The sequence below is a fragment of the Salvelinus fontinalis genome, chromosome 8 (genome assembly GCF_029448725.1).
Source record: "Salvelinus fontinalis isolate EN_2023a chromosome 8, ASM2944872v1, whole genome shotgun sequence".
Taxonomy (NCBI): Eukaryota; Metazoa; Chordata; class Actinopteri; order Salmoniformes; family Salmonidae; genus Salvelinus; species Salvelinus fontinalis.
In genome coordinates, this window is record NC_074672.1 from 4,279,022 (window position 1) to 4,423,200 (window position 144,179).

The 144,179-nt window shown below is 43.0% G+C and overlaps 3 protein-coding genes and 1 pseudogene across 3 annotated transcripts; 2 read left to right on the top strand and 2 right to left on the bottom strand.

Annotated features, from left to right (window-relative positions):
- The first annotated feature begins 13,180 nt into the window (after nt 1–13,180).
- Nucleotides 13,181–15,730, top strand: gall (galanin-like). The gene is made up of 6 exons (XM_055930780.1): nt 13,181–13,348; nt 14,280–14,360; nt 14,575–14,629; nt 15,088–15,183; nt 15,341–15,406; nt 15,552–15,730. Exons 2-6 carry the CDS (start codon nt 14,280–14,282, stop codon nt 15,605–15,607), a joined length of 354 nt encoding a protein of 117 aa, XP_055786755.1. The 5' UTR covers nt 13,181–13,348; the 3' UTR covers nt 15,608–15,730.
- Nucleotides 15,731–54,660: 38,930 nt separating this feature from the next.
- LOC129860393 (proline-rich protein 12-like) lies at nt 54,661–107,265 on the bottom strand. The gene is made up of 15 exons (XM_055930762.1): nt 106,370–107,265; nt 92,503–92,657; nt 91,977–92,141; nt 87,384–91,702; nt 85,140–85,370; nt 84,279–84,942; nt 78,098–78,546; nt 77,820–77,936; nt 76,899–77,029; nt 74,281–74,735; nt 72,806–72,925; nt 64,194–64,291; nt 58,853–58,984; nt 57,064–57,159; nt 54,661–56,166 (listed from the first exon to the last, which is right to left on the bottom strand). Exons 1-15 carry the CDS (start codon nt 106,450–106,452, stop codon nt 56,032–56,034), a joined length of 7,350 nt encoding a protein of 2,449 aa, XP_055786737.1. The 5' UTR covers nt 106,453–107,265; the 3' UTR covers nt 54,661–56,031.
- Nucleotides 107,266–120,567: 13,302 nt separating this feature from the next.
- LOC129860400 (26S proteasome regulatory subunit 8-like) lies at nt 120,568–135,190 on the bottom strand. The gene is made up of 12 exons (XM_055930778.1): nt 135,102–135,190; nt 134,463–134,534; nt 134,271–134,340; nt 133,941–134,038; nt 133,774–133,830; nt 133,247–133,477; nt 132,710–132,836; nt 132,192–132,382; nt 127,720–127,818; nt 126,402–126,512; nt 125,001–125,087; nt 120,568–120,768 (listed from the first exon to the last, which is right to left on the bottom strand). The coding sequence occupies exons 1-12, from the start codon at nt 135,126–135,128 to the stop codon at nt 120,715–120,717; spliced, it is 1,224 nt and encodes a 407-aa protein (XP_055786753.1). The 5' UTR covers nt 135,129–135,190; the 3' UTR covers nt 120,568–120,714.
- Nucleotides 135,191–139,885: 4,695 nt separating this feature from the next.
- LOC129860402 (OX-2 membrane glycoprotein-like) lies at nt 139,886–141,399 on the top strand (annotated as a pseudogene).
- The last annotated feature ends 2,780 nt before the right edge of the window (nt 141,400–144,179 follow it).

The following is a 144,179-nucleotide window of genomic DNA, read 5'->3' on the forward strand; positions in this document are numbered from 1 at the left end:
TTGCCCTCTTCCATGCGTCATTCTCCGCCTGTGGGCGTGCTGGCATGATATGGTAGCACCTTCGGTTGTGCGTCAAGAATTCAGCAAAGCAAGTTTGTATGTTTATTCACAGGCAAATAGTAATATGCTCTAAACCGCTCTGGTGACAACCAATCTTTGCTGCCCAGTTTTCAATTGTCCACATGGCTGGGAGAACTATTCAATTAAGTAAATACATTTTGAAAATGTAAAAGAAATGATGTATTATTTTCTACAGTAACTAGCTAGAGTGCATTTTTACTCAAATGAGCTGCTAACGTAGCTAGCTAGTTTACATACGGTATAGATAGCTAGCTAAGCTAATTACATTTGACCAGCTACCTAACTTCATATTAGCTAGCTATCTTGATATATTTAACATTGTAAAATACATGTGTAGGTAGCTAGCTAACAGCCATGGAGGAGGGTGAAAGGATAGCAGCCCCAGCTGTCAAAGTGAGAGAGGAGGCTATTCTGGATAGAGCAGGTACTTTTGTGTAGTTCCAGTCCTTAGAAGTGAGGACAGAGAACATCATATTCAGTGCTGTCTAATTTGAGTATAATGAAGTCTATTTCTTGTGAGGTTTTCTGTCCTCAGATACAGAGAGCTGTGAAAGCCTGTCTGCAGATTAAGAGGTCCCAATGAAGAGCAGCGGTTTTCAGTCCTGGTCCTGGGGACTTAAAGGGGTTCACATTTTTGTTTTTGCCTTAGCACTACACAGCTGATTCAAATGATCAAGTCATCATCAAGCTTCAAGTGGTATTTATGTATTAATTTGTGATGCTATCCTTGATATTACCCTGCTATTTTCACATGCCACACATGCATCTATCCAATGTTATCATGATTTGTTATAAGGGATATTATACTTTAGTAATTCATAATGATCTGGTAGTGTAAAAGTCTCTTAATGACATTATCTTCTGTTTGTCCTCAAATGTCTGTTTTTCAGCATAAAGTACTCTGGAGCGTGGACACCAGGTGAGACTACACACACACAGATTCCTGTTGAACACAGTCTCTTTAACTACCTTATTTTCTCAATAACAGTCTCTCTCCTTCACTTCAGCCCTCTCCCGCTTCTCCCTAAATCCTCGAGGTTATATCAGCTGTGTTGTTGAACCCCTCCCGCATCTGAACTGGATGACACAGAGGGCACAGCATGATTATAGGTGAGAGGTCACTTGGTCGGGTCAACAGGAAGTATTACTAAAGAGATGCTTTACATTGAAATACAGATAGAGATGTAGTAGTCCCAGAGTTAATGATCCAAGTTCCGTTTTGCATTTCACCTCCTGATGATTATGATGACTGACAGTGTTAGAATAAAAAACTCTCTCTCTATCCATCCGTCTCTCGTCTGCAGGTATGTTTTGATGTGAGAGAGGAAGCCAGTCCCATCATCGCCACCTCACCCACTCTTATAATAACCTGCAGGCCGACTGGGAGCCCAAGGCTGGTTAGGAGACACCGCTAGAGACACTATGTAATTGTGATGAACTGAGAGAATATTAGGGTAGCACTGTAATTCATTAGTCATATGCTGTCTTCCCTGCTCCTGTTTTACCTCTTTCCTTTTGTCTTCTACACCCCCCTCTCCCCACCTCCTCTTTGTTCCTATTTTTTTATAATGCACATTTTATAATATGCACATTTTATAATATGTGCATTGAAGTACATATTGAGCTTGTATTTGTAATATAATATTACAATTATAATATTTATAATGCATGTATTATGTATTTATAACACCTGGATAATGAACTTTCAATATAGCGTTTCACATTCTCCACTGGTTGAAATTAAGTATCTCATTGGAATATTACACCTATCCTGTGTCCTCAGATTAACGCAGATGAAGGGAGTTAGATATGCATACGAAGTGTAGTGTACTGTTTTTTTCTGGATATGTGAATTACAAATCAGCCTTTACTTAAATCATGTTTCTAGTCTATTGCATAGTTACAATGTGTAATCGTTGATGTCCCAGGAGCAGGAGTGGTAAACACTGTTGAAGTGCATAATTGCAATACATACATGCAGACACAGCATCATTCAAAGAATGGAACAGCACCTTTATTTGCCAAGGAAGAGTTTATTTTAATTTTTTTACACCTTTATTTAACCAGGTAGGCTAGTTGATAACAAGTTCTCATTTACAACTGCGACCTGGCCAAGATAAAGCATAGCAGTGTGAACAGACAACAACACAGAGTGACACATGGAGTAAACAATAAACAAGTCAATAACACAGTACATGATCAGTGAATATATTCAATGCACAGGCTACAATGTGGGGATCTCATGCGTGGTAATAACTAAATAGATATAGGACTTGGCACAATAAAGTTATTATATTCTACTCAATCCATGGTATTCATTATTGCCATTCAAACTTGAGGTTGATACAACTATGATAGCTGAGGTTCATGGATTGGTATGAATATTAGTTCAGAACCTAATGTTTTAGGGCCCATACACAGATCGGCAACATACTGTAGCTAGCTACACATCCATAGGCATACAGTTATATTTATCCTCCACTACACAACTAAGAAGGTAAATAGTTAGCTAGCTATGTTACTTCAGCTGCATTGCATGGCAAATATAAGCAAGGCAAGCTTACGCATTTGTACGTTCAATTTGCAGTAAATGCATTAGCTAGCTAGATTCTTTAAATCCACTGTTTCACAAGACGACAGCCTGGTTTGCTGGTTCTCAGAATTCCCTAAAACATTAAACAACACCAATTACAATGTCATACTCATGTCATAACACTAGCTAGCTAGCTGGCTAATGTTAGCTAGTCAGCTAACTTGCTAAATAGTGATTTTCGTAAATTAACTTTATGACCCAAAAATATGCACATTTGTTTGTCTTTACATCAACTAACATATTCCTCTCAATTGTAAATGTTTTGCTTGACTTGTTATGACGTTACAATTACTTACATTTGCTTCCACTGTAATGTTTTGTCAGACATTTTTTCTGAAGAAGGTCACCAGCAACGGGTGGCTCGCGTCAAATTCGTCATTGGAACCACTCTACATGATTGGTCATATAAAAACCTTAGGACCCAATCGCATAATGAGTGCTCTAACTGCCCCTTGCGGTGGTCTGGAGCAATGAAGCCGTGACGCTGGGTACCTCTAAGTCCCACAATGTAAAATCGCAACTTTTAAAGGAGGAACCACTATACCAGATGAGCTAAATTACTTCTATGCTCGCTTCGAGGCAAGTAACACTGAAACATGCATGAGAGCATCAGCTGTTCTCGATAACTCTGTGTTCATGCTCTCCACAGCCGATGTGAGTAAGATATTTAAACAGGTCAACATCCACAGATGGATTACCAGGACGTGTACTCCGAGCATGCACTGACCAACTGGCAAGTGTCTTCCCTGATATTTTCAACCTCTCCCTGCCTGAGTCTGTAATACCAACATGTTTCAAGCAGACCACCATAGTCCCTGTGCTCAAAAACACTAAGGTAACCTGCCTAAATGACTACCAAACCCGTAGCACACACGTCTGTAGCCATGAAATGCTTTGACAGGCTGGTCATGGCTCACCTCAACACCATTATCCCAGAAAACCTAGACCCACCCCATTGTGCATACCGCCCCAACAGACCCACAGATTATTATTTTTTCATTTTTTTATTTCACCTTTATTTAACCAGGTAGGCCAGTTGAGAACATGTTCTCATTTACAACTGCGACCCGGCCAAGATAAAGCAAAGCAGTGTGACAAAAACAACACAGAGTTACACATGGGATAAACAAACGTACAGTCAATAACACAATAGAAGCATCTGTATACAGTGTGTGCAAATGAAGTAAGGAGGTAAGGCAATAAATAGACCAATAGTAGCGAAGTAATTACAATTGAGCAATTTACACTGGTGTGATATATGTGCAGATGAGGATGTGCAAGTAAAAATACTGGTGTGCAAAAGAGCAGAAATACAAAAACAAATATAGGGATGAGGTAGGTAGTTGGTTGGATGGGCTATTTACAGATAGGCTGTGTACATGTGCAGCGATCGGTAAGCTGCTCTGACAGCTGACGCTTAAAGTTAGTGAGGGAGATATAAGTCTCCAACTGATATTTGCAATTCGTTCCAGTTATTGGCAGCAGAGAACTGGAAGGAAAGGCAGCCAAAGGAGATGTTGGCTTTGGGGATGAACAGTGAAATATACCTACTGGAGCACGTTTTACGGGTGGGTGTTGCTATGGTGACCAGTGAGCTGAGATAAGGCAGAGCCATACCTAGCAAAGACTTATAGATGACCTGGAGCCAGTGGGTTTGGCGACGAATATGAAGCGAGGACCAGCCAACGAGAGCATACAGGTCGCAGTGGTGGGGAGTATATTGGGCTTTGTTGACAAAACAGATGGCACTGTGATAGACTGCATCCAATTTGCTGAGTAGAGTGTTGGAGGCTAATTTGTAAATGACATTGCCGAAGTCAAGGATCGGTAGGATAGTCAGTTTTATGAGGGTAAGTTTGGCAGCATGAGTGAAGGAGGCTTTGTTGCGAAATAGGAAGCTGATTCTAGATTTAACTTTGGATTGGAGATGCTTAAGGGGAGTGTTTGAAGGAGAGTTTACAGTCTAGCCAGACACCTATGTATTTATAGTTGTCCACATATTCTAAATCAGAACCGTCCAGAGTAGTGATGCTAGTCGGGTGGGCTGGTGCTGGCAGTGATCGGTTGAAGAGCATGCATTTAATTTTACTAGTATTTTAGAGCAGTTGGAGGCCACAGAAGGAGTGTTGTATGACGTTGAAGCTCGTTTGGAGGTTTGTTATTAACACAGTGTCCAAAGAAGGGCCATATGTATACAGAATGGTGTCGTCTGCGTAGAGGTGGATCAAAGATTCACCAGCAGCAAGAGCGACATCATTGATATATACAGAAAAAAGAGTCGGCCCGAGAATTGAACCCTGTGGCACCCCCATAGAGACTGCCAGAGGTCCGGACAACAGGCCCTCCGATTTGACACACTGAACTCTATCTGAGAAGTAGTTAGTGCACCAGGCGAGGCAGTCATTAGAGAACCCAAGGCTGTTGAGTCTGCCGATAAGAATACTGTGATTGACAGAGTCGAAAGCCTTGGCCAGGTTGATGAAGACGGCTGCACAGTACTCTCTTTTATCGATGGTGGTTATGATATCTTTTTGGACCTTGAGCGTGGCTGAGGTGCACCCGTGACCAGCTCGGAAACCAGATTGCATAGCGGAGAAGTTACGGCGGGATTTGAAATGGTCGGTGATCTGTTTGTTTACTTGGCTTTCAAAGACTTTAGAAAGGCAGGGCAGGATTGATATAGGTCTATAACAGTTTGGGTCTAGAGTCTCTGACCGCGGCCGCTTTCCAATCTTTAGGAATCTCAGACGATACAAAAAGAGGTTGAACAGACTAGTAATAGGGGTTTCAACAATGGCAGCGTATAATTTTAGGAAGAGAGGGTCCAGATCGTCTAGCCCAGCTGATTTGTAGGGATCCAGATTTTGCAGCTCTTTCAGAACATCAGCTGTCTGGATTTGGGTGAAGGAGAAGCGGGGGGGTTTGGGCCAGTTGCTGCGGGGGGTGCGGAGCTGTTGGCTGGGGTTGGGGTATCCAGGTGGAAAGCATGGCAAGCCGTAGAGAAATGTGTATTGAAATTCTCGATTTTCGTGGTTATATCAGTGATGACAGTGTTTCCTAGTTTCAGTGCAGTGGGCAGCTGGGAGGAGGAGCTCTTATTCTCCATGGACTTTACAGTGTCCCAAAACTTTTTGGAATTATGGCTGTAGGATGCAAATTTCTGTTTGAAAAAGCTAGCCTTGGCTTTCCTAACTGACTGTGTGTATTGATTCCTAACTTCCCTGAAAAGTTGCATATCGCAGGGACATTTGGATGCTAGTGCAATACGCCACAGGGTGTTTTTGTGCTGGTCAAGGGCAGTCGAGTCTGGAGTGAACCAAGGGCTATATCTGTTCTTAGTTCTACATTTTTTGAAAGGGGCATGCTTACTTAAGATGGTGAGGAAAGCACTTTTAAAGAACAACCAGGCATCCTCTACTGACGGGATGAGGTCAATGTCCTTCCAGGATACCCGGGCCAGGTCGATTAGAAAGGCTAGCAGAAGTGTTTTAGGGAGCATTTGACAGTGATGAGGGGTGGCTGTTTGATCGCGGACCCATAACGGACGCAGGCAGTGATCGCTGAGATCCTGGTTGAAAACAGCAGAGGTGTATTTAGAGGGCAAGTTGGTCAGGATGATATCTATGAGGGTGCCCATGTTTATGGTTTTGGGGATGTACCTGGTAGGCTCTTTGATAATTTGTGTGAGATTGAGGGCATCTAGCTTAGATTGTAGGACGGCCGGGGTGTTAATCCCAATTTAGGTCACCTAGCAGTACGAACTCTGACGATAGATGGGGGGCAATCTATTCATATACAGTGGGGCAAAAAAGTATTTAGTCAGCCACCAATTGTGCAAGTTCTCCCACTTAAAACGATGAGAGGCCTGTAATGTTCATCATAGGTACACTTCAACTATGATAGACAAAATGAGAAAAAAAATCCAGAAAATCACATTGTAGGATTTTTAATGAATTTATTTGCAAATTATGGTGGAAAATAAGTATTTGGTCAATAACAAAAGTTTATCTCAATACTTTGTTATATACCCTTTGTTGGCAATGACAGAGGTCAAACGTTTTCTTTAAGTCTTCAAAAGGTTTTCACACACTGTAGCTGGTATTTTGGCCCATTCCTGCATGCAGATCTCCTCTAGAGCAGTGATGTTTTGGGGCTGGTGCTGGGCAACACGGACTTTCAACTCCCTCCAAAGATTTTCTATGGGGTTGAGATCTGGGGACTGGCTAGGCCACTCCAGGACCTTGAAAAGCTTCTTACGAAGCCACTCCTTCGTAAGAAGTAAATTGCAATCCGCCCCCTTTAGCAGTTCTGTCTTGACGAAAAATGTTGTAATTGGGGATGGAAATGTCAGAATTTTTGGTGGCCTCCTAAGGCAGTATTCAGACACGGCTAGGACATCAGGGTTGGTGGTGTTCTAAAGAAGTGAATAAAGCAAACTAAGGGAGGAGGCTTCTGATATTAACATGCATGAACCCAAGGCTTTTACGGTTTCAGAAGTCAACAAATGAGAGTGCCTGGAGACACTCAGGGCCTGGGTTAACCTCTACATCACTAGAGGAACAGAGTAGGAGTAGGATGAGGGTACGGCTAAAGGCTATAAGAACTGGTCGTCTAGTGCTTTGGGAACAGAGAATAGAAGGAGCAGATTTCTGGTTATGGTAGGATAGATTCAGGGCATAGTGTACAGACAAGGGTATGGTAGGGTGCGAGTACAATGGGGGTAAAGCTAGGCATTGAGTGATGATGAGAGAGGTTGCATCTCTGGAGGCGCCAGTTAAGCTAAGTGCGGTCTCCGCATGTGTGGGGGGTGGGACAAGGGGGCTATCTGAGGCATGTTGAGCAGGACTAGGGGCTCCACAGTAAATTAAAACAATGAGACCTTCCCTAAACAGTATACAAGGCATATTGACATAAGAGAGAGGCATAAAGCAATCACAGGTGTTGATTGGGAGAGCTAAGACAACAATGGGTGAGACAACAATGGGTAAACTGCTAAGACAACAACAACGGGTAAATGGCGATAAATGGGCAGAGAGGGTCAGTTAGCTACACGCAGGGCCTGAGTTCGAGGCTAGGGCCGACAGATACACAAAATGAAGTACCGTGTTTATGAACAGACCAGCAGGCATCAGCTGTGAAGCTGAGTGATCATAGGGTCCAATGAGCAGCAATAGATGAAACGGGGAGCCATCTGGTAGTCGATTACTACCCTGGGTGAGCGGGAGACACAGTATTCAGGAAGCTAGCGGGCCGGGGATAGCATATGGATCTTCACCACATCCACAATGCAGAGGCCGGTTTAGAGCACATCGGCCGAATTACGTCAGCAGATCAGCAGATCAGTCGTGATGGATCGGCGGGGCTCCGTGTTGACAAAGGGTCCAGGCCAAATTGTCAAGAGAGGTATTGTAGTTGGTGTACTTCGTTTGCTAGCAGGAAGATGGGCCTAGCTCGAGGCTAACTGGTGCATGCTTCTGGACAAGGGCATAAGCCACAATAGCCACTCGGTAGCAGCTAGCTAGCTGCGAAGATCCGGTGTAATGGTCCAGAGCTTGTGGCAGGAATCCGGTGATGTAGTGGGGGAAAAAGCAGTCCGATATGCTCAGGTCTGATATTGCGCTGTGCAGACTGGCAGGTATTATCCGGGCTATCCGGGCTAAAGCGACTGGTGTCCGAGCTAAAGGTAAAGACCGCTAGCAGGGGGTAACAATGACTAAATAGCTAGCAGCTAATTAGTTGGCTAGCTTCTAATGGGTAACTTCTGATGGAGGTTCCATTTATAAGGTCTAAAAAATATCAGATCCGTACCACATTAGGTGAGGTGGGTTGCAGGAAGGTATATTTAATTCGAAAATGGAATAAAGAGATTAAAATATAATGAAATGTAGACAAAAAACGAAAAGACTGAATATTAACATGGGACAAAAACAAATACGTCTTATTTAATTTGAAAATGGAATAAAGAGATTGAAATATAATGAAATGTAGACAAAAAAACGAAAAGACTGAATATACACATGGGACAAAAACAAATACGTCTTATTTAATTCGAAAATGGAAAAAAGAGATTGAAATATAATGAAATGTAGACAAAAAACGAAAAGACTGAATATTTACATGGGACAAAAACAAATACGTCTTACTGCTGCGCCATCTTGGAAAATAGATGATGCGATCTCTTATTGCACTCCACACTGCCCTTTCACACCTGGACAAAAGGAACACCTATGTGAGAATGCTATTCATTGACTGGTTCAACACCATAGTGCCCTCAAAGCTCATCACTAAGCAAAGAACACTGGGACTAAACACCTCCCTCTGCAACTGTGAAGACTGTAATATTATAAAATCAATTCCCTGTGTATTTATTCCGTAATTCAAAAAATCATGGAATAGTATTTAACTAGTAAGTTGGGGCACAATGGGAAAATGTTGTTTATAGAGTTTCATTTTTGTCACGATCGTCATATTGTGAAAGAGAGGAGGACCAAGGCGCAGCGTGATAGCAATACATCTTCTTGTTTAATGAAGACGAAAAACGAAGAACACTTTACACACTAAACAAAACAACAAACCGACGAACGTGAAGCTATACAAACAATAAGTGCAGACACAGGCAACTTAGACATAGACAATCACCCACGAACTACCTAATGAATATGGCTGCCTAAATATGGTTCCCAATCAGAGACAACGATAGACAGCTGTCTCTAATTGAGAACCAATCTAGGCAACCATAGACATACATACACCTAGACTGAACACTGCCCCATAAACATACAAAAAACCCTAGACAATACAAAACACATACATCCCCCATGTCACACCCTGACCTAACTAAAATAATAAAGAAAACAAAGATAACTAAGGCAAGGGTGTGACAATTTTTCTGAATATAAAACTCTTCAGCTATTTTATTTTCTTATCGATTACAGTCTTTTATTAATGTATTGTTACCTCATCAGTCTCATTTCTGAACATCGTAAACCCTTGGATATCTGCACGAACCCTAACATAAATCATGAATCAGCGATATATAAATGCACTTCATTTTTTATTTACTAACTAACCAATCACATAATTACATAAACACACAAACAATAGGTCATACATTGGTTACTAACAGGATACAAATAAAAAAGTTCCTAGTGGACGAAACCAATATGATAGCTTGGTAGACAAAGGAAAGGGGTGGAGACAGCTCAAGAGCGGGAAACTCAGAGCTGATAACTACACTCATAGAAATTGATAATACTTTGAACATGAACAACCACTCATTAGAAAAGAAATAGCAATTTACATATTTACGAGTGTATGCCTTTTTTGTCCCTCTCTGTGATCGCTGTCTGTATTCTGGATAACAGTAGTAGGCATTTCGACGTGGGGACCCCGTCCCGGCGTTATCTTGACTATATTTAAATCGCCAACCATTTCAAAATGTAGCGACAGCTCCATGTTTTCTGATCTAATGTACATTTTGTCGGGAGTCCTTTATAAGCACTTGTCTTGGAGGGCGGTTCCATGACGTTTGGGTATAATGTTTGTGCTCACGGGAGCGTTGCCACTGACTAGTTAAAACCTTAAATGAAAATTATCTCGTTTAGAATTCCAACATCACATTACATCTTCTCACAAATAGTTTAATATGTTATCATATATTTTATACAACATTCAGATACAAACCACATTACTGAGAAGTGTACACAACCAAAGACACAGTAATGTGTGTTTCCTGTCCTTCATGAGATCACCAAATGAAACAAACAAATATTGTTACATTATTCAACCTTTTAAGGTTACCGTACTGCAAAGTTTTTCTCTGTGGTAACAAAGGGATTCTCAAGCTAAATTTTGGCCGAGTGGGGTAAAGAGTTTTTGGCATTTATGACCGTCATAAACCTGTGGTGTGTGGGAGGGAGGGAGGGGCTATGCCCTAAAAGGGCGCATCGTGACAGTACCAACACATCCGCCACCTTGATCCTCAACACGAGGGCCCCTCAGGGGTGCATGCTCAGTCCCCTCCTGCACTACCTGTTCACCCATGACTGCACGGCCAGGCATGACTCCAACACCATCATTAAGTTTGCCGATAACACAACTGTGGTAGGCCTGATCAACAACAAGACAGCTTATTGGGAGGAAGTCAGAGACCTGACCGTGTGGTGCAAGGACAACAACCTCTCCCCCAATGTGACCAAGACAAAGGAGATGATTGTGGATGACAGAAAAAGGAGGACCGAGTACATCCCCATTCTCATCGATGGGGCTGTAGTGGTGCAGTTTGAGAGCCTCAAGTTCCTTGGCATCCACATCACCAACAAACTAACATGGTTCAAGCACACCAAGACAGACGTGATGAGGGCACGACAAAACCTATTCCCCCTCAGGAGATTGAAACATTTGGCATAGGTCCTCAGATTCTCAAAAGGTTTTACAGCTGCACCATCAAGAGCATCCTGACGGGTTGCATCACTGCCTGGTATGGCAACTGCTCGGCCTCTGACTGCAAGGCACTACAGAGGGTAGTGTGTTTGGCCCAGTACATCAGCAGGGCCAAGCTTCCTGCCATCCTGGACTTCTTTACTTCTATACCAGGCGGTGTACCAGGCGCTGTTCTTTCTGCTACCGCACGGTACCGGAGCGCCACTTCTAGGTCCAAGAGGCTTCTAAACAGCTTCTACCCCCAAGCCATAAGACTCCTGAACATCTAATCAAATGGCTACCCAGACTTTTTGCTCCCCCGTTTTCTATGCTGCTGCTACTCTGTTATTATCTATGTATAGTTACTTTATTAACTCTACCTACATGTACAAATTACCTCAATTACCTCAACACCGGTGCCCCCGCACATTGACTCTGGACCGGTACCCCCTGTATATAGCCCCGCTATTGTTATTTACTGCTGCTCTTTAATTATTTGTTATTCTTATCTCTTACTTTTTTTGTATTTTCTTAAAACTGCATTGTTGGTTAAGGGCTTGTAAGTAAGCATTTCACTGTAAGGTCTACCGCTGTTGTATTCGGCGCATATGACAAATAACATTTGATTTGACCTAATATAGACAGGTGTGTGCCTTTTCAAATCATGTCCAATCATAGCAAAGGGTCTGAATACTTATGTAAATAAGGTATGTCTGTTTTTTATTTGTAATAAGTTTGCTAAAAACCTGTTTTCGCTTCGTCATTATCTGGTCAAGAGGTCTGCATATTTTCCAAATGCACTGTATATTTTGTTTGCCCATTCATTGAGACATTAAAGTTGTGATTTTGTATGCAAATTTAATGTCCATAACTCTGGAATCACCCAGAAGCCATGCAAGTAAGTGATGTTTTCTAATGGGGACTTTATGTTGAGTAAATAAGGTAGGCTGTTAGCTGGTCGAATGAATGAATGAAGCCAAAGTTGATATGTCCGTTTCAGGGAGCTATCAGACGTGCATATTTTGTATTTTTGCATTAGAAATGGTATAGTACTGGTCCATGGCACCCGTAAAAGGAACAAGCTTGGTCGCGAGATCTTTGGATACCGGTTACCGGTATTAAACCCTCGTGTTCATTGATTTCACATCACCTAAGTCCATTGCTGCCATGAATATCTTGGAATCCATACTTTGTCTAGGAACATCTTGCAGATGTCCTTAGAATGTGGTGTCGTCAGGTGTCTGTGACATCAAAACATTCTGGCAGAAAATCCGCTTCTGTGACCCAGTCGTCTATTCCTACGTTCTGTGAATTTTACTTCTCAACAAGGGTTCTGGATGATCTGACAGCAGCTTCCAGAGATTTCAAAGAATATTCCAAAATGTTAGGAAAGTAAGAGTCAGTAATTCTGGGTGTGGCAGTATATACATTATTATAAACCGGGTGGTTCGAGCCCTGAATGCTGATTGGCTGAAAGCTGTGGTATATCAGACCGTATACCACGTGTATGACAAAACATGTATTTTTATTGTTCTAATTACGTTGATAACCAGTTTATAATATCAATAAGGCACCTCAGGGGTTTGTGGTATATAGCCGCGTTGCGTTTTACCTAAGAACAGCCCTTAGCCGTGGTATATTGGCCATATACCACCCCCATATACACAATCACAAACAAAAGCTTTGTTTTTGATGTTGGCAAAACTGTATCTTACCTCAAATTTAGCCGTTGATTCTGCTTTCTGACAAACTTTGCCATCGTTTGGCACAAGGAAAGGCAAATAAAGGCAAAATAAAATGTGTTATATGGATGTTGATGTCAAAAAATGAACTATTTTTGATGATGGCCTCATCTTACTGACTACCTTTAATTTGGATATAGTTTACCAAATTGATGTGGCCATGATCATTTCATTGAGTGAATTTGCATGTGACCTAAAAGTGAGATCTCTGTGAAATATCATTTGAGTACATTTTTCCTCATCACTTTGCACATGTCCTCTCATTATCGGTTTCAGTAACAGCAGCACCAATTCCAATTAATAATGTTTCATTATGCAAAAAAAGGCATTACTCAGGGGGACATTAGACGAGCACGCCATCGGTCACACACTCGAAAATTAAAGTGAGACCGACGCTCTCATGGGTGTTGACATACCTTATTGATCGTCACCGTAGAAGTCTAGTAGGGAGAGCTGTCGGGTGTATTTGTCGTTTCTTCTGAGAACTGGCCAAATTAATTTCAACAAAAAGGTATGTTATTTTGGATGAAAATGTGTTTATACATGTGCTGTTTATCCAAGGATTGCTTTAGTAATTTCCAGGGTTATTCTGCCATTTTGTACTTTGTCTTCAATTGTCACTCATTCATTTGTGGTCCAATGTCTTCGTCATTATGAGTAGTGTTACAACATGTGACGAAGCACATTTGTTTACTCTCTGACATAATTGGATGGATTTTAGTGTAAGGCTATATGAATGTTTCATCTCTGTCCATTTAGGACAAATGTAACATTTTGTTTTGTATTTTGTAGGTATGAGCAATATCCAACTCCAGTACTTGGTTGCTATTCTCAAACACAAATCTGGACAAAGTTCACACAATTACATATATCATTTATCATGCTGAAATGATTCTAGGGTTAATATAAATGTGATGTCAGCTGTCTTTATCCTGTGTCTTTTGGATTCAGTTTGTTGATTATGTCCGTGTCTGTGAATTATTGGCGGATATCTCAACAGTTTACACATTTTTTATGTGCTAAGATGTTTAGGTTGCTGATATCCAATACCATATGAATAATACACATTTTGTCATTGAAAATTGTTGTTTTGTTAAACACTTAAGGTCACATTCGAAGCATTCAAAGTATATTTGGCAGGTACTGTGTTGAGCAAAAAATTCACAGAGAGAATGAACCTGCATATCCTGATGTATGTTCCCAAGTGACTTTATTTATTAGAACAATGTTTTGTCCCACAATGGACTTTTTGACCAGGGAGCATATACCTGTGTGCAGGATTATTGTATTAAAACTAATCTCGGAAACTCTGAGCTAAAATCTTGCGTAATTTGGTCAGATGTTATGTAGTCTGCCCAGATTTAAACTAATTCAGATATGGTCACATTAGATACGCGTCTGCTTAACAACCACAGAATATGTGATGTGTTTTCTATCAACAGATGCAAAGACGTAATACTATTCTGTGTGCATTTCTTGTCCTCTTTGGACAACTGTCTGAATCCAGTGGAATGGCATTAATGGTAAGAGCAAATCTCTATTTTTCCACCTACATTTGTTTCAAATAAAAATGATCATGAGTGAAAACCTTAATTTCACAATTTAAAATAATTTTATGTAGATTACGGATGTTGCTTGTTTGCTTAAAGATATTTCATTGATTGAAAGATTTTAACTCCAATCAACATTCAGAAAGTTGTTGATATTCCGTCATTGTGTTAATTCATTTTTTATTAGGGTTCAGAAAAGAGAGGTTGGACACTGAATAGTGCAGGATACCTCCTTGGGCCATGTGAGTTACCCTCATCTGTACTCCAAGTACATTTTAGAACGTAACACACCGATCTACAGTATCGTTTCATCATATTAAGCATTAGCACAGGTCAAACCTTTTACCCACCTATGCTAATGATTAATACGAAAACTATTCTGTAGATCAGTGATGGGCAAGAATAGTGGGGTGGGATAATGGTAGATCAATTAATATGTTGATAGGCTTTGTGGGTGTTATATGTGAGTGATGTATGTTCGTGTATGTTGAAGAGGATGTGTGTATGTCCTTCTGTCTTGTTACCTTGTGACTGAATATAGAAACAATATATTCACAAAGGGATGGCTAACCCTTCTCCTGTGGAGCTAATGGTTGTGCAGGATAATATCTAGGAGAACGTTCAAACAGGTCCATGGAAACGGGGCAGAGGAAAACCTGTTTGAACCAGTCAGACCATGTCTGTCCTTCTCCTTACTCAGATGCACAACGAACGCTGACTGTGAGACATAGACCCCGACTGGGCAAAAGGAGTGTTTGGGAAGATGATGTGAAACCATTCCGAAACAGTGAATACGGTGAGTCTCCCACGTTTCCAAGTGTTTGTAAACCTACAGCTCACACGTACAATATTTCCTATTAGATTCATTTATTAATATTACCACTTCGACAAACAGGGGCTACTATTCGATGTTGCTGTTGTGTTTTTTTTTACATTGAAATTTCATGTTCTAGAGTCTGTCATCGATGACGCCTACGTCCAAGCCTTTCTGGACTTCATTACTTACTTACGTCTGAAAGGTGAACTCTCTCCTTGTTGAATAATTGGGTGTTGTACATTCAAAGAGTGTCTATGGCTTGAATGTGTGTTTATAAATTGGGTAGCTTCTCTGATGAATTTTTCCATCAATAATCAGTAATGTCAATGTCACCTTTTCTCCTGTAGAGATTGGAGAGATGGAGGATGTGAGCACCCATTATCTTGCAGACACGAAGTCATAATAAGAAATCAGTACTCCTCTCCTATTGTCAAAACATTATTTTCCACCTCCACCTGTTTCTATGGTACTCAACTGCTTTTTCAATGGCATGACAAAACAATGTAAATAAACATACTTTCTACTATACATTTGTATTTATATAATTTTTCTCTATGTTTTTGCCTTTTTAAGGACTCTTAGAAGACTAGGCCTTGGTTGGCAAAAAAATATCCTGACAGCTGACAACATTTTAGCAACATGAAATCTTAACAAAATGTGTTCATATACCCCCAGGAAGAATATTACACTTTGAGCACTTCAATATGGTGATTTTCACATTTTCATAAATTCTTAGAATGTTTGGGAATTATGTATACTAAGGCATTTGTGAATTATGTATACTAAGGCATTTCTATAGCAATATAGAGTGGGAAAGCAGGTGTTTGTTTGGACAATTAATAGACACTGCAGTACATAAAACCGAATAAAAAATGATGTCTTGTCCAGGACCAGAGTCGACACAACCTGTTGCACCATAGCCAAACAGAGGCCTTAATGAAAACAAGCCATTTGCCACACAGGCCTACCATCATTCACTTTGAACTGGACTGTGTGTTTACAGGCAGTTGCAACAGCGTGACTTTATATCATTAGAACACGTTTGCCAAAAGCCACAAAATACACCTGCATGGATTTCTGCAAATGTGTCAATACCATGGGAGTCCTCTTACATTTTGGAACTTTACAGTCCTATTGATCAAACAACCATGACAGGGTAGTCTCTCTGTCCCTCAGTTAGCACATTGTTGGGGTAGGTTCCTTGTTCCTTGTCAATCATTGGCTTATTGGTGAAATCAGCAATCAGACAATATCTTCGTTAAGTAAATCAATCAAACCTTTATTAATGCAATTGCAGGCAGAAGTTGACAACGGAAACACAGCACGTATGTTTCAGAGTAAGTTTCTTTAATATACTTGCAGTCGACCCCTAGTGGTGTAACTGCCTATGTCAACACCTTCTACTCATGAGACCAAGCTCATGCATATACAAACTTGCAGGAGGAAACAGTAGTCCAGTGTTTTCTAAAGTCTCAGCAGTAATTTTGTGGTATGTCTGACCTGTTTCTTATCTATTTACTCCCCTGCAGGGGTCTGCATCAATGAATCTCTTTTAGCCTTGAGGTGCTTTCTCACAGACACCCTGTTTTGACGGCAATAACTCACACATCTCTCAGACCGTTTCTATAAGAGGCAGAGACTAGAAAAGAACTGTGGAACAGTATTAAAACTTATAATGCATATATTGCTAATCTATGGTCCAGGACACTATACATGTAGTTTTAGCCCTTCCCCTTCTAATAATACAACATAAACATAATCAATTATTATAATACATCAATCATTTGGTGCAGCCCCTATCATGACCCCAAGGTGACCCCCATCAACAACAACAAGATCAACAACTAATGCCAGGCAGAGCAAGATGAGATCAAATCTAACAAAGGAACATTAGACAAACCCTCTCAAACATTTTCAGTTAGTTGGCCATCAAAATTGCACTGATAAATGATGGGGAATATTAGCCTACTCGTCCATCTGAGCTTGACTGCAACCAAACACCCAAGCTAACTGGATAAAATTGTCTAGCCAGAAACAAATGAGAGAACACCTCACAATGACCATTTTACTTGCCCTAGAAGAGCTGGTTAGCTAGGCTGTTTACATGTTACCTAGAGTGTTTGTGACTAACTATAACTTTTAAAAAAAACATATATTTACTGACACCGGTCATATTCAGTGGGTGTTGCGCGTTCATAAATTAATCAGTTATTCTACCATCTGGCACACTCAGACGAGAGTGCTCTGAAATCATAGAAGATAACCAGAGGGAATTTGCGAATGCTAGAGTTATGCTAACTGGATAACAGTTGTTCAAGTTCTTGCTAGCCAACCAAATAACACCTGCATCTCTAGCTGTGTATAGCCGCGGAAAAACATGACGTCCTCGAAGCAGCTATCTCGCTAACATTAGACTCTGTATTTTTAGCTTGCTACATAAATGGATACGCTAGCCTATTAGCACCTGTACTGACTTCGCCTTCCGGATGGTAGCGGGGTGAACAGGCAGTGGCTCAGGAAGGTTGTTGTCCTTGATGATCTTTATGGCCTTCCTGTGACATCGGGTGCTGTAGGTGTCCTGGAGGGCAGGTAGTTTGCCCCCGGGGATGCGTTGTGAAAACCGCACCACACTCTGGAGAGCCTTGCGGTTGTGGGCGGTGCAGTTGCCGTACCAGGCGGTGCTGCAGCCCGAGAGCATCCTGTCGGGCTGCATCCAGAAGGCAAGGTCAATACAGGTGCATTAAAGCTGGGACGAGAGACTGAATAACAGCTTCTATCTCAAGGCCATCAGACTGTTAAACAGCCATCACGAATACAGAGAGGCTGCTGCCTTCATACAGACTTGAAATCATTGGCCACTTTAAAACCTGTTTGGGCGCATGAACCGCTAGCGGGAGACCTATGGCAACATCCGGTGAAATTGCAGAGTGCGAAATTCAAAATACAAAAATCGTAATATTAAACATTCATTAACTTCTTATGGCTGCAGCCCGGCATCGGTACACTTATGACAACAGCCAGCTCAAGTGCAGGGCGCGAAATTCAAAATATATATTTTTTAAATATTTAACTTTCACACATTAACAAGTCCAATACAGCATATGAAAGGTACACATCTTGTGAATCCAGCCAACATGTCCGATTTTTAAAATGTTTTACAGCGAAAACACCACGTATATTTATGTTAGCTCACCACCAAATACAAAAAAGGACAGACATTTTTCACAGCACAGGTAGCATGCACAAAGCCAACCTAACTAACCAAGAACCAACCAAACTAACCAACAAACAACTTCATCAGATGACAGTCTTATAACATGTTATTCAGTAAATCTATGTTTTGTTCGAAAAATTTGCATATTTCAGGTATAAATCATAGTTTACATTGCAGCTACAATCAGAAATTGCACCGAAAGCAGCCAGAATAATTATAGACACCAACGTCAAATACCTAATTACTCATCATAAAACATTTCTGAAAAATACATAGTGTACAGCAAATGAAAGACAGGCATCTTGTGATTCCAGCCAATATTTCCGATTTATTAAGTGTTTTACAGCGAAAACACAATATAGCGTTATATTAGCTTACCACAATAGCCAGAAACACAAGCCCTTCCCCAGCAGTAAAAGTTAGCGATCGTGACAAACCAGTAAAAGATATATAATTTTTGACTAACCTTGATATTCTTCATCAGATGACAGTCCTATAACATCAGGTTATACATACACTTATGTTTTGTTCGAAAATGTGCATATTTAGAGCTGAAATCAGTGGTTACACATTGAGCTAACGTAGCTACTATTTCCCACAACGTCCGGATATTTTTCTGACACTTTTTCTGACACACATATTCTGACCAAATAGCTATTCATAAACATAACTAAAAAATACATGTTGTATAGGAAATGATAGATCCATTAGTTCTTAATGAAATCGCAGTGTTAGAATTCTAAAAAATAACTTCATTACGACATCCAGCTTCGGTATAGCTAGAGTACGCAAACGTTGGGCGCCGACGACTAATTCACATGTACGACAGATATATGAAATAGCATCATAAAATGTTTCTTCCTCTTGCTGATCTTTCATCAGAATGTTGGACAAGGGGTCCTTTGTCGGGAACAATCGTTGTTTGGATTTAGAACGGCCACTTTCCCTCTCGATTTAGCAAGCACACTAGCCAAGTGGCACGAATCTCTCCATCGTCAACAAAGTCAGAGAACGGAACACGGCAAACCTCCCGAAAAAATTTCAATAATCTGATTAAACTATATTGAAAAAACATACTTTACGATGATATGGTCACATGTATCAAATAAAATCAAAGCCGGAGATAGTAGTCGCCTATAACGGCAGCTAAACAGAAGGCAAATCCAGGTACCACCTCACGCTCTCCAGAAAACCGGAAATGGGAGACACGTCATACAAAGAGCTTGTATTCCACTTCAGACCAAGATAAACACTAAATTTCTTCTCTCACCGCCTCTTGACATCCAGGGGAAGGTCTATGAAGTGCATGTATACTAATACGTATCATGCCCATTTATAGGCAGGAAGTAGAACAGAGCCTCGATTTCAGATTTTCCACTTCCTGGTCAGGAAGTTTGTGCCAAATGAGTTCTGTTTGACTCACAGATATAATTCAAACGGTTTTAGAAACTAGAGAGTGTTTTCTATCCAATAGTAATAATAATATGCATATTGTACGAGCAAGAATTGAGTACGAGGCCGTTTGAAATGGGCACCTTTTATCTGGCTACTCAATACTGCCCCTGCAGCCCAAACAAATACAAGTGTCATACATCATTTTAAAGCTTAACTTCTTGTTAATCCAACCGCGTTGTCAGATTTCAAAAAGGCTTCATGGCGAAAGCATACCATGCGATTATCTGAGGACAGTGCCCCACATCAAAATACATTTTCAACCAGCACAGGCGTCACAAAATCACAAATAGCGATTAAATAAAATACTTACCTTTGAAGATATTCCTCTGTTTACAATCCCAAGGGTACCAGCTACACAATGAATGGTCGTTTTGTTCGATAAAGTCCTTCTTTATATCCAAAAAAGTCAGTTTAGTTGGCGCCAATGATCTCAGTAATCCACTCGTTGAACATACATACAAACAAATCTAAAAAGTTACCGGTAAAGTTCGTCCAAACAAGTCAAACAATGTTTCTAAAAATCCTAAGGTACTCTAATATCTAAACGATAAAATTTAAGATGGAGAGTAGTATGTTTAATAGATAAATAACAAAGAGCGTTTAATAATGTTTACATATCTTGCATTACTCATCCCATATGTACACTACCGGTCAAAGGTTTAAGGACACTTACTCATTCAAGGGTTTTTCTTTATTTGTACTATTTTCTACAAAAAAATTGAAGACATCAACATATGAAATAACACATATGGAATCATGTAGGACAGCTTTGCAAACTCTTGGCATTCTCTCAACCAGCTTGATGAGGTAGTCATCTGGAATGCATTTCAAGTAACATATGTGCCTTCTTAAAAGTTCATTTGTGGAATTTATTTCCTTCTTCATGTGTTTGAGCCAATCAGTTGTGTTGTGACAATGTCACGTTCTGACCATAGTTCTTGTATGTTTTGCTTGTTTTAGTGTTGGTCAGGACGTGAGCTGGGTGGGCATTCTATGTTGTGTGTCTAGTTTGTCTGTTTCTATGTTTGGCCTAATATGGTTCTCAATCAGAGGCAGATGTTTTGTGTTGTCTCTGATTGGGAATCATATATAGGTGGCTTGTTTTGTGTTGGGGTTTGTGGGTGGTTGTTTCCTGTCTTTGTGTTTTCTCTGCACCAGATAGGGCTGTATCGGTTTGCCACATTTGTTATTTTGTATCGTGTTAAGTGTTCACTGTTTATCCTTTTATTAAACATGTTGAGCACTGGCTACGCAGCGTGTTGGTCTGATCCCTGTTACACCCTCTCTTCTCGTGAAGAGAGGGAAGGCTGCCGCTACAGACAAGGTAGGGGGGTATACTGAAGATAGCCCTATTTGGTAAAAGACCAAGAACAGCTCAAATAAGCCAAGAAAAATGACAGTCCATCATTACTTTAAGACATGAAGGTCAGTCATTGGTCAAAAACGGGTCATTGATGAAAGAGGACAAAGGAGGCTGACACAAATTGTGCAGAGCAGCAGACGGGCTACAGTTAGTCAACTACTGACAGTCCAGTATAACATTGGTGCCCAACGACCCATAAAATAATTCTCAACTCGTCGTACGTTGACACGAATGTGGTGTGGCAGCCTTACAGAGTTCCACTTCTTTCAGCAAGAAAACAAGAAACTGTGGTTGCAGTTGTCTAAGGAACAAAAACACTGGACACTGGAGATTTAGAAAAACATGTCTGATGAATCACAGTTTCTGCTGTTTCACGGTGATGAGAGGACTACGGTATGAAGAAAATCACGAGTACATGCATCCATCCGTGTGTCAACATTGCAGGCTGGTGGTGGTGTGATGGCGTGTGGTGTGTTTTCATGGCACACATTGGGCCCCTTGATATAAGCGGAGCCACATTTGAGTGCCACGGGATATTTGAACATCATTTACAATCAGGTGCCTCCCCTTCATGGCAGCAGTGTATCAATCTGCAGATATATTTTATTCAGCAGGATAATGCCCCCCATGCCACAAAGCTAGGATTGTCCAGGAATAGTTTAGTGAACATGACAGTGAAATCAACTTACTGCGTTTTGTTCGTATGTTTTTTTGTTATGAATAAGCGTGTCTTCACATCCACCATTTGCACCAAAAACTAGGCTACATAGGCTACTTGCAATGTAATAGTTCAACCGCTAGAAACTCACTAAAACCCAATGTTACTCAAAACGTTTGAGGAAAACAGAAATAGAGCCAGTATGATGCGTTTTGAATCATATGATGCAAAATGCATCATTACTGACTTTATTGTCCCCGTGGGGACATTTTGTTGCAGTGTCATGTACATGTTTGAAGTGGCGTTTAAATAACAAAACAAAATTGACAATACAACTTTCATTACAGTTACATACCGATAAAAAAAGACTAGACTGCTGGCCTTACTGGGTCGAAAGGAACTTTACCCCGAGCTATTTAGGAGGGATATCACACCTGGCACAAATGGTTGTCTAGTTCTGTTCTTCCTGCTGAGGGGTGCCCTATACCTGCGTCTGTCTATTTGACTCCAAGTACCTTGCTTGCTGTGGTGATAATCCTTCTCAGCATATTTCTCTGGTTGACAGTGGCATTGCCAAACCAACAAACAATACAAAAAATATAAATACTCTCAATGAAAGATTTGTAAAACAGAGTCAGTATAGTACAAGTAACATTAAAAGATTCCAGCTTTTTGAGAAAGTACAGTCTCTGTTGGCTCTTTTTGTAGATCAGGTCTGTACATTTACTCCACTGAAGCTTATTGTTCAAGAGGACACGCAGGTAGTTGTATTCCTCTACAGTCTCTATGTTCTGACCTCTGATAGATGTTGCAGAGGTAGGTGTTGTACACTTCCTGAAGTCAAGGCAGTGTCATCAGCGAACTTAACGAGGTGTCTGTCAGGAAGGAAACTAGTACAACTATTAGTGTACAAGATGTACCGGAGTGGGGACAAAACACATCCCTGAGGAGAGCTTGTGTTGATATTGCGTATGTCCGACACGTGGGGACCTATTCGCTGTGAGAATTGGCTCAGGAAGTCCAACAGCCACAAAACCAGTCCCCCATCTAAGGAGTAGTCCCGAATGAGTCTCTGTGCCAGAATATAGGGCTGGATTGTGAGTGAAGAGTGAAGCCGGCCGGCTCCACTTCTCTGTCCGGGACTCTGTCATCCAGCCAAGTCTCAGTAAATGCCAGCAAACAGGCCTCCCGATACTCGTGTAGGAAGCGCAGATTCGCTGACAGCTCATCCGCTTTCCCCCTCAGTGACCTGGCATTAATCAGCAAGGTGGTGGGTAAGTATATTTAGTTGTTTAATTTTTTAAGTCTTTGTCTGATTCCCCCGCGTTTTCCATGTTTGCATTGGGTTTGTAGTCCACTCACAGACAATCAGGGATTAGATGGTCCTTTGGGATATCCATCGTGCTTGTGTTTGAGTTGCATTGTAGTAAGAACTCTCTGCTGTATTGGATCCCGCTGCCAGCAGCGTTTTCAGAATTTAGTCCGTTTGTAGCGGGTATGTACACGATCAGCAAGATCAGTCCAACACCCCACCACTGTGAATCCATGGTTGGCAGATTGTTTGTAAACTAAGTGTACAAATTAAAAACATAAAAGAACGCCACACCAAACGTCTCACACACTGCAGGATGCAACAGAGCCGCGCTGTATTTCTGTATTTTGAAAGATATACAACTTGATTGCTGACATGTAAAACATTTTTGCACTATCTAACAATGGACTGAGGAAACAAACACCAAAATATAGTTTTGGGGTGGAATTTTCCTATATCTGAGTACAGTTGTTGATTTTGTAGTCATTACTCAAACTGATAGAGTCACTGTGACACTGTAGGGGGTCCAGATTTTAGTTGAATCAGCTTCAACATTGAGTAATGCCCCCACTAAACCATGCCTCCAATATCATTTCTCAGTGAGCCTTGACTTTGAGTGAATTGTAGAGTTCCCACCCATGACTGTATTTGTTAGTGACATAAACATGGTTGTTGAATTTGTTCATTTCCAGTCCTGTGGCATTCACCAAGTGAGTTCCTATGTCCCGCCTGCTCCCTCTCCGCTACCTTTACACGCACCTGTCATCATCATTACGCGCAGTAGCTCTCATTGGACTCACCTGGACTCGTTCACGTGGTTGATTGCCCCTGTATATCTGTCTGTTCCTCGGTGGTGTTCCCAGATTCCGCATGAATTGTTGTTATGTGTTCGTGTCCAGACTCTGTTCCTGTTCTGGTTCATGTCCGTCAGTTATTAATCCTTCACTCCCTGTACCTGCTTCTCATCTCCTGCGTTGGTCCTTTCATCCTATGCGAATGTTATCATTATAATTCAACTCTTTATGACAATACGTTTCATATACTGTATCATAAGACCTTTTTGGGGAGCCTAGCTTTACCCTAATACAGTGGCCTGAAACTCATGGTTTGCAGGCCACATTAGGCCTGCAAGTAGTAAATGCTGGTTGAAGGATTTCCAGGAATCTTCCAAAAAATAATTTCTGGAAAATGTGAAAGAATTTTGCAACCCTACCTGCAAGTGACATTATGCTTAAAGAGATGGGTGGGGCTAATGCTTAAGAGGGTGTGAACGATGCTGAATGGGTGCAGACAAAGTAGAGCTCTCCAGTAGGTGTACCAAAACATTGAAGGGACATTTTCTCAAAAGTGGGGTTACACGTTTATTAACTTAAAATGCAGAATTACTTTCCCATTGTTCCTCAACTGTAGTGTATGATATATCATTTTTATAGCTCCGAGCCTCTACTTTTATCAAATGTAAAAAAACACAATTTCAAATTTTGTTACATAGGACCGAATCCAGGTGGTCGGTCACATATCAGTAAGGGGTGCAGAAAATCTAACTAAATGATTGGATTAGAAAAAATACATGTTATTTATCTTTGTGTAGTATAACAATCAATTACTCACTCAATGTACATGCAAAAACACAGATATAAAAACAATCCCAATAAATCTACCTGCAGTAGAGCATGCGTGGAAAAAAGTTATCAATAGTAATAATTACTTTTCATTGAGTTTGAGCTCAACTTACTAGAAGTATTTGAGATCAAATGGAGTAGGGGTTTACAGTGTACACATGGGGTAAAATTTGCATGAAAATAAGCACATTCTCACATTCTCACGTCGTGTTCCGTTTTTATAAATTCCAACTTCTGCGTCAAAACTGGCACACATATGTTTTACGGTATATTTTGTACTAACGCAACATTTATAAATGAGGCCCCTGGTGATGGTGGGGTTTAGAATCATGAAAGGCGAGAAGAAAAAAGTAGCCTGACACCTTGCAGAAGAATGGTCTCGTCCACTGCTTAAGGCCTAAATCATAGTCCACAGACGCTGAGACGCGACAGTCCGGCGTCCCATTACGACATAGCAAAGCGGCTCTGAGACCACCAGCCGTGGGAGACTCACGGCCCGAACACTCGCATCCCCACAATTCCCATCCAACGCATCATATTCATTTGAATGTGTTGACAGTTGGAGCAATTGCTTGTGCTGCGCTGAGAATTTGAAAAGTATGAAAGCCAACGGTCCAATATTCTATAATAATGCTGTGGGTACACGTTTTGGACTACGGTAGACTCTTAAAGGTCTATCGGAGGACCAAACGTGTCCGGGCGTTGTAAGATCTGGCAACGTCTAAGCAGTGGAACGTGACCAATGACCGGAGGAAAAAGCGGAAGAGCAATGCAACCTATGAATAACAAGTTTAGACTGTAGACAAACAATACCCGTGCAGGAATTGACAAACAGTATATTGAGCAGATATTTTATAACATTTACTGTAATAAGGGAAAGTCAAACCACAACCAAAATAATTTCTTATTTTACAATACATTTAAATAGCCTATAGAAGCATCTCCCTTTGTACAAAACATTGTATTATATTTGTCATTCTTTCACAATAATCTCATTCAGCTCCTGGGTGCAGAGCACTGTTAAATGGATAGTTCACCTCAAAATGAAAGTTTGTCAAATATTTTCAAACCTCAAAAGTAGTCTTGTTGAGATAAGTCTATTCCCTACGCCATCTGCCATGTAAATCCAGCCATGCCTCAATCACAAATCAATGAGAAAGATCGCCTCTTTAACTCCCATTCATTTTGGATTGAGGCAAATAGCTGAACACGGACTCTTCTTGACATTGGACTGACAAACTTTGATTTTTAAACGAAGCATCACTTTAACGAATGTATGAGTACCAGCTCCATCGGGGAAGGACAGTCAATTGGTGAGATAATAACTTTGGTAGAACGTAATAATAACGTTGAATATGCTCCAAACTCTCGACCATTAATAGTCCATAATCGTTTCCTTTCTCTCTAGGCACTATCTCCCATAACCATGGGCATCGTGGGCTTTTTTAGACTCATCTTTTCCACTGGTCTTGCCCATCTGGTACAATGTGTTGGCCAGGTTGTGAAGTTGACAAGTGCCAAGTTGACACCCGCGCTGAGGAGCTCGCTTCGAACGGAGTTTCAACCCGATGCTGAGAGAAAGGAAGGGAGAAAGAGAGTATTATATAAAACACATTCTAACCATGAAAACAGAGAGTGTAGGCTATTAAGAGTGCCTAAGTACGCCAATTGAACATTTTAAATACATTTTTTTAATTGTGTAAAACAGTAGCCCTAACCCCCTCTCACAATGCCACATGGTCAGAGACTACAATGCAACACTCGTAGGCAGCTTACCTATACGGAAAAACGTCCATGTCTTGTATTTGAACAAGTGGAATGACCTTTAGTTCTGGTAGGTGTAGATCTTGCATGACTTCTGACATGACCTCTAACCTCCTGTTTAGCTCTAACGTCTGTAGGTGCCCTCCTGATTGGTAGGTATCAGACTGCGTCCTGTGGGGCCAAAAGTAGATTATTGCCAACAGATCATGACCATAAAGGCTGCAATCTTCAAGTTCATACTATAGTCATTATTTGACTACTGCTTGATGTCATATTCCGAGGAATATAACATGTGTCTGGGTGTGTATCTTATTTGCCTCAGTATTGTCTGGAAGAAGGTAGATGCTCTTCTGTGTAATCAGTGATTTTGGATACAGATGTCATCCATTACTCTCCCATTGTTCAGTGGAGGCTGGTGTATTGAGGATGAGAAAGGTGGTTCTCTTCTGTAATTTTGTATTTGTTGTGTAATTACTTCCACAGAAACTGTCTGGATCTCTGAGTGGTGTGGTTGTCAGACCTAGGTCAAATACTTATGTCAAACGCTTGACCTGCGTTTGATTTCGTTTGCCCAGTAGGCCTACAATGGAACCAATTGAATAGTCCCAAAAGTGCAAACTACAAGCTAAATCAACTGCACATAAAATACTTCCAAACAGTATTTTAAAGTACTTTACATATTTATTTGACCCAGGCCTGGTGGTATATGGTCCGTAGCTCTGCCTGTGCTAAGTCTGAGGGTTGTGGTAATAGAAGCAGTCTATAAATCACCAATATGTTGATCTGAGGGGTGAGGCTACTGTCACAGGAACAGTCAGAAGCAGCAGTACAGCCATCTCCATACTGTGGTGGCCTATAAGGAAGATCAAATAATTATTACATAGAAATCACAATAAAATTGTATTATATAACACTACACTACATGGCATAGTAATATATTGCACCTATAATGATATGATTATCCATGCTATCACTGGAATACATTTCAATATTTTCATACATTTATCAATTCTCATGCAAGGGGATATATGTACAGATAAACTTTGATACCGATAAGTACTGAAATACTTTTAAAGTACTGATAAACTTCATAATTCATATACAAATGCAAGACTTTGAATGAATGAATGAATACAAGAATAGAAATGAAAGAAAACTCACCACTAAGACAAATGAAAACAGTGTTAAGCCTTTTTAGGTAAACCATTAATCCTGAAATTATTTTTGTATTGTATTGGTCCCTGGATTCTAGTTCTCAAACGTTACCATATTTTCTCCTGCTCTCTCCTTTTATAAACTGGAGAGATGGGTTGAGGGGAGGTGTGTCCAAAAGTTACTATACTCACAATAAGCCAACTCCTCCTCCAATAATCAATCAATAGTTTTGACAGTGTTATTGTGCATTTACTAACAGCTACACTTTAAATATAAACACTTCGTATATAGTATCCAAGTCAACGTCACATGTAAGTTAAAATCATATTGCTCCATATCGAATGTTTATATTAATTCTAATTTTGTTTATGCGCTATAATCACTCCTCTTCTTGCACACTTCCCTCCTCCTCCTCCTCCTCCTCCTCCTCCTCTCCCCACCTCGCTCGCAATCTGTGGAGCGATTGTTTTGTTAGAATACTATTTCATTTCCATCACCTGCAGGAAACCCAACGGCCCAAAATAACTCCATCTCTTCTCTCTTTATCGTCACAATCTTCCTGCTATAATTTCCCTTGAGTCACGTTTGCCGTCACCGTGTTTATTTCTGAAATGTCCTTCACCCCCCCCCCCAAAAAAAAACTCCCTCATGACCAGTTCAGTTATAATAATTATAATCAGATGAATTTCAGAATTATTGTCATGTCATACTATAACTCAGTCTTCAAGGAAAACAATATTATTAGGGGTTATCATTTAATCTCCACAGTGAAGAAATATTGTAATTTTCTTTCTCACAATACCCCCCTCCTCGCCACTTCTCTCTCTCCCCCCTTCTCTCTCTCCCACTGCTTCCCTGAAGTCTATTGTATATTGTTCCTGAGGAAAACATCTGGAGTTATTTTACAGTCTAACAAACACATTGAGTCATTGTTTTGCACACAATCGCATGTGTACACACAGATGAAGACGGAAGGTTACATACACTTAGGTTGGAGTCATTAAAACTCGTTTTTCAGTCACTCCACAAATGTCTTGTTGACAAACTATATTGTTGGCTAGTCGGTTAGGACATCTACTTTGTGCATGACAAGTCATTTTTACAACATTTGTTTACAGACAGATTATTTCACTTATAATTCACTGTATCACAAGTCCAGTGGGTCAGAAGTTTACATACACTAAGTTGACTGTGCCTTTAAACAGCTTGGAAAATTCCAGAAAATGATGTCATGGCTTTAGAAGCATCTCATAGGCTAATTGACATCATTTGAGTAAATTGGAGGTGTACCTGTGTATGTATTTCAAGGCCTGCCTTCAAACTACCTTCATGGGAAAATCAAAAGAAATCAGCCAAGACCTCCCCAAAACAATTGTAGACCTCCATAAGCTTCATCCTTAGGAGCAATTTCCAAACGCCTGAAGGTACCACGTTCATCTGCATACAAACAATAGTATGCCAGTATAAACAACATGGCACCACGCAGCCGTCATACCGCTCAGGAAGGAGACACCTTCTGTCTCCTAGAGATGAACGTACTTTGGTGCAAAAAGTGCAAATCAATCCCAGAACAACAGCAACGGACCTTGTGAAGATGCTGGAGGAAACAGGTACAAAATTATGTATATCCACAGTAAAACGAGTCCTATATTGACATTACCTGATAGGCTGCTCAGCAAGGAAGAAGCCACTGCTCCAAAACCGCCATAAAAAAGCCAGACTACGGTTTGCAACTGCACATGGGGACAAAGATCGTACTTTTTGGAGAAATGTCCTCTGGTCTGATAAAAGATAAATAGAACTGTTTGGCCATAATGACCATTGTTATGTTTGGAGGAAAAAAAGGGAGGCTTGCAAGCTGAAGGACACCATCCCAACCGTGAAGCACAGGGGTGGCAGCATCATGTTGTGTGGGTGCTTTGCTGCAGGAGGGAGTGGTGCACTTCACAAAATAGATGGCATCATGAGGCAGGAAAATTATGTGGATATATTGAAGCAACATCTCAAGACATCAGTCAGGAAGTTAAAGCTTAGTCACAAATGGGTCTTCCAAATGGACAATGACCCCCAAGCATACTTCCAAAATTGTGGCAAAATGGCTTAAGGACAACAAAGTCAAGGTATTGGAGTGGCTATCACAAAGCCTTGACCTCAATCCCATAGAAAATCTGTGGGCAGAACTGAGAAAGCGTGCGCGAGCGAGGAAGCCTACAAACCTGACTCAGTTACTCCAGCTCTGTCAGGAGGAATGGGCCAAAATTTACCCAACTTATTGTGGGAAGCTTGTGGAAGGCTACCAGTAACGTTTGAGTCAAGTTAAAGAATTTAAAGGCAATGCTACCAAATAATAATTGAGTGTATGTAAACTTCTGACACACTGGGAATGTGATGAAAGAAATAAAAGCTGAAATAAATCATTATCTACTGGAGGCCTGGTCCTTGGAGGAGGCACAGGATAGACCGGTCTGTGGAAGCGCACTGAAGGTCTCGAACTAAGGGCCTGAACAACCCGTCCTGGCTGGATGTTGATTTTAGCCCGGCACTTGCGGGGCGCAGGCACAGGACGCACTGGGCTATGCAGACCCACGGGATACAGTGCGTAGGGCTGGTGCCATATAACACGGACCGAGGAGACGCACAGGAGACCAGATGCGCTGAGCAGGCTTCATCGCACCTGGCTCGATGCCCACTCTAGCCCGGCCGATACGAGGAGCGGCAATGTAGCGCACCGGGCTATGCGTGCGCACTGGGGACATCGTGCGCTTCTCCGCATAACACGGTGCCTGCCCGGACCACCTCTCTCCACGGAAAGCACGGGGAGTTGGCTCAGGTCTCCTACCTGACTTAACCACACTCCCCGTGTGCCACCCCCCAATACATTTTTGGGGCTGCCTCTCGTCCCAGCCGCGCTGCCGTGCTGCCTCCTCATACCAACGCCGCTCAGCTTTCGCTGCCTCCAGCTCTGCCTTGGGGCGGCGATATTCCCCAGCCTGTGCCCAGGGTCCCTTTCCGTCCAGAATCTCCTCCCATGTCCAGGAGTCCAGAACTCGCTGCTGCCGTTTACCACGCTGCTTGGTCCTTGGTTGGTGGGTGGTTCTGTAACGCTCGTCGTGGGTGGAAGAAGAGGAGGACCAATGTGCAGCGTGGTAAGTGTCCATTTTATTATATAAAACTGAACACTACAAAAATACAAAATAACAAAGAGAATGAACAAACGAAAATCGAAACAGTCCCGTATGGTGCAAACACAGACACTGGAAACAACCACCCACAAAACACAAAAGGAAAACAGGCTACCTAAATATGGCTCCCAATCAGAGACAACGACTGACACCTGCCTCTGAGAACCATACTAGGCCAAACACATAGAAATAGAACAACAGAACAAAACATAGAAAAACAACAGAATGCCCACCCCAACTCACGCTCTGACCAAACTAAAATAAAGACATAAAAAAGGAACTAAGGTCAGAACGTGACACACAGAGCTTCTCTGACATCTCCAGACACCGCAGTCTCCACCTTCCAACCGACAGGTGAATCAAAAAAGCCATAACTGCTGCTGCATTACTTAATGCAAAAATTAGCCATCCAGCTAGATAGCTAGCCAAGGCAAACAAACAGATTAAATATCAAAATCCTGTAACCTAAATACCACTATAATTCACTCACCGGACAGTTTATTAGGTTCACCATCTACCATCTAGTACTGGGTCAGACAAGTTGTCTATCCGGGATGGGCTATGGCAGCAGACAACCACACCGGGTTGCACTCCATTCAGCTAAAAACAAGATGCGGCTCCAGCATTTGATCACCAACACTGGACAAATGAGGAATTACATTTATCTGGATACATCCATAACAATAAGCTAATGAGGCGCGATTTCACTTGACATAGAACATGTGCTCACTTGTCAGGACACTGTTGTTCAGAGGAGCTAGCCTACAACACGGCTAACACAATCACTTCAAACTGAAGCTGGAAAGACTGCAAACTAACTGCAGTTTGTTTTGTTTGACCTTTTTTCTATTTAAATGTCTTTGTATATCCATACAAATGGTGCCGGCTGATTGATGAGTTCGACTGGCTGGGAAACGCTGTCTGTCTCGTCCCGACACGTTCATTACTATGTCTGAATTGAAGTGGAATTGACCCTAACCCTGGTTCCTATGTTTAAACTAAACTACAAGTGGTTTAGTCTTACATCAATGCTTCTTACCAGCAGAGGACACGACACATAAATGCATGTGTAGTAATGGCTATAGTACTTTTCCAAGGCCAATCAAAATCACGTATTCAACAACGCCATGGTATATGACTTTGTATGACAGCAAATGAAGACATTTCCATTTCAATGGACAATAAAGATGTATTGCGTTGTGTTGTTGTTACAGTTCCCTCGCACTTTGTCACGGGTCTTCTACCTTACTCCCTATCCCTTATGCATCCTGTTGTTTCAGTCCTGCAGAGCCCGACATTCAGCTTCCTCTGCCCACTGAGTACAAGAGTGAGTATCCTGTCAGGAAATGTGGTAATTCAGTTACATATCACCTTCAAAGTTCTCACACACTCCCTCCCTTCCCTATGGTACAGGCAGAGCGTGAGTGAGGGGCACTGCACAGGGTAGACACACATAGGGTTGCGTCTGAAATGGCACCCTATTCCTTATAAAGTGCACTATTTTGACTAGGGCCCGTCGGGTTCTGGTCAAAAGCAGTGGTCTATATAGGGAATAGGGTGCCATTTGGGACCCAAGATACCCAAACACCCAACAACATTGGTCCCATAGAAGCAGTTATTTAAGAGAGAAGAGGTAGGATTTATTGATGGAAATGGTTGTTTACTCTTTAGGATACAGGAAACATTACAGTAAAATGTGTCAACAAGGCATATTTCATGGGTCAACGTCAAAACTAATATTATTTCTTCCCCACATTTAAACTGTTTTTGTAAACTGTTTTTGGCGTTGGCTGCAAATGTTTGTTTAAGCCACAAAAAAGATTCCATGATGCATACCTGGTATGCTGAAATTCAATTGGACCCCTAGCCACTATCCCTTAGCCAATCCTATAGATCTGAGATGATTGGGCACGTGGAAGCAATATGGTGTCATCTCAACCCAGCCAATCATAAGGCAAGATAAACTATTACCATAATGCTATTACCATAATGCTTATGTAATGTAAGCCTATATACAGTACACAAGCCTATCACCTATAGAGGTGTGTATATAGGGGGTGATAGGCTTGTATTGGGGGGGGGGGTTCTACTAAGCATACATATGGAATTGTTTTAAGATGGTCATAGCATGGATCCTTTAGCTATTTGATTTGGAATTTTAGGACTCCTTTAGGTGTCAAAACAAAAGTTGTAAGAATGATTTGATAAAATATTGATCTTGGCCTTTACTACTATAGCCCAACATAAGGAACACAAATTTGAAATATCTATCTTACATCTAAGAGATTAAGCTCAGGAAGAAAATAATATTTGGACACATACTGTCACGTTCTGACCTTTATTTCCTTTGTTTTGTCTTTATTTAGTGTTGGTCAGGGCGTGAGTTGGCGTGGGCAGTCTATGTTTGTATTTCTATGTTTTGCTATTTCTGTGTTTGGCCTGATATGGTTCTCAATCAGAGGCAGCTGTCAATCGTTGTCCCTGATTGGGGAACCATATTTAGGTAGCCTGTTTTGTGTTGGGTTTTGTGGGTGGTTGTTTTCAGTCTTTGTGTGTCTGCACCAGATAGAACTGTTTCGGTTGTCACTTTTGTTGTGTTGTATTTTGAGCGTTCACCTTTATTAAAACAAGATGAACAATTACCACGCTGCGCATTGGTCCTCCGATCCTTCTAACTTATCCTCCTCAGACGAGGAAGACGACAGCCGTTACACATACAGTGTCTTCGGAAAGTATTCTGAACCCTTGACTTTTTCCAAATTTTGTTTACGTTCGGCCTTATCCTAAAATGGATTAAATAAAAGCAAATTCTCAGCAATTTAGACACAATACCCCATAATGACAAAGCAAAAACAAGTTTTTAGGAAAGTTTTCAAAATAAAAGACAGAAATAGCTTATTTACATAACTATTCAGACCCTTTGCCATGATACTCAAAATTGAGCTCAGGTGCATCCTGTTTCCATTGATCATTTTTTAGATGTTTCTACAACCTGATTGGAGTCGACCTGTGGTGAATTCAATTAATTTGGAAAGACACACACCTGCCTATATAAGGTCCCACAGTTGACAGTGAATGTCAGAGAAAAAACTAAGCCATGAGGTCGAAGGAATAGAACGTAGAGCTCAGAGACAGGATTGTGTCGAGGCAAAGATCTGGGGAAGGGTACCAAAACATTTCTGCAGCATTGAAGGTTCCCAAGAACACAGTGGCCTCCATCATTCTTAAATGGAATAAGTTTGGAACCACCAAGACTCTTCCTAGAGCTGGCTGTCTGGCCAAACTGAGCAATCGGGGGAGAGGGGCCTTGGTAAGGGAGGTAACCAAGAACCTGATGGTCACTCTGACAGAGCTCCAGAGTTCCTCTGTGGAGATGGGAGAACCTTCAGAAGGACAACAATCTCTGCAGCATTCCACCAATCAGGCCTTTATGGTAGAGTGGCCAGACGGAAGCCACTCCTCAGTAAAAGGCACATGACAGCCCACTTGGAGTTTCCCAAAAAGGCACCTAAAGACTATCAAACGATGAGAAACAAGATTCTCTGGTCTGATGAAACCAAGACTGAACTCTTTGGCCTGAATGCCAAGCGTCGCGTCAGGAGGAAACCTGGCACCATCCCTACGGTGAAGCATGGGTGGCAGCATCATGCTGTAGGGATGTTTTTCAGCGGCAGGGACTGGGAGACTAGTCAGGATCGAGGCAAAGATGAATGGCGCAAAGTACAGAGATCCTTGATGAAAACCTGCCCCAATGTGCTCAGTACCCCAGACTGGGGCGAAGGTTCATCTTCCAATAGGACCACGTTGAGATTTACAGAAAACGTTTGACCTCTGTCATTGCCAACAAAGGGTATATAACAAAGTATTGAGATAAACTTTTGTTATTGACCAAATACTTATTTTCCACCATAATTTGCAAATAAATTCATAAAAAATCATACAATGTGATTTTCTGGATTATTTTTTCTCATTTTGTCTGTCATAGTTGAAGTGTACCTATGATGAAAATTACAGGCCTATCTCATCTTTTTAAGTGGGAGAACTTGCACAATTGGTAAATGACTAAATACTTTTTTCCCCCACTGTATCAATAGGTGCCCTTCTTTGTGAGGCATTGGAAAAACTCCCTGGTCTTTGTGGTTGAATCTGTTTGAAATTCAGTGCCTGACTCAGGGACCTTAGAGATCATTTTATGTGGTGGGTACAGAGATGAGGTAGTCATTCAAAAATCATGTTAAACACTATTGTTGCACCCAGAACCATAACAAAGGGGTTGAATTCTTGACGCAAGACATTTCAGCTTTTCATTTAGTTAATTTGTACACATTTCGAAAAACATAATTCCATTGACATTATGGGGTTTTGTGTGTAGGCCAGGTTTTGTGTGTGACACTCTGCTTAATCCATTTTAAACTCAGGCTGTAACAAAATGTGGAAACCGTCAAAGGGTGTCAATACTTTCTGAAGGCACTGTACATTGCAGGGAATGATTGACAGTTAACATGAGACGCCCGTCTTGAATTGAGACTTGGTTCGCTTTGTATGGAGTATGATTTATCTTAAAAGGAAACACAGAAAGTTGCAAATAATAAAGTGCAATAACAGCAATGAACATGCTAAACTAAACTGTCTGTTAATGGAAATAATCAATGACAATATGTAAATGCAGTAAGCATATGAAATGGTATAGCTTTGCATAAATATAGTAGTAGTTAACAAGGAATGGCCAGAAACGGGGTGTAATGGTATGCAGCATGGTAGGCCGAAGCTATAGCTAATTTAATCAATGGCTACATAACATAGTATGGCAAGCAAACAAACAATATAAAGCTAACAAAAGTAGCAAGCATAGCCATAAAGCAGGCCTAGTTAGCAAAAAATAAAAGGCAATTCACAAAATGTGCAACAATTAACACTACAAGTACCAAAGAGAACAGATCAATAGACTGAAAATGGCTGTTTGACTGAGCCTTTAGCATTCCCCAGCCATTAGCAGATGATATCAACTATACAAAACAAACAATGGTGAGGAGTCCTCTTCCTATCCTAAAAAAAAAGAAACGTCCTCTCACGGTCAACTGCGTTTATTTTCAGCAAACTTAACATGTGTAAATATTTGTATGAACATAACAAGATTCAACAAATGAGACATAAACTGAACAAGTTCCACAGACATGTGACTAACAGAAATGGAATAGTGTGTCCCTGAACAAAGGGGGGGGTCAAAATCAAAAGTAACAGTCAGTATCTGTTGTGGCCACCAGCTACATTAAGTACTGCAGTGCATCTCCTCCTCATGGACTGCACCATATTTGCCTGTTCTTGCTTTGAGATGTTACCCCACTCTTCCACCAAGGCACCTGCAAGTTCCCAGACATTTCTGGGGGGAATGGCCCTAGCCCTCACCCTCCGATCCAACAGGTCTCACCCTCAATGGGATTGAGAACCAGGCTCTTTGCTGGCCATGACAGGGCACTGATATTCCTGTCTTGCAGGAAATCACGCACAGAACGAGCAGTATGGCAGGTATCATTGTCATTCTGGAGGGTCATGTCAGGATGACATGTGGTACCCTGCAGGAAGGGTACCACATGAGGGAGAAGGATGACTTCCCTGTAATGCACAGCGTTGAGATTGCCTGAAATGCCAACAAGCTCAGTCCGATGATGCTGTGACACACCGCCCCAGACCATGACGGACCCTCCACCTCCAAATCGTTCCCGCTCCAGAGTACAGGCCTCAGTGTAACGCTCATTCCTTTGACGATAAACACAAATCCGACCATCACCCCTGGTGAGACAAAACCGCCACTCGTCAGTGAAGAGCACTTTTTGCCTGTCTGGTCCAGCAACCGTGGGCTGGTGCCCATAGGCAACGTTGTTGCCGGTGATGTCTGGTGAGGACTTGCCTTACAACAGGCCTGCAAGCCCTCAGTCCAGCCTCTTTTAGCCTATTGCGGACAGTCTGAGCACTGATGGAGGGATTGTGCGTTCCTGGTATAACTTGGGCAGTTGTTGTTGCCATCCTGTACCTGTCCCGCAGGTGTGATGTTCGGATGTACCGATCCTGTGCAGGTGTTATTACACGTGGTCTGCCACTGCGAGAATGATCAGCTGTCCGTCCTGTCTCCCTGTAGCACTGTCTTAGGCGTCTCACAGTACGGACATTGCAATTTATTGCCCTGTCCCCATCTGCAGTCCTCATGCCTCCTTGCAGCATTCCTAAGGCACGTTCACGCAGATGAGCCGGGACCCTGGGCATCTTTCTTTTGTTGTTTTTCAGAGTTAGTAGAAAGTCCTCTTTAATGTCCTAAGTTTTCATAACTGTGACCTTAATTGCCTACCGTCTGTAAGCTGTTAATGTCTTAACGACCGTTCCACAGGTGAATGTTTATTAATTGTTTATGGTTCATTGAACAAGCATGGGAGACAGTGTTTAAACCCTTTGCAATGAAGATCTGTGAAGTTATTTGGATTTTTAAGAATTATCTTTTAAAGACCGAGTCCTGAAAAAGGGACATTTCTTTTTTTGCTGAGTTTATTTCATAAGAAAAAAGGCTTGTACTTATGTTTCACTTACGCATACTGGTTGTTGTTTGAGAGAGTTGTTTGTCGTGCTCAACTTCTCAGCTTTGTCTGGGTGAAGGAGCCAGATTGAATAGAGGCGTCGTTGAACCTGTACGTATAAATATATTGCCATGAAGTTATATAGAGGGGATACCTACCACAAGATCCCTCCATCCTCAAGTGACCATAGAGATGGGTAGAGGGCACACCTGCCGCGAATGCCCCCTCTTGCGTCCATATCACTGAGCATGGAATTCTGTAGATTAAAAACCAACTGGCAGTTCCTTTTTCATCAACAATCATCAGACAACCAATAATACATATCCAGATGGCAGCCTCTTTTTAGAATCCGAGGGTGAAATACTTACACACTCATCTCTAACATGTAAGATCAACATTCCCAAACAGTCCCATTACAAGTCAGAATGTTGAACAAACTTAATTCCAACATACTTTACCTGTTGTCTGCTGATTTTGACACTATTTTCGGAGGTAATCTGACACAAAATATCCACAAGGAAGTGTTATCAACCCGGCCTTCAGTACGCTGGTCTGTATATCGTTTGTATTTACTCTTTTTATTTTCAAGTGACAAACAGTTGCAGTATACTGCCGAGCCTAACACAACCGAACGGCCTCGCATTTCAGCTGAACGTGAGGTAGCGTGTTTCGTTTGACTGCATTCGGTGACATTTGGCTATTGCTTACATATTGGGCATCACATGCAACACGTTAACAGATTGTAAATACAAGCAACGGAACCTACCAGTGCCACGGGCAGTCAGGTAAACAACACTTTCCTGTGGAAACCCCATCTCCACATTATACCGCCAAAAGGACCAACGGCATGTACAAACGGTAGAGTAAGTGCAAATATAATTTTATTCAACATTCTGCCTTGTAGAGACTGCAGCGTATTTTTTTAAAGACTGATATCCATGGAGTAACCATGGTAACAGTCTGACGTTTAGGCAACCCAGGTAGTGGCTTGCTCTACTCAAACAATCATATATATGGCATTTGAAGTGATCCTCTTTGATGATATGATGTGTGACTTGAATTCCTAAGTATTTATGATTGTCTGAGTAGACCAAGTCACTGTCTGGGTATGTATTATTGGTTGTCTGGTGATTGTTGATGGTTTATACTGGTAAAGCCAAAAGGAACTGGCAGTTTTTAATCTTTGTACAGAAATCTCTGCTCTGGGACGTGGATGCGTGGGAGGGCGTTCGTGGCAGGTGTGCCCTCTATATAAATCTGTCTGGGCCTTCCACCCAGACAGAGCTGAGTAGTTGATTACAACAAAGAACTCTCACAAACAAAAACCAGTATGTGTCAATGAAATGTGAGAACCAGCCTTTTATCTTTGTTTTGTATAGTTGGTATCGGCTGCTAATGACTGCGAAATGTTAACGGCTCGGTCAAACAGCCATTTTGAGCCTACTGATCATGTAACGTTCTTCGTCGGGCGAAAGAGAGGAGGACCAAAATGCAGCGTGATGGAGGACCAAAATGCAGCGTGATGATTATCCATTTTAACCTGTTGAGGACAGAGGGCGCTGTTTTCACTTTGGGGAAAATCGTGCCCAATTTAAACGGCCTCGTACTCAATTCTTGCTCGTACAATATGCATATTATTATTATTACTATTGGATAGAAAACACTCTCTAGTTTCTAAAACCGTTTGAATTATATCTGTGAGTAAAACAGAACTCATTTTGCAGCAAAATTCCTGACAGGAAGTGGAAAATCTGAAATCGATGCTCTGTTCTAGGGCCTGCCTATAAATGTCCTTGATATTTATTACTATACATGCACTTCATACGTCTTCCACTAGATGTCGACAGGCAGTGAGAAGAAATGGAGTGTATAACTTGATCTGGGGTCGAATAAAAGCTCTTTGTATGACGTGTCACCAGTTTCCTGTTTTCTGGAGCGTGCGCGAAGGGACCTGGTATTGCCTTCTGAAAGGCTGTCGTTATAGACAACTAATATCTCCGGCTTTGATTTTATTTGATAAATGTGACAATATCATCGTAAAGTATGTTTTTTCAATATAGTTTTATTAGATTATTGAAATTTATTCGGGACGTTAGGCGTGTTGCGTTGTGTGCCTTTGTTCAGGAAGGAGAGCTTTGCGTTACTTTTCTAGCTTTCCGTGCTAATTGACTGGAGAAGAGGACATTCTAAAACCAAACAACGATTGTTCTGGACAAAGGACCCCTTGTACCACATTCTGATGGAAGATCATCAAAAGTAGGACCCATTTTATGATGCTATTTCATATATCTGTCGAACATGTTGTACTAGTAGTTTGCGCCCAGATTTTGGGCACGCTCTCGCTATAACTAAGCTGGATGTCGTAATGAAGTTATTTTTAGAATTCTAACACGGTGATTGCATTAAGAACTAGTGTACCTATCATTTCCTATACAACATGTATTTTCTAGTAACGTTTATGAATAGTTATTTGGTCAGAATAGTTGTGTCATAAAAATATCCGCACATTCTGGGAAAAAGATGCTACGTTAGCACAATGTATAACCACTGATTTCAGCTCTAAATATGCACATTTTCGAACAAAACATAAGTGTATGTATAACCTGATGTTATAGGGCTCATCTGATGAAGGTTTATGAAGGTTAGTGAAAATTAATATATTTTGCTGGTTTATTCCCTATCGCTAACGTGCCTATTGCTATCGCTAACGTGCCTTGATGAATGAATGCGGTAGTGTGGTAGGCTATTGTAGTAAGCTAATATAATGCTATATTATGTTTTCGCTGTAAAACACTTTTTTAAAAAATCGGAAATATTGTCTGGATTCACAAGATGTTTGTCTTTAATTTGCTGTACACCATCGATTTTTCAGAAATGTTTTATGATGAGTATTTAGGTATTTGACGTTGGTGTCTGTAATTACTCTGGCTGCTTCAGTGCTATTTCTGACGGTAGCTGTAATGGTAGCTGCAATGTAAAACTGATTTATACCTCAAATATGCACATTTTTCGAACAAAACATAGATTTATTGTATTACATGTTATAAGACTGTCATCTGATGAAGTTGGTTCTTGGTTAGTTAGGTTGGCTTTGTGCATGCTACCTGTGCTGTGAAAAATGTCTGTCCTTTTTTGTATTTGGTGGTGAGCTAACATAAATATGTGGTGTTTTCACTGTAAAACATTTTAAAAATCAGACATGTTGACTGGATTCACAAGATGTGTATCTTTCATTTGCTGTATTGGACATGTTGATGTGTGAAAGTTAAATATTTCTCAAAAATATTTTTTGAATTTCGCGCTCTGCCTTTTCAGTGGAATGTGGGAGGAGTTCCGCTAGCGGAACCCCGGTGCCAGACAGGTTAATAGAATACTTTGACAACGAACAAAAACAATAAACCAACAAAATGAACGAAGACGAAACAGTCCCGTAACGTAAACACAGTAACAGGAACAATCACCCACAACCCACAAAGACAAAACAGGCTACCTAAATATGGTTCCCAATCAGAGACAACGAGAAACACCTGCCTCTGATTGAGAACCATATCAGGCTAAACACATAGAAACAGACAAACTAGACATACAACATAGAATGCCCACTCATATCACACTGACCAAACAAAACATAGAAACAAACAACGCAAACTATGGTCAGGGCGTGACAGATCGGTTATTTTTGTTACATGTAGTGTTAATGGACACGTTCATAATTGTTAACACTTTTTGTGCTGACTAGGCCTGCTTTATGGCTTTGCTTGCTACTTTTGTTAGCATGGCAAGCAAACAAAAAAATATAAAAAGGTAGCCATTGAAAAATGACTGTGCTATAAATTCAGCCTACAATGCCTCATGCTATTGCACCCCATTTCTGGACATTCATTGTTAACTGCTGCTATATTTCTGCATAGCTTTATCCATTTGTAGTGCATTTGGAAAGTATTCTGACCCCTTGACTGTTTCCACATTTTGCTTCATTACAGTCTTAATCTAAAATTGGTTGAATAATGTTTTACCCTCATCAATCTACACACAATACCCCATAATGAAAAAGTGAAAAGGTTAAGACATTTTTGCAAATGTATATACAGTGGGGAGAACAAGTATTTGATACACTGCCGATTTTGCAGGTTTTCCTACTTACAAAGCATGTAGAGGTCTAATTTTTATCATAGGTACACTTCAACTGTGAGAGACGGAATCTAAAACAAAAATCCAGAAAATCATATTGTATGATTTTTAAGTAATTAATTTGCATTTTATTGCACGACATAAGTATTTGATACATCAGAAAAGCAGAACTTAATATTTGGTACAGAGACCTTTGTTTGCAATTACAGAGATCATACGTTTCCTGTAGTTCTTGACCAGGTTTGCACACACTGCAGCTGGGATTTTGGCCCATTCCTCCATACAGACCTTCTCCAGATCCTTCAGGTTTCGGGGCTGTTGCTGGGCAATACGGACTTTCAGCTCCCTCCAAAGATTTTCTATTGGGTTCAGGTCTGGAGACTGGCTAGGCCACTCCAGGACCTTGAGATGCTTCTTACGGAGCCACTCCTTAGTTGCCCTGGCTGTGTGTTTCGGGTCGTTGTCATGCTGGAAGACCCAGCCACGACCCATCTTCAATGCTCTTACTGAGGGAAGGAGGTTGTTGGCCAAGATCTCGCGATACATGGCCCCATCCATCCTCCCCTCAATACGGTGCAGTCGTCCTGTCCCCTTTGCAGAAAAGCATCCCCAAAGAATGATGTTTCCACCTCCATGCTTCACAGTTGGGATGGTGTTCTTGGGGTTGTACTCATCCTTCTTCTTCCTCCAAACACGGCGAGTGGAGTTTAGACCAAAAAGCTCAATTTTTGTCTCATCAGACCACATGACCTTCTCCCATTCCTCATCTGGATCATCCAGATGGTCATTGGCAAACTTCAGACGGGCCTGGACATGCGCTGGCTTGAGCAGGGGGACCTTGCGTGCGCTGCAGGATTTTAATCCATGACGGCGTAGTGTGTTACTAATGGTTTTCTTTGAGACTGTGGTCCCAGCTGTCTTCAGGTCATTGACCAGGTCCTGCCGTGTAGTTCTGGGCTGATCCCTCACCTTCCTCATGATCATTGATGCCCCACGAGGTGAGATCTTGCATGGAGCTCCAGACCGAGGGTGATTGACCGTCATCTTGAACTTCTTCCATTTTCGAATAATTGCGCCAACAGTTGTTGCCTTCTCACCAAGCTGCTTGCCTATTGTCCTGTAGCCCATCCCAGCCTTGTGCAGGTCTACAATTTTATCCCTGATGTCCTTACACAGCTCTCTGGTCTTGGCCATTGTGGAGAGGTTGGAGTCTGTTTGATTGAGTGTATGGACAGGTGTCTTTTATACAGGTAACAAGTTCAAACAGGTGCAGTTAATACAGGTAATGAGTGGAGAACAGGAGGGCTTCTTAAAGAAAAACTTAAGCCGGAATTCTTACTGGTTGGTAGGTGATCAAATACTTATGTCATGCAATAAAATGCAAATGAATTACTTAAAAATCATACAATGTGATTTTCTGGATTTTTGTTTTATATTCCGTCTCTCACAATTGAAGTGTACCTATGATAAAAATTACAGACCTCTACATGCTTTGTAAGTAGGAAAACCTGCAAAATCGGCAGTGTATCAATTACTTGTTCTCCCCACTGCATATATATATTTTTTTACATAAGTATTCAGTGCATCCTGTTTCCATTGATCATCCTTGAGATGTTTCTACAACTTGATTGGAGTTCAGCAGTGGTAAATTCAATTGATTGGACATGATTTGGAAAAGGCACACTATATAAGGTCCCAGAGTTGACAGTGCATGTCAGAGCAAAAACCAAGCCAAGATGTTAAACGAATTGTCCTTAGAGCTCCGAAACAGGAGTGTTGAGGCACTTCTATTGCTTGTCACCATGGGGTATTGTGTCAAGATTGATAAGATTTTTTTTTTTTTTTAAACGTATAGATTTTAAAATAAGGCTGTAACATAAGCAAATGTGGAAAAAGTCTGAATACTTTCCGAATGCACTGTATATAAAGTAACAGTAAAAGTTGCACACACTTGGCATTCTCTCAACCAGCTTCATGAGGAAAGCTTTTCCAACTGTCTTGAAGGAGTTCCCACATATGCTGAGTACTTGTTGACTGCTTTTCCTTCACTCTGCGATCCAACTCAGCCCAAACCATCTAAATTTGGTTGAGGTCGGAGGATTGTGGAGGCCAGGTCATCTGAGGCAGCACTCCATCACTCTCCTTCTTGGTCAAATAGCCCTTAGACAGCGTGGAGGTGCGTATTGGGTCATTGTTCTGTTGAAAAACAAATGATAGTCCCACTAAGCATAAACCAGATAGGATTGCGTATCGCTGCAGAATGCTGTGGTAACTATGTTAGTTAAGTGTGCCTTGAATTCTAAATAAATCACAGACAGTGTCACCAGCAAAGCACACCCACACCATCACACTCCTCCTCCATGCTTCACAGTGGGAACCACACATGCAGAGATCATCCCTTCACATACTCTGCGTTTCAAGAAGACACAGCGGTTGGAACCAAACATCTCAAATATAGACTCATCAGACCAAAGGACAGATTTCCACCGGTCTAATGTCCATTGCTCGTGTTTCTTATTGGTGTCCTTTAGTAGTGGTTTCGTTGCAGGAATTCGACCATGAAGGCCTGATTCACCCAGTCTCCTCTGAACAGTGAATGTGTCTGTTACTTGAACTCTGTGAAGCTTTTATTTTGGCTGCAATCTGAGGAGCAGCTAACTAACTAATCCTCTGAAGCATTGGTAACTCTGGGTCTTCCTTTCCTGTGGCGGTCCTCATGAGACAGTTTCATCATAGCGCTTGATGGTTTTTGCGACGGCACTTGAAGAAACTTTCAAAGTTCTTGACATTTTCCGGGTTGACTGACCTCCATGTCTGAAAGTAATGATGGACTGTTGTTTCTCTTTGCTTATTTGAGCTGTTCTTGCCATAATACGGACTTGGTCTTTTACCAAATAACCCCTACCTTGCCACAACACAACTGATTGGCTCAAACACATTAAAGAAGGAAAGAAATTCCACAAATGAGCTTCTAACAAGGCACACCTGTTAATTAAAATACATTCAAGGTGACGAACTCATGAAGCTGGTTGAGAGAATGCCAAGAGTGTGCAAAGCTGTCATCAAGGGAAGGGTGGCTACATGATTCCATTAGGTTGATTTTATAGTTTTGACATCTTCACTATTATTCTACAATGTAGAAAATAATAAAAGTAAAGAAAAACCCTTGAATGAGTAGGTGTGTCCAAACTTTACACTGGTACTGTCTATATACTTTTTAAAATTGTTGCCGGTTTTGCATGTTATTTTGGCATTAATACGTGTCACATACATTTGAAGTCGGAAGTTTACATACACCTTAGCCAAATACATTTAAACTCAGTTTTTCCCAATTCCTGACATTTAATCCTAGTAAACAATTCCCTGTTTTAGGTCAGTTAGGATCACCACTTTATTTTAAGAATGTGAAATGTCAGAATAATAGTAGAGAGAATGATTTATTTCAGCTTTTGTTTCACATACACTCAATTAGTATTTGGTAGCATTGCCTGTAAATTATTTAAGGTGCTCCAAAGTCACATTTTTCAATTGAGCAGCCTGACTTGTTTGCTGCCTTTTTTGCATAAATTCTTTGAACCATACAACTTTTCAATTAATCGTCGAATCAGGGCTCTAACAGTTCTCACAATTAGTTTCTTAAATAGGTGCATGTTTGGCAACTGGAAATAATATTCTTACAAATATTCCAAGTGCTGCATCTAGATTCTCCTCATACGTATGAGTCCTGAGAAAACATTTTGTATGTCGTCTTATAAATAACTTTAGGCCCTGCCTTTGATACTTCAGCTTTCCTTGTTATTGCCACAATGTTATGGTCCCTCAGCCAATGGGAACTGATATTGCTTTGGAGCAACATTGGTGAAGATATAATCAATACAAGTGGATGTCACAGACCCAACACTATTGGTAGACACTCTAGTTGGTTGAGTGATACCGTGGGTCATGTTACAGGCATTAGTCAAGGTAAGAAGCGTCCTCTTGAGAGGACAAATAGATGATAACCAGTCAATGTTCAGGTCAACAAGAAAATACATGACTCTGTTCGCATTCGAGACCATCAGACACATTCTCCAGATACTGACAGTTTGCACTTGGTCTATCGCAGCACCCTAAAAGAAGAGGCTCCAGATGAGACACAAGCCTGCATCCACAGCACTTCTACTTCATTTTCCATGAGATCCTCTCTGAGCAGGAATATGGCTCTGAATATGTACAGCAACCCCGTAGACATCCCTGCCTTTTCTATAGAGGTTATTTCCTACTATTCTTATTGCTGTATCAAAAGGTGCTGTCTTACCAAGTCTCAGAAATGACAAATATATTAATATTATCAAAGATGAGCAAATTACTAAATCTCATGAACTTTGTATCGGAGGCTACCTATATTAATATGAGCTAACTTTAACCCTGTCCTGGATAAAACTTAACTCATAATGATAATGGGATGTAATAACAAAAAGAAGGAATTACTGGATTTGAGCACATTATGTTCATCAGATGCCTTACCTGGTTAAGCGCGCCAGCAACAGGGTGTTCTATTATTTGTGCCACTTCTGCATAGCTGTCTTGCTGGACTGTGGGTCTCTTCTGATTGGGGTGTTGTCCTGTTAGCGTGGGGGCACCCTGCTTGTTTAAGTATGCTTAAGTTGAAGTATGCTAGGTCGTACATCAGCTGGGGTGAACGTCACGGTGTTTCGCTAGGTAAGCACTGTATAACAGAGCACAGCCTCTAGACAGCTCAGCATTGTTGCTCTGAATAAATGTGGAAGGGCACATCGCCACATGGTGGACATAGTGATTTTGGTGTTAGGAAATGTCACTGCAGCTCTGGCTGCCACTTGGTCCATTGCAGGAGCTACATGTCCTTGCATTGCCATCAAATCATTAGTACCTGTGTGAATTACAATGTTTGGCCCCATTTAATTTGTTGCTTGACAGACTTTTGGTGGTCTACCACTTCGCGGCTGAGCCGTTGTTGCTCCGAGACTTTTCCACTTCACAATAACAGCACTTACAGCTGACCGGGGCAGTTGAAGCAGGGCAGAAATATGACGAACTGACTTGTTGGAAAGGTGCCACGTTGAAAGTCACTGAGCTCTTCAGTAAGGCCATTCTACTGCCAAATCAAATATTTATTTGTCAAATGCGCCAAATAAAATAGGTGTAGACCTTAGTGAAATACTTACTTACAAGCCCTTAACCAACAATGCAGTTAAGAAACATACCTACAAAAAAAAAAAAAAAAAGGTAAATAAAAGGAAAAGAAAAGAAATAAAAGGTGCGGCGGCACCGATTAGTCGAGGTAATTGAGGTAATATGTACATGTAGGTAGAGTTATTAAAGTGACTATGCATAGATAATAACAGAGAATAGCAGCAGCGTGGGGAGAGGGGTAAGGTTTGCTGTGTCTGTCAGCGTAGTGTCCAGAGCATGCAGGCGCTACCAGGAGACAGGCCAGTACATCAGGAGACGTGGAGGAGGCCGTAGGAGGGCAACAACCCAGCAGCAGGACCGCTACCTCCGCCTTAGTGCAAGGAGGTGCACTACCAGCGCCCTGCAAAATGACCTCCAGCAGGCCACAAATGTGCATGTGTCAGCATATGGTCTCACAAGGGGTCTGAGGATCTCATCTCGTTACCTAATGGCAGTCAGGCTACCTCTGGCGAGCACATGGAGGGCTGTGCAGCCACACAAAGAAATGCCACCCCACACCATGACTGACCCATCGCCAAACCGGTAATGCTGGAGGATGTTGCAGGCAGCAGAACGTTCTCCACGGCGTCTCCAGACTCTGTCACGTCTGTCACATGTGCTCATGTGCTCAGTGTGAACTTGCTTTCATCTGTGAAAAGCACAGGGCGCCAGTGGCGAATTTGCCAATCTTGGTGTTCTCTGGCAAATGCCAAACGTCCTGCACGGTGTTGGGCTGTAAGCACAACCCCCACCTGTGGACGTCGGGCCCTCATACCACCCTCATGGAGTCTGTTTCTGACCGTTTGAGCAGACACATGCACATTTGTGGCCTGCTGGAGGTCATTTTGCAGGGCGCTGGCAGTGCACCTCCTTGCACAAAGTCGGAGGTAGCGGTCCTGCTGCTGGGTTGTTGCCCTCCTACGGCCTCCTCCACGTCTCCTGATGTACTGGCCTGTCTCCTGGTATGGCTCGGGGGTAGAAGCAGTTTAGAAGCCTCTTGGACGTAGCCTCGGCACTCCGGTACCACTTGCAGTGCGGTAGCAGAGAGCTCTGGATTTTCCCCCCAGCAGCTTTTGTTAGTGATGCTGTTTAGAATTTCCGAGGTACAGGTAGAAGGGCCAAGCGCCTGCTACTGTTGCCAATGTTATTGTTGTTTTTTTAGCAATGATGCATGTCACTTTTTAAATAATGCACTTTTTTTATAATGAAAATATAAAGCTATTAAATGTGTAATTTAGTGTAATTAAACACTCTAAACCTAATTTACAATGTCCAGAACAATAATATTATAATTACCGTACCAAAATAAGATAAATGACAATACGGGCCAAAAAAAACAATTTATCTTCATCGTTCATTGAAGTTGATGTCTTTAACCAAAGCCTAAAGGAGTGTGTGTGTTAACAGGCGTGGAAGGAAGCTAAAGTAGTACCGCTACCTATAACTAGTAAAGCACCCTTTGCTGGCTCTAACAGCCACCCAATCAGCTTGTTGCTTGTTAGAAAACAGATGGAGAGAATTGTGTTTGAACAAATACAATGCTATCTTTTTAAGAACACATGAACAACTGACTTTTAGCATGCATATAGGGAAGAGCACCCAAATTGTACTGCACTGACTCAGATGACTGATGATTGGCTGATATAAATTGAAAATAAGATGATTGTGTGAGCTGTATTGTTAGAGTTCAGTGCAGCATTTGATGTTATAGATCATCATCATTTGTTAATGAAAAAAACTAACTTATGGCTTCACCATATTATGACCTCACCATGTCATGACCTGTCATCACATGGTGAGTTACTTATCCAACAAAACTCAGTATTATTAAATGGAAGCTTCTCTAACATTAGATATGTACTGTGCAGTATCCCTCAGGACAGTTGCCTTGGGCTGTTACTCTTCTCTATTTTTACAAATGATTTGCCACTGGTCTTACAAGAAGCTAAAATGACTATGTATGCTGATGATTGCACACTACACATACAGTGGCTTGCGAAAGTACTCACGCCCCTTGGCATTTTTCATATTTTGTTGCCTTACAACCTGGAATTAAAATAGATTTTTGGGGGGGTTTGTATCATTTGATTTACACAACATGCCTACCATTTTGAAGATGCAAAACATTTTTTATTGTGAAACAAACAAGAAATAAGACAAAAAAAACTGAACTTGAGCGTGCATAACTGTTCAGCCCCCCAAAGTCAATACTTTGTAGAGCCACCTTTTGCAGCAATTACAGCTGCAAGTCTCTTGGGGTATGTCTCTATAAGCTTGGCACATCTAGCCACTGGGATTTTTTGCCCATTCTTCAAGGCAAAACTTCTCCAGCTCCTTCAAGTTGGATGGGTTCCACTGGTGTACAGCAATCTTTAAGTCATACCACAGGTTCTCAATTGGATTGATGTCTGGGCTTTGACTAGGCCATTCCAAGACATTTAAATGTTTCCCCTTAAACCACTTGAGTGTTGACTTAGCAGTATGCTTACGGTCATTGTCCTGCTGGAAGGTGAATCTACATCCCAGTCTCAAATCGGATGAGGATGTTTTTTTAAAACAAGAACGAATCATGACGTCAGTGATCTTCAGGTCGGAGCTCTAGAAAGAGGCCCGAGTTCCACACTTGGAATTCCGAGTTGGATGACCCCTGAATTTATTTTCCCTGTCCGAGCATGTTCTTTCCCGAGTTCCCAGTTCTCTTGAACGCACTGAAGTCTGAGATTTCCCAGTTCAGAGTTTCCAGTTGTTTTGAACGTGGCAGAAGTCATGCTGGATTGACAGCATTGCCAACATATTTAACCATTTCTGGCCCATCGTATTGCATGTGAACGTTTATCCTTTTAAACTTGGAAAACAGATCCTTTCAGACAGATGTGTTGAATTCTTAAACCCAGACATGGACCGCACACCCTCTCCACCGAATAGCAGGTAGGGGAAGCAAAAATAATGACGTCTTTGCGACGCTTGCAGTTTACCATTGATTCCTTACGAACTACTAATTGTTGAATTTGGGATTTCCGACTTGTGTTATGTTTATGTCCAATGGCTGATGAGCACCGATACGTTTTATCCATAATTTATCTTCATATTACACGGATTGAAAGGGATTTGCCAGATTTGTCGATATGATTCGTGATGATGACTGCTTGTCTAGCTAAGATTGTGTACGTATGATGTTGACATGATTAGTCCAATCAAAGCTACAGTAGATAAAGTGTGTTGATGTAATTTCGTCGGTGGCCAATGACCTTCAGCGTTCTTGGTTGTCTGTTGCTGGGTTGTTAAAATTGAAATGGCAGGTTACAGTCATAACTTTAGTCATTTGATTTGGGTTCTAATATTTAGCTTTGTTGCTCTTCCCGAACCCAAAACAAAGGCTATTTTAAGAGCCAATTCCCACCCCGGAATCATACTCTATTTACAGGACTGTGTATATGTATTATTTTTATGACTTCTTTGTATATTGTTTTAAATGTCTGCCGCTCTAGTTGGGGCTCTATTGAAATGCACCAAAAACCTTTGTGATTACATTCACTAGCATATGAGTGTCGGTGCAACAATCTTGAACACAGTATTCTTTCAAAAAACCAAAAGCTGTTTTCAGAGCCGAATCATTAAAAATTAAGGGCTAATTTCCATTGTCTGTGTGTGTCTGTTACATATTAGATATTACCCAGCTACAATGTGTTTATTATAATGATGTTTAAAATAATATTACCAGTTTTAAATGTTTAGAAATTATACTTGATTACTATTTCAATAACGATTATCAATAATCCTGAATTCAGTCGCCTCTAGTCAAGAAAAACATATTTTCCTATCCAGGTACTACAAATCTCAATTATACCACAAGGTGGCAGCACGACTACAAATGAAATTCTGACGTTTCTTCAAGATTTCAGACACTTGGTACTGACAAGTGTGCTAATCTAATTTACACAGTTCACTAGATATATAAATAACATTGAAATGGCATGCCATAGCCCTTAAAATCAAATGTAAACGGCTTAAAAAAAAAGAAAAAAAGCAATGTTGCTGCATGCAAAATTCGAACTTGTGAATTATCACGAGTCGAGAGCAAATCCACTAGGCACTAAAATACATGCAACACATTATTGACAGCATCAAGAGGGCACATTAGCAGGAAGAATATTAGCCAATCAGATGCATACATTGGAGTTGCTCGAGACCATTGCCCGAGTCGTGACCGACAATGCGATTAGCCAAGGAAATGCACGAAAAATATATTTACATTGTTTATAAACATTGGCATAAAAGAAACTTGTATTTTGGGTTCTTATGGGGTACATGTAATATTCTTCAAGAATCAAAAGGGATCAATGGTATTATCATTACTTTATAAGTCCAAAAATGGAATTCTACCTTTAACATACAGTGCATTCAGAAAGTATTCAGACCCCTTCCTCCACATTTTACTTTATAGCTTACTCTAAAATGTATTAAATAAAATAAATGTTACTCTACACACAATACTCCATAATGACAGTGAAAATAGGTTTAGACATTTTTGCAAATGTATTACAAATAAACAGAAATACCTTATTTACAAAAGTATACAGACCTTTTAGTAGAAGACTTGAAATTGAGCTCAGGTGCATCCTGCTTCCATTGATCATCCTTGAGATGTGTTTACAACTTGGGAGTCCACCTGTGGTAAATTCAATTGATTTGACATGATTTGGAAAGGCACCTACTTGTCTATATAAGGTCCTTATATAAAACATAGCCATGAGGTCAAAGGAAATTGTCCGTAGAAGTGGAAGGGTACATTTCTGCCACATTGAAGGTCCAAGCACACAATGGCTTCCATCATTCTTAAATGGAATAAGTTAGGAACCACCAAAACTCTTCCTAGAGCTGGCTGCCCAGCCAAACTGAGTAACCGGGGGAGAAGGACCTTGGTCAGGGAGGTGACCAAGAACCTGATGGTCATTCTGACAGTGCTCTAGAGTTCCTCTGTAGAGATGGGGGAACCTTCCAGAAGGACAACCATCTCTGCAGCACTCCAATCAGGCCTTTATGGTAGAGTGCCCAGACGGAAGCCACTCCTGAGTAAAAGGCACATGACAGCCCCCTTGGAGTTTGCCAAAAGGCACCTAAAGGACTCTGACCATAAGAAACAAACTTCTCTGTTTCTGATGAAACCAAGATTAAAGTCTTTGTCCTGAATGCCAAGCTTCACGTCTGGAGGAAACCTGGCACCATCCCTACGGTGAAGCATGGTGGTGGCAGCGTCATGCTGTGGGGATGTTTTTCAGCGGCAGGGACCGGGAGACTAGTCAGGAGAGGGAAAGATGAACAGAGCAAAGTACAGTGAGAACCTTGATGAAAGGTCCAGAGCGCTCAGGACCTCACACTGGGGCGAAGGTTCACCTTCCAACAGGACAACGACGCTAAGCACGCAGCCAAGAAGTGGCTTTGGGACAAGTCTCTCAATATCCTTGAGTTGCCCAGCCAGAGTCCGGACTTGAGCCCAATCAAACATCTCTAGAAAGACCTGAAAATAGCTGTACAGCAACACTCCCCAACTAACCTGACAGCGCTTGAGAGGATCTGCAGAGAATGGGAGAAACTCACCAAATACAGGTGTGCCAAGCTTGTAGCGTCATACCCAGGACTTGAGGCTGTTATCGCTGCCAAAGGTGCTTCAACAAAGTTTTAGAGTAAGGCTGTAATGTATCAAAATCTGGAAAATGTCTGGATACTTTCGGAATGCACTGTATAAAAAACACAGACACAGGAAATTAGTCGTTTTTAATAAATATGGTGGCTCTCAAAAGAGCCTTTGCTTCTGCTGAGCTGTTTCCTTACTGCAATATCTGCTGCCAGGAGTGGACCTGTGAATATTCAAAGACCGTAAAGACATTGGAGACAGCTGTGAAATAAAGTAGAGTATATTTTTCTTATCAATTCAAGAGATCAGTCTCAAACCTGCCCATGCCAATTGCTGGACTTTCACATAGAGGTTACTAAGTCGCAGTTCAAACCACATTTTAAATAATCATTTTTTTATTTTTTTTATAAATGTGGCTTGTTTATTAGAAGTGTTCTGCCTTGCAATAAAAAATACCATAAAAAAAAAAAAAAACAGCAAATACTTAGGTTAAGTATTTAGTCCTATAATGGTATTTACTGACATATTATAAAGAAAAAAATAATTTCTAAAAGTGTTATAGGCTACCCAATTCTAAGTTTACTGTCTGTTCAGGGTTACAATAGGTATAAGGGTTAGCGTTTTTTCCCAGCAAAAAAATTGCTCCTCACCGTGGCCATCTGCAGATACTACATACTTATTTCGCTGGGTTGATAATCTGAGGTACCAACTACATCAGATCAACAAATAAATGAGCTAGACCCATCCATTTGGTTTGTAACTCAGTGAACCCGCGCAGCATACGCTCAATTCGATGCCTACGAACGAACAGATTGACACATATCAAATTACCCAGAAGCCATTTAGAAAACAAACATTGTCCAAATTTCTCCTGCCAGTTTAAATTGTATTGTGAAGCAGAACATTCGGAAGGCGAGTTGGTGCCACGCTGCTCAATAGAACTAATAGCAGCTGGAAGGGTGAAATGTGCCCTAAAATATGGCCTGTTTATTGTGATTACTTCAAAACTACGGCAAGCAGCTGGGACATACGGTAATATTATGAAACTGGACTCCATGTCGGATGCAATGAATATATTTATCAGAAAAAAGCAGTGTCAAAAACGTTGTGCTCAGCCTGAAAAGAATCGAGCTAGCTTGCTTAGTAGCTAGCTAACTTAAAAATAGCTTTACATAAGCAATTTCGGTAGATAGCATCAGACTACAACGTTAGCTACACTTGTAGCAAACTCTTAAAACTTCTTCAGGATTGGTGGATCCCCTGCGGAACGGTTGAGCTAATGTAGGCTAATAAGATTAGCATGAGGTTGTAAGTAATAAGAACATTTCCCAGGACGTAGACATATCTGATATTGGCAGAAAGCTTACATTCTTGTTAATCTAACTGCACTGTCCAATTTGCAGTAGCTATTACAGGGAAAGAATACCATGCTATTGTTTGAGGAGAGTGCACAGTTTTGAACATGAAAAGTTATTAATAAACAAATTAGGCACATTTGGACAGTCTTGACACAAAAGTTTGAACAGAAATGCAATGGTTCATTGGATCAGTCGGACACATTGCACATACACTGATGCCATCTAGTGGCCGAAATCTAAATTGCACCTGGGATGAAATTGCATTTCAAAGATGGTACCAAAAAAACTAGTTTTTTTCTTTGTATTATCTTTTCCAGATCTAATGTGTTATATTCTCCTACATTCCTTTCACATTTCCACAAACTTCAAAGTGTTTCCTTTCAAATTCTACCAAGAATATGCATATCCTTGCTTCAGGGCATGAGCTACAGGCAGTTCGATTTGGGTATGTCATTTTAGGTGAAAATTGAAAAAAAGGGGCCGATCCTTAAGAGGTTTTTATTAACATTGACTTGGACGATCGCATCCAAAAACGTATTACAAAGAATAAGAAAAAAAAGAAAAAAAACTTGCGACCTAGCCAGAAAAGACTGACATTTTAATTTACCCACCCCATGACAGATGGGCTTCTTTGTTGGACATGGGCAAGCAGATAGCACATGTCATGTTTCGCTTAACTGGTTGTACCAGGAAAGTCGCCGTATGTCATACCTGGTTTAAATGCCCCATGAGCAAAAATGCTGTGTCTACAGTTTCTTTTTCCAGCTTCTACATCACCAACAGCTCTGGGTAACTTCCCTTCTGTAATCTAATCTATTTCATATACATTAATTGACTTCAACAACAAATTGTTCTTTGCGTTTTTATTTGTGTTTCAAATACAGGAGAGTTATTTAAGGTAGACTCAGCGATATGACGTGGATGCAGAAAGTAAACAGCATAGCGGGTCAATTTCCGCAACAACTAAAAGGGTTGAAGCGCGAGGCTCAACTTCTCCACTGTTTTGGTCCCGTGGCTACCAGGCTGCAACAGTGTGAAGCCAACCCGTTCACATGCTCAGATACTGTGTATGACTGTGAGAGAGAAGTCTTGCATCTCGCTCATCTCAATATCTGCGATGCTGCTCGTGGCAAAGCATTTCGCTGAGTATCTAATGTATAAACAAAGATTTGTCAAGAACTGTACAATATTTACAGACTGTCTTTCCAAGGAAAAATGCCCCCCCCCCCACACAAAAAAAAAATGTTATAGTAATATGCAAAACATCAGACATAAAAATTAAATATGACTCATTTATAACCATTCCTGTAGGGGAACTTGATAATGTTTCTTTCTCTTTGCAGCTGCATGATTCTGATGAACTAAAGCACTACAATGTCCGTTTCAAATATACCCATTCTCTACAAAGTTGATGTCAGGTTTCCGTCTCGTCCACCCATCTTTTGTGTCAAAGAAAAAAAATAAGACAGCTCGGATATGTGGGTGTACGTACAACTGAACGTTTAACATGTGAAAAATGTTAATGCTAAGGCGGCATCCCAGCACTCGTGAGAGTTTGTTAAAATCCTCCTCATGGAAATAATTTAAATGGGTTTATATATTATCACATAGCTCACTGGTGCCGCTGCCTACTGTCGCATAGAACGAGTGAGAGAATTAACACCGTTATGTTGCATCCTTTCCACAGACAAGCCATATATTCACACCGCTCACTGCACTCCTCCAATGCAATGTTTAAAAACAAATAATTTATGTAAAAACAGACAGTAATAGATTCTCTGAAACGTTTTTTTGTCTGACGCACAGTTTTACGATGTCTGTGAGACAATCCACGTGACTAGGTGCAATAGCTCCTCCTTCTGCCTTCGGTGTATTTTCTCACCTTGGTCTTTGACTCCTGATTGGTCAGTGTCATCTCTTGACCAATCAGGAACAACACCAGCTCCGGTGGGGGTCATCATCCATTCTCAAGGTCAAGTCAATTAATTGCTATATTTTTGTCATTGAACTAAGGAGAGGTCACTCTCCAAGATCACACCTACCGACCCTCTTGTTCCTAGAGTGGCCGTTCAAGTTGTCCGTCGGACCCACACGACTCCAGGTGGGATGGGACCTCTTACCTCGTTCGCCCACCTCACCGTTCCTGGGGCCTAGTTTCTGTGCCTTTTGTTCTTTCGCTTTCTCTTTTCTTTCTGTCTTCCATCCCCTCTGTCTGTCGCTCAGGCCTTGGCGCTGAGTGTGAGCAGCTCGATGAAGGAGTTGAAGAGGGTGTCCAGCCAGCCCTGGTTGGCCATACACTGCTGCACCACCTCCTCCTGCCCAGGGTCCTCAGCCGCCTGCTCTATAGTGTTAGTCTGCCAGGGAAACACAAATATAAGCACAATATACAGTATATTTAGACTATGGTAATATGTCTATTTGAAAAATAGAAGGACATGTCTCAAGTCTATGGTGTGTCTACCCAAGGAATAAACATTATCTATGCTGGGTAAACACAATATTAATATAAACTAGGGCTGTCAAAGTTTATGCGTGACTAGTTCATGTTGAAGAACATGGATAAGTAGCCTAGGCCTGGCTGATCTGTTGTCTTCTGTGGAACTCACAACATAGTTGGACAGGTTGATATGCTCCGTGTTTCAGAAATGGGAAGAACACTCATTTAGAATGCCTGAAGCTTTAACAGTACTTGAGTGTGTGTGTGTGTCTATGTGCAAGTCTTAAACTTCAAGAACATTGATAAGAGGGAGTAAGCCTACTTAAACTTTGAGAGCATTTTGTTTCCGATACAGATAATTGTGTGTTTCTGGCCCTTACAATCAAAGTATAGTATGCCTGTAACGCAATGCCCTGCTTTTTAGAGGCAAATTTAAGCAATTTCAAAAACTGCAATTAAATCGTGATTAACTACTGAAAAATCGTGCAATTATTTATTTTAAATTGTTTGACAGCATTAATATATAAACACAATATTTAGAATTCCTATCAACCATTGATTAGCAAAGATGAATTGAATTTACTCCATGTCAGCAGGGGATTTCAACCACAATATATCTGGTGTGTTTAAGCAAGGATAAAGGAATAAAATACATTTGGGTAATATTTCTGCTGGGTAAATTGAAACAAAATTTAAATAAACCATAGTAGAGGAGACACAAATAACTGTTCTTGAACCAATATCAACAAGAGAAATATATCTCAAATAGGTGTATCTATTACAATAATATAAAATACAGGGCGGATGTCCTTACCTCTTTCTTGCAGTGTAAGAAAGTATGATATTTATAATGATGCAGGGAGTGATAGAGGCTGTAGATCCGACATGATTCTGTTGACAGTTTAAGGTCCTGGGGGGGAAGACAGATTAAAAACAATATATGGAGAGAATAAAATTCACCTATATAATCAAAGGTTCAACAGTGCGACATGAGAATGCACATGACGCACACCTGCAAAATACCTACAAACAAACTACCAACTTATGGGAGAGATGGGCAACGCAACCTAGCAGCTGTTGAACTGATTGTTGGTAATGCCTTGAACGCAAAACACCCACTCACTGCAAAACACCCACAAACACACCCGCCCCCTCAAAAACACACACCCAAAATACTTTATTTGAATCCACAAATTACATTACAGTCGAAGAATTGAAACAACAAAATCTTGAAGAAGTCTAGGGTTGAGAACACTTTCTGAAGTCAATGTATATGGACACTCAGGGATACAGCAAGCACCTTCTCCATACAGCTATGCTGCCCATGACAGCTGACACGGAGCAGTAACTAGCTAGCTGCTTTGCCTGTCTTACGCAGGCCTGCAATCTGAAGGCCATGTACCGTCACAAGCCTATGTACACGGCCGAGGCTCCCAAACATCAGTACCACAACTTTGCACTGGTGTACAAATTACCTCGACTAACCTGTACCCCTGCACATTGACTCGTTAGTGGTACCACCTATATATAGCCTCGTTCTTGTTATTGTGTTACTTCAGTTTATTTGGTAAATCTTTTCTTAACTCGTTCTTGAACTGCATTGTCGGTGAAGGGCTTGTAAGTAAGCATTTCACGGCGCATGTGACAAAGTTTGATTTGAACGTTTAAACAAAATTGGGATCCTTAACGTTAAGAAGAATCAATAACCCAATTATTATTTATTTGAAATTTACATAGAAAGTAAACAGCATAGTGGGTCAATTTCCGCAATTACTAAAAGGGTTGACGCGCGAGGCTCAACTTCTCCGCTGTTTTGCTCCCGTGGCTACCACGCTGTGAAAAGCGTGAAGCGAACCTGCACACATACTGTATGTGACTGAAATGTTGTATCTCGCTGTTGTATCTCGCGCGTCCCAATATCCTAGCCTATTCATTGATGATAGGCCCCGCTTCACAGAAGTTGAGAGACATTGTGAGATAGAAACTGTGAGATACAGCTATTGATTGCCAATAGACAGGCCTAGCCCACGATTCTGAATGTCTGCCTGGTGGCCGACCTGACTCTATCGTGACCCTCCCCTCTCTCCGTCCCTCGCTAGCTCGCTATGAAAGATGCGAGTGTTTATGTTCTTGACAGTGCAGCATCTAAATTTGTCTCCTCTGTTAAACAAACGCTGAATCTTGACACTTGGGAGTTGGCGTCGGAAGGCGACGTGCAAGGAGTCGAGGAATCAATTATTTTGGAGACGATTCCATCGCTACGTCATCGTCGGTAAGAGTTGGAAAAATGGCTGAGCAAGGCAAGCGACCGCAGCAAAGTCCTGCGTGGCAATACCTTTAGGAATTTCTATTGTTTTAACAGAAAACCGATAAAGCAGTTTATACATTAAATAAATGTTTCCCATTTGTCACATCCCTACTGGTAATCAAGGCATGATGGGGTGGTAATTCAGCAACTTGGCAGCAAAGGTCTGCTCCATATAGGAATCAAAAGAGCAACCCACCTCCAAAATGAGCAACTCCCTCTGGCCTCCCCCCACAACAACATCTGGCATATTTGGTATGCAAAACCACCTACATCAGAACTACCTACAAACACACACCTGCGGTTTGGGTAGGCTCTTCTTGACTCTGTTAAGGGTCTTGCGGTTGTAGCCTTCCCCACTGAGCCGCATCGACACAGCTCCTGAGTCCAGGGGGTCCGCCGCCATATGAGGATACATGTGCAGGGTCTCCTAAACGGGTGGAGAGAAAATGGAAGGAAACCACACACACACACAACCAGTCAAAAGTTTGTACTATTTTATTCACTAGAATAATAGTGAAGACATCAAAACAACACATAGAATCATGTAGTAACCAAAAAAGGTGTTAAACAAATCTAAATATATTTTACATTTTAGATTCTTCAAATTCGCCATCCTTTGCCTTGACAGCTTTGCACACTCTTGGCATTCTCTCAACCACATTCCTGAGGAATGCTTTTCCAACAGTCTTAAAGGAGTTCCCACATATGCTGAGCACTTGCTGGCTGCTTTTCCTTCACTCTGCGGTCCAACTTATCCCAAACCATCTCAAATTGAGTTGAGGTTGGATGATTGACGGAGTGCTGCATCAGATGACCTGGTCTTCACACTCTCCTTGGTCAAATAGCGCTTACACAGCCTGGAGGTGTGTTTTGGATCATTTTCCTGTTGAAAAACAAATGATAGTGGGACTAAGCGCAAACCAGATGGGATGGCATACCGCTGCAGAATGCTGTGGTAGCCATGCTGGTTAAGTGTACCATGAACTCTAAATAAATCACAAACAGTGTCACCATCACACCACCTTCTTGCTTCACGGTGGGAACAATTGATGCGGAGATCTGGTCACCTACTTTGTGTCTCACAAAGACACGGCGGTTGGAACCAAAAATCTCAAATTTGGACTCATCAGACCAAAAGGACAGATATCCACGGGTCTAATGTCCATTGCTCGTGTTTCTTGGCCCAAGCAAGTCTCTTCTTCTTATTGGTGTCCTTTAGTAGTGATTTCTTTGCAGGAATTCAACCATGAATGCCAGATTTACACAGACTCCTCTGAACAGGTGATTTTGAGATGTGTTTGTTACTTGAACTCTGAAGCATTTACTTGAGCTGCAATTTCTGAGGCTGGTAACGCCAATGAACTTATCCTCTGTAGCAGAGGTAGCTGGGTCTTCCTTTCCTGTGGCGGTCCTCATGAGAGACAGTTTCATGATAGTGCTTGATGGTTTTTGCGACTGCACTTGAAGAAACTTTCAAAGTTCTTGAAATTTTCCATATTTACTGACCTATAATCTGCTGGTCCATCATTAAAGCAGTTGATCACGTAATGTGTTGGTCCATCATTAAAGTAATGAAGGAAATAAATTCCACAAATGAACTTAAGGCGCACCTGTTAATTTAAATACATTCCAGGTGACTACCTCATTAAGCTGGTTGAGAGAATGCGAAGAGTGTGCAAAGCTGTCATCAAGGCAAAGGGTGGTTAAATATATACACACACACAGTTGAAGTCAGAAATTTACATACACTTAGGTTGGAGTCATTAAAACTAATTTTTCAACCACTACACACATTTCTTGTTAACAAATTAAAGTTTTGGCAAGACAGTTCGGACATCTACTTTGTGCATGACAAGTAATTTTTCAAAAAATTGTTTAGATTATTTTACTTATAATTCACTGTATCAGAATTCCAGTAGGTCAGAAGTTTACATACACTAAGTTGACTGCCTTTAAACAGCTTGGGAAATTCCGGAAAATGATGTCATGGCTTTAGAAGCTTCTAATTGACATCATTTGAGTCAATTGGAGGTGTACCTGTGGGTGTATTTCAAGGCCTACCTTCAAACTCAATGCCTCTTTGCTTGACATCATGGTAAAATCAAAAGAAATCAGCCAATACCTCAGAAAAAATATTGTAGACCTCTACAAGTCTAGTTCATCCTTGGGAGCAATTTCCAAAAGCCTGAAGGTACCATGCTCATCTGTACAAACAACAGTACGCGAGTATAAACACCATGGGACCACGCAGCCATCATACCACTCAGGAAGGACACAACTTCTGTCTCCTAGAGTTGAATGTACTTTGGTGTTAAAAGTGCAAATCAATCCCAGGACAACAGCAAAGGACCTTGTGAAGATGCTGGAGGAAACAGGTACAAAAGTATCTATATCCACAGTAAAACGAGTCCTATATCGACATAACCTGAAAGGCCGCTCAGCAAGGAAGAAGCCACTGCTCCAAAAACGCCATAAGAAAGACAGTCTACGGTTTGCAACTGCACACGGGGACAAAGATAAATGTCCTCTGGTCTGAAGAAACAAAAATAGAACTGTTTGGCCATAATGACCATCATTATGTTTGGAGGAAAAAGGGGGAGGCTTGCAAGCTGAAGAACACCATCCCAACCATGAAGAACGCGGGTGGCAGCATCATGTTGTGGGGGTGCTTTGCTGCAGGAGGGACTGGTGCACTTCACAAAATAGATGGCATCATGAAGCAGGAAAATTTTATGTATATATTAAAGCAAAATCTCAAGACATCAGTCAGGAAGTTGAAGCTTGATCGCAAATGGGTCTTCCAAGTGGACAATGACCCCAAGTATACTTCCAAAGTTGTGACAAATGGCTTAAGGACAACAATGTCAAGGTATTGGAGTGGCCATCACAAAGCCTCGACCTCAACCCATAGAAAATTTGTTGGCCGAACTGAAAAAGCATGTGCGAGCAAGGAGGCCTACAAACCTGACTCAGTTACACCAGCTCTGTCGGGAGGAATGGGACAAAATTTACCAAACTTATTGTGGGAAGCTTGTGGAAGGCTACCCAAAACGTTTGACCCAAGTTAAACAATTTAAAGGCAATGCTACCAAATACTAATTGAGTGTATGTAAACCTCTGACCCACTGGGAATGTGATGAAAGAAAAACAATCTGAAATAAATCATTCTCTCTCCTATTATTCTGACATTTCACATTCTTAAAATAAAGTGGTGATCCTAACAGACCTAAGACAGGGAATTTTTACTAGGATTAAATGTCTGGAATTGTGAAAAACTGAGTTAAAATGTATTTGGCTAAGGTGTATGTAAACTTCCGACTTCAACTGTATACCTGTATACACCTACTCATTCAAGGGTTTTATATTTTTACTATTTTCTACATTGTAGAATAATAGTGAAGACATTAAAACTATGAAATAACACACATGGCATCATATAATAACCCCAAAAAAGTGTTAAACAAATCTAAATATATTTTAGATTCTTCAAAATGTGTGCGTGCGTGTATGCATGCCCACTACCGTTCAAAAGTTAGGGGTCATTTAGAAATGTCCATGCTGATAATGGGCCTGATAATGGCATATCAAGAAGCTGATTAAACAGCGTGGTCATTACACAGGTGCACCTTGTGCTGGGGACAATAAAAGGCCACTAAAACTTGCAGTTGTCACACAACACACAATTCCACATGTCTCCAGTTGAGGGAGAGTGCAATTGGGCATTCAGACTGCAGGATTGTCAACCAGAGCTGTTAACAGAAAATGGTTAATTTCTCTACCATAAGCCGCCTCTAATTTCGTTTTAGAGAATTTAGCAGTATATCCAACCACAGGACACATGTCTGGCGTCGTGTGGGCAAACGGTTTACTGATGTCAACATTGTGAACAGAGTGCCCTATGGTGGTGGTGGGGTTATGGTATAGGCAGGCATAAGCTACGGACAATAACCACAATTGCATTATATCGATGGAAATCTGAATGCAGAGATACTGTGAGGAGATCCAAGGCCCATTGTGAGGCCCATTTCTTTAAAGGCATCTGTGAAAAACAGATGCATATCTGTATTCCCAGACATGTACAGTGCCTTGCAAAAGTATTCATCCCCCTTGGAGTTTTTCCTATTTTGTTGCGTTACAGCCTGTAATTTAAATTGATTTTTATTTGGATTTCATGTTATGGACATACACAAAATAGCCCAAATTGGTGAAGTGAAATAGATTTTTTTTTCTTGTTTCAGAAAATTTCCTGAAATAAAAAACAGAAAAGTGGTGCATGCATATGTATTCACCCCCTTTGCTATGAAGCCCCTAAATAAGTTCTGGTGCAAGCAATAAGCTTCAGAAGTCACATAATCAGTTAAATAAAGTCCACCTGTGTGCAATCTAAGTCTTACATGATCTGTCACATGATCTCAGTATAAATACACACACAGCTGTTCTGAAAGGCCCCAGAGTCTGCAACACCACTCAGCAAGGGGAACCACCAAGTATGCAGCACCATGAAAACCAACTGCAAAGCTCCACAGCGGAGATTAGAGTATCTGTCCATAGGATCACTTTAAGCCGTACATTCCACAGAGCTGGGCTTTACGGAAGAGTGGCCAGAAAAAAGCCATTACTTAAAGAAAAAAATCAGAAAACACATTTGGTGTTTGCCAAAAGGCATGTGGGAGACACCCTAAACATATAGAAGAAGGTACTCTGGAGATGAGACAAAAATTTTGCTTTTTGGCCAACAAGGAAAACGCTATGTCTGGCGAAAAACCCAACACCTCTCATCACCCCGAGAACACCATCCCCACAGTGAAGCATGGTGGTGGCAGCATCATGCTGTGGGGAAGTTTTTGCATCGACAGGGACTGGGAAACTGGTCAGAATTGAAGGAATGAAGGATGGCGCTAAATACAGGAAATTCTTGAGGGAAACCTGTTTGTCTTCCAGAGATTTGAGACTATTCAGAGGTTCACCTTCCAGCAAGACAAGACAATGACCCTAAGCCTACTGCTAAAGCAACACTTGAGTGGTTTAAGGGGAAAAATTTAAATGTCTTGTTATGGCCTAGTCAAAGCCCAGACCTAAATCCAATTGAGAATATGTGATATGACCAAGATTGCTATACACCAGTGTAACCCATCCAACTTGAAGGAGCTGGAGCAGTTTTTCCTTGAAGAATGGGCAAAAATCCCAGTGGATAGATGTGCCAAGCTTATAGAGACATGCCCCAAAAGACTTGCAGCTGTAATTGCTGCAAAAGGTGACTCTACAAAGTATTGACTTTGGGGGGGGTGAACAGTTATGCACGCGCAAGCTCCGTTTTTGTCTTATTTCTTGTTTGTTTCACAAAAAAAATATATTTTGCATCTTCAAAATGGTAGGCATGTTGTGTAAATCAAATGATACAACCCCCCCCCAAAAAATATATTTTAATTCCACGTTGTAAAGGCAACAAAATAGGAAAAATGCAAAGGAGGTGAATACTTTCGCAAACCACTAAAAACCATAGATTAGGGCCGAATTTAAAATAAAAAAAATATTTAATTGACTGATTTCCTTATATGAACTGTAACTCAGTAAAATCTTTAAAATTGTGGCATGTTGCTTTTATATTTCTGTTCAGAATATTCAGAGCAGGTTACCTGGTGCTGAGTACTCATGTTAACTCTCCTCATCAGTCTCCTCTTCTGTTCCACGATGATGCCATCAATCTTCCTCATTCCAGGGAGGTACAGCTCATCTGAGGGAACCAATGGAGATGGAGAGGAAAGCCTGATTAATTGGATATGTTTCAAACGACTGTCAATCATTCCAAACCTGGAGAGGCTAACCAGGGGCATATTCAGTTGATGACATGTTTTGCTACATTGCGGAACGGTTTGTACTGAACCTAACGCTTTCCCACAATGCTGTGCACTGTTCAACATTCATCAAGGTATGTTTGATCCTGTTTGGTGTGTGTGGCAGGGTGTGGCCTGATCAATATGGGTGTAGAGTTGCACATTTTGGGGAATATTCAGGTGGAAACTTTCCGTGGGAATATATGCAAATTAATATTAATACCATTTAAATGTAGATGTTTTTTGCATTGGATATATTTACCATATCATATGGAGACAGAAACATAAACCTTTTTCCTTATCGTAAGTAGACAATTGCAAATTATTAAATCCTTCCAACAGAAAAAAACAATTCAGCTACGAATTGAACTTTAATTAAATGAGTTGACTCGTTACATGGGATGACTTCACTGAACAACAACGAAGGGAATATTGAATGATCCCCAATGATCCATCGCATCTCCCAAAAATATTTTCAACATACGTCTGTAAAATTATAATCTAGAAACTAAAGCTTTGGTTGTATTCCTCTCAGGCTTCCATGTTTTCTCCCTGGACCTCCTCAATGTCCACCTCTTGAACATTGGACTCTGAGGCCTCATCTTCACTGTCACATTCTAACCTGGTTGAGGATGGCTCATTGTCAGCCCCAAAAAGCCTCAAATTTGCCCGGATGGCCACCAATTTTTCAACCCTTGTATTGGTCAGCCTGTTGCGTGCTTTGGTCTGTGTGTTCCCAAACAATGACCAGTTGCACTGAGGCAGCTGATGTTGGTGGGATTTGGAGGAGGATGGGGAAAGAGCCTCAGATCCACAAAGTCCCTTCCACCAGGTGGCTGATGAGATATATTGGCACGACTGCCAAATTGCCTATGGTGCCATCCCAAAGCCCTTGCTTGGAAGTGTACTTCGTCAGACTGCCAAGAACCTTGCCCTCTTCCAGGCCAAGGTGGCGAGACACGGTAGTATAGGCTTTGTTGATCTCTGCACCAGACAGGATGCTCTTGCCAGCGTACTTGGGGTCCAACAAGTATCCATTGTTTATGAGCTTTAGGCAGAAGTCTTCACGCTTTTTCATGTATTTCAGAACTTCAGTTTCCTCTGCTTAGAGCAACAGTGAAGTGGGCAGGGCAGTACAGATATCTTCTCTTACATCTGCAAGCAGAGTCTGAACATCAGACAGGATGGAATTGTCTCCCTCAATCCGTGCAATGGCTGCTATAGGTTTCAGGAGTTTCAGGCTGCTTACCACTCTCTCCCAAAATACGTCATCCAGGAGGATCCTCTTGATGGGGCTGTCCATATCGGCAGACTGATACAGCTTGGAGAGACTCCTTCCCCTTCAGGAGACTGTCAAACATGACACCCCAACAGTAGTTGCTGGGCAGCTTCAATGTGGTGCTCTTATTCTTCTCACTTTCCTTGGTGAGGTAGATTGCTGCTATAACTTGATGACCCTTCACATACCTAACCATTTCCTTGGCTCTCTTGTAGAGTGTATCCATTGTTTTCAGTGCCATGATGTTTCAATGCATGAGCAGCACAGCCAATGGGTGTGATGTGAGACCAAGCAGCCTTCATGTTCGCAGAATTGTAGGTCACCAGTGCAAATATCTTCTGTTGTCCAAGGTCATTGATGACTGCCTTCAGCTCATCTGCAATGTAGAGACCGGTGTTTGTTGTCCCTTGCGTCTGTGCTCTTGTAGAATACTGGTTGAGGGGTGGAGATGTAGTTAATTATTCCTTGCCCACAAACATTCAACCACCCATCAGATGATTGCAATACAGTCTGCTTTCTCTATCATTTCAACTCTGTGGAACTCTGGAACTCTGCGTCCAGCAAATGAGTAGATAAAGCATGTCTGGTTGGAGGAGTGTATGCTGGGCGAAGAACATTCACAAATATCTTCCAACACACATTGCCTGTGAGCATCAGAGGTCAACCAGTTGCACACACAGCTCGAGCAAGACATTCATCAGCATCTCTGACTACGTTCCTCCATTGAGCCAAAAAAAACATCTGATTCCAAGAGGACCATGAGCTGTCGCTATCGATAAGGTGTCTGATTCATCATTTTCACCTCAAATAAAAGTAGAGGAACTTTTGTCAGAGGTTGCATGTTGTGAGCGCTGAGGGAACTTTATGCTCTTGGCCAGATGATTCTGCATCTTCGTTGCATTCTTCACATATGATTTGGCACAGTATTTGCAAATGTACACAGCTTTTCCTTCTACATTAGCTGCAGTGAAATGTCTCCACACATCAGATAGTGCCCGTGGCATTTTCCTGTGAAGATTAGAAATAAAATGTTTTTTAAAAACGAATACAATTCCATGTACAGATAAATAGTTAAGCAGTTAGATTAAACAACTCCTTTGTATGATACATGTTTTAAAATGAAACATGTATGGAAACTGGTGAATTAACCCTCCTCAGTTAGCAGGATCAAGCAAGCTAAAACCCACATGGTAGCAAAAACTAACTAACAGAAATTGTTAACAAGTTAGAAATTACTTAAACGCTTGCTGTAGGCTACTATTTACTAGTTAACAACAAATCATGCATGTCATATAAAATATATTCACCCCACCCAGTATTGTAATCAAAACTTACCCGAAAGCATGTAGTCCTTGGCTCAGACAGTGTAGTAGTGTGGGCTCAATAGCATCTCATTAGTGTGCTGGATCTTGAGAATCAGCTGTACATGTAATGGAAGAATGCACTGTGCATGCAGAAGGTTGCAATTCCATTGAATTGGGGATAGCTTAACCAAAATATGCCACAAGACCTAGAATTGCCTTGTGTATCCCACAAAAAAAGGTTCACTGTTATAAGTTAAGCAAAATTCCTGGGCTGAACTTCCCATGGAAAATTCCCAACCCTTTGCAATGGGTTTGACCATTTGAAATCTCAAAACCGAACAATTACCATAATCACAACATTCAACTGGTTGTTCAAAACATCACTGTTTCCATTCAAATGAACATTGCACGTTTGGCAGTGCCTTCCCTTATCAAACTCTTTACCGACATATTACAGCTGATATAACACTATTTGCTTTTCAGAAATGAGCACGAAACAATCAAGGCTAAAAGGTCAGAAACGATCCCGAACACACACTGTACCTTATTCACACTGTATGGCCGACCCAAATCACACTGTGCTGACTCAGATACTTTCTTCTCGCCTTGTCCTTTCTAGAATGGTTCCAGCTTTATCAATAAGTGTATTGAGGACGTCTTCCGCCCAAGGTCCTGTACGTACATACCCCAACCAGAAGCCATGAATTACCGGCAACATTCGCACTGAGCTAAAGGGTAGAGCTGCCGCTTAAGGTGCGGGACTCTAACTCAGAAGCTTACAAGAAATCCCGCTATGTCCTGCGACGAACCATCAAACAGGCAAAGCGTCAATACAGGGCTAAGATTGAATCATACTACACCGGCTCCGACGCTTGTCGGATGTGGCAGGGCTTGCAAACTATTACAGACTACAAAGGGAAGCACAGCCACGAGCTTCCCAGTGACACGAGCCAACCAGACGAGCCGAATCACTTCTATGCTCGCTTCGAGGCAAGCAACATTGAGGCATGCACGAGAGCATCAGCTGTTCCGGACCACTGTGTAATCACGCTCTCCCTAGCCGACGTGAGTAAGACCTTTAAACAGGTCAACATACACAAGGCTGCGGGGCCAGACGGATTACCAGGGCGTGTGCTCCGAGCATGTGCTGACCAACTGGCAGGTGTCTTCAATGACATTTTCAACATGTCCCTGATTGAGTCTAATACCAACATGCAGAACACCATAGTCCCTGTGCCCAAGAACACAAAGGCAACCTGCCTAAATGACTACAGACCCGTAGCACTCACGTCCGTAGCCATGAAGTGCTTTGAAAGGCTGGTAATGGCTCACATCAACACCATTATCCCAGAAACCCTAGACCCACTCCAATTTGCATACCGCCCAAACGGATCCACAGATGCAATCCCTATTACACTCCACACTGCCCTTCCCACCTGGACAAAAGGAACACCTATGTGAGAATGCTGTTCATTGACTACAGCTCAGCGTTCAACACCATAGTACCCTCAAAGCTCATCACCAAGCTAAGGAACCTGGGACTAAAAACCTCCCTCCAACTGAATTCTGAACTTTCTGACAAGCCGCCCCCAGGTGGTGAGGGTAGGTAGCAACACATCTGCCACGCTGATCCTCAACACTGGAGCTCCCCAGGGGGGCGTGCTCAGTTCCCTCCTGTACTCCTGTTCACCCACGACTGCATGGCCAGGCATGCCTCCAACACCATCATTAAGTTTGCTGACGACACAACAGTGGTAGGCCTGATCACCGACAACGACGAGACAGCCTATAGGGAGGAGGTCAGAGACCTGGCCAGGTGGTGCCAGAATAACAACCTATCCCTCAACGTAACCAAGACTAAGGAGATGATTGTGGACTACAGGAAAAGGAGCACTGAGCACGTCCCCATTCTCATCGACGGGGCTGTAGTGGAACAGGTTGAGAGGTTCAAATTCCTTGGTGTCCACATCAACAACAAACTAGAAGAATGGTCCAAACACACCAAGACAGTCGTGAAGAGGGCACGACAAAGAATATTCCCCCTCAAGAAACTAAAAAGATTTGGCATGGGTCCTGAGATCCTCAAAAGGTTCTACAGCTGCAACATCGAGAGCATCCTGACCGGTTGCATCACTGCCTGGTACGGCAATTGCTCGGCCTCCGACCGCAAGGCACTTCAGAGGGCAGTGCTTACGGCCCATTACATCACTGGGGCAAAGCTGCCTGCCATCCAGGACCTCTATACCAGGCGGTGTCAGAGGAAGGCCCTAAAAATTGTCAAAGACCCCAGCAACCACAGTCATAGACTGTTCTCTCTACTACCTCATGGCAAGCGGTACCAGAGTGCCAAGTCTAGGACAAAAAGGCTTCTCAACAGTTTTTACCCCCAACTCATAAGACTCCTGAACAGACTATTTGCATTGTGTGCCCCCCCCAACCCCTCTTTTACACTGCTGCTACTCTCTGCTTATCTTATATGCATAGTCACTTTAACTATACATTCATGGAAATACTACCTAAATTGGCCCGACCAACCAGTGCTCCCGCACATTGGCTAACCGGGCTATCTGCATTGTGTCCCACCACCCGCCAACCCCTCTTTTTACGCTTCTGCTACTCTCTGTTCATCACATATGCATAGTCACTTTAACGATACCTACATGTACATACTACCTCAATAAGCCTAACTAACAGGTGTCTGTATATAGCCTTACCACTCTTTTTTCAAATGTATTTTTACTGTTTTATTTCTTTACTTACCTACACACACACACACACCTTTTTTTTCGCACCATTGGTTAGAGGCTGTAAGTAAGCATTTCACTGTAAGGTCTACACCTGTTGTATTCGGCGCACGTGACAAATAAACTTTGATTTGATTAGCTACGGTGAATGAGTAACCAGGCTAGCCCAGTTCAGCCAGCGTCCCTACAGTGTCCCTTTATATCAATTACATCTAACTCATAACAAGAATGACTTAGGGCCAAATCCTCAACTTGGGATACGCATGAGGCAACTTGTACTTGACAAAGATCCTTGACATATTTCAAGATTAACGTCCATTCCTTCAGTGTTGAACCTTTCTCTGCCCCAAGGGGCATAGGAAAGTTAGGATTTGTCCAAAGGGTGGCGGGTAAGTTAGACTTTCTGCACTTGTTATGGACAAATCCAAACTTTAACTCTCTGGGTGCCACTGGGATGTGAGGCGAATGAGGTGAAAAATTCAGAATGTTTTCAGTTAGCGATGTTATGAATAGATCAGACATGATAGATCATCATATCTGAACATTCTGTAACTTTGAGCGCTCCTGAACAGGGCTGTCCGTGTTCATTAGGACACGCCATGATCAGTTCCAAATAGTCCCTACCCATTTCAGTCCAATTTCTTCCATTTGGAGCCTAATGAACATGACCTAGGCTAGGGCTACATGATATAGGCCAAAAAATGTAATTGCTATTTCTTTTACCAAATATAGCGGTCCGATTTGCAATACAGATCAAAACACGAGTCTACTGTTGGAATCATAAAAGTAGAATGGCATTTAAGAAGCAAAGTGGAAAGCAGCATTGTTCTTGTTTGGAACAATCGGTTAACTGCATTTGACCTAACAGAGCAGCATGCAAACCTATTTTGAATCTAACAGTGGGGAGGAGGAACTGCGCTGCTTGAGTGCGCTGCAAGGCTTTGTGTGCGTGGGAAGCAGCTGCAACAGGAGACAGGGAAAGAGACGACAGAGTAAACTATGACGATATTGACAAAAATCCATATCACGAAAAAATACATTTTTTGCAATACTGATCAATTCTATTTTTGGAAGGTGCACAGTTACTCTCCGCCTTTCTTACATCATCTCAAAGAAATGTCCATAATATATTAGCCTAAGTCATTTGGTTACCAGGTGGATCCAGCAAAAGGCTGCAAAGGAAAGTAAGGCATAATAAACATTTTCCCCAACTCAACTTTATTCAGAAAAGCATCACACACATTAAATTGAGATATGAACAACTGACAAGGGCAAAGTTCCCAGCGCTTATGTCAAAATCCTTCTGGGTAACTTTACCTTTCATTGTAAACAAAAAATACATTTTCCAAACCCAGTTGAGATTGTAATCAATCTCAACTGTATTAGTTATTTAGTTAACCATTTGAAATTAGTGGCTAAATAACAAAATATAAAAATATTTTGAATAATAGGCTGAATATTATCTTAAATAATAAATATCAGCAACAAAAAGCACTGTTCAGTTTCTCGTAAATACACTGAACAAAAATATAAAAACACAACTTGTGTTTTATAAGCTGAAATAAAAAAGACTGCAGATATTTTCCAACATACACAAATTTGAGCACAAATTTGTTTATATCCCTGTTAGTGAGCGTTTCTCCTTTGCCAAGATAATCCATCCACCTGACAGGTGTGGTATATCAAGAAGCTAATTAAACAGCATGGTCATTACACAGGTGCACCTTGTGCTGGGGACAATAAAAGGCCACTAAAATGTGCAGTTGTGTCACACAACACAATGCCACAGATGTCTCAAGTTGAGGGAGTGCGCAATTGGCATGCTGACTGCAGGAATGTCCACCAAAGCCGTTGCCAGATAATTTAATGTTAATTTCACTACCATAAGCCTCCTCTCGTTTAAGAGAATTGGCAGTACGGCCAACTGGCCTCACAACCGCAGACCACGTGTAACCACGCCAGCCCAGGACTTCCACCCAGACAGCTGATGAAACTGTGGGATTGCACAACCAAATAATTTCTACACACTGTCAGAAACCGTCTCAGGGAAGCTCATCTGCTTGCTCGTCGTTCTCACCAGGGTCTTGACATGAGTGCAGTTCGGCGTCATAACTGACATTAGTGGGTAAATGCTCACAGGCACGCTGGAGAAGTGTGCTCTTCACGGATGGGTCCCGGTTTAAACTGTACCGGGAAGATGGCAGACAGCTTGTATGGTGTTGTGTGGGCGAGCGGTTTGCTGATGTCAACGTTCTGAACAGAGTGCCCCATGGAGGCGATGGGGTTATGGGTAGGCATAAGCTATGGACAACGAACAAATTTCATTTTATCGATGCCAATTTGAACGCGCAGAGATAACGTGACGAGATCCTGAGGACCATTGTCGTGCCATTCATCCGCCAGTCATTCATTTTACGAAATTAAAATGAAAGACAGGTTATCCTGCAAATTCTGCAGGAAATGGTGGGAAATAGGCTATTAGAAGTGCCATCATTCTTTAATGAATTATATTGTTAATGTTGTCTTTGGTGTGCTTATCAATGCACAAACCCCTTTTCCACCACTCCTAATTAAAAATAATAATAATATTGATAGGTCATACGAAAGTTTTACAGAGCATGGAGTTTCAAATGCATGTATTTTAATTACTATTTTTAACAAAAGAACACCTGACTAATAAAAATATTTTAAAATCAGTCATCTTCCTCAAATATGGTCCGGAGAAAAGGATGATGGCCCATTTTTTTTGCGAGAGTGATGGAATCTAATTTGATTGGTCCTCAACTCAAACACTTCATTCAGGATAAAGAGTTAGCAGGTTAAAGCTAAAGTTGCCATAGAAATGTACTGAAAGGTGAGCCACCTTCGTGTCAACGGTTATCCCAAGTTAAACAAGGAATTGACCAAAAGTTAGCACAGTAACTTCTCTATCCAGCTTTGTGGTTCACCCCTCAGGGCTGTTTGTGTATTGTGTGGTGTGCGGGTTCTGCTCTCACCGTCTGTGTCCTCCAGGGTTTGGATCATGTCGAGGTCCAGGGCCGTGTGTGTGTGTGTGTGTGTGTGTATGTGTGTGTGTTGAGCGCTCACCTTCTGTATCCTCCAGGGCTTGGATCATGTCGGGGTCCAGGGCCGTGCTGACCAGCATCTCCACATAGCTCCTGAACATCTCCCGCATGGCCCGGTTGTTCACCCTGCCTTGCACTGTCACTGCAGAGGTTAGACACACACACACAGGGTTGTCACAATACCTGTAGCAGAAATTGAGGAAAACAGGCATAATGGTTTCTTATGTTATAACCCAGAGTCCCATTTGTTTCATCTCCAAGCTATAGCACACAATGTAACATAACACTCCTAAATGGCCAAAGAGCTTAGTCTGCATGGTGTTTTCCTTTATGCCATGGAAAATGTTGTACCGTATTATCGCGACCGCCCTACACACTTGCCAAACACATTCCTGAAAGCTTCTTTTCGTCGTCCCTTCTATTCACTGCCTGGCGCACCTATTCCATTTATTATAGGGCAGATACAGACACATATCACTACCCATCACAGAATCCCTCCACCCAGTTGGATTGCACAAATACCGATACATATTAGGCTAAACATACAGTGCCTTCAGCAAGTATTGACACCCCTGGGCTTTTTCCGTATTTTGTTGTGTTGCAGCCTGAATTTAAAATGGATTAAATTGAGATTTTTGTCACTGGCCTACACACAACACCCCATGAAGTGAAATTCTGTGTTTTGAAAAAAATATAGAGCAAAACCTGGTTCTGTCTGCTTTCCACCAGACACTGGGCGATGAATTCTCCTTTCCGCAGGACAATAACCTAAAACAAGGCCAAATCTAAACTGGAGTTGCTTACCAAGAAACCAGTGAATGTTCCGGAGTGGCCGAGTTACACTTTTGACTTCAATCTGCTTGAAAATCTACAGCAACACCTGAAAATAGTTGTCCAGCAGGGATCAACAACCAATTTGACAGAGCATGAAGAGTTTTGAAAATAATAAAATGGTCAAATGTTGCTCTAAGTGACTTACCCAGAAAGAATCACAGCTTTAATCACTGCCAAAGGGTGCTAATACAAATAACTGACTAAAGTGTGTGAATACTTATGTAAATCAGATATTTCTGCATTTCATTTTTTTTTTAACATTTCAAAAAATATGTTTTCACTTTTTCATAATGAGGTATTGTGAGAAGATGGATGGGTGAGAAAAATATAACTGTAATCCATTTTGAATTCAGGCTTTAACAACAAAATGTGGAATAAGTCAAAGGGTATGAATACTTTGAAGGCACTTACGAGGGCCCATAGGGCTCTGGTCAAAAGTAGTGTGCTATATAGTGTTATGGTGTAACTATCAATAATCAGTTCAAAACTGCTTCACAAAATAATAAAGTATTACAGGCTACATTCCCGGACACAGTTTATGACTAGCCTCAATGGAAATAGCTTTTTACTCCGAGAAACTCCATTGAGAATGCGTTTTAGTCCTGGACTAGGCTTAATCTGTGTCTAAGAAACTGGCCCTACAGGCAAAAAAACGCTTCTTACTCTCATCCTCGCTGGCTGCCTCCTCAGATGAGTCGGAATCAGACGACGAGGGGACCCCCTTCAGCCACTTCCTCTTTTTCGGAAGAGGTTCCGCCTTGACCTTGGCTGGCTTCGACTTGGGAGGGTGCTCTACCTTCTTCCCTTTCTCCACACCCCCTTTCTTCTCCTTCCCTCGTTCTGTCGTTGCCACTGTGGCTGCCCGTTTCTCGGGCTTCTGAGACGGCTGCACCCTCTTCTCTTTCTCCCTCTGCTTCTCTTTCTCCCCCTCCTCTTTCACTAACGCAGCCGCCTTCTCCTTTTCTCGCTGTTCGTTCTTTGCCCTTGTTCTCTCCCTGGGCTCACGCTGCACCGGTTCTCGCACCGGTGCCACTCGCTGCTCCCTCTCCTCCTTCTCAGCTCGAGGCAGGGTCTGGGTGGTGAGAGGCGGAGACGCCATTTTGGGGAGGGCCTGTTGCCTGTTGAAGAAGAGTAGAGAATTGAATAAAGAGTAAGCAACCATATTTCAGATGTCCAGTTCTATAACCACCCACGTCCAACCAAATAGATGACTACTAACCCTAATTTTGTGGGGGTCATGCCCTCTCACCCCCCTAGCTGGCAACTTTTTTCAGTATGCTGGCTACTTCAGATTTTTGCGAACACTGGATGGCTAGATGGAAGTACAAACACCATGTTAGCTCTTTAGGCTAGTATTTTCCTCTTATGCCTTGTCCTTGGACATTCAACAGGACAGCACGCTCTGAAATTTATATTTAAAAAGGTACAAGTAAAAAAATGTCCAGACATATCTTTCGGACAACACTGTCCTATGAACTGTTCAATGACAAGGTGGAAGAAAACCTTTGAGAAGAGAAGGCATATACAATGTACAGTTGAAGTCGGAAGTTTACATACACTTAGGTGGGAGTCATTAAATCTCGTTTTTCAACCACTCCACACATTTCTTGTTAACAAAATATAGTTTTGGCAATTCGGTTAGGACATCTACTTTGTGCATGACACAAGCAGTTTTTCCAACAACTGTTTACAGACAGATTATTTCACCATCACAATTCCAGTGGGTCAGAAGTTTACATACACTAAGTTGACTGTGCCTTTAAACAGCTTGGGAAATTACGGAAAATGATGTCATGGCTTTTGAAGCTTCTGATAGGCTAATTGACATCATTTGAGTCAATTGGAGGTGTACCTGTGGATGTATTTCAAGGCCTACCTTCAAATTCAGTGCCTCTTTGCTTGACATCATGAGAAAATCTAAATAAATCAGCCAAGACCTCCAAAAATATTGTAGACCTCCAACTCTGGTTCATCCTTGGGAGCAATTTCCAAACACCTGAAGGTACCACGTTCATTTGTACAAACAATAATACGCAAGTATAAACACCATGGGACCATGTAGCCGTCATACCACTCAGGAAGGAGACACCTTCTGTCTCCTAGAGATGAACGTACTTTGGTGTGAAAAGTGCAAATCAATCCCAGAACAACAGCAAAGGACCTTGTGAAGATCCATAAGGAAACAGGTACAAAATTATCTATATCCACAGTAAAACGAGTCCTATATCGCATAACCTGAAAGGCCGCTCAGCAAGGAAGAAGCCACTGCTCCAAAACCGCCATAAAAAAAAGCCAGACTACGGAATGCAACTGCACATGGGGACAAAGATCGTACTTTTTGGAATAATGTCCTCTGGTCTGATGAAACAAAAATAGAACTGTTTGGCCATAATGACCATCGTTATGTTTGGAGGAAAAAGGGGGATGCTTGCAAGCCGAAGAATACCATCCCAACCATGAAGAACGCGGGTGGCAGCATCATGTTGTGGGGGTGCTTTGCTGCAGGAGGGACTGGTGCACTTCACAAAATAGATGGCATCATGAGGTAGGAAAATTATGTGTATATATTGAAGCAACATCTCAAGACATCAGTCAGGAAGTTAAAGCTTGGTCGCAAATGGGTCTTCCAAATGGACAATGACCCCAAGCATATTTCCAAAGTTGTGGCAAAATGGCTTAAGGACAACAAAGTCAAGGTATTAGAGTGGCCATCAAAAATCCCTGACCTCAATCCTATCGAAAATTTCTTGCCAGAACTGAAAAAGTGTTTGCGAGCCAGGAGGCCTACAAACCTGACTCGGTTACACCAGCTCTGTCAGGAGGAATGGGCTAATTGAGTTTATGTAAACTTCTGACCCACTGGGAATGTGATGAAAGAAATAAAAGCTGAAATAAATCACTCACTATTATTCTGACATTTCACATTCTTAAAATAAAGTGATGATCCTAACTGACCTAAGACATGGAATTTTTACTAGGATTAAATGTCAGGAATTGTGAAAAACTGAATATAAATGTATTTGGCTAAGGTGTATGTAAACCTCCGACTTCAACTGTACATGTCTAAAATAAAGCCATTTTCACGCAAGACCGATGGCTATAGGCATGTATATTATTGTTCTGGCTTTATCTATCTCTATTTGTGATTTTACCTTAACTCACTGGCTTGCTAGGTAATCAATCCTCTGACGATAACCATCTGATTATGTGTTAACTTGCACGAGGTGCATTTGAAGTTGCATGTGATCGTATGGTCGGGAAATAGGTGTATAGATGCGTACCTCAGTCCGGATGGTCTGTGCCAGGGTCGTCGAGAGCACACTCTCACATAGTCCTTCTTGTTGATGTTCTCCAGGAACTTGACGTACAGGCGCTGGTATCGCCTCTTGGCATCTCCAAAGTAGCCCAGATACTAAGAAAAAGAAAGAGCAGCCATTTTGTTTATTGGGATGCCTAATAGCTACTTATTTAACAGATAATCATCCTGGTGTCCACACAAATCAGTGGGTCTGTTCCAGGTCATCTTTATTGCAGTTTATTTGGTTCTATATTCATAGTGTCTCAGAGTAGGACCAGGTTCCCACTGTCCATTTCTTATCATCGAAAACAAAAAATGCTGATCTAGGAACACTTTTAGATCTCAGGAATAACGTCACTATGATATAGCACTCGTAAGATGCTCAGCGACTGCAATTAAGAAGACCTGAAACCAACAATCACACAGTTGGACAAAGCAGTGATCTTCATGTGGAACGTCAGTGGAACCTTTGGCACCTAATTTTGGAAACGGTACTGGGAGAGACTATCCGGACTTGTACTATGCAACGCTCATTTTCATTTACGAAATGTTTAAGACATTTTCCGATGCGTGCCCTGCTGATAGACAGAAACATGCATTCTGTGTTGACATTGAGCAGTGATCTTCATGTGTCGGGTCAGTGGAACACAAAATTAAGAGTATTGTATGGGAAAATATAGTTTCTGAGAAAGATCATTTGAAAAATACAAATCGTATTGAGTGAATGTATTTATTGAGATGAAAATGCAATGAATTGAAGGTTCTTTGTTGATGTAAAAATCTAAATTTACAGATTAAGGTTGTGAGGTCAGGTAAAAAGAAATTATTTGAGGGGGGGGGGGGGGGGATGGGGTATGAATAGTATGGATACCACTGTGCCAGGTGGACAGACCGAATGACTCACGTTGCTGGTGGCACAGAACTGCCTCTGTCCGTTCTTAATCTCAGGGCTGAACTTCTGCAGCAGGGCTTTCTGCACCCTCCAGATGGGGGGAGGTTCTCGACCGGTCTTCAGGGCCAGCTGGGGAAAGAGGGGTGAGGGATTTAATACAGTACATACTGAAAACACACACACAATCAACTTACGGAACTGATGGACTACATTGAGAAACAATCTAACTGTTGATCTGATGGTTAGTGATGCCTTTATTATTTTACACAAAAACGCAAACACACAAATACCTTCATAGTTCCGATGTCTTCTACGCGCACCACAAACTCGTCCCTCTCTCGGAAAATGCCTTCCCCTCCACTCTCACTCTTGTCGTCCTCGCTCTCTCCAGCAATGGCGGCGTCCTCCTGTTTCTGGGCCACGTGCAGCGAGGTGACCTGAGGGGCGGGGGCGTCTTCCGGGGACGCGGGGGGCTCCAGTGCTGGCTCGGGGGAATCCGAGGCCGGAGGAGTCTGGGAGGAGGGAGGGAGGGTGGCGGGAGCAGGAGGAAGAGAAGGAATGGAAGGAGGGAGGGGGCTCGGAGGTTGGGACTGCTTCTGTTGTGCCGCCTCTTGTGGGGGCAGGGGTGATGAAGGGAGAGAGAGGAGAAGTAAGGGGGAAGGCGGGGGAGAGGGAGAGAAGGACTGAGTGGGGGAGGCGGAGAGAGGTGAGGGACCGACTGGTGCCACTGGTGCGGAGGCTGGAATAAAAGGAGATAAGTGGTGATTTTTCTTCAAGAATCAAAATGCGATTCCACGCCATGACAACCCAAAAATATCTTTCGGGTCATAGAATATTCTGTCAATTCTCACATAGAAACTACATTGGGAGGAAGGATGTTAAACATGCTTTTCAAATTTGTATCAAAAACACACAAAAAACTAAGGAAATCATGATGACCATTTTAGGCCTCTACAGTGCATTCGTAAAGTTTTCAGACCCCTTGATTTTTCCCCACATTTTGATATTTTACAGCCTTATTCTTAAATGGATTAAATAGTTTTTTCCCCATTAATCTACCAACAACACTGAAAAACATCCCCACAGCATGATGCTGCCACCACCATGCTTCACTGTAGAGATGGTGCCAGGTTTCCTCCAGACATGACACTTGGCATTCAGGCCAAAGACTTCAATCTTGGTTTCATCAGACCAGAGAATCTTGTTTCTCATGCTCTAAAGGTCCTTTAGGTACCTTTTGGAAAACTCCAAGCGGGCTGTCATGTGCCTTTTACTGAGGAGTGGCTTACGTCTGGCCACTCTACCATAAAGGCCTGATTTGTAGAGTGCTGCAGAGATGGTTGTCCTTCTGGAAGGTTCTTCCATCTCCACAGAGGAACACTGTCAGAATGACCATGGGTTCTTGGTCACCTCCCTGACCAAGTCCCTTCTTTGGAACCAACAGCTCTGTGTTCTTCGGGACCTTCAATGCTGCAGAAATGTTTTGGTACCATTCCCCAGATCTGTGCCTCGACACAATCCTGTCTCGGAGCTCTACGGACAATTTCATCGACCTCTTGCTCTGACATGCACTGTCAACTGTGGGACATAAAGACAGGTGTGTCCCTTTCCAAATCATCTGAAGGATGATCAATGGAAACAGGATGCACCGGAGCTCAATTTCAATTCTAATAGTAAAGGGTCTGAATACTTAAGGAAATAAGGTGTTTACATTTTTAATACATATGCAAAAAAATATGAACTGTTTTCATTTTGTCATTATGGGTTATTGTGTGTAGATTGACGACGAATTTGTTTCATTTAATCCATTTTTAGAATAAGGATGTAACGTAACAAAACGTGGAAAAAGTCAAGGGGTCTGAATACTTTCCGAAGGCACTGTACATGCCTCCTGTAAGACACTATGATCCGTGACCGTACATGATACAGACAACATCTGTGTCGTTATAGTGTGTTCTAACACATGGAGTATGTCTAGATTCTGAAATATAACTTCTCACGTTAATTTATTCAACATTAAAAATATTAATCTCTCAAAAGTACCCAAATTAATTTTGTTCATTTTATGAAACAATATACTTTACGGATACATCACATTTCCAGAATGGGCTCTCTGCTAATTTTTAAGTTATGATAAATGTTAACCAACACGATGAACGGGAAAATTGATTAAAAGGAAACGTCTTCTGTTGGCGATTTGCTGAATGTGCAATCCTAAATAAGGGCTGTGATTGGTTAATGACCTATAATTGACCTATAATGACCTATATTGTTCCAAACAAGGTTCCAAACATTGTTCCAAACAAGGTTTAAAAACTGTACTTTTGAGATATTAAATATGTTGAAAAAAATGAATGTGAAAAAATGTATTTCAGAATTAAGACATACTCCAGTTGAGAGCCCACTATAAGGCAGGATTCCCCAAATGGCAGCCCGAATTTGGCCCACTGGGGATTTTATTTGGCCCCCGCAAGTTTAGCAAAAAAGTTATAATTATTATTATTTATTTTTTTAATTGTTGGACATAAGACTGTAAACACACCAGCAAATCAGCTCCAAGTGATTAACATTTTGGAAATCTGTTCCAAAGTATTACCACGCATAGTAGAAATATGTGATAGTAAACAAATGAAAGCAAGGTTTGAAATGATGTTTCAGTCAAATATTAAAGCCGTTTGGACTTCTTGCAGTCAATTTGCGGTCTACAAATAGATTTACATTTAGCAGACACTCTTATCCAGAGCGACTGACATGAGCTATTAGGGTTAAGTGCCTTGCTTAAGGGCACAGACAGATTTTTCACTGAGTCAGCTCAGGAATTAGATCCAGCAACCTTTCGATTACTGGTCCAACACTCTTAAATGATTGGTAATTATGTTCCTGCCCCCTGACCAGCCACTCAAGAAAAGGAAAATCGTCCAACGGCTGAATCTAGTCGATGATCCTTGCTATAAGGAGTATAATTACACAAAGATGTCTGTATGATGTATGGTTCGGTTCACATATCATAGGGTCTTACAAAAGGCATGTATAGGTCTAAAATGGGCCTAAAATAAACCATGTTTGTGACACAAATGTAAAAAGCATGTCAAAGACCCTTCCTCCCAATGAAGCGTCTATGTGAGAATTTCCAGAACAATCTGAGATACAAAACATTTTTGGGCTGTCTTGGTGTGGAATAGCGCAATGGGTATCTATCATTCATTTAAATAACCCAAAACAGCTGTAAAGATCAGTGTGTCTGATTTAGTTCAAGCTATCAGATATATCATAACCATTGGGCTATCGTTTCATTTAATCAGTTCTTTACTATGTGTGCACAGGTAATGGATTCAATTACCGAATTCTACAGCAACTGCAAAGCCAGAGGCTAAAATCATAATTTTTCATGAGCTAAGCCGTGACAATTAATTCTAAGAAAAATGGGGCACGAGCTGAAACAACAAGACTATGAAGAAAAGTATTGTAATAAATGAGAAGAATTTTTTTTGTGGTTCCACAAAGAGATGCACAATATAACAGCCTACATACATTCTCTGCCAATAAAACATATAGGCTATCAGTACCAGACGATAGTTGATATTATGGGACAGTTATGTATACAATTAAATCTCAGCCAAAATAGTGAATATGTGGGGAATGTCCCAAAAATGACTACTAAGTGATCGTTTGCAACATCCACTACCTGACCAAAAGTATCGAAAAGTACCGCTCGAACATCTGATTCCAAAATCATGGGCATTACTGTGTAGTCGGTCGCCCCTTTGCTTCTATAACAGCCTCCACTCTTCTGGGATGACTTTTCACTAGATGTTGGCACATTGCTGTGGGTTCTTTCTCCATTCAGCCACAAGAGCATTAGTGAGGTCGGACACTGATGTTGGGTAATTAAGCCTGGCTCGCAGTCGGCGCTCGAATTCATCCCAAATGTGTTCAATGGGGTTGAGGTCAGGCCTCTGTGCAGGCCATTCATGTTCTTCCACACTGATCTTGACAAACCATTTCTGTATGGACCTCGCTTTGTGCACAGAGGTATTGTCATGCTGAAAAAGGAAAGGGCATCCCACAACCTGTTGCCACAAAGTTGGAAGTACAGAATTGTCTAGAATGTCACTGTATGCTGTAGCGTTAAGATTTCCTTTCACTGGAACTAAGGGACCCGAACCATGAAAAACAGCAACAGACCATTATTCCTCCTCCACCAAACTTTAAATTTGGCACTACGCAGAGGGGCAGGTAGCGTTCTCCTGGCATCCGCCTAACCCAGCTTTGTCCACCGGACTGCCAGATGAAGTGTGATTCATAACTCCAGAGAAAGCATCTCCACTGCTCCAGAGTCAAATGGCGGCAAGCTTCATACCACTCCAGCCGACGCTTGGCACTGCGCAGGGTGATCTTAGGGTTGTGTGCAGCTGCTCAGCCATGGAAACCCATTTCATGGAGCTACCGACAAAAAGTTATTGTACTGACACTGCTTTCAGAGGCAGCTTGGAAATCGGTAGTGAGTGTTGCAACCGAAAATACGATTTTTACGCGCTTCAGCACTCTGCGGTCCCGTTCTGTAAGCTTCTGTGGCCTACCACTTCACAGCTGAGCCAGTGTTGCTTCTAGACGTTTCCACTTCACAATAACAGCACTTACAGTTGACCGGGGCAGCTCTAGCAGGCATGAAATTTCACTAACTGAATTGTTGGAAAGGTGGCATCCTATGACGGTGCCACGTTGAAAGTCACTGAGCTATTCAGTAAGGCCATTCTACTGCCAATGTTTTTCTATGGATATTGCATGGCTGTGTGCCCAATTTTATACACCTGTCAGTAAAAAGCACATGACAGCCTGCTTGGCATTTGCCAATCGGCACCTAAAGACTCTCAGACCACAAGGAACAAGAGACTCTGGTCTGATGAAACCAAGATTGAACTCTTTGCCCTGAATGCCAAGCGTCATGTCTGAAGGAAACCTGGCACCATTCCTACGGTGACGCATTGTGGTGGCAGCATCATGCTGTGGGGATGTTTTTCAGCGGCATGTACCTGGGAGACTAATCAGGATCAAGACTAAGATGAAAGGAGCAAAGTACAGAGAGATCCTTGATGAAAACCTGCTCCAGAGTGCTCAGGACCGCAGACTGGGCCGAAGGGTCACCTTCCAACAGGACAACAACCCTAATCACACAGCCAAGAAAACGCATGAGTGGCTTCGGGACAAGTCACTGAATGTCCTTGAGTGGTCCAGCCAGAGCCCGGACTTGAACCGGATCGAACATCTCTGGAGACCTGAAAAAAAAGCTGTGCAGCAACGCTCCCCATTCAACCTGACAGAGCTTGAGAGGATTTGCAGAGAAGAAAGGGCGCAACTGTCAAAATACATGTGTACCAAGCTTGTAGTGTCATACCCAAGAAGACTCAAGGCTGTAATTGGTGCCAAAGGTGCTTCAACAAAGTACTGAGTAAAGGGTCTGAATTAGGGATGCACGATATACTGGTGAACAAACCAGAAATTAGCCAAAATTATCTTAAAATGCCAACATCGATATCGGCCCAATGCCTAGTTTAGCGCCGATGTTAAAAACCGATGTCAAAGTTACCATGCATACCTATATGACGTAATGACACCACGTAAAATGTTGCGCTACACGTGCAACACAGCATTCCTAACCTAGCCCACAATATCTGCTGTGTGGATCAAGAAGTCAACAAATCGAGCATTCATTTGAAAGAGTAAGAAAATTTCAGCGAGGCAACTCAAAAGTGAAATCCAATTAAGCCAAGATAATGGAATTTGGTTCTCTGTCGTGGGTGATGTAGGCTTTCGCCGACTGGTCGAGCACCGGTACACACTACCAAGTGCGCTATTTTTCAGATGTTGCCCTACCGGAGTTACACAGTAATAGCGTCACTGCAATTAGCTTCACAACATACATACTATGGAATCCCGTTTCTTTGCGTGTCAAAAAAGATACAGTAGCACTGTCAAAGCTGTACAAAAAAGTCTGCAAACAAAGCGAACAACGGCCACGAACGATGTGTTTTCAATACCGCGTTTGTAATAAACATAATTTGTTCGACCGCAACTTCTAGGGTAGCTAGCTTTAGCTTGGTACCTAGCTAGCACCAATACAACCAGCCCGAAAACAATGACCAGTAGAAACTGCAGTCATTTTCATTTTTCTTAGCAATGATTTAGGAATCATTGTGAGTAGGTATTAGCTAGGTTGCCACTTGTTGTTCGCCTATTAAAATTGATCTTCAGTTCATGAAAATAAATAGCTAGCCAGCTACTTAACCCTGTTGCCCAAAGCTAACGTTATAAGCAGCCAGCTAGCTTCATCTGGCTAGTGAGCCTCGACCGGACCGGGTTATGTGTTGTGAAGCTAGCCACAATAAGGATTAGTCACAATAGTGGAATTTGCGGTTTGCCGTCAAATTAAAAGTCTTCATATGATCTGTATCAGCCCGGTATTTCCCTTACCTTCCAATCTGGGTGCACCAAATATCTCCAGCTCCTCCTTTTCCATATCATTCACTTCACTCTCATTATCACCCCCTCCTCGCATCTTCCTCTCTTCCTCCTCCTCATCATCATTCTCCTCCATCTCCCGGTCCTCTCGCTGTAGTACTGCCGGCTCGGCCGCCTGGGGCTGGGTGTGAGGGTTGTGTGAGGGGGGCTGGGGGCTAAGGGCTGGGGGCTGCAGGGTGGTCGGTGTGAGCGGGGCCTGGCTGGGTTGGTCTTGGGACTGGGGTGGGGGAGAAGGCGGGGGCGGCTGAAGCGAGGCCAGCTGCGGCGTGTCGTAGAGAGCCGAGATGGCCGAGGAGATGCTTTTCTGCAGGTCCTGGTTCTTGCCCACCGAATCCTCCTCGTCTGAGGAGAACGAGGGCAGCGTCTCCAAGTTCCTCTTCAGCTCGTCGTCCAGGGTGCGCTTGCAGGGACTGGGGCAGCCCCCTGGGCCGCTGTTGCTCTTGCCCTCACCAAACTGAGGCAGTGTTGGAGGGGGAGCCGGGGACAGGGGACAGAGCCCTTCAGATTTGAGAGGGGAGACGTCCCTGTTTCCTGATTGCATTTCCAAGCCCGGAGGTCTCTTTCCCGACTTGAGGAAGTCCATGAAGGAGGCCATGCAGTCTGATTTCTCAATCCCCTGAGAGAGACAGAGAGGGAGAGGTTACAGGGGGAATAGAGAAAGCGAGAGAAAATAGAGAGTTCATGAGAGAGGGAAATACCGATTTCCCTCTTCATTTGACCAGCTAAAGCTAACATTTTGTCACATACAACACGCAGGATTAACCATAATAGCTGACTGATTGAGTGGCCAAACAGAGTCTAATCGTCCCTTACCCTTCCATCCATCCCCTCGCCATCCACTCCGTCACTCTGTATCTGGCTCTTCTGCTTGCTCTTGTCCTGGATCCTGTTGGAGTCTACCCCTTCGCACAGGGGTCCAGGACTTAGGCCAAGGGAGGGAGCAGAGCCCACTGAGCCGTCTGATAGAGCGGGGTCCGTGCCGGACAGAGAGTCTGTCCTCAGCAGGGCTTCGGAAGAGGACATGGAGCCGATGGGCAGTTTGATCTAAGACAGGAAAAATAGAGGAAATGTTTGAATAAAACGCCAATAGAGTAAACGTGGCTATTCCCACCACCTTAAAGGAACATTACACTCAAATTAAAAGTTGTCAGATGTATTTGGAACTCAAAAGAAGTCTGATGTCCTGATGCATTCGCATCCCATGTCATCATGAGTTCGCATTCTATGTCATCGGTTACGTAGATCCATGTTTACGAGATGTGGCATAATCTTGACAGACTACTTTAAAGATCTGAAACCATTTGACAAACTTTGATTGAAAAGTGTAATGTCCCTTTAAGTATAAGCCTGCAATGACATGGGACAGCAGGTAGCCTAGTGGTTAGAGCGTTGGACTAGTAAACGAAAGGTTGCTAGATCGAATCCCCGAGCTGACAAGGTAAAAATCTGTCGTTCTGCCCCTGAACAAGGCAGTTAACTTCTTGAGAATACAGGGGGTGCTGTTTTCGCATTAGCATAATTTCCTCTACAGATTAAACTGCCTCTTATTCAATTATTGCTCTTACTATATGCATATAATTAATACCATTGGATAGAAAACAATCTATAGTTTCTAAAACCGTTTCAATTTTGTCTCTGAGTGAAACAGAAGTCATTTGACAGCACTTTCCCTGACCAAGAAGAAGAATGCAAGATGTGTATGCTCGCTTCAACGCTCTGCCTATATATGGTCACGCCACCTATGACCCGAAACACACTTCATTCGTCTTCCTCTGGGTGTCAAGAGGACGTCAGAGGAGAATTTTTTTGTTTATCTTGTACTGACGTGAAATAAGACCTATTTCTTTGGCGTGACCGACAACTTCCGGTTCTCTGAATCGCGCGATTTGGAGGTGCGATTGTCTACTGTTTTGCTGCCGTTACGGATGAAAACTATCTCCGTCTCGAAGTTTGTTTGATACATGTGACCATATCATCCTAATGTATGTTTTTCCAATATAGTTTAATCAGATTATTTGAATTTTTTCGGGAGTTTTGCCGTGTTCCGTTCTGTGACTTTTTTTACTTTGGCCAGTCGACCAGTACATATGCTAAATGAAGAGGGAAAGTTGCCATTATGAATGGATTGAACGACTCATCAGGACTAAGGACACCTTGATCAACATTCTGATGAAAGATCAGCAATAGTAAGACCCAATTTACGATGTTATTTCATATATCTGTCGTGCATGTGAACTGGTCGTGGGCGCCCAGCTGGTTCTGGCTGGCGTGGCTATGCTAATTTAGCGCTACATTTTGTTTTCGCTATAAAACATTTAATAAATCTGAAATATTGTTTGGATTCACCAGATGTTGGGCTTTCAATATCTGTACGCTGTGTATTTTTTCTGAAATGTTTTAAGATAAGTAATTAGTTATATGACGTTGGTCTCTGTAATTGTTCTGGCTGCGTCGGCACTATTTCAGATTGCAGCTGCAATGTAGAACTGAGATTTATACCTGAAAAATGCACATTTTTTCCAAAAAAACTATGCTATACCATAAATATGTTATCAGACTGTCATCTTATGAAGTTGTTTCTTGGTTAGTGGCTATATATATTTTTATTTAGTCGAATTAGTGATAGCTACTGACGCAGGAAAAAACTGTTGGAGTAAAAAAATTGTGTCTTTTGCTAACGTGTTTAGCTAATAGATTTACATATTGTGTCTTCCCTGTAAAACATTATAAAAATCTGAAATGGTGGCTTTATTCACAGGATCTGTATCTTTCATTAGGTGTCTTGGACTTGTGATTTAATGATATTTAGATGCTACTATTTAATTGTGACGCTATGCTAGCGATGCTAATCAGTGTGGGGGGGGTGGGGGGTGCTCCCGGACCCGGGGTAGGTGCTCGGTAGAGGTTAACCCACTGTTCCTAGGCCGTCATTGAAAATAAGAATTTGTTCATAACTGACTTGTCATTTTAAAAATGTTACCTTTTATTTAACTAGGCATCTACATTTCCCCCTGGGAATTAACATAGTTCAGTTCCATTCAATTTATCCACGCTCACCTTGAGATGCGGTACGGGCTCCTGATGCTGTGGGGGTGGAGCCTGGTGGTGGAGTTGATGCTGTTGCCGATTAAGGTGGTGTTGCTGCATCTGCTCCTTCCCAGTTATCTCCATGAACATGTCGTCTCTCCTCCCTCTCCCTCGGCCTGCGCCACCACCACGGCCCCGTTTAACCTCAATTCCTCCTCCATACCCACTTCCTGCTTCGGTTCCTCCTCCCATTTCACCTCCAATCATTCCGCGGGGTTCGTGCTGCTCGGGCTGCGGGCGAATGCGAGGCCTACCCCTGGGCCTTGGAGGCCCTGCTCTCTTTGGCTTGGTGGGCTTACGGCCCCTCTTCTTGGGCCCGTCCTGCGGCAGGAGCTGGGGAGGGGGGCAGAGGGAGGGGTAGCCGGAGGAGTGGTAGAAGTCGAGGTCGCCCATAAGGGGGCTGAGCGTGCCTCCTCCTCCGGCCCCACCTCCTGTCTTACGGCAGCTGGAGACCAGGTCAGGGAGGTGGTCAGGGAGCCGGCGGCTGTTCAGACGGATGTCCGCCGGCTGGTTGTCCTTGTCCTCATCATCCTCAAACTCGTACTCCTGCGCGTAGCTCTTTTTGGGCAGTGTGTTGGGGTCTCGACGCTCCTTGAGCAGGTGGAACGAGCTCGATTTGAGGAGCTTCTTGGGGCGCGACGAGCAGAAGATGGGCGAGGTGAGGCCTCCAGGGCCGGCACCAGTGCCGCCGGTGCACCCGCCTGGACTAGAGGACTGGATCAGGCCCAGCTGCGCCGTGTTAACAGTGGAGGGCAGCTCATGGGTCTTGAGAGAGTCCAGGTCCAGGGTGCGGTTGCCGGACTCGGAAAGCCTGTGGCAGTACTGCCCATAGCCCTGGTCGCCCAGCATTTCATACCCGGCTCCTCCACTTCCCCCTCCTGAATTATCCTTCATGGGCTCCTCATGGCCCCCTCCTGGTCCCTCCTGGTTCATCTCCTCCTGCACTGGGCCAGCGCCTCCGGCACAGCTCGACTTGGAGAAGTCGTCTGAGCAGAACATGTCCTCCATGCCGGGGAAGAAGGAGCGGTCCTCGTCCTGCAGGAGCGAGTCCGGGAAGCAGATAGAGGTGAGTGTGACAAAGCGGTTCTGGCTCTGGCCACAGCTTTTCTCCACAGGGCTGACCGTGTCGAATGGGTGCTGCTCGGTGCGCTGATGCTGGTCTATTTGGACCTGCTGGCCTGGGGTGAGCTGGGACGGGTGGGACTGGGACTCCTGTTGCTGGGAATGGGTGGAGGGAAGGGGCTGGGGGTGAGCGTGGCCATGGGAGTGGGGGTGGTGCCCCGAGTGGCTTTGCTGGTGGTGGGAGTTGGGATGTTGATGGTGTTGGGGGAGGTGGTGCACGTGCAAGGGGGCGGATAAGCCCATGTCGGGCTCAGAGAGGAACGAGTGGAGCTCCGAGGCGGAGTGTTGAGGGTGATGGGACGAGAGCCTCTGCTGCTCTTGCTGCTGCTGCCTGTGGCGCTCTCCGCTCCCTCCACCTCTTCCTCCTGCACCACCACCACCTCCTCCTCCTCTCCTCTCCTCCACTCCCCCTCCGTCCGCACTGGAGGTCTGGGAGAGTGAGCGCTCAAGCATGTCCAGGGAGGACGCCACCGAGCTCTGCTGTCGCTGCTTGGACTGGCTCTGGTCTTGCCGAGGAGGTCCGTGGTTGTAGTGAGCAGCTGCCGCTGCGACCTCCAAAGCCTGGGACTGGAGTTGTAGCTGAAGCTGGGAGGCCTGCTGGGTCTGGGACTGATGTTTGCCCGCGCCCATTCTCCCTCCGGCTCCATCCATCATAGCTTGTTGCTGGCTCACTGAATGCTGCTGCTGATGGGGCTCCATCTTGTTGCGAGTGGTGTGGGACAGCACTGACTGGAGCAGGTGGGGCGGCTGGTGGGACTGGTCCGTGGGGGAATCCATGAGGGAGGCCGAGGATTGAGAGTGCTGTTGCACCTCAGGGTTCTTGCGAGGGTACACCAGCTCGGAGCGCTCTTGTGGATTCTTCTGCAGCTCCATGTGAGCGTGGGACTGTAGGTGGCTGTGGGAGGCAGCGTGCTGCTGCTGCGTGTGGGAGGAGTGTTGGGTGCCCAGGGAGTGCTGGGAGTACGGATCGCTCCGGCCGTAGTGCACCACCGACCCCAGGGAGTCGTGGTGGTGTAGATGGGGGTGGCTTTGCTCGGCACCTCCTCCGCCACTCCTGCCACCGCCTTCACTGTCATTCCTCTGTTGTTGTTGATGTTTCTTGAGAGACATCTCCAGCTGGCTGTCTAGGCCCGTGACCGCGCCTCCAGATCCGGCACCGGAGGTGGCGCTATGGGTGCGGATGACGCTCTGGAGGTGGTACCTCTCCTCAGAGCTCTTGCCCAGCTCGTAGGACGACAGCCCCTTGCCGCCGTCCGTGGTAGAGGGGACAGGCTGCAGAGGTGCCTGTTGTTGGGCCGTCTGTTGAGGTTGTTGCTGCTGGGAGTGGTGATGGGACGCCTGGGGTGTGGGACTGGCCTGGGCTTGGAGAAGGTGCTGGATCAAAAAGTCATCATCATCGTCCACATCTTCTTGGGACCTCTGGGAGCCCACACCTAGCATGCGGCTGGAGTCGGACTTGGTCTTGTTGGCAGTGGGGTGGTAGGACTGGGACGGGGGACCTCTGGTGTCGGGGTAGCCCTGAGGGGAGGAGATGAAGGTGGGAGAGAGGACAGAGGAGATGTATTTGTTGGAGCCCGTTCCTCCCGGGGACTGGGTGGGGCAGGCAGTGGTGGGGGAGTGCAACCCTGGACGGATGATCCCAGAATTAGCCGACGGAGAGGGGCTAGACTCAGGGATATGGTAGGACCCTACTCTGGCACCACCTCCTCTCTCATTGGATATACTGCTCCCAGCTCCTCCTGAACCGGAGTTCCCGCTTCCTGCGGTGCTGCTACCACCGCCTCCTGAGGTTCCGCCCACCGCCGACCCGCTCGACTGTAAAAGAGCTGGGGAGTGGCCGGGGCCGTAACCTAGCGATGGACATCCCGCTCCGCCCAGAGAGGAGGGGACGGACCCATAGGCAGAGTCAGCCCCGTAGACCACATCAGCCGAGTACGACTGGCTTCGCCCTCCCAGGCTGCCGTAGCCTTTTCTTCCCCCGGCTGAGCTCAGGTCCTGGGCCTGAGGGGAGCTGAAGCCGCCATAGGACTGGGGTAGGTGGGAGGGAGGGGGCTGGCTGGGAGAGTATGACTGGTTCTGCTGTTGTGGCGGGGTTTGACCTGTGAGGGCGGCGGCGGGAGGTTTCACTGGGGGCACGGGTGAGCCGTAGCCTGAGAGGCTGTGTTTGGGTAAGGGCTGCTGGACAGATGTGGACGAGGTAGGGGGGGGTTGCTGCTGGGGAGCTGGAGCACTCTGAGGGGGAGGCTGCTGTCTAGACGGGGCCGAGCTGGAGCTGGAGGGGGGGAGTGAGTTGGAGGGGTGGGCTCCCGAGGCAGAGGAGGAAGAGGAGGTCGTCGAAGAGCTGGACGACGCAGAAGGGGGAGTGTGAGGGGTACGGGAGGAGGACGCCGAGCTGGTCGAGGAGTAGCCGTTGCTGGAGTTGCTCTTGGCGCCCTTTCCCGCTGCTGAAGATGAGGTGGAGATTGAGTAGGGGGGCTGGATGATGGGCCGGTACACTTGTTCGGTCCGGGAAGAGGCCTTATGGTCCGAGGGGCTCTGGTCACCCAGGGGGCTGCAAGAGAGGCCGGCCTGCCTGTGGTGGGCTATCTGCTGGTACCCAGCCCCGCCGCAGCTGAGGTAGTGCTGCAGGGAGTGGGCCGCTGAGGAGGAGAGCTGGGACTGGGACGGCGTGGGCCGCTGGTAGTGCTTGATCACGCTGTCCTGCCGGGGCACAGCCCTCTCCTGGATCGAGTTGGACTGGGCCTGAGCCTGGGCTGAGGAGAACACTGAGGCGTTGTACAACTGGGAGGACTGGTCCTGCAGCTGAGAGGACAGCAGGTTGAACTGGTGGGACTGTAGGTGCCGCGCTGATGAGGCCTGGGCCGACGAGGCGCCTGTGGGGTCCTGTCCGCCCCGGTAGGCTGTGGTGGCGCCCTGGGAGGGCAGGAGGCGGTCAAAGCCCAGGCTGGACTGAGAGGGACCCTTGATATGCAACAGAGGGTCGTGGGGGGAGAGGAGTCCGTTGGAGGTGGAGTTGAACGTGGGCGTGTCCTGGAGGGTGGGGAAGGAGCGGCTGGAGAAGGAGGCCGGGTGCTGATAGGCGGACAGGGCCGAGGAAGAGGTGAAGGAGCCCGAGCCGGGGAGGGGCCCGGAGATGAAGAGCTCAGCAGGGGCCGGGGTGTGTATCGCTGTCAGGGCCAGATGGAGACAAGACGACTATCATTCAAAATCCATCAACAGAAAAAACTGACAAGCATGACAAAATAATTGTACCCCTACCCCCCTCCCTTAACAAGTAAAAAGCTAAATAATCCAATATGCAAATGAAACAAACATAATCTCACCAATAATGCAGACATGCAAGAGGAATGACAATTTGATAGAACCTGTGAGGCGGTGGAAATGTCAAAGACTTTTGCCACCCCGTTTTGAATGTCAACACAGGGCTGGTCACATGCTCACCTGTCTGCCAGGACGGCGTGCGGAACTGGGAGAGGAGGGAGGAGGCGGAGGGGGGAGCCTGTGGACCTCGCTGGGACTCCAGAGCGGAGATCAGATTCATGACCGAAGCATCTGGACCAGAGGGGCTGGCATGGTGCAGGCCTGTTTCAAATAGTCCAGAGAGACCTGATGGGACAACAAATACAACCATGAGTAAACCGTGACGACCATGTCCCTTTTCACAGATTATGCAAACATAGCAATCTCTCTAAATACCCTATCTACGTGATTAAATGGCATAACTTTGATGAATAAGTCAAGGAGAGTCCATTACAACATAATACAATGATGTAGTCCTAACAGATGTTATCAATCTGATTTGGCCCTATATTTTACCAGGTAAAATACAGGTTTTTCCTGTACACACAAAAGGGGTTTCCATAGAAACTGCATTTTTCAGTGGCTGCAACTGTAGTGCCAGCAGCATGGCCAGTCATAACACCTGTACTGTGACGACACAATTAAAGGTGTGTGACATATCCCTCACCCAAACTCCGTCCTGCTCCCCAAGCCCCGCCTTGGCCAGAGCTGCCTGGGTGGTGATTGGTGGAATAGCCCTGCAGAGGATGGGGAGTGCCGTAGGTTTGTCGATGGAGAAGTTCCGACTCCGGGTGTGATGATCTGGAACTTCCATAGACGAGACTAGGGAGGAGAAGAGGTCCTTTATTCAACTGTTCAAGTCCAATTGCCTTCATTTTCATAAACCTTTGTCCAAAAGGTGACCTCCTGGAGACGCCATGAAATTTAAACAGATGAAAATCCTATGCAAGTAGGCCTACGATGTAAATACACTAAGACCATTGTTGAGCTTGAAGGCCATGACTAACTACCGCACTCTTCAGAAAACTGTAAGATCTTAGTTATTCAGATGCATTAGTCAACCTCGAGTGCATCTCCATCCTAATAAAATGATTACTGTAGCTCATCATTCTTCAAAATTGTAAGAAGTTAGAATATTAGAGTATGATTACTCAAAATCAACTCAGAATGAATACTAAAATATGATTACCATCTTAATGCCTGTTGTAGACTTCATTTACAATTGCTGTCCATGATATTTTACCAACACATGACTTTATGCATGGACCTACAATATGGAAGCCCAATAACACCACCCAAAAAAATGACTTGATACTATCTCAAAAATGTTATACCATCTCAAGGCCTACATACAGGATATGTTTCTTCATTAGTAGCATTGTGTGGTGTATTCCAAATATCCACATTGCAGAGATCAGTACAGCAATCAAACAAAAGCTGACCGAGCTTGCTTTATGCAGGGTTGCATCGTGTAGGTCTACAGTGCATTTGGAAAGTATTCAGAACCCTTGACTTTTTCCACATGTTGTTACATTACAGACTTATTCTAAAAAATTATTAAATACAATTTTTCCTCATCAATTTACACACAATACCCCATAATGACAAAGAAAACAACAGGTTTAGAAATGTTGGCAGAAATACCACATTTCCATAAGTATTCAGACCCTTTGCTATGAGAATCGAAATTGAGCTCTGGTACATCCTGTTTCCATGGATCATCCTTGAGATGTTTCTACAACTTGCTAAAAATAAAAAATAAACAATTTCACCTTCATTTAACTAGGCCAGTAAGTTAAGATCAAATTCTTATTTACAATGACGGCCTACCGGGGAACTGTGCGTTAACTGCCTTCAGGGGCAGAACAACATATTTTTACCTTGTCGGCTCGGGGATTCAATCCAGCAACCTTTTGGTTACTGGCGCAATGCTCCAACCACTAGGCTACCTTGGAGTCCACCTGTGGTAAATTCAATTGATTGGACATGATTTGGAAAGGCAAACCCCTTTCTATATAAAAGGTCCCACAGTTGACAGTGCATGTCAGAGCAAAAACCAAGCCATGAGGTTGAAGGAATTGTCCGTAGAGCTCCGGGACAGGATTGTGTCGAGGCACAGATCTGGGAAGGGTACCAAAACATTTCTGCAGCAATGAAGGTCCCTAAGAACACAGTGGCCTCCATCATTCTTAAATGGAAGAAGTTAGGAACCGCCAAGACTCTTCCAGTTCTATTGGCCAACGTGCAATCACTAGAAAACAAACTCGCTGATCTACAGTCGAGACTATCCTTCCAACGGGACATTAAAAACGGTAATAATTTATGTTTCACAGAGTCGTCGCAGAACAACGACACATGGCTGGTTTTTTTGTGTATCGCCAGGACAGAGTAGCTACGTCTGGTAAGATGTATTTGTCAATACCTGCTGGTGCGCGATGACTAATGTTAAAGAAGTCTCGAGGTATTGCTCGCCTGAGGTAGAGTACATCGTGATAAGCTGTACACCACACTATCTCTATTATTTGTAGCCGTCTATATACCACCACAAACAGACGCTGGCACTAAGACCGCACTCAACCAGCTATAAAAGACCTTAAGCAAACAAGAAAATGCTCAAAACAAATCTAGAAAATTTACTCCACACACAGACACGCATACAAAGCTCTCCCTCACCCTCCATTTGGCATATCTGACCATAATTCTATCCTCCTGATTCCTGCTTACAAGCAAAAACTAAAGCAGGAAGTACCAGTGACTCATTCAATACGAAAGTGGTCCGTGCACGCACGCACATATATATACACACACACACATATACATACACACACCAACCAGAAGCCATGGACTACAGGCAACATACGCACCGAGCTAAAGGCCACTTTCAAGGAGCAGGACACGAATCTGGACGCTTATAAGAAATCCTGCTATGCCCTCAGATGAACCATCAAACAGGAAAAGAGTCAATACAGGACTAAGATTGATTCCTACTACACCGGCTCTGGCGCTCGTTGGATGTGGCAGGGCTTGCAAACTATTACGGACTACAAAGGGAAACCCAGCCGAGAGCTGCCCTGTGACGCGAGCTTACTAGACGAGCTTAATTCCTTTTATGCTCGCATCAAGGCAACCAACACTGAAGCATGCATGAGAGCAACTGTTCCGGACGACTGTGTGATCACGGTCTCCGTAGCCGATGTGAGCGAGACCTTTAAACAGGTCAATATTCACAAGGTTGCAGGGCCAGACGGATTACCAGGGTGTGTACTCCCAGCATTCACAGACCAACTGGCAAGTGTCTTCACTGACATTTTCAACCTCTCCCTGACCGAGTCTGTACTACCCATGTTTCAAGCAGACCACCATAGTCCCTGTGCACAAGAATGCAAAGGCAACCTGCCTAAATGACTACTGCCCCATAGCACTTATGTTAGTAGCCATGAAGTACTTAGAAAGGGCTGGTCATGACTCACATCAACACAAACATCCTGGAAATCCTAGACCCACTCCAATTCGCATACCGTCCCAACAGATCCACAGATGACACAATCTCAAATCGCACTCCATACTGCCCTTTCACACCTGGACAAATGGAACACCTATGTGAGAATGCTGTTCATTGCCTACAGCTCAGCATTCAACACAAAGCTCATCATTAAGCTAAGGACCCTGGGACTAAACACCTCCCTCTGCAACTGGATCCTGGACTTCCTGATGGGCAGCCCCCCCCTGGTGTTGTTGCCTACCCTTACCACATCTGCCACGCTGATCCGCAACACCGGTTCCCCTCAGGGGTGTGTGCTCAGTCACCTCCTGCACTCCCTGTTCACCCACGACTTTGTGGCCAAGCATGCCTCCAACGCCATCATTAAGGTTGCTGATGACACAACAGTGGTAGGCCTGATCACCGACAACAACGAGACAGCCTATAGGGTGGAGGTCAGAGACCTGTTAGTGTGGTGCCAGGCCAACAACCTCTCCTTCAATGTGAGCAAGACAAAGGAGATGATCGTGGACTACAAGAAAAGGAGGGCCGAACAGGCCCCCAATAACGTCGACGGAGCTGAAGTGGAGCAGGTTGAGAGCTGCAAGTTCCTTGGTGTCCAATTCTCCAAAAAACGATCATGGTCCAAACACACAAAGACAGTCGTGAAGAGGGCACGACAAAACCTTTTCCCCCTCGGGAGACTTAAAAGATTTGGCATGGGTCCCCAGAGCCTCAAAAGGTTCTACAGCTGCACTATCGAGAGCATCCTGACCGATAGCGTCACCGCCTGCTATGGCAACTGCTCGGTATCTGACTGTAAGGTGCTAGAGGGTAGTGCGTACGGCCCAATACATCACTGGGGCCAAGCTTCCTGCCCTCCAGGACCTATATACCAGGCGGTGTCAGAGTAAGGCCCCAAGAAAATGTCAGAGTCCAATCACCCTAGTCATAGACTGTTATCTCTGCTACCGCACTGCAAGCAGTACCGGAGCGGCAAGACTAAGTCAAAAAGGCTCCTGAACAGCTTCTATCCCCAAGCTATAAGACAGCTGAACAATTAATCAGATGGCCACACGGACTATTTACATTGACCCCCCCCCCCCCTTTTGTTTTTACACTGCTGCTACCCGCTGTTTACAATCATCTACGCTTAGTCACTTTACCCCTACCTACATGTACAAATTACCTTGACTAAGCTGTACCCCCGCACAGTTACTCGGTACCGGTGCCCCCTGTATTTAGCCTCGTTACTTACGTAATTCTACTGTTACTAAGGAAATTAAAAATACTGTAAATATTTTATTAACTCCATTTCTTGAACTGCACTGTTGTTTAAGGGCTTGTAAGCATTTCATTGTATTCAGTGCATATGACAAATAACATTTGACTTTTATTTCAGTTTTTAATAAATTAGCAAAAATTTCTAAAAACCCATTTTTGCTTTGTCATTATGGGTTACTGTGTGTAGATTGAGGAAAAAATACAATTGAATCCACTTTAGAATAAGGCGGCAACGTACACTAACAAAGTTGCAGTTTTTACAGTAAAACGTACAGTAATTCCAAGTTTTATCTATTAACAATATGTTGTAGACTGCAGTGCATCTTGGTTCAACTAATGATTACAGTTTATAACAGTAAATGTTACGCAAACAAAATACAGGCACGATGATTTACAGCTAATACCGGTTAGTCCTAGGCCCATTGGATTATGGGTCTTTTTGGGTGAATTCTTGTAGAAGACCTCTACATTGAAGCAGCCATCAGGTGGGTTAAGTTATATTTTACGACGTTAAAAAAAACTACAGAATCACATAGCCTATTGTAAACAATTGGCCATTTGGGCACATCTCGCTTTCCACATGCCCGGGCAGTCTCGTGATGGAAGCAAACATCTGAAATTACGGTCAGTAGGCTACATGAAATTTGTTGAATTTTTATATAAAATGTTGCGTCGGGAGCCCGTGAATCGGTTTGAAAATGAAGACTCGCAGAGATACTTGACAGTCTAAAACTGTTATACTTAATAGCCTAGTCCATGCTGTGTTTCCCCAAATATTTTTTCTCTGTGAGAGCTAATAGTTAGCTGTGCCATCCCTTAGCTAAATATTGGAACGTTGTTTGAATCAAGATGGAATAGATTCTAGATGTATTTTCATTATGTCCGTTATGGCTTGACGGTTCGAATGTTTAATCAGTCTGTCGGCGAGCTAGCTGCATTAGAACTGACATTTGAGGTAAATTTAGGTGAACTATTCTCAGCCACAAACGTTAGCTTACTATTCTAAATTGAATTGTTGATATAACTTCTATTTTGGATTCTAGAAATAAATCAAGATTACTGCAGCTTGAGCTGAGACAGCTGATTTGTTTTTAGTTTTTTTAAATGATCCAGAATCAACCTTACAGTTAAAATGTTTCAGTGCAAATCGTGTATGCATGATTCTAATACAGTAGTATCACTCGTACAGCACATGAAACTTCACAGAAATGCACCCAATTGCTCATTTAATTGTGGCGTGCCCAAATGTTCCCGTCCATTCAGGCAATTTACTGCCTTTAAGTCTCACTTATACAGAGACCACAAGGGATATCAAAGGTCTGTGAAAAGTGCTCAATTTCAACCAGCAGAAGAAAGCAGTTCAGATGTTTACATTTGACTGAAAGCATTTCTCATTTGAAGGATAATTTGCAAGAAGGCAGAGAAATTGCCCTTTTATGGGATGTGAAAAAACATATGCTGTTAAATCTAAATTTGCATCTCATATATCCAGAACAAACAAAAACACCTTTGTCAAATATGCATATGAGACAGTGTTGGAAACACAAACTGAAAATGTTACCGAGACCCCTGGTGTCTACAGAGAATTACTTTTCCGAGGACCTAGAGGCGGCCCCTTGGACAGTGTTGATGAAGCTCGCTGTACAAAAAAAAATCTTACATGGTTTTATTTAAACCTTCAGGAAAAGTTATTGTTACCTGTGTCTGTCACTCAGTCTATTATTGAAGAATTTCAAGATATTCATGACCTTGGTCAAGCACATCTTTCAAGGAGAAGCTCAAGGAGAAGTTGGTTGTACTATTCTGACATTATACATTCTTAAATAAAAATGGTGATCCTAACTGGCATAAAACAGGACATTTTTACTAGGATTAAATGTCAGGAATTGTGAAAAACTGAGTTTAAATGTATTTGGCGTAGGGGTATGTAAATTTCCGACTTCAACTGTATGTGTGTGTATACACACACACACACACACACACAATCATTTCTTACCGAGCAGTGATGCCCAAAGATTACAGATTGCCTTTGCCGATCGCTCATCATCTTCATTCATCAGTGAGTCAATGGCTTGAATAGTCATTGACTCACTCACGCGTTGAAAATGAACGGGTTGGCGTCACATTCCGTGCCAGGCACACCTGTGAGCTCTGGAGCTCCACCCCTGACAGGCAGAGTCAACAAACAGTATTCCATTATATGTGTTGACTGAATATAAGCAAGTAGTGTCTGCTAAATAATCAAGTTAGATTTCTCCAGAAATAAATAATTCTAAAAAACAAACTGCTTATATTTACAAATTAGTGAGGATGTCTCACACCATGTTCAAGAATTGCCTTTTTCCTCAATCACTCTAGGTTAAATGAAAACAAAATCTCCAAAATATTGTTACGTTTTAAACAAAGCGATTATTATTAATTAATTTAACAAACTGTTAGAATTATACAAAAAGAACCTTCGATTTTCAGATATTCTCACAGATCCTAACAAAAAATGCACCTTAGATATTAATAGACTCCTCCAATCCTCTAAATGTAATTGTTGGTGGAGAGTCATTGAAAAAAAATATTTTTATATATACTGTTAAAAATGGTGTAGGTCGGGGCTCCCGGGTGACGCAGTGGTCTAGGGCACTGCATCGCAGTGCTAGCTGCGCCACCAGAGTCTCTGGGTTCGCGCCCAGGCCCTGTCGCAGCCGGCCACGACCGGGAGGTCCATGGGGCAACGCACAATTGGCATAGCGTCGTCCGGGTTAGGGAGGGTTTGGCCGGTAGGGATATCCTTGTCTCATCGCGCTCCAGCGACTCCTGTGGCGGGCCGGGCGCAGTGCGCGCTAACCAAGGGGGCCAGGTACACGGTGTTTCCTCCGACACATTGGTGCGGCTGGCTTCCGGGTTGGAGGCACGCTGTGTTAAGAAGCAGTGCGGCTTGGTTGGGTTGTGCTTCGGAGGACGCATGGCTTTCGACCTTTGTCTCTCTCGAGCCCGTACCGGAGTTGTAGCGATGAGACAAGATAGTAATTACTAGCGATTGGATACCATGAAAATTGGGGAGAAAAGGGGGTAAAATTTAAAAATAAAAAAATGGCGTAGGTCATTTATTTAAAGAGCATATTGAAGTTAGAAGCAAAAGCCTACAACTATTTTACTGCTCTGAGACAAGCACGACACAGGGATTCTTTAGCTAAATAGCCCAGTACTGTACTGCCGGACATCACATTGTACAGCGCCATATTTTCCTTTCCATCCTAACAGAAACCCAGAAGGTTTTTAGTTTTTCATAGAATAGAAACACCATAATATTAATCAAATGACACACCTACTCATTCCAGGATTTTTCTTTATTTTTACTATTTTCTACATTGTAGAATAATATTGACGACATCACAACTACGAAATAACACATATGGAATCAGTTAAGAACAAATTCCTATTTACAAGGACAGCCTACTCCTTCCTCCCCAACAGGAAACCCTGGTCTCCCGCAATCTGTAGTACAGACATGGCCTGCTCTCCCTTATGTAAGGAATTAGGCACTTTCCCATGTTAACTACAGTATGTATCGTAGACTGCACAGTAGCCCAATAAACAATGAAACACATTTCGTGAATAAAATGTTACAATTGTAAAATAATCAGTTGGTCACCGGTTAAACTGATTATACATTGAATTTAGTCTTTGAGATGCTCAAACAAGTATGTTTATCTGTGGTTGTTCTTCAACAAAAACACAACAGGCAAATGCATATGCAGTCCCAATGTCTAAATAGTGATGGTAGGAATATTTCAAACTGCAGTAGGATGGTTCTCGCAGGTGAGATAATCAGCCCATGCTTGGTACCTTAGATACCGATAACGTGATAGGCAGACGTGATCAGCAGAGAAAGTACACAAGTTTTGATTGGTTTACAGTTTATTACTCAGCTGCGTTTTCCTGTCCAGCAAGCAAAAATAAAAGTATTTTGAAAAGAATTGACATTGCCAAAAAACAGAAATGTGTTTAGAAGGAATAAATATTAACAATATGTAAAAACCAGCTTCTCGAGAGATTGATCCTCTCAAAAACTAAGTCAGACAGCTAGCTGAAGGGTTGGGCTGTATCCAGATTTTCATAGTCCTACCATCCTTCTCTCATCCCGGGATTTATAGTATTACCGGCACAGTACACAAGAGGGCGCAAAAAAACCAACACAAACGCCATTGGGTGTCTATTACACAGAATACTAACAAAATCTGCACAAGTAATAGCGAATATCAATGGGAGCTGCTAGCAAAATATGCTAATGAGCACAAACAAAAATAGACTAATTGCAAAGACAGGCAATCCAGCTCAAAGTTATACATGTGTAGGTAGGAGCTACCGAATGTCATTGTTGGCGAGTTTGGATATTGACAAGCGAATGTGAATGAGAGACAGTGTGCAAATTAACTAAGTTGACACATGCTTGTCTGAAGGAAAAACTGTACTGGCGCTAAAGCAGCATGTGTCCGTGTGGAGTCTGGTGTCGCTAGGGCAACGGGCCTGCCTGCTGGCCAAGAACACAGAGGAGAAAAATGCAAGGAAATCAAGCAGAGGCAGCTGTTCAGATGTCAAAGCACTTTGGATGAGTTCTCAAACACAGCAAGAAGCAAACACTATATGATGCCCCGTCACCTTATTAATTCAGCCACTTGCTTAGATATCTGAGGGGTCGCGTCAACACAGAACTCTACATTTTTTCACGCTATAAATAATTATGAAATGCATTAGAAATATCATGATGCATTTTTTAAACGGAGATCGGAAATTCTTCTTGTAATTTCTTCTCAGCATCAGACTAATTTTGTGCTTTAGTTGTAATTCTCCACTGGGATTAGAATTCACAAAAGGCCATTCTATCCAGGTTCCCTTGGAGAGTTCATCAATGAGCTTGATGCCTTGATAAGCTCCTTTCCTGAGGACGGCTCACCTCTCACAGTTCTGGGTGACTTTAACCTCCCCATGTCTACCTTTGACTCATTCCTCTCCGCCTCCTTCTTTCCACTCCTCTCCTCTTTTGACCTCACCCTCTCACCTTCCCCCCCTACTCACAAGGCAGGCAATACGCTTGACCTCATCTTTACTAGATGCTGTTCTTCCACTAACCTCATTGCAACTCCCCTCCAAGTCTCCGACCACTACCTTGTATCCTTTTCCCTCTCGCTCTCATCCAACACTTCCCACACTGCCCCTACTCGGATGGTATCGCGCCGTCCCAACCTTCGCTCTCTCTCCCCCGCTACTCTCTCCTCTTCCATCCTATCATCTCTTCCCTCTGCCCAAACCTTCTCCAACCTATCTCCTGATTCTGCCTCCTCAACCCTCCTCTCCTCCCTTTCTGCATCCTTTGACTCTCTATGTCCCCTATCCTCCAGGCCAGCTCGGTCCTCCCCTCCCGCTCCGTGGCTCGACGACTCATTGCGAGCTCACAGAACAGGGCTCCGGGCAGCCGAGCGGAAATGGAGGAAAACTCGCCTCCCTGCGGACCTGGCATCCTTTCACTCCCTCCTCTCTACATTTTCCTCTTCTGTCTCTGCTGCTAAAGCCACTTTCTACCACTCTAAATTCCAAGCATCTGCCTCTAACCCTAGGAAGCTCTTTGCCACCTTCTCCTCCCTCCTGAATCCTCCTCCCCCCCCCCCCCCTCCTCCCTCTCTGCAGACGACTTCGTCAACCATTTTGAAAAGAAGGTCGAAGACATCCGATCCTCGTTTGCTAAGTCAAACGACACCGCTGGTTCTGCTCACACTGCCCTACCCTGTGCTTTGACCTCTTTCTCTCCTCTCTCTCCAGATGAAATCTCGCGTCTTGTGACGGCCGGCCGCCCAACAACCTGCCCGCTTGACCCTATCCCCTCCTCTCTTCTCCAGACCATTTCCGGAGACCTTCTCCCTTACCTCACCTCGCTCATCAACTCATCCCTGACCGCTGGCTACGTCCCTTCCGTCTTCAAGAGAGCGAGAGTTGCACCCCTTCTGAAAAAACCTACACTCGATCCCTCCGATGTCAACAACTACAGACCAGTATCCCTTCTTTCTTTTCTCTCCAAAACTCTTGAACGTGCCGTCCTTGGCCAGCTCTCCTGCTATCTCTCTCAGAATGACCTTCTTGATCCAAATCAGTCAGGTTTCAAGACCAGTCACTCAACTGAGACTGCTCTTCTCTGTATCACGGAGGCGCTCCGCACTGCTAAAGCTAACTCTCTTTCCTCTGCTCTCATCCTTCTAGACCTATCGGCTGCCTTCGATACTGTGAACCATCAGATCCTCCTCTCCACCCTCTCCGAGTTGGGCATCTCCGGCGCGGCCCACGCTTGGATTGCGTCCTACCTGACAGGTCGCTCCTACCAGGTGGCGTGGCGAGAATCTGTCTCCTCACCACGCGCTCTCACCACTGGTGTCCCCCAGGGCTCTGTTCTAGGCCCTCTCCTATTCTCGCTATACACCAAGTCACTTGGCTCTGTCATAACCTCACATGGTCTCTCCTATCATTGCTATGCAGACGACACACAACTAATCTTCTCCTTTCCCCCTTCTGATGACCAGGTGGCGAATCGCATCTCTGCATGTCTGGCAGACATATCAGTGTGGATGACGGATCACCACCTCAAGCTGAACCTCGGCAAGACGGAGCTGCTCTTCCTCCCGGGGAAGGACTGCCCGTTCCATGATCTCGCCATCACGGTTGACAACTCCATTGTGTCCTCCTCCCAGAGCGCTAAGAACCTTGGCGTGATCCTGGACAACACCCTGTCGTTCTCAACTAACATCAAGGCGGTGGCCCGTTCCTGTAGGTTCATGCTCTACAACATCCGCAGAGTACGACCCTGCCTCACACAGGAAGCGGCGCAGGTCCTAATCCAGGCACTTGTCATCTCCCGTCTGGATTACTGCAACTCGCTGTTGGCTGGGCTCCCTGCCTGTGCCATCAAACCCCTACAACTCATCCAGAACGCCGCAGCCCGTCTGGTGTTCAACCTTCCCAAGTTCTCTCACGTCACCCCGCTCCTCCGCTCTCTCCACTGGCTTCCAGTTGAAGCTCGCATCCGCTACAAGACCATGGTGCTTGCCTACGGAGCTGTGAGGGGAACGGCACCTCAGTACCTTCAGGCTCTGATCAGGCCCTACACCCAAACAAGGGCACTGCGTTCATCCACCTCTGGCCTGCTCGCCTCCCTACCACTGAGGAAGTACAGTTCCCGCTCAGCCCAGTCAAAACTGTTCGCTGCTCTGGCACCCCAATGGTGGAACAAACTCCCTCACGACGCCAGGACAGCGGAGTCAATCACCACCTTCCGGAGACACCTGAAACCCCACCTCTTTAAGGAATACCTAGGATAGGATAAAGCAATCCTTCTGCCCCCCCCCCCCCTTAAAAGATCTAGATGCACTATTGTAAAGTGGCTGCTCCACTGGATGTCATTAGGTGAATGCACCAATTTGTAAGTCGCTCTGGATAAGAGCGTCTGCTAAATGACTTAAATGTAATGTAAATGTACTATCAGCAGACAGCACTCTGACTGATGTGGAGCTACTGTTCTCCATCATTCTATCAGCAGACAGCGCTCTGACTGACATGGAGCTACTGTTCTCCATCATTCTATCAGCAGACAGCACTCTGACTGATGTGGAGCTACTGTTCTCCATCATTCTATCAGCAGACAGCGCTCTGACTGATGTGGAGCTACTGTTCTCCATCATTCTATCAGCAGACAGCACTCTGACTGACGTGGAGCTACTGTTCTCCATCATTCTATCAGCAGACAGTTCTCTGACTGATATATAGCTACTTTTCTCTGGTACTTTTCTTGGTGTAGCCAGCCTACTTTTCTCCAGTGGATTTAAAGACAAACTTTAAGCAAATCAGTAGGAAATGTAGCTGGCTACATTCTTTCTTTTATAAACATTGGAAACATGATGGCCATGCATAGTTTTTGCAAAAATGACATTTTTCATTGTAAGCTAATTTTCTGGTGTGGCTGCCAGCCAAATAGCGTTGCACTTCTGTTGCTATCTGATGAGAATGACATTTTCTGCCTAATGTGTTGCACTAATGTATTTTCTGTGAAGTAAAACTGCAGTGCACGTCCCTGATCGTTCTTTTTAAGCAACAAAAAAAACTCTTGACTTTCAATATAAAACTCGACCCCTGTCAATACACAGCTGGACTCCGGCTTTCTCTCGTTGCGTTATTTACAAATAAACACGTGACTGGCTCTGTGGAACTACAGTGAGCTTCATAGTGTAATGACCCTGGGTTTATAACCGCGGATATCGACTCTGCCGCTGAGCATACTTTTGCGGCACAGTCGATAGCGCGCTGGACTTCGGGCTAGCAGGCAGGGTTCGAGGCCTGCTTCCTGCCTGTTTCATTACATTGGTGTCAGAAGTGATCGGACCTTGCATCCACGACAGTGCGTGTGCTTGGCCGGTGAGCGCGTTCCTGTAAGACGTAGAGTCGCAAGCTAGCGCGAGGACGCGCTCTTTGAAAGGAGGGAGTAGTGTAACGACCCTGGGTTTATAAGCGCGGATATCGACTCTGCCGCTTGAACATGCTTTTGCTGCACAGTCGATAGCGCGCCGGACCTCGGGCTAGAAGGTCGAGGGTTCGAGACCTGCTCCCTGCCTGTTTCATTACAATACTGTAAAATAATGTGACATGAACAACTCACTCTGCCTTATCTCCTAACGTATTGCACAAGTTGGCGGCAGGTATTTACTTAAAAAGTAACTACAAATATTTACATTTATTTTAAAACTTCAATTAAATAGTTAACTGTATTGTCAGTATTGAAAAACCATGCCATGTCTATTTCTAAATAACCCAGTATATGGTATATTCGGTATACCGCCCAAGCCTACTAAATAGCCATGATCCGACCATGTACCATGCTAGCTTTTGTCATTAGCTAGGTAGCCTACTAGCTAGCAAACCAAATCATATCATGGTAGATATGGCATGATGGCAATATGTTGAAAACACTGATAAGAAAAATCTAAATAAAGACTTAGCTACCTAATGTATTTGATATGCTATCAAGACTGGGTGTAATGCATTTTAACTTAATTATGCACAACAACCTAGAGTTGTGGTGCTATTTTAGAAGCCAATTTGTATCTATCAATCATTATCGTTCTTCACAGCACGAGAGCTGGCAACATTCGACCACTGCCACCTCGCGCTAAATCCCTGACAAGCAAACAATTTACATTGTAACAACTTTGCTACATCACAGGCGGACGCATCTCAGTTAATATGTGAAACTAACGTATCATGCAATGTCACAGGAGGAAAAACTAGAAAGATAGAAACTGGGCATTGTAATAGCAGTTTCTTGCAAATGCAATAGTCTCGTGTACATTTACCTATGAATGAAATACGGGCTGTTTTCACAGTCAATGTGTCAAACTATTCTAAAAGGATATACTACTATAATTATTCTAATGGTCCAGACATTTGCTCCACCCCCCTTTACTCTCATTCCCTCCCCCTCTGTCTACCTAAAACCATGCTTTGAGTCTGTCAATCGCATTCTATACATTTTGAAGAGTCCTACAAGCTAGTCCCACCACCCCCACACGGCTTGCTCCATTCCCTTTATAATACTGGTAACAACGCGATGCTGCCTGCAGGCAGGTTACAGATCGATGTCAATGTACCAAATGAACGACCATTTGATTACATACACGCAAAGAGAATGCAATATATTAGCTTGTGTGCAAACATTATCAGGACTATATCAAATGCTTACCTTGCTTTGGCTGATCTCTCATAACTCCATCCGGCTCCTGCGCCCAAATCACCGAACCCTGTTCCCGGGTAATTTCTATCCATTTTTCATTTATGAGAAATTAGTTACAAGGACGAAAACTCGGAGTATTAGGAATTTTCACAGAATTGGGGTATCAGTCTTCCCCGTGATCGATTTTAGACTATTTTCCCCGTTTCATTAGAAAATCATCGGGATTGGAAAACAGTATATTGAAAGAGAAATGGAGGGGAGGAGAAAACTGGACAAAAAAGAGGGGTCAGGGGATGTACTCCAACCACCTCCAAAAATCAGTCTCTCCTTTCCTACACTTTCCTCTAAAAATAATTTACACAACTGCCAAATTGCAACGACGCTATACACGATCATGATAAATTATCGATAAATTGCAGAGAAACATTCATGCCGTACACCATCCCCTTTATTGCTAGAGCAAATGCATTGTTCCGCGACTGAAAACATTTAACATCGATATCTCACGACTGTTCCAAATTGTATCAAACGATAAATGATCATAGAAGAGTTATTGTGATTTATTTAGCATGCAAAATGCCTTCCCATCCTGAAATCGTTGTGGGCTAGCAGATGCTACTAGTTAATAGCTAGCTAGCCCTGTCGACGCATCAAAATAAAACTGGGTTGCTATTTATATAGCCTTCTACCATTCCTTCTCCTTTTTTACATTACAAAATAACGATTACGACGATATCGCGACATCTGGAAACCATAATCTAAATTCCGAAAATCGATGAAGACGGAAAGTAGGCCTCGTTCTTTATATTTTTAGTCTTTTTCCTCGGAAGACGCCATTTTTGAAGGCGGCTGGCTCTCTATCCTTTCTCCCTCCCCTCACTCACGTCGCTCAAACACACGCGCACTGGGTCTGTTGTGTCCTCCATTCACCGGTTCTCACGGGTCGTCACTAGTTACCACAGCGACAAAGTCATAACCCCCGCCTATTTCTTACTTTTCTCTTCTTAAAATCGGATTTTCAACCTAACCTCAACCACACTGCTAACCTTATGCCAAACCTTAAATTAAGACCGAAAAGCAAATTTTTGTTTTCATGATTCTTTACGATATATCCAATTTTGACTTTGTAGCTGTAGGAACTAGTGGAGACCGTTCTCATGAGAAGGGGAGGGGCTATACCAGTAGGGGCTGGATCCTCTGATGTTACATCCAGTATAGCATCCAGCTCAGAGTGACAACATCCTGCATAGCATCCGGCTGAGTTTTACATACAGCATGTAACTATGAACTGAGATACCTACTGCAGCCCTCATCCTCGACCCGTTCTGCCAGTCACATTCTGTTAAAGTTCGCCAAAGCACACACACCCCTGGGTCGCTCATCTTTTCAGTTCGCTGCCGCTAGCGACTGGAACGAGCTGCAACAAACACTCAAACTGGAGTTTTATCTCAATCTCTTCATTCAAACTCAATCATGGACACTCTTATTGACAGTTGTGGCTGCTTTGTGTGATGTATCGTTGTCTCTCCCTTCTTGCCCTTTGTGCTGTTGTCTGTGCCCAATAATATTTGTACCATGTTTTGTGCAGCTACCATGTTGTGCTGCTACAATGCTATGTTGTTGTCTTAGGTCTCTGTGTAGTGTTGTGGTGTCTCTCGCGTGATGTGTGTTTCGTCCTATATTTTTATTTTATTTTTAATCCCAGCCCCGTCCCCGCAGGAAGCATTTTGCCTCTTGTTAAGCCGTCATTGTAAAATAGGATTTGCTCTTAACTGACCTGCTTAGTTAAATAAAGGTTTTTAAAAAAACTATTTAAAAAACTGGATGTAACACTTCAAAATAAGAATCCCCCTACATGTCATGCTAAAATGAAAAATAACAGTCCCCCAACTTCTCATGACAAAATAAATCATGCGATTTCGATTTCAAAATGAAAGTCCCTCTATTTGTCACGCTAAAATAAATCCCGAAACTCCCATTTCACACTAAAAGTCTCTCAATTTGTCATTCAAATATAAAAGTTCTGCGATTTCCAATTTCAAAATAAGAGTCAAATAAAATGTAATTTGTCACATGTGCCGAAAACAACAGGTGTAGACCTTACAGAGAAATGCTTACTTATAAGCCCTTAGCCAACAATGCAGTTCAGAAAAATACCTACAAAAAGTAAGAAATAATTAAAGAGCAGCAGTAAAATAACAATAGTGAGGCTATATCCTGGGTGTACCCTACAGCGTCAATGTGCGGGGGCACCGGTGTCAATGTAAAATGTACATGTAGGTAGAGTTATTAAAGTGACTACGCATAGATAATAACAGAGAGTAGCAGGAGCGTAAAGGGGGGGGGGGGGGCAATGCAAATAGTCTGGGTAGCCATTTCATTAGATGTTCAGGAGTTTTATGGCTTGGGGGTAGAAGCTGCTTTGTAGCCTCTTGAACCTAGACTTGGCACTCCAGTACCACTCGCCATGCGGTAGATGGCTGGAGTCTGAATATTTTTAGGGCCTTCCTCTGACACTGCCTGGTATAGAGGTTGTGGATGGCAGGAAGCTTGGCACCGGTGATTTCCCAAGCCAAAATTACTTTAAATAATTCTGGGAAAAAAAGAAAAGCGGTGTGCGCGTGCATATGTATTCACCCCCTTTGCTATGAAGCCCCTAATTAAGATCTGGTGCAAGCAATTACCTTCAGAGGTCACATAATTAGTTAAATAAAGTCCACCTGTGTGCAATCGAAGTGTCACATGATCTCAGTATATATACACCTGTTCTGAAAGGCCTCACAGTCTGCAACACCACTAAGCAAGTGGCACCATGAAGACCAAGGAGCTCTTCAAACAGATCAGGGACAAAGTTGTTGAGAAATACAGATTAGGGTTGGGTTATAAAAATATATATAAAAAACTTTGAACGTCCCTCAGAGCACCATTAAATTAAATCCATTATTAAAAACATTGAAAGAATATGGCACCACAACAAACCTGCCAAGAGAGGGCCGCCCACCAAAACTCACAGACCAGGCAAGGAGGGCATTAATCAGAGAGGCAACAAAGAGATCAAAGATAAAAAATAAGCAAACACAGTTGGTGTTCGCCAAAAGGCATGTTGTTGACTCCCAAAACATATGGAACAAGGTACTCTGGTCAGATGAGACTAAAATTGCGCTTTTTGGTCATCAAGGAAAACACTATGTCTGGTGCAAACCCAACAAGTCTCATCAACCCAAGAACACCATCCCCACAGTGAAGCATGGTGGTGGCAGCATCATGCTCTGGGGATGTTTTTCATCAGCAGGGACTGGGAAACTGGTCAGAATTGAAGGAATAATGGATGGCGCTAAATACAGGGAAATTATTGAGGGAAACCTGTTTCAGTCTTCCAGAGATTTGAGACTGGGATGTAGATTCACCTTCCAGCAGGACAATGACCCTAAGCATACTGCTAAAGCAACACTCAAGTGGTTTAAGGGGAAACATTTAAATGTCTTGGAATAGCCTAGTCAAAGCCTAGACCTCAATCTAATTGAGAATCTGTGGTATGACTTAAAGATCGCTGTACACCAGCGGAACCCATCCAACTTGAAGGAGCTGGAGCAGTTTTGCCTTGAAGAATGGGCAAAAATCCCAGTGGCTAGATGGGCCAAGGTTATAGAGACATACCCCAAAAATACTGGTTCAGTCTGCCTATCCTACAGTAACTGCCATTGGTAATAGAACAGTGACTATGTGTGTATGTGCTCACAGAAACATGTATGGAGCCAACATATGGAGACTTGCAGACTGACAGACGGGCTTGATACTGATGTCTCTAAATGGCACTGGGCATTACAATTTTACTTGAAACAACTTATACTTATAATGTATTTTCTTTTCATTATTGAATTGAATGGTATCAGTCAATATGGGGTGTGAGTGAGAACCCTGTTTTTTCTGCAACACGATCAGGGAACTCCTGTGGTACAGTACCTTAAAAGTATTCATACCCCTTGACTTACACCACATTTTGTTTTACAGCCTGATTTCAAAATGGATTAAATTGACACAATATCCCATAATGACAAATGTATTGAAAATTAAAACAGAAATCTTATTTACATATGTATTCACACCCCTGAGTCAATACTTTGTAGAAGCACCTTTGGCAGCGACTACAGGTGTGAGTCTTTCAGGGTAAGTCTCGTAGAGCTTTCCACACCTAGAGTGTGCAACATTATTCTTTTCAGAATTCTTTAAGCTCTGTCAAGTTGGTTGTTCATTGCTAGTCAACCATTTTCAAATTTAATTCAAACCTGGAACTCGGCCACTCAGGAACATTTACTGTCTTTGGTAAGCAACTCCAGTGTAGATTTGGCTTTGTGTTTTAGCTTATTGTCCTGCTGAAAGATGAATTAAATTCCCAGTGTTTGGTGGAAAGCAGACTGAACCAGGTTTTCCTCTAGGATTTTGCCTGTACTTAGCTCCATTCCATGTATTTTTTATCTTGAAAAACTCCCCAGTCCTTAATGATTACAAGCATACCCATAACATGATGCAGCCACCACTATGCTTGAAAATATGAAGAGTGATACTCAGTAATGTGTTGTATTGGATTTTCCACAAACATAACACTTTGTGTTCAGGACAAAAAGTAAATTGGTTTGCCATATTTTTTTGCAGTATTACTTTAGTGCCTTGTTGCAAACAGGATGCATGTTTTGGAATATTTTGATTCTGTACAGGCTACCGTTTCACTCTGTCTGAGATCCTTTTTATGTCTCTATTTTGGTTTGGTCAGGGTGTGAGTTGGGTTGGGCATTCTATGTTTTGTGTTCTATGTTTTCTATTTCTGTGTGTTTGGCTGGGTGTGGTTCTCAATCAGAGGCAGCTGTCTGTCGTTGTCTCTGATTGAGAACATTACTTAGGTAGCCTTTTCCCACCTTTGTTTGTGGGTAGTTGTTTTCTGTTCTGTGTTGCTGCACCTGACAGGACTGTTTCGTTTTCGTTCATTCTCGTTGTTATTTTGTTTAGTGTTCTGTTTAAATAAAAATAACATGAACATTTACCACGCTGCGCTTTGGTCCACACCTAATTCAACAGACGATTGTTACACTGTCAATTAGGTTAGTATTGTGGAGTAACTATAATGTTGTTGATCCATCCTCAGTTTTCTCCTATTACAGTCATTCAACTCTGTAACTGTTTCAAAGTCACCATTGGCCTCATGGTGAAATCCCTGAGTGGTTTCCTTCCTCTCCGGCAACTGAGTTAGGAAAGACGCCTGTATCTTTGTAGTGACTGGGTGTATTGATACACCATCCAAAGTGTAATTAATAACTTCCCCATGCTCAAAGGGATATTAAATGTCTGCTTTTTATATATATGTTTTTACCCACCTAACAATAGGTGCTCTTATTTGCGAAGCATTGGATACCTCCCTGGACTTTGGTTGAATCTGTGTTTGAAGTCCACTGCTTGACTGAGGGTCCTTACAGAGCTGAGTCATTCAAAAATCATGTTAAACACTATTATTACAACTTATTAGTCCATTCAACTTATCTGACTTAAGCATATTTTTACTCATTTAGGCTTGCCATAAAAGGGGTTGAATACTTATTGACTCAAGACATTTCAGCTTTTAATTTTGTATTATTTAATTCCACTTTGACATTACGGGGTCTTATTGTGTGTAGGCCAGTGACAAACAAATGTAATCCATTTTAAATTTTGTCTAACACAACACATTATGGAAAAAGTCTAAGGGTGTGAATACTTTCTGAAGGCACTGTAAACTACACACGAAGGTATGACTACTGTGACATTGTTTGCGAAGGTACTGTAGACCCATTAACACCAGACACAATACCGCTAGGCACAGTATCTGTATCGCCTGGGAATGACACTGACGACGTTTACATGCGCCCAGTATTCCGGATAGTGGCTCATATCTCGCTAAAGGTCGTATTAGGGATAAGCTGTTTACATGCACAGTTGATATCCCACTCGCAAGATCCATGAATAAACAGAGTATTCCTAATATAAGTTCATATGGGTTAAATGGAATAGTAACTGAAATATGGACACTGACTGTAGGCCTATAACCTCTTACAGGTAGCGAAATGTTATTTTTGCATTATGCATTTCTTGCAGTCAAATTATAGAACAAATGTTAATTTTATCTCAGGAACAGGGAAATATGATTGATTTCTTTCAGCATCTCTTGAGAAAATGTGAATATGCGCGTAGTTTATCTTTGACACTGATATGCAAGCAGACAGTATTTCAACCACATAAAATATGCACCCAAGACGAACTGAAGTCTTAACAGAAACATGTTTAATAGTTTTCTCAGCTTTTCATTTCCTTAAAACCGGTCAAACTGATGACATTTTGCACAGGACCAATATTTCTGTTTTGGAGTGGTTTTCTCACCGGTCCCTAAACGAAACAGACAACCACCACAACAGGTCTGCCGACGAATACTCCATCCGATGTGCCTTCAACCGGACTCCGTCGGACGTCGGAGCAGACGCTTCTACTAGCCCCGGGCTACTAACTTTAAACGCTGTGTCGCCCGTGTGCTAGCGTAGTAACGACTACTCCGTGGCTTCTATTGCTGCCCCCTGGACCCCATGATCACTTGGCTACATAGCTGATGCCCGCTGGACTGTCCATTAATCACGGTACTCCATTCGGTTTATTTATTTTTTGTTTATCTGTCGGCCCCAGCCGCGAACTCAGGCTCTGTGTTTAGTTAACAGACCCTATCTGCCCATTCATTGCCATTTTACCTGTTGTTGTTTTAGCTGATTAGCTGTTGTCGTCTCACCCGTTGTTGTCTTAGCTAGCTCTTCAAATCAACACCTGTGATTACTTTATGCCTCGCTGTATGTCTCTCTCATATGTCAATATGCCTTGTATACTGTTGTTTAGGTTAGTTATCATTGTTTTAGTTTACAATGGAGCCCCAAGTTCCACTCATTATACCTCTAATACCTCCTTTGTCCCACCTCCCACTCATGCGGTGACCTCACCCATTATAACCAGCTTATCCAGAGATACAACCTCTCTTATCATCACCCAGTGCCTGGGCTTACCTCCGCTGTACCCGCACCCCACCATACCCCTGTCTGCACATTATGCCCTGAATCTATTCTACCACGCCCTGAAATCTGCTCCTTTTATTCTTTGTCCCCAACGCTCGAGGTGACCAGTTTTGATAGCCTTTAGCTGTACCCTCATCCTACACCTCCTCTGTTGTGGAGGTAAACCCAGGCCCTGCGTGTCCCCAGGCACCCTCATTTGTTGACTTCTGTGATAGAAAAAACCTTGGTTTCATGCATGTCAACATCAGAGGCCTCCTCCCTAAGTTTGCTTTACTCACTGCTTTAGCACACTCCGCCAACCCTGATGTCCTTGCCGTGTCTGAATCCTGGCTTAGGAAGGCCACCAACAATTCTGAGATTTCCATACCCAGCTACAACATTTTTCGTCAAGATAAGAACTACCAAAGGGGGAGGAGTTGCAATCTACTGCAGAGATAGCCTGCAAAGTTCTGTCATACTTTCCAGGTCTGTGCCCAAACAGTTTGAACTTCTAATTTTAAAAATTAACCTCTCCAGAAATAAGTATCTCATGTGACTTAAGCATATTAAGTATCTCATGTGACTTAAGCCCACTCCGCTCCCAGCTGTGCCCTGGACACCATTTGTGAATTGATCGCGCCCCACCCCCCATCTAGCTTCAGAGTTTGTTCTGTTAGGTGACCTAAACTGGGATATGCTTAACACCCCGGCAGTCCTACAATCTAAGCTAGATGCCCTCAATCTCACACATCATCAAGGAACCCACCAGGTACAACCCTAAATCCGTAAACATGGGCACCCTCATAGACATTATCCTGACCAACTTGCCCTCCAAATACACCTCTGCTGTTTTCAATCAGGATCTCAGCGATCATTGCCTGTATCCGCTATGGGTCCGCGGTCAAACGACCACCCCTCATCACTGTCAAACGCTCCCTAAAACACTTCTGCGAGCAGGCCTTTCTAATCGACCTGGCCCGGGTATCCTGGAATGATATCAACCTCATCCCGTCAGTCGAGGATGCCTGGTCATTCTTTAAAAGTAATTTCCTCACCATCTTAGATAAGCATGCCCCATTCAAAAAATGCAGAACTAAGAACAGATATAGCCCTTGGTTCACTCCAGACCTGACTGCCCTTGACCAGCACAAAAACATCCTGTGGCGGACTGCAATAGCATTGAATAGTCCCCACGATATGTAACTGTTCAGGGAAGTCAGGAACCAATACACGCAGTGTCAGGAAAGCAAAGGCTTGCTTTTTCAAGCAGAAATTTGCATCCTGTAGCTCTAACTCCAAAAAGTTTTGGGACACTGTAAAGTCCATGGAGAACAAGAGCACCTCCTCCCAACTGCACTGAGGCTAGGTAACACGGTCACCACTGATAATTCCATGATAATCGAAAATTTCAATAAGCATTTCTCAAAGGTTGGCCATGCCTTCCTCCTGGCTACTCCAACCCCGGTCAACAGCTCCGCCTCCCCCGCAGCTACTCGCCCAAGCCTCCCCAGCTTCTCCTTCACCCAAATCCAGACAGCTGATGTTCTGAAAGAGCTGCAAAACCTGGACCCGTACAAATCAGACCTGTATGCTCTAGTCGGCTGGCCCTCGCTACATACTCGTTGCCAGACCCACTGGCTCCAGGTCATCTATAAGTCTATGCTAGGTAAAGCTCCGCCTTATCTCAGTTCACTGGTCACGATAACAACACCCACCCGTAGCACACGTTCCAGCAGGTATATCTCACTGATCATCCCCAAAGCCAACACCTCATTTGGCCGCCTTTCCTTCCAGTTCTCTGCTGCCAGTGACTGGAACGAATTGCAAAAATCGCTGAAGTTGGAGACTTTTATTTCCCTCACCAACTTTAAACATCAACTATCTGATCAGCTAACCGATCGCTGCAGCTGTGCATAGTCCATCTGTAAATAGCCCACCTAATCTACGTACCTCATCCCCATACTGTTTTTATTTTATTTACTTTTCTGCTCTTTTGCACACCAGTATCTCTACTTGCACATCATCATCTGCTCATTTATCACTCCAGTGTTAATCTGCTAAATTGGAATTATTCACTCCTATGGCCTATTTATTGCCTACCTCCTCATGCCTTTTGCACACACTGTATATAGACTTTCTTTTTTCTACTGTGTCATTGACTTGTTTATTGTGTTATTGTCTTGTTTATTGTTTACTCCATGTGTAACTCTGTGTTGTTGTCTGTGTCACACTGCTTTGCTTTATCTTGGCCAGGTCGCAGTTGCAAATGAGAACTTGTTCTCAACTAGCCTACCTGGTTAAAAAAAAAAAAAAAAAACTTTAACAGTGTTAACTAGATTACTAATGCATTCATTCTCTCAACCGAAGACATTATTCTGGTGTCTACTACTTTATTTAGTCTACTAGGGCAACAAGTTATGAAATTATAAACCAAAACTTGTTTAAATTAGGGGTAAAAGTAGCCAGTAGGCTACTGTCCAGGCACTCAGCTTTGCGTCGTGCATAAGAACAGCCCTTAGCCGTACTATATTGGCCATATACCGCACCTCCTCGGGCCTTATTGCTTAAATATAGAGTATGAGCAAAATGTATTATGGAATTACTATAGTGGATCGAACTGCGCAGGTAGCCTACTTTTTGAAGTGATTTGTTTGACAATCAGATGAAAACATAATTACACAACAACCATTATATGTACATTTGAGCAGTAAACGGGATGTTTACATGTCACTGTATCCCGTCTAAGATCAGCCTATCCCAGGCATCTTATCCGGGTTTCTCATAATTGGGATAGAAGCCTTTTCGGGTTATTGTAAACGGGATATGATGTTCATATGCGTCAACTCAAAAATAGAATACTTCAGTATTCTGAATAATAATAGAATATTGGTGTGCATGTACTGACTTATGCAAAGCTTCTTCCGGCATCTCACCATACCTACTGCCTGTAGTTATTGAACTCAACCTGCAGGAGGTTTGTTTGTTGTGATTGAGTGGGGGTTAACAGCTGTGGGCAAGGTTCTGACTGATTGGTGTGTCAAGAAACACTCACATCAACCCATACCCCCAAGCCAACTCATGTTTGGCTTCTGTCATGGCCGCTAGCATTTCTTGAGGAGCAAGCACAAAAACGAGGCCAAGTCTGCGGGTGCAGTTCCCTTTAAGTCAAACTCAACCTATGGGCACACGCCCACCCTCATAGGGACAGCAATCGCATCATATTGACATACATACTTTGAAAACGGGAAAAGCAGCTCAGTTTCACAATTTGAGAACAGAATTCGTTAAAATGGACAGGATAATACCTACGTACTGGTAGCTGCCAAAATAAAGGAAACATCAACATAGGGCGTTGAGCTACCATGAGCCAGAACAGCTTCAATGCACCTTGGCATATATTCCACAAGTGTCTTGAACTCTATTGAAGGGATGTGACCCCATTCTTCTGCATGGAATTCCATAATTTTGTGTTTTGTTGGTGTAGGAAAGCATTGTCTCGGGCACAGAATCTCAAATGTGTTAAGATCTGGTGACAGACAGCCATGCAATATGGTTTTCTTATCAAACCATGTGGAGGTACTAGGCTGGCGTGGTTACACGTGGTCTGCGGTTGTGAGGTCGGTTGGATGTACTGCCGAGTTCTCTAACTACGTTGGAGGCAGTTTATGGTAGAGAAATTAACATTCAGTTCTCTGGCAACAGCATACCAATTGCACACTCCCTCAAAACTTAAGACATCTGTGGCATTGTGTTGTGTGACAAAACTGCACATTTTACTGACATTTTATTGTCCCCAGCACAAGGTGCAATGATCATGCCGTTTCATCAGCTTCTTGATATGCCACACCTGTCAAGTGGATGGATTATCTTGGCAAAGGGGAAGTCCTCATTAAGAGGGACCCAAACAAATTTGTGCAAAACAGTTCAGAGAAATAAGCTTTTTGTGCGTAAAGAACATTCATGGGATCTTTTATTTCAAATCATGAAACCAACATTTTACATGTTGCATTTATTTTTGTTCAGTATACATGAACCTAAGCATGATGGGATGTTAATTGATTAATTAACCCAGGAACCACACCTGTGTGGAAGCCCCTAGTTTCAATACACTTTGCAATCCTCATTTACTCAAGTGTTCCCAGTAGCTATAGTAAAACCAATACTTTTAAAACATCTGATACTCCTGAATCTCTCACTCTGTTTCATGGCTAGGAGGACCTTCAGGAGATGAGGCAGTCGGCCGAGCGTTATGGCCACCTAATCGACCGGGTTCTAGTGAAGGAGAACTTAGACAGCGCCCATGTAAACTCAGCAAAAAAAGAAACGTCCCTTTTTCAGGACCCTGTCTATCAAAGATAATTCGTCAAACTCCAAATAACTTCACAGATCTTCATTGTTAAGGGTTAAAACACTGTTTCCCATGCTTGTTCAATGAACCAAAAACAATTAATGAACATGCACTTGTGGAACGGTCGTTAAGATACTAACAGCTTACAGACGGTAGGCAATTAAGGTCACAGTTATGAAAGCTTAGGACAGTAAAGAGGCCTTTCTACTGACTCTGAAAAACACACAAAAAAAGATGCCCAGGGTCCCTGCTCATCTGAGTGAACGTGCCTTAGGCATGCTGCAGGGAGGCATGAGGACTGCAGATGTGGCCAGGGTAATAAATTGCAATGTCCGTAAGGTGAGACACCTAAGACAGCGCTACAGGGAGACAGGATAGACAGCTGATCGTCCTCGCAGTGGCAGACCACATGTAACAACACCTGCACAGGATCGGTACATCCGAACATCACACCTGCAGGACAGGTACAGGATGGCAACAACTGCCCGAGTTACACCAGGATCGCACAAGCCCTCTGTCAGTGGTCAGACTGTCCACAATAGGCTGAGAGATGCTGGACTGAGGGCTTGTAGGCCTGTTGTAAAGCAGGTCCTCACCAGACATCACCGGCAGCAACGTTGCGTATGGGCACAAACCCACCGTTGCTGGACCAGACAGGACTGGCAAAAAGTGCTCTTCACTGACAAGTCACGGTTGTCTCACCAGGGGTGATGGTCGGATTTGCGTTTATCGTCGAAGGAATGAGCGTTACACCAAGGCCTGTACTCTGGAGCGGGATTGTTTTGGAGGTGGAGGGTCCGTCATGGTCTGGGGCGGTGTGTCACAGCATCATCGGACTGAGCTTGATGTCATTGCAGGCAATCTCAACGCTGTGCGCTACAGGGAAGACATCCTCCTCCCTCATGTGGCATCCTTCCTGCAGGCTCATCCTGACATGACCCTCCAGCCATACTGCTCGTTCTGTGCATGATATCCTGCAAGACAGTAATGTCAGTGTCTGCCTTGGCCAGCTAAGAGCCCGGATCTCAATCCCATTGAGCACGTCTGGGACCTGTTGGATCGGAGGGTAAGGGCTAGGGCCATTCCCCCCAGAAATGTCCGGGAACTTGCAGGTGCCTTGCTGGAAGAGTGGGGTAACACCTCACAGCAAGAACAGGCAAATCTGGTGCAGTCCATGAGGAAATGCACTGCAGTACTTAATGCAGCTGGTGGCCACATCAGATACTGGCTTACTTTTGATTTTGACCCCCCCCCCCCCTTTGTTCAGAGACACATTATTCAATTTCTGTTAGTCACATGTCTGTGGAACTTGTTCAGTTTGTCTCAGTTGTTGAATCTTGTGTAAATATTTGTATGAAAATGTTACGTTTGCTGAAAATAAATGCAGTTGACAGTGAGAACGTTTAATTTTTTGCTGAGTTTAGAACTCCGGGACATCCTGCAGAGGGTTGAGATTGAGGTCCACTGGGTGACTTTGCTGGGTCCAAACCACCTAGCATACAATCCCTGGAGCTACTGCATATAATACAATAAAGCTCCATTACTTTAAGTAAACCATGGAAACTAGCTGGTGACAGAGATAATGGGAATGGATTTGGACTGAAGTGTTTAACTGCCACAATCTCAGAAACCAGAACAAAATCTCACATGCACTTACGTTAAATCACGAGAGACCACCACTGCCAGAGAGATGGTGGTGGACATTGAGATGAGTGGAGAATAAAGAGGGAACTTGGGAATGGGACCTTTCCTCAAGGTGAACAGCTATCGGTGGTGACTCAAGTGAATACAGTGGAATCGCCTAGCTCTTGACAATGGATGTCTGTGAGAATTGTCGTTGACATTACAAGTTGGATCATAAGTATTGGATGTTGTCATCTCAAGATCAATTATTTTGCATTATGGACTAATTAAAAAAATTGTACTGCTCATTCTCATTGTATGAGCTTGTCCGGTTTACTGTATTTATTTTGTGTCTTTGCGCAATTTGGGAGTTGTGGATACTGGCTGGACTTGTGTAGTGCATAATAGGCCTAATCCTAATTGGCAACGTGAAAACCATGAAAAAGCATGTTGGACAATGGTCTTAAACAGTGTATATACTATTTATCAGAGCTATGCCCTCTATAATAATCTAGAATGTGTAGATTAGTCTAAGTATTAGTATTGGTTTAAATGAAACAGATGTTGACAAGATGAAGATATTGATTATGAATGATCAATTATATGAAAAATAACACTGATGACTGATTGTGAGATGTCAAATTTAACCAAACCATTCAAGAAAATCTCTTCCATAAAGATACAAGGTGACCCTGTTTATTTGGCCTCACTTGTCATTGACCTTCTAGCCCCGGTTATACCTTGCAGTAAGATGTGGTTTTCGTAATCTGATGATTGGGTTGTGGGCGGGTAAAAAGTGGTTCACGACTTGTGGAGTAAAACTGTTACAGCATAGGGCTCTACTAGGCCCTGCACAAACCAATGGATGAGATATATTGGATGAGAGTGGCGAGAAGATGGGACACAAGGAATCGAGGAAAGAAAAGATAAAGACCCCTGGAATTCTACTAAGAATATTCCTTATTCAGGCTGGGATTCAATTAGAAACCAGGCTATAGCACGCTTGACATTTAAAAGGTCATTTCCAATTGAGTTAACATCTGCAGTATTTACCTTGAACGCGGGGGAAGAGAGCCTGTATAGCCAACTCCTATAGTTGTGTAGGCTTACCAAGCACAAACAGACCTTGGATCAGGCTACAGGAGAGGAGGGTGGGGGGAAAAAAGGGAAATGGGGACTTGTTTCTCAGTGGGGAGACACCATTTTTATTTTAGACTTAATTTTGGGTAACAATTATAAACCAATCTTAAACAAAAGAGTAAAAATATACATGTTTGACTTTGCAGGTAAATATCTGCGTTCGGGTCCCAAAAAATCCCAAAGGTCTACTTCCAGAGTTTCTTGATGGACATGTTCTTCTCGCTGTCCTTCTGCATCACCTGGAAAGACACAGGGCAGGGGTCGTTAGCCAGTGATAATGGACCTTATCATAAGGAGCCAAATTAAAATCAGTGATCAACAAAACAGCAAACTCTGGGGGAAAAAGGTCTGTCCATTTTAATCCCTAAAAGTATAAACCTTTGTAATAAACTAATGTAAAGACATTAGTTTATTATAAAAGCTAAAATGCTGATGCAAATACCAGTCATTGAAATTAGTCATTTGTGGAATATTGGGTTTCTTTACTGTGTAAAAAGCACTATTTTCATATTGAGATAAATTATAGAAAATTGTACAAAATCTCTTTAAAATGTCAGGTTTGACAATGACATGCAAGAGATGTCATTCATTCATTGCTATTATCGTTGATATCCTAGTGACTTCGGAAAGTATTCAGGGCCTTTACTCAGCACTGTTTTGAAGCATATTTGGCAGCAATTACAGCATTGATTCTTCAAGGGTATAGAACTACAAGCTTGGCACACATGTATTTGGGGAGTTTCTCCCATTCTTCTCTGCAGATCCTCTCAAGCTCTGTCAGGATGGAATGGAGAACTGCGGCACAGCTATTTTCAGGTCTTTCCAGAGATGTTCGATTGGGTTCAAGTCCGGGCTCTGGCTGGGCCACTCAAGGCTGTGTGCTTAAGGTCGTTGTTCTGTTGGAAGGTCAGTCTGAGGTCCCGAGCAGGTTTTCATCAAGGATCTCTCTGTACTTTGCTCCGTTTATCTTTGCCTTGATCCTGACTAGTCTAACAGTCCTTGCCACTGAAAAACATCCCCACAGCATGCTTGCTTCACCGTAGGGATGGTGCCAGGTATCCTCCTCTAGACGTGGCGCTTGGCATTCAGGCCAAAGTGTTCAATCTTGTTTCTCATGGTCTGAGTGTCCTTTAGGTGCCTTTTAGCAAACTCCAAGCAGCCTTTTACTGAGGAGTGGCTTCCGCCTGATTGCTGGTGCGCTGCAGAGATGGTTTTCCTTCTGGAAGGTTCACCCATCTCCACAGAGGAACTCTAGAGCTCTGTCAGAGTTACCATACTTCCAATCCTTTTAAAAAACCGGTACCGGGTTACCTTCAGATGAGTCCTGTGACACTTGTAGGGGGCAACACGGAGAGAACACCATCGTGTTCGTGAGTCTCCCGTTTCCATAGCTTGGTCAGTGTTGCAATGTATACCGAAACTTCAGTACTTTTTCCGATACCAAAACACGAAAAAACATTTGGTACTTTTGTCATGTGTCTCACGTCATATACGGATTGAGAGGATGGAGTCTGTCTAGTAATTTTCTGAGTCTTCAAGGGGGCAGTAGCTACAAGGCTGCGCTTGCAGCTAACACACAGCGTAAGCCACATTTGAGAAGCCAGAGAGAAAATGCAGACAGCATGGCTGGGTTAAATGCAAAAGACACATTTCAGTTGAACGCACTGTTGTACAATTCACTAGGCACCCTCCTAACGAAAACAGCTTACCACCATGCCCGCAGCTTGTTTACAAAACCGTCTACAGAAGCAAACTATAGGAATACTTTGATTTACAGAGCAGATGAGGGCCAAACCACAGAAACAACAAAAAGGTGTAACAAAACAGTGCAAGGGAGGTTTAGTTCCAAAATGATTTTACACATTACATTCATTGTAACGTTGTCGTTATTCCACTAAATGTGAATCATTTGAGTGACAATGACATGAACATATATTCTGCATGACATTCATGTGAGCATTATGATTACACAACCAAAAAGTAATGTGAAATGCACTCATAACTTCACAGCAATATATTTGAACTACTTTGTGTTTGTCTGGGCTTGCTAGCAGTAGCCAGCCCTGGAAGGCGCATTGCACTCTGGGAAGTGAAATGCACTCTGGGAATCGTAGTATGCTGTGTAAATTCCATTGTATTTCTATGGCATTTAGACTACATGTCTATTGCAATATAGAAGCTTCAGAATTGAGCTTCAAAGTGTTTGTCGTTTTGGAACTAAACTTAATTGAATACATTAAATTATTGAGCTGTAATTAATGCCATTTGACCAAATATTATGGCCACAGATGAACTAATTGTACCATTATTTTGTCTGCTCTGAGTCTCCGATATGGTTTTGCATAAGGAAAATTGTTGGTATTCTTCTGTTTTTTTGTAAGAAATGTAATACAGAGTAGATATTCTACTTGTTCGTCCGGTTAAACATATTGCTCAATGGTTTTTTTAAAACGAAGCCCAGCGGTTCTTATTTTATTGCTGTGGTATCATTTCGGTATCGTTAAGATATTGAGTATTGATACTAAACCTGGTATCCAACTAAAACATCTGGTGTCGCAACAACAGTAGTGGTCATTAGTTTGTAGCCAAACCTTTGACGCTACAGACAGAAGTTGGCACATAGTTGGTACTGACTTCAGACGAGTCCCGTAAGGGGCCGTAGAGCAAAACGCTAAAGACGTATTCGTGAGAAGACAGATTTTTGGGATGTCTCCTGATCTGACAAACAGCGCTGTAGCTCTGCCACCTGCCATCGCAGACGTGGAAGGCTGACATAGGCGCATGCAGTGGATTGAGACGCAGCCCACACAAAAAAAGTCCAACTTAAACACTGATTTTTATGGGGATTTTTGTATTATATTAATGCAATTGACAAGATGGTCCAAAATCTGTTTGAGCTTTGTATAGCCACGTGTCAAACTGTTTGGCATGACAATGACCATAGTAGTTGGAAAGACGACAAACCGATCTGGGACCAGTATAGATCATTTTTATTTTATACAAAATCTCTGATCAAGACTAACTACACTGTACAAAAATAAACGCAACATGCAACAATTCCAAAGACTTTACTGAGGTATATAAGGGAATCAGTAAATTGAAAAATTCATTAGGCCCTGATATATGGATGTCATATGATTGGGTATACAGATATGCATCTGTTGATCACAGATTATTTTTTTAAAGGTAGGGGCGTGGATCAGAAAACCAGTCAGTATTTGGTGTGATCACCATTTGTCTCATGCAGCACGACATCTCCTTCACATAGAGTTGACCAGGCTGATGATTGTGACTTGTGGAATGTTGTCCCTCTCCTCTTCAATGGCTGTGCGAAGTTGCTGAATGTTGGCGGGAACTGGAACACGATGTCGTACACGTTGATCGAGAGCATGCTTAAATGGGTGACATATGCAGGCCATGGCAATAGATGAATGGCACAACAATGGGCCTCAGGATCTCGTCACGGTATCTCTGTGCATTCAAATTGCTATCGATAAAATGGAATTATGTTCATTTTCTGTAGTTTATGACTGCCCATACCATAATCCCACCACCACCATGGGCCACTCTGTTGACATCAGAAAACCGCTCGGCAACACGACTCCACACACGCTATGCTCTGCCATCTGCCCGGTATAGTTGAAACTGGAATTCATCCGTGAAGAGCCCACTTTTCCATTTGGCCACTGAAGTCGGTTACGACATCGAACTGTAGTCAGGTCAAGACCCTGGTGAGGACGACGAGCAAGCAGGAAGAGCTTCCCGGAGACGGTTTCTGACAGTTTGTGCAGAAATTTGTTGGTTGTGTAAACCCACAGTTTCATCAGCTGTCCAGGTGGCTGGTCTCAGATGATCCAGCAGGTGAAGAAGCCGGATGTGGAGGTCTTGGGCTGGCGTGGTTACACGTGGTCTGAGGTTGTGAGGCTGGTTGGACATATTGCCACAATTCTCCAAAAAAACGACGCCGGAGGCAGCTTATAGTAGAGAAATGAACATTCACTTATCTGGAAAGAGCTCTGGTGGATATTCCTGCAGTCAGTTAATAATTGCATGCTCCCTCAAAACTTTAGACATCTGTGGCATTGTGTTGTGAATAAAAACGGAACATTTTAGAGTTACCTATTATTGTCCCCGGCACAACGTGCACCTGTGTAATGTTCAGCTTCTTGATATGCCACACCTGTCAGGTGGTTGGATTATTTTGGCAACGGAGAAATGGTCACTAACAGGGATATAAACATTTGTGCACAAAATTTGAGCGAAATAAGCATTTTGTGCATTAGGGACATTTCTGGAATCTTGTATTTCAGTTCACAAAACATGGGACCAACACTTTGCATGTTGCATTTATATTTTTGTTCAGTGTAGTATTGATTATATTAGGCATAACATGGACAAAAGGGAGCTAGAGGTAAAATAGAGAAACTGTCTCTTGGAGAGTGTTAAGACAGTAACACGATAGAAGACTAACCTTGGCGACAGCCATCTCAAAGTCCTCCTGGTTGACGTGCACTCTCCTCTCCCTGAGGGCGTACATCCCTGACTCGGTGCACACACCCTGAGAAATAAGATGGAACAGAAACACACAAAAGACTTTACCATGGTGAAATAAGAAAAAGTAAGTAAGACCCACAGTGGTCGAACACCAAGGCAATCCAGGAACATGTTTACCAATCCCTGGACTAGGGGATGTTTCAGGATGGCTAGTTGTACATAGTTGTACATGCCATTTTGTCAGCCGGTTATTGTCATGCAAAAGAATGCCAGTCTGATGGTAATTTACAGTTAATTAACATAAACACGTTTTGAATCTCCCGGCCTCCTGACGTCAACCATATTGAACACCTTTGATGAATTGGAACGCTGACTATCAGTGCCCGATCTCACTAATGCTCGTGGCTGAATGGAAGCAAGCCCCCACAGTGATGTTCCAACATCTAGTGGAAAGCCTTTCCAGAGGAGTGGATGCTGTTACAGCAGCAAAGGGGAACCAACTCCATATTAACGCCCATGATTTTAGAATGAGTTGGTTCACTACTTTTGGTCATGTAGGTGATCTTCAATCAGTTTTATTTGCTGTGTTTAATATGCGGTAGGCTATAACGGCACAATCGTTATTTTAATTCATGTTTTTTTTCGGGGCTTGGGCTCATACAGTATATTGGCCTATGGTTTCACGTAAGCTCTAATATGTATATGGTTGTGTTTCATTAATCATCAACTTAGAAAGCGCTGTCCATTTCATTGTTAGGCTTTGAAACAACATCCACAACGACCATGTTTTACACTCAGTTTCAACCTGTTGTTGAACGTCTTTCTTCATATTGATCAATCACGGTGAGGTGAGTTGTAAAAGCACATACTGGTTTGATAAGTGTTTGTGATTTTCGACTGCATCTGCATTGTTGTCAGAGTGACAATATAGCCCTGAGTACCAACCCATTAGCAACTTGAAGATCTATAGCGAGTTGGGTACACATGTCCAGAGTGCATAAGAGGATATTATCGTGAATTTTACTGCGGTCATGACTGATAATATGGTCACCGCAACATCCCTAGTTGTACATGTTCTGCCCTTGTGCATGTGCTGGCCCTAATGTGGTGGGCCCCATTCAATAACTTGTGGAGTATCAAGTCTGTCTCCTGATAGTCTACATACACCATAAATGTCAAGCCCAGTTGGACATGTATCCACTACAGTGAACTATTACAAAACGTACAATGGTGAAACAAACAGATCTACACAACTGTGGGGTAGGGGTCATCTCTGGATGGTGCCAAAGTCTTCCCTACTAGCCATCATACACTGAACTGTCTGTGCTAGCCTTCATTTGGTGGGCCCCATTCCAAACTGTGCGTCTCAGACTACTACCTTAACTTCAGCTCCAGAGGCTCCGGGCATCAGTTCTGCAATCTTCCTCAGGTTAATTCCACGCGTCAGGTTCATCTTCCTTGAGTGGATCTTCAGGATGTCCAAACGGGCCTGAGGAGGAGCAGAAAGAAATGGGATGGGGCCAGAATTAAGACACTGTAGTAGAAAGCTGCTTACATGAAGCTGAATAAGTGTCAACGCAAATACATAACTGAGTGTGAGACCGTGAGGATGCTGGACTAGACTCATTGGTATAAATCCTTCATTTAAATGATCATTTTTTAAATGAACAAATGGTACAGAACACCAACAGATGAAATCATTACTACCAACAGTCTAAATATGGTGCACTGTGCTGTCTTGCCATACCAAGGCGGGGATTCAATTCAATCAGCATTATAGTGTGCTTGACATTTAAAGGTCATTTCCAATTGAGCCGATATATGCAGCGTTTACCGTGAATGAGTGGGGGGGGGGGGGTTAATGTGGTTGTCTTGTGTGTTCGCACGTGGCAAGCTTTTGTACAGCCACCCTGACAAAACAGTACGCAGTTATAGTCACTCACCCTTCTAGATAACTTGAAACAGTCTGACCAGGTCTTGCGTCTTGAAGTCACCTAGTGCTAGCCAACTTCTTCTTCAATAAGCTTCAGCTGGCTGGTGTGCGACTGTGGCAAAATTGGTTTGACATTGGATAGTCTATCTCTGGGGCTAATTAGGGACCGTCAGTAATATTTTCATGTTGCACATCTTTTAGTTGTCTCAAATGCGTTCAATATTTGTATATGAATTTCTACAATTTATACTTGGTTTGAGGTTAAGTCATTAAAATTTTGAGTTATTGACAGTTAAAAATATTGACCCATGTACATAGTGTAATTTATTGATGGTCCCTAGCTAGCCCCATAGGGATATCGAATGTCAAACCAAATTGACCATGGGCATTACGACTAGGTCTCGTGGTGCTGCGCTCAGAATAGATTTTTACTTTGATGCCAGTTGTGGGCTGAATTTAAATAAACCCAACCTAAGGACAACCGTTACGGTACCCTTCAATCCGTGACATAATTTCCCCCCCCCCCTATGATCTCGCAAATCTGGTTTGAACGAGATTGACACTAAAATAACATTTTCTGACTCAAATCAATGCCACATAGGCCATTTTATAAAGGAGGAGTTGCTTTTAAGGGCAGCCACTCTTTAAAAGGTGCATAGCTAACAAAGCGCCAACGGATTGAATACCGGCCCAAGGCAGATTTTAACTATATTGATAATCACAGAATGTTTTAGAGGCAAAAAAAATATGGGGCTGTACTAACCTCTTCATTGGGAGGGGGGAACTCGATCTTCCTGTCGATGCGGCCGGGCCGGAGCAAGGCAGAGTCTAGGATGTCAATACGGTTGGTGGCCATGATGACCTGAGGCAGAAAAATTAATGTAACATACAATATTAGTCCTTTGGGTCTTATTCAGCTTCTTTATTTGATTTATTTCACTTTTATTTAACCAGGTAGGCCAGTTGAGAACAAGTTCTCATTTACATCTGCGACCTGGCCAAGATAAAGCAAAGCAGTACGACAAAAACACAGACTTAAACAAACGTACTGTCAATAACACAATAGAAAAATCTATGTACAGTGTGTGTAAATGTAGAAGATTAGGGTGGTAAGGCAATAAATAGGCCATAGAGGCGAAATAATTACAATTTAGCATTAACACTGGAGTGATAGATGTGCAGATGATGTGCAAGTTGAGATACTGGGGTGCAAAAGAGCAAGACGATAATTAACAATATGGGGATGAGGTAGTTGGGTGTGCTATTTACAGATCGGCTGTGTACAGGTACAGTACAGGTACAGGTAAGCTGCTCTGACAGCTGATTCTTAAAGTTAGAGGGAGATATAAGACTCCAGCTTCAGTGATTTTTGCAATTTGTTCCAGTCATTGGCAGCAGATAACTGGAAGGAAAGGCGGCCAAAGCAGGTGTTGACTCTGGGGATGACCAGTGAAATATACACACATGGAGTGAGTGCTGCGGGTGGGTGTTGCTATGGTGACCAGTGAGCTGAGGTAAGGCGGGGCATTACCTAGCAAAGACTTATAGATGACCTGGAGCCAGTGGGTTTGGCAACGAATATGTAGCGAGGGCCAGCCAACGAGAGCATACAGGTCGCAGTGGTGGGTAGTATATGGGGCTTTGGTGACAAAACGGATGGCAATGTGATAGACTGCATCCAATTTGTTAAGTTGAGTGTGGGAGGCTATTTTGTAAATGACATTGCCGAAGTCAAGGATTTGTAGGATAGTCAGTTTTACGAGGGTAAGTTTGGCAGCATGAGTGAAGGAGGCTTAGTTGCGAAATAGGAAGCAGATTCTAGATTTAATTTTCGATTGGAGATGCTTAATGTGAGTCTGGAAGGAGAGTTTACAGTATAACCAGACACCTAGGTATTTGTAGTTGTCCACATATTCTAAGTCACAACCGTCCAGAGTAGTGATGCTAGGTGGGCGGGAGGGTGCGGGCAGCAATTGGTTGAAGAGCATGCATTTAGTTTTACTTGTATTTAAGAGCAGTTGGAGGCCACGGAAGAAGAGTTGTATGGCATTGAAGCTCGTCTGGAGGGTTGTTAACACAGTGTCCAAAGAAGGGCCAGATGTCTACAGAATGGTGTCGTCTGCGTAGAGGTGGATCAGAGAATCACCAGCAGCAAGAGCAACATCATTGATGTATATTGAGAAAAGAGTTAGCCTGAGAATTTGAACCCTGTGGCACCCCCATAGAGACTGCCAGAGGTCCGGACAACAGGACCTCCGATTTGACACACTGAACTATCTGAGAAGTAGTTGGTGAACCAGGCGAGGCAGTTATTTGAGAAACCAAGGCTATTGAGTCTGCCGATAAGAATGCAGTGATTGACAGAGTCAAAAGCCTTGGCCAGGTCGGTGAAGACGGCTGCACAGTACTGTCTTTTATCGATGGCGGTTATGATATCGTCTAGGACCTTGAGCGTGGCTGAGGTGCACCCATGACCAGCTTGGAAACCAGATTGCATAGTGGGGAAGGCACGGTGGGATTCGATATGGTTGGTGATCTCTTTGTTAACCTCTCTTGGGTAGGGGGCAGTATTTTCACGTCCGGATGAAAAGCGTGCCCAAAGTAAACTGCCTGGTAGATTGGTAGATTTGGATGGAAAACACTCTAAAGTTTATAAAACTGTTATAATTATGTCTGTGAGTATAACAGAACTGATATGGCAGGCGAAACCCAGAGGACAAACAATGCCCCCCAAAAAAGATTTCAGCCTACCACTGTTTTCAATGGCTGTCACTGTTATTATAAGGTGAAATCCTCCCAGATTGCAGTTCCTAGGGCTTCCACTACTTGTCAACAGTCTTTAGAAAGAGTTTCATGCTGGTTTTTGAAAAAATTTGTCAGAAATTGTAGATTTTCTAGGTGGCTCCCATTTTGGCTATAGTGTTTCCAAACGCGTGAATGAGAGCGTGTTCTTAGGTATTTTTCTCCGGTAAAGACAATAACGATTCTCCGTCTTAAATTTTATTGTTTATTTACGTATTAGGGTACCTAAGGTTTGACTATAAACGTTGTTTGACTTGTTTGGAAAAGTTTATTAGTAACGTTTGGGATTCATTTTGTATGCATTTTGATGGAGGGAAGCTGGGTGGATTATTGACTGAAGCGCGTAAGCTAAAATGAGTTTTTATGGATATAAAGAAAGCATTATCGAACAAAAGGACAATTTGTGATGTATCTGGGACCTTTGAGTGCCAACAGAAGAAGATCAAAGGTAAGGCATTTATTATATCACTATTTCTGACTTTCGTGTCGCACCTTCCTGGTTGAAATATGTTTTTCATGCTTTTGTATGCGGGGTGCTGTCCTCAGATAATCGCATGGTTTGCTTTCGCTGTAAAGCCTTTTTTTAATCTGACACAGCGGCTGGATTAACAAGAAGTTAAGATTAATTTTGATGTATTACACTTGTGATTTTATTAAAATTAAATATGTATAATTCTGTTGTTTGAATTTCGCGCTCTGCAATTTCACCGGATGTTGGCCAGGTGGGACACTACTCTCCCACCTGCCCATAAGAAGTTAACTTGGCTTTCAAAGATTTTAGAAAGGCAGGGCAGGATGAATATAGGTCTATAACAGTTTGGGTCTAGAGTGACTCCCCCTTTGAAGAGGGGGATGACCTCGGCAGCTTTCCAATCTTCGGGGGATCTCAGATGATACGAAAGAGAGATTGAACAGGCTAGTAATAGGGGTTGCAACAATTTCGGCAGATCATTTTAGAAAGAGAGGGTCCAGATTGTCTGGCCCAGCTGATTTGTAGGGATCCAGATTTTGCAGCTCTTTCAGAACATTAGCTGTCTGGATTTGGGTGAAGGAGAAGCGGGGGGGCTTGCTGTAGGGGGTGCAGAGCTGTTGGCTGGTAGGGGTAGCCAGGTGGAAAGCATTGCCAGCCGTAGAAAAATGCTTATTGAAATGATTGATTATTGTAGATTTAAATCCGTGGTGACACTGTTTCCTTAGCCTCAGGGCAGTGGGCAGCTGGGAGAAAGTGTTCTTATTCTCCATGGACTTTACAGTGCCCCTAAACTTTTGGCAATTAGTGCTACAGTATATAAATTTCTGTTTGAAAAAGCTAGCCTTAGCTTTCCTGACTGTGTATATTGGTTCCTGACTTCCCTGAAAAGTTGCATATCGCGGGGGCTATTCGATGCTAATGCAGTATGCCACAGGATGTTTTTGTGCTGGTCAAGGCCAGTCAAGTCTGGGGTGAACCAAGGGCTATAGCTGTTCTTAGTTCTACATCTTTTGAATGGGGCATGCTTATTTAAGATGGTGAGGAAAGCAACTTTAGAGTTGAGTCAGTAGAGGATGCCAGGTTGCTCTTTAAAGTTGCTTTCCTCCTTGTGGAGCAGGAAGAGAGCCTGCAGGAGCTCGCGGAGCCCCTGGAGGTCAGGTTCGTCAAAAACGCTGCCGTTCTCTCAGACTTTCGGTCCACCCCCACCATCCAGCACCCCCAGAGAAGAGTCCTGTTGGCAGTTCTAAGGCCCTGAGGATCAAAGGTCACAGCATCCCAGAAGATCTACCACTCGATGGTGGACCCCATGCAGGCCAATGCCTCTGGCTAGCCCCACCGCTACAGCCTGGACCTGAGCAGCAGGATCAAGCTGCCCTAGATAAACGTGGACATCAGCTTGGAGTCTGAGGCAGCCTCAGAGAAGGAGGGCCAAGCACTGAACTGAACTGCTCAACATGGACATAGCTGCTTTTAGTCTTTAAACATTAAATGTATATATTTTAAACACATTGGTATTTTCTAAATATTCTTTTAACTGTACTACTCTTTGACTTATCACATTTAGACAATGAAATACTTGTAATGTATTGCTAATTTCTATAGAATTGTCTTTAAAAAAATACTTGTTTTTTCTATTTGTACCATCAGAGAACATGCAAATACAGATTGAGAGGTTGTTGAGTGCTAGACTGGGTGGGAGGACAGTGAATAAAGAATAGAATATCTAGCGTGTGATTGATTGGTGAGCAGTCGAAAGAAAGTGTTGTCAGACAGTACTGACAGGAGAGCGGCAGATTGAAATCAGTGGAGAGAAGCCGCAGAGAAAGTGGTGTCAAGAGTAATAGCATACAAATTAAGTAAGGGTGTAGACTGTGTGTGTGGTGTTATATAAGTGTGAGTTTTATTGTAGAGTAGAATTTATAAAGCATTATAAAGACGACAGTGGTGTACGAGTCACCCACCTTGATGTTCTTGGTGGCCTCGAAGCCATCCAGCTGGTTCAGCAGCTCCAGCATGGTCCTCTGCACCTCGCTGTCGCCCCCACTGCCCCCCTCCAGCCGTGACGAGCCGATTGAGTCGATCTCGTCCATGAAGATGATGGAGGGTGCGTGCTCGCGGGCCATGACGAACAGCTCGCGCACCATGCGGGCACCTGCGATGGGGAAGAGAGCAGGGTTACAGCCAGCAGCGTGATGCGAGTGAAATACTTAAAATAACAGCTTCTGTTTTACCATTTGCATGGTGAGAGACATTTAGCCTACTACTTTCACTCATTGCTGTGCTCCATGAAAAAGTAGTGAAATGCACTTAAACATGCTTGAGCTAGCTAAACAGCAGCTATTTGGAGAATGGAAGCAGCAAAACATATCTCCCTGATTCTGGAATTCCCTAACTTTAATTCCTTGTTATTACGGGAATTACTTCTCGGTTGGGAACACTGTCGACTGGTAACCGAAATGGCTGACCGTTGATGACTCACCCTCTCCAATGAACTTCTGCACCAGCTCCGAGCCGGACACCCTGATAAAGGTGCAGTCAGTGTGGTGGGCCACGGCTCTGGCCAGCAGGGTCTTCCCTGTACCTGGGGGGCCGTACAGCAGCACACCCTGGTGGAGAGACAACATAACAAGGGGGGTTAGACAACCTAAGAGACATGACACAGAATGCATCTCAAATTTCATGATGTATTTTAGGATGATTATGCTGGAATTAACTGGTGCCACTTTCTGTTCCTTCTGGCAATCAAGACCGTTTATGTGATAAATGCTATGAGACATGACCAGAACAACACCTTAGGACACTGCCAACAATGTATGAAAAGGTCCGACAAAAGGTAGATTTTGGAGGGTTGCATCCCTTTCAGACATTGCCTACTCTATATGATTATAAAGTAAACTCAAATGCAAACGGTAATTGTTTGAGTTTACATTGTAAGAGTGGTTAACATATACAGATGATACAACATCTGAATTCAGAAAGAAACAAATAAGGGATTTATTCATTTTGGGCTCCCCACCTTGGGCTGTGCAATGCCGAGAGCCTCGAAGAGCTCTGGGTGCTTGACTGGCAGCTCAATCACTTCCTTGATCTCCTTGATCTGCTTGTCCAGGCCGCCAATCATCTCGTAGGTGGAGTCAGGCACTTTCTCCACCATCATGAGGGAGACCAGCGGGTCCACCTTGTTGGGCAGGATCTTGTGAAGGGTGTAGCTGTCGTTGCGCAGCGCCACGCGGCAATTTGGAGTCACCTGTTGGGAATGGGCAACGGGGTTAATCAGTGTATACATTCATGAATAATAAGGAACTTTGATGTTTTTTCTTCTTCTGTCCAGCCATCTGAATAGGATCTGGATATTTTTTGCTTTTCAACTGATTTTTGTTAACACTTATTCCAATTCGAGAAAAACAAATAAATGTGGTTAAACTATGGTTCCCGTGTGTTGATAATCTGAACTGTACACAGATACATCTACCTTTGTACATAGAAACATTAAGTTCTCTCCACAATGTGGTGAAATATCAACAACAACATTTCCATACTTACATCATTGATGTCAATATTCTTATCCACATCCACCACAAATTTTCCCTCTGGATGGACCTGGACACAAGTAGTACAGGAGACTGCCAATGTCATCCAGGAGCAACTACAGTTTACCACCGAAAAAGTTTGTGTTACATTTCAGAGGAAAAAATAAGCTTCATACACACCTTGACCAGCACTTTCTTTTTGTCCATGGCCCTCACCACCTCTCCAACATAGGAACCCTGCTCCTGTAGCAACTGCAACTCCTCACGAAGGAGACGCACTGGGGACAAAGAAAATAGATTTGAACAATGACTGTCAATTCATAATGTGCATGTTCCTGAGTGCAATCAAATTACAGTAGTACGACACAGCATTGACAATTTATAATCCACACAATTATTGCTACAATTAGGCTTTGTCACAATGAATTAACTACTAGCTAGTTAGCTACACTGCTGTTTAGAAGAGAAGTTAAGCTGTTGTTGTTCTGGATAGATAACCATAATTCCTACCTTTTGCATTGAGTTCATTCCTCTGAGCCTGTAGACGTCGGAGATTCTGACTCTTGTCATTCACTGTCAACTGGAGGCAGAGAGACCAGTTACTTCTTAGCTTGCCAATTGTATTAGTAGTGTCACTACGGTGTCAACAGACAACATGTAACGTTAGCTGGTACATTTTTATTTAAACCTGTGTTTGCTTACCTGTAATTCTTCTATTTTGGACTGGTAGTATTGCCGGAGACCAGAACCACCTTTACTGTCCTCCATCTCCATCTGCAAATACACCGATACATATTCAATAACTGAGATAGTTGTTGGAAAGTTGTCAAGTAAACGTATATAACGTTAGCTAGATAATTAACATCAAGGTGACTAACGTTGTAGCTATAGGCCTAACTAGCTATCTAGCAAGACGACTAGCTTAAGATAAGATTTGTACCAGTTTACTGACAAAAATGTCATACTAGCGGCTAACTAAATTAGCTAGCTAACGTTACTTAACAACCAGCTATATTTTTGTCCATTATACTTAACTTATGCCAAGTTATGCATAGTCACAAATATAAGGAATGTCACTGAAAAAAACATGATTAATTCGATTAGCTAGCTAGAAAGCTAACAGTTAGCTAGCTAGCTTGCTAAAAGTAGCTTACAATGAGACAGCAAACTGGCAGGATTCTCTATTTTTGACAGACCGTTTTGGTCTATTCAAAACAGTTCAACCGTCTTCTGACGAGAACCAACTTTACAGAACACACTGTTCAGTGTCTAATCAATGCCTTATCTACAATATTTTTTCAAAATTGTGATAGTCATAATAAAGACAACGAAATCCCTTACATTATGGTCCATTACTTCCAGCGCCATCTTGAAATTCTAAACTTCCGTTGGATGAAGGGGTACTTCCGAAATACGAACCTCTTCTTCAGTAAATGTTCTACTATTACATTTTGAGAATTACTGACACCTGCTGAACTGGAGGTGTAGTACAGTAAAACGCAACTGAAATGCTGCTAATAATGTTAAAAGTAAGTGTATGCTCTATTTCTGTCCTTTTTGCAATACCTTATCTATTTGGAGAAGCTGTGCCAGAAACAGATATGTTGAATATTGTAGAATCCCTTTGCATGGTCCTTTGAGTGGGCCTGATGTACCATATTACTGTAGCTATATCAATATTGTGCGATGAGTGTGCAATATATAATATAGATAAAACATTATTTAACAGTTTTGATTGCATTCCAAAGAGACAGGCATTGAGGATGTGGTTTTCGACCTATCAGTTAAACAGACTGGCTTGTCTATTCCAATTATGTATTATTGTTGATCTCCTACCATGCTACAGGCTGAGAAACAAAAGTTTGTTCAAGCCAAGTCCCAGCAGTGCAGAAGGACATATGTGTACTTCGTTTGGCTGTTATTTAAGGAGAGTAGTAAAACCAGCCATATCTGTTTAATATGGCGAGCTTCTTCAAGATTTAGTTTAGCTCTTGCTGCTGTCAGCTGCCTCCAGTTCTCAATAGAAATAATTTTATTGCAGATTTTTACATCATTTGACCTCTTTCTCAATAGCTAGGTTTCCATCCAATTGGCGACAGATTTTCATGCGAACATCTTAAAATCCACCTAAAACAATCAGGGGTGTTTATAAGATTTGAAGACATTGTGGGCTTAGCCCAAAGCCAGTAGGGGGTACAATCTCGTAAGGCAAAAAAAATTGAAAATAATTTCAACAGATAAATATATGAATTTGGTGCACTTTGAAATGAACATTGAGCTATTCAAACATTGAGAGATTAGATCTTTTTCATGTAACTTGCACCTTCCCACATGCCACAGCAGACACTGCCAGTACTCAATCACAGTTGCTACTGTGGGTCTCTCTACTCTGGAACACTCTACTCCACAGGAGGCTGCTGAGGGGAGGACAGCTCATAATAATGTCTGGAATGGAGTGAATGGAATGTTATCAGTGTTTGATGAGTTTGATACCATTCCATTTATTCCGTTCTAGCCGTTACTATGAGCCTGACCTCCAAAATGAAGGTGCCACCAACAACTTGCACTCTACTCTCTACTCTGGAACACATACAGTACCAGTCAAAGGTTTGGACACAACTACTCATTCCAGGGTTCTCTTTATTTTTACTACTTTCTCCATTGCAGAATAATAGTGAAGGCATCAAAACTATGAAATAACACATGTGGAATCATGTGGTAACCCAAAAAATGTTAAACAAATCTAAATGTATTTTATATTTGAAATTCTTCAAAGTAGCCACCCTTTGCCTTGACAGCGTTGCACACTCTTGGTATTCTCTCAACCAGCTTCATGAGGTGGTCACCTGGAATGCATTTCAATTAACAGCTGTGCCTTGTTAAAAGTTAATTTGTGGAATTTCTTTCCTTCTTAATGCGTTTGAGCCAATCGGTTGTGTTGTGACAAGGTAGGGGTAGTATACAGAGATAGCCCTATTTGGTAAAAGACCAAGTCCTTATTACAGCAAGAACAGCTCAAATAAGCAAAGAGATATGACAGTCCATCATTACTTTAAGGATCGGACCCTTTTTTTCAATTTTCACCTAAAATGACATGAAGGTCAGTCAATATGGAACATTTCAAGAAATTTGAACGTTTCTTCAAGTGCAGTTGCAAAACCCATCAAGCGCTATGATGAAACTGGCTCTCATGAGGACCGCCACAGGCCTTCGTGGTCGAATTGCTGCAAAAGAACCACTACTAAAGGATACCAATAATAAGAAGAGACTTGCTTGGGCCAAGAAAGACGAGCAATGGACATTAGACCGGTGGAAATCTGTCCTTTGGTCTGATGAGTCCAAATTTTTGATTTTTAGTTCCAACCGCCGTGTCTTTATGAGACGCAGAGTAGGTGAACGGATGATCTCCGCATGTTTGGTTCCCACCTTGAAGCATGGAGGAGTGATTGTGTGGGGGTGCTTTGCTGGTGACACTGTCAGTGATTTATTTAGAATTCAAGGCACACTTAACCAGCATGGCTACCACAGCCTTCTGCAGCAATACGCCATCCTGTCTGGTTTGTGCTTAGTGGGACTATCATTTGTTTTTTAACAGGACAATGACTCAACACACCTCCAGGCTGTGTAAGGGCTATTTGACCAAGAAGGAGAGTGATGGAGTGCTGCATCAGATGACTTGGCACCCACAATCATCCTACCTCATCCCAATTGAGATGGTTTGGGATGAGTTGGAGGAAAAGCAGCCAACAAGTGCTCAGCATATGTGGGAACTCCTTCAAGACTGTTGGAAAAGCATTCCAGGTGAAGCTGTTTTTAAAAAATTATTTTCACCTTTATTTAACTAGGCAAGTCAGTTAAGAACAAATTCTTATTTACAATGACGGCCTACCGGGCAACAGTGGGTTAACTGCCTTGTTCAGGGGCAGAAAGACAGATTTTTACCTTGTCAGTTTGGGGATTCGATCCAGCAACTTTCCAGTCACTGGCCCAATGCTCTCACCACTAGGCTACCTGCCGCACCGCCCCTCTCTGGTTGAGAGAATGCCAAGAGCGTGCAAAGCTTTCATCAAGGCGAAGGGTGGCTACTTTAAATAATCTCAAATATAAAGTATATTTTGATTTGTTTAAGACTTTTTTGGTTACTACATGACTTCATATGTGTTATTCCATAGTTTTGATATCTTCACTATTATTCTGCAATGTAGAAAATAGTAAAATAAAGAAAAACCTTTGAATGAGTAAGTGTGCCAAAATGTTTGACTGGTACTGTACATAAACAGACTCTGACCTGTCCAATAAGCCAAACTGATTAAAGAATCTCACAGTACCCAAACCCCCCTCTCTCTCTCACACACACCACACAAACTGTGCAGTAATTAGAATCCATAGAGTAGCTTTAAGTGATACAGTGCTTAGCTCTATTCCATTTATTTTTATCCTAAAAAACTTCCTAGTCCTTGCCGATGACAAGCATACCCATAACATGATGCAGCCACCACCATGCATGAACATATGAAGAGTGGTACACAGTGATGTGTTGTGTTGGATTTGCCCCAAACATGGCACTTTGTATTCAGGACAAAAAGTTAATTTCTTTGCCACATTTTTTGCAGTTTTACTTTAGTGCCTTATTGCAAAAAGGATGCATGTTTTGTAATAATTTTTTTCTGCACATGCTTCCTTTTCAGTCTGTCATTTAGGTTAGTATTGTGGAGTAACTACAATATTGTTGATCCATCATCAGTTTCTTCTGATCACAGCCATTAAACTTAAGATGGGGCCGTACTGGATGGCCGCCATTTTGCAAGCTCCGACCCAACTTTGCTATTTTGCGACCATTTTGTTGTTTATTTTTAGTCTATTTTCACATAATGTAGCCGCTATTATTTCTTGCAACCCACAAGAACTCTTGAACATCAGGTCGGCTTCTACTTCGACTCATCTGCCCAGAGCACTCCTGTAATTCCAACCCAATTGTCGGTCTACCCAAGAGGAAACGCTGACATTACAGAGGCAAGAGAGGGGGCATCCTGGTGTGATTAAGGCGAAGGGAAAACCGCCCACCTCTTCCCTCCATTCTACTGGCATATGGACAGTCACTTGATAATTAGATGGATGACCTCCGATCGGGGATTTGCTACCAACTGGACTCTCGGGAATTGCAATATTATTTGCTTTTCAGAAACATGACTCTCAGACAAGATACCCCTCGTGGCTATCCAACTCAATGGATTCTCCATTCACCGGGCGGACAGGACAGCGGAGTCGTGGGAATCGATGGGGGGGAGGGGTTTGCCTCCTCATCAACTCCAACTGGTGTGCTAATTCCAGCGTGGTGCAATTCTAAATAAATCACAGACAGTGTCACCAGAAAAGCACCCCCACACTATCACACCTCCTCCTCCATGACTCACGGTGGGAACCATACATGGGGAGATCATCCATTCACACACCTGATTCAAATCATCGAAGCCTTTTGATGAGTTGATCATTTGAATCAGCTGTGTAGTGCTAGGGCAAAAACGTGCACCCCTTTGAGTCCCCAGGACCAGGATTGAGGACCAGTGACATAGACCTCCGGAACTGGTGCACGGAATGAGCAGCAGTACTGGGGGAATCCGTGACAATTACGCACACCTGACATCAATCATTAGGCGCACCTGCGTTTCATCATGAGGCACATCTGGACTACATTACCTCACTCATTAAATCCCCTTTGTCTGGCAGCCTCTTAGGTTCTTTCCCCCCAGGCAGATTGTTTCTGTGTTTCATGTCAAGACTCTACTCCTATGGTGTCTTGTTCTAGGTTATTAAACTTAACACCTGCTTCTCGACTTCTAGTGTCTACGCTACCAATTTTTTTTGCCATTACTGAGCCGGACTACTTCCCCATTGTTTCCACAGATCAAGTACGCAGACATTTGTGCATCTCCAGTCAGAACAGGACCGGCACAAACGCTTTCATATCTTCCGGCTGGTGCCCACATCGCCTTCATTGTTTTCATTACTACATGATAACATTGGACGTGTGCGTTTCAATCAAAGTAAGTGCCTTATAATAGTTTCTGTATGTCGTTTCTACTCTAGCTCACTGTAATGATCTTGTCAACATTCACCAGCTGAGAATGAACACTTACCTAATTCTCTTATGCGTGCTGTCTGAAGCCGTCTCTGTCAACGTCGTAGCTAGAGGAGACACCAGGGTTGACTTCAATGCCGACACATCATACACCTGCACCCTTGCGGACCCGACAGGTGTGCTGCAAGTCACCTGGCAGAGGCTGTTCAAAGACGACTCTGGAGAATCTGGCCACCTACAGCAAGCAGTTTGGCGCTCAAACCATAGACCCGCACCGAGGCAAGGTGGTTTTCACGGAGGCATCTCTCAACTCGACGTCTATTACCGCGAAGAATGCAACATGGGCGGACGACGCCTGCTGTATTTGTTCCTTCAATGTTTACCCGAGTGGTTCAACACGCAAGCAGACTTGTCTTACCGTTCAAGGTGTATCTGAAGTGAGAGCCACAATGCACAAAGTCCCCTACACCGAACCTAAAGCAGACATGGAAGTTGTGGTCAGCTGCTCTGCCACAGGTAAACCAGCACCTTGGATCCAATGGAGCATTTCTGCAGCAGCACTCATAAAGACACCTAACAACCGGACTGTCGTTAACAAAGACCAAATTGTCACAGCCTTTAGCAACATCACCCACCAACTGTTGCCAGGTTCTGAGGGATACGTGGACTGTATCGTAAACAATGGGATGAGGACACAGAGACACGAGCGGGTCCTGCTTCCTATTCTCCCTGGAGAGAGTGGCGAGAGGATGACAAGAGGACATCCCCGTGGGCAGTTGGCATTCCAGTGTTCCTAATCGTTTCCATTTTAGTCATCAACGGCAGTGTCATGCTTCAAAATAAAAAAAAGGTTACAGGCAAGCAGCAACCACAGCAGACGAGCAGGGAGCTTTTGGGGAAAGTGTGTAAATGTCCGTCTGTGTTGATTTGCTATACTTATGTACTTTAGCTGACAGAGGTTTTTTATTGAGCATCGGAGCGCTGTTGGTATTTAGAGTCTGGTTGCAGAAGAGCCCAGTTCCTCAGGAGATGAGATCCACTAACAAGTCTAAAATGGCTCCACCAGACTACTAATCCATTTTTAGAATATTACAGTATTTCTAATTGTATGACAAAGTTCATATTAAATGCATGGCGACTTGCAAGATACAGTGCTACTATTCACGATTGAGGATGAGACTGTCTGGGAGTCTTGGGAGCATGAACAGTGTGCAGGCCTTTCTGTTCTTTATTAGTATTCTTTCTTGGCCCAGCTCCTACGTTTAGAAGGATGTGGTTGAGACAAACACTTCTAATGAGACAGTCAGACAAGAAGATGCACTGTGTACTAGATACATATATTGAACCTTTTTGAGTTGACAGTGTCACATTTCTTCCCCAGTCATATGTAAGCTAATTTATACCTGAACCATACATGACATAATGTCACAAATACTGTTTTTTTGTTTTGAAATTGCACTTTAGTTTTGAGAGATCAGGTTTGTCAGTGAGGAAATACAATATAATCTATTAGAACACAGCACCACCTACAGTTGACTTTATGACATACCAGGAAGAAGACAGGGGAGAATATCCTATTTAATTTACCTTGAATCCATTTAAACATGATAGCAGTTGTGTCAATGTGAGGTTTATGCTGTTATTATTACATACAGTACCTGGTTGTTTTACCTCCTTTGTTATATCAATGCAATGTACGAATGTATTTGAGCCCTGAAAATATAATGGTGAGTAATTCTGTGTGTAGCTGGTGAGATGAGTCAGGCGCAGGACAGCAGATAAGAGTAAAGAAAGCAATTTTACTCAAAATATATCACAATACACATCGTAAATACAAGGCAACACAATACGGACCGCAATACAATAAACAATTACTCACAAACAAACGTGGGGGAACAGAGGGTTAAATAATGAACAAGTAATTGGGGGATGGAAACCAGGTGTGTAAGACAAAACAAATGGAAAATGAAAAGTGGATTGGCGATGGCTAGAAGGCCGGTGATGTCGACCGCCGAACGCCACCCGAACAAGGAGAGGGACCGACTTCGGCGGAAGTCGTGACACTCACTGTATATATGGAGCGTAATAAACTCAGCAAAAAAATAAACGTTCCTTTTTCAGGACCCTGTCTTCAAAGATAATTCGTAAAAATCCAAATGACTTCAGATCTTCATTGTAAAGGGTTTAAACACTGTTTCCCATGCTTGTTCAATGAACCATAAACAATTAATGAACATGCGCCTGTGGAACGGTCGTTAAGATACTAACAGCTTACAGATGATAGGCAATTAAGGTCACAGTTATGAAAGCTTAGGACAGTAAAGAGGCCTTTCTACTGACTCTGAAAAACACCAAAAAAAAGATGCCCAGGGTCCCTGCTCATCTGAGTGAACGTGCCTTAGGCATGCTGCAGGGAGGCATGAGGACTGCAGATGTGGCCAGGGCAATAAATTGCAATGTCCGTAATGTGAGACACCTAAGACAGCGCTACAGGGAGACAGGACGGACAGCTGATCGTCCTCGCAGTGGCAGACCACATGTAACAACACCTGCACAGGATCGGTACATCCGAACATCACACCTGCGGGACAGGTACAGGATGGCAACAACAACTGCTCGAGTTACACCAGGAATGCACAATCCCTCCATCAGTGCTCAGACTGTCCGCAATAGGCTGAGAGAGGCTGGACTGAGGGCTTGTAGGCCTATTGTAAGGCAGGTCCTCACCAGACATCACCGGCAACAACGTCACCTATGGGCACAAACCCACTGTCGCTGGACCAGACAGGACTGGGTTGGCGGTTTTGTCTCACCAGGGGTGATGGTCGGATTCGCGTTTATCGTCAAAGGAATGAGCGTTACACGATGCTGTGACACACCGCCCCAGACCATTGGACTGAGCTTGTTGTCATTGCAGGCAATCTCAACGCTGTGCGTTACAGGGAAGACATCCTCTTCCCTCATGTAGTACCCTTCCTGCAGGCTCATCCTGACATGACCCTCCAGCATGACAATGTCACCAGCCATACTGATCGTTTTGTGCGTGATTTCCTGCAAGACAGGAATGTCAGTGTTCTGCTATGGCCAGCGAAGAGCCCGGATCTCAATCCCATTGAGCACATCTGGGACCTGTTGGATCGGAGGGTGAGGGCTAGGGCCATTCTCCCCAGAAAAGTCCGGGAACTTGCACGTGCCTTGGTGAAAGAGTGGGGTAACATCTCACAGCAAGAACTGGCAAATCTGGTGCAGTCCATAAGGAGGAGATGCACTGCATTACTTAATGCAGCTGGTGGCCACACCATATATTGACTAACTTTTGATTTTGACCCCCCTCTTTTGTTCAGGGACACATTATTCAACTTCTGTTAGTCACATGTCTGTGGAACTTGTTCAGTTTGTCTCAATTGTTGAATCTTATGTTCATACAAATATTTACACGTTACGTTTGCTGAAAATAAACGCATTTGACAGTGAGAGGACGTTCCTTTTTTTTGCAGAGTTTATATTTAGCATAGCTCTGTTCTGCCCTGCCCCCTTGTGGAGCTCACATTTGTCAATGCAATGTATTTTTATAGCATTATTGTTGTGTTACTACTTTGAAATTGCTTTATCCTGATTTTGTATTCTAATTCCTCTTTATTCTGTACTTTCAGAAGCCAACACACAAACAGTATTTGACAATATCAAAACTGGAGCTGGACATCTTTGGAGCTGCAGATTGAGGACAGCGTCTCCTGCCAGCGTCTCCTTAACAGTTTTACTGGACGAAAACACATAGGCCAATATGTAATAGTTGTCTATTTTATTTATTTTATTCTATTTTATTGAAGTATTGGTGATGGTTGAATAACAACAGGAACTTGTACTAGAGGAAAAAAATGCAATATGCATAACCCATATTTCATATTCATGCAGTGACTGAACAACTACTGTATTTCCACCCCCCACCTCTAAATGCACAGTATCATGGCAGGTCACCTGTCAAATCACCTGTCAGGGCAGTCAGTCAGTAATTTCTGCAGATGTGCTCAATAGGGCTTGAGCATATGGTACTCCCCAAAGCATGGTATCAGAATATTTTGAAGATGAATACACAACGCAGAGGATGAGAGTACTAAAAACAGAGTCCTAATGGTCAATATGGAATTGTAAATAGGAGTTGGGTTTCAGTTCAACATCTGTTTAGAATCTGTGGAATGTCACTCCTGAACTCAGCGCTACATGTGCTATGGTTTGTACATTGAGTCGGGAGCAGGATACTTGTTATTTGGCCATAGGCCAAGTTGTACTGCCAGGACTTCTGATTGGTCAATCCCAGGCTGGGGGGGGGGGGCGGGGAG

Coding starts and splice junctions, on each gene's coding strand:
- LOC129860400 (XM_055930778.1), bottom strand. CDS start 135,128: ATGGCGCTGGAAGTAATGGACCATAAT. Junction 126,513..127,719: donor TCCCCCCTCCCAATGAAGAG/GTTAGTACAGCC, acceptor GCTCCTCCTCAG/GCCCGTTTGGACATCCTGAA. Junction 120,769..125,000: donor TTGAGATGGCTGTCGCCAAG/GTTAGTCTTCTA, acceptor GTGTCTTTCCAG/GTGATGCAGAAGGACAGCGA.
- LOC129860393 (XM_055930762.1), bottom strand. CDS start 106,452: ATGGATAGAAATTACCCGGGAACAGGGTTCGGTGATTTGGGCGCAGGA. Junction 64,292..72,805: donor AGCCCTGGAGGATACAGAAG/GTGAGCGCTCAA, acceptor TGGTTCCCTCAG/ATGAGCTGTACCTCCCTGGA. Junction 56,167..57,063: donor TCTTACACTGCAAGAAAGAG/GTAAGGACATCC, acceptor TTTCCCTGGCAG/ACTAACACTATAGAGCAGGC.
- gall (XM_055930780.1), top strand. CDS start 14,280: ATGCAAAGACGTAATACTATTCTGTGTGCATTTCTTGTCCTCTTTGGA. Junction 14,361..14,574: donor CCAGTGGAATGGCATTAATG/GTAAGAGCAAAT, acceptor ATTTTTTATTAG/GGTTCAGAAAAGAGAGGTTG. Junction 15,184..15,340: donor ATTCCGAAACAGTGAATACG/GTGAGTCTCCCA, acceptor TTCATGTTCTAG/AGTCTGTCATCGATGACGCC.